Source organism: Dermacentor silvarum, chromosome 9 (genome assembly GCF_013339745.2).
Source record: "Dermacentor silvarum isolate Dsil-2018 chromosome 9, BIME_Dsil_1.4, whole genome shotgun sequence".
NCBI lineage: Eukaryota > Metazoa > Arthropoda > Arachnida > Ixodida > Ixodidae > Dermacentor > Dermacentor silvarum.
The window spans coordinates 62,216,199-62,360,377 of record NC_051162.1 but is presented as its reverse complement, the minus strand read 5'-3'; the positions used below and the strand labels follow the sequence as shown (position 1 = coordinate 62,360,377).

Here is a 144,179-nt window from a genome sequence, read left to right as displayed (position 1 = left end):
CGCGGCAGGCCGCACCTTTTTTAAATGCGAATGCATTTCTTAGTCGGCGCATGTCAGGCGTCTGTCGGTGTCCGCGCGCCGGCAGGTGTTATCTCTCCGATCTCACTCCCTCTCCCATAGCAACAGCTGCGGGCGCGCGCGCTTATCCTAGCCCCTAGCAACCGGGGCAAGTGCTGCGGGCGGAGTAGCGGAGAGTGAGTTGAAAGGAGCGCGCTCTGGCGCGTGAGGGCGCTCGCATCGCGGGAACTCGGCGGAGCTCCCGCGTGTGTGGAGAGAGTGCAGGAGAGGGTAGGTTCAGTGCTTCGCCGCTCCTTCTCTCGCCGTTCGCTCTCTCTCCTCCCTGCGCCCCACTTTCCCGTTCGCTCGCTCGCACGTATATATAAATGGAGTGAAGCGCGCGCCTCATTCTCGACCGTTCGCTGGCTGGGCGCCTCTCAAGGCGATGGCAGAAGTCGGTGAAGGCGAATGTCTGACGGCAACGGTACCCCTAGCAAGAAGTGTAATACAATCCAACCCGAGCATTACACCTCTCGCTGGAGGTGACGTCACTGCAGTAGCTTCAACGTCATCATCAACCGGAGGAGAAGACGCGGAAGACAAGTTCTCAAAGACGCTTTGACTGTACACTTTAGCGACCACAAGGCTGTGATTATGGCCGTCAGGTACAATGACAACACAAACAGGTGCTGATGAATGTGTAAATAAATGGTTACGGTACAAATCCTCGTCTCGTCATTAATTTACGCCATTAAAATTACTACGCCGTGTACTCTCGGCGCAAGAAATGCATTCGCATTTCCTCACGATTCCCTTCGGGGAGGGGGGGGGCAATTTTTTTTATCCAGCGGCCGTGCCCGAATGTTCTGGTTTGAGTGCCCGGATAACGGCTCCGGCTTTTGGTTCAAAGTCACTTGATAATCACTGACAACGGGAGCCAAATCATGTCATGCTTTACAAAAAGCACCTGAGACGTCAAGACTTGCCGCCCCAGATTTCGTCACCATGACACGATCGGCAAGGCTACATGAGTACCTGCCCAGCTGTTCGCACTCGTTATCTTCCTTCCTTGGTGTGAGGCATTGTCTTTATGCCAGTGAGGTCCTAAGTTTGCATCATCATTGCGTTGCGCATCGCTCCTACGGCCCAGCAGGCATTCTCGTCACACGATTCCTGCTACACTGACTATAACCCCTTGAATCAAGGTGTAGACATTTGTTGACATGACCTATATTTACCGTTTCTGTGCAGTTGCGGCAAGCAATCGGCAACAAAAACTAAACTTAGGGTAAATTGAACGTTCTGCTTACTTCAAGTTCCTTCATTTTACTTTTGAGGGAAATCTATCGTTACTGAAGATTGCTTTGGTGAATGCATTACAGTGTTTGACGTGCGTGGCTTCTGTTGCAACTACGAAATAGTTTTTACAGCGAAACTGTATATGGCTAGGCATGTTCGTTGTCCGCGAACAAACACTATCATAATCAGCTATGGCTCGAGCATCGTCGTCTTCTTCGACAGCTCGTTGGCACCCCTCGGCGCCACCGCGCAAACGCGCTCATGCCACTGCTCACGTGTTGGTCGTCATCGTCGTCTACGTCCACAGCTGGCTCCATTGTGCAAAAACTATCATCATCGCATCTGTTTCCATCGCATCGAAGCGCGCAATGTCATGCGTTCAAGCAGATGAAGTTGTGGTCGAAATTTAATTCCGTCTTCGCCATGGGACGGCCGCGACTGGTTCACACACCCTAAAAGCCGCGATTTCACGAGGAACGACACCGAGGGCTGCAGCGGGAATGTGACCGTCGGCGTCGCGCCGCCCCGCATCGCCCTCGGAAGAGGAACGTTCCCGCGACGTGGCGAGAAGGGTCTACGTCGCGCCGCCGACCCTGCGGTGAGGGAAGAAGAGCGCGCCCACTCCGCGGAACGTCGTAGTCGCGGCGAGCCGACAAGAGGAACGTATCTTGCGCGTATCTTGAGCCGCAAGATGTTCCTCGCAAGAGCCAGTGCAGATCCGACGACGCTCGCCGCAGCGAACGCACGCGAGTGTTCGACGGTGCCTGCGCGAGGTTCAAGAGAGACTTTCTCAACCGTAACTTGAGATCGACTTGTACAGCTTGCGATCGGCTGTGGTTCGACAACGACCTCTCCGAAATCATCGGCATACGGTCGGACAAGCGACGGCACAACGGGGTGGACGTGTTGACTTGGTGCTTTTCGGAGGAAGAGGACATTGTGAGGTGTTGATTTCTAGAGCCATTTATCAATCAGTCTCTCCTCGGCGGCTTGGGCAAGTGCGCATACATTAAACCGGGAGATCATTTATGCACCTCTGTTTTGTAGATTCAGATATACCATCTATACAACTTCGAAGGTCTTCTATCTCCACAGAGTGCAATGGCTCATGAATTGTTTTCGCTTTCTAGTTTACTCGCAACCAATAGTGAAATTGATCAAGTAATTCACGCTAGTTATTCAATTTTTTGTGAAGAAACGTACCAGACCTAATCACTCTGTAATTATGGCGACTCATTATAAAATGCAGAAAGCGTCAATTTACCACCTTGACTTGCTCTAATTAGAGTCTGCAGCACCTTTCCATAACATTATGTAAATTTGATACATTAATTGACAGTCGATCATAATTCGGGACTGAAGTGGGTAAAATTTAAAACTGCTTGCCTTATAAAAACCAAAGCGAATAAAAAACGAGAGTGCCGGCAAGCGTACGTTTAACGCGGCCTTTACAGGAGAATGTTTAATGAAAGGTTCTTTGCTCAGCTAGAAATGCTCGAGGCTCCAAAGTACTGACTTACTTTAGCCATCTAAGGTCAAACTTTGGAAAAGCTAAATAATGTAGATGTGTTCGTTACGTACACAACAGTTCAAGTTCCTCCGTATCCAGAGGTTACCACCTGAACACTCAAATGATAACAATAATGTTAGCAATATTTACATTGGTTCACTTTTTGGAAATTCCGTGCCGTTAAACAAATACTGCCGGAATGTTCATGGTGCAGTAGGTGCTTCTGATAAAGCAAGTGCGAATTTTTGGACACGTTTTCTTGACCCGAATGCACTTCATAAACGTGTGTTCCTAAGCGTGCACTTCTGATTTTAAAGTTGAACAGGAACTGTCCTATAATAAACTCCTCAGCGCTACGGTACATCACACAATGTGTGCAATAGCATTGTTTGCGCTCCCAATTCGATTATGAGCGATGGGGGCACCAGGTTCGGTTTCCTGGCGTTTTCTGGAATAATTACAGCTGCCTGTGGAAAAGCACTGGACATCTTTATCAAATGTTCGAACACGATCTGGCAGTGCGGACAGCTGCGTTGGAACAAAAAATACAAACATTTTGGATAAAATTTTTTGCGGCAGATATATTCACTGTCTAAGGTTCAAACGGAAAGAATACGGGGTTATTGGGACTATACTGACATACGCACAGTCCCGTTTCATATGGGCTATAATGTGGCATCCATGGTGAAAGCCGCCCCAATACCGCATAGCTATATTGGCACACGAAACATTGGTTTACTATTTACCATTAATCCGAAATGTGTTCAGCTCTTCAGTGTTTGGTATGTCGGTGCTGCAGTGTTGTATTGGGGCGTTGTTTCGGCGATGTTTGAAGTAATATTTAAGGCGACTGCACTACATTTCTTTTAACTTTTTCCGGTGACCTTTCTTCAGCTTTTGGCCACAGCGGCCGCATTTCGATGGGGGCGAAATGCGAGAACACCTGTGTACTTAGATTTAGGCACACGTTAAAGAACGCCTAGTAGTTCAAATTATTGTGGAGTCCCCCACTACGGCGTGCATCATAATCGGATCGTGGTTTGGCACTTAGAACCCCATATTTAGCTATTCTTTTTTTTCTTCAGCTTCTACCCACTCTTAAAAGCCTATCCTTTGGCCTGCATATATAAGAAATTTGCGGAATGGTGTCGCATTTTGTATAGCAATAGTGTTATTTATTCAGAATACGCGTGTGAAGCAAATACTTGCGTACATTCCCAATGAAAAGCGAGCGCCAGCGATTGCACTGGAATGTAGGATGAATATGTCTGATTAACCCACGCCTTGACCTGCATATCGGATTCCGACGAATGACTACAGTGCATGCCACTATTGTTGTGGTGTGGGCGTTACTTCTTTTTTCAAGGCACCTGCACGTGAAATAAGGTGTGACATTCGCGAATTGCAATTTTGGAATTGTCTGTGTTCTCCACCATCACTTCTAGGTGGCAGTAAAGATGAGCTGCATTTTCATTGAGTAAATGCGGAGAAAAGGATATAGACTTTTGTTGGGGTTGCGTTTACTCTTCTAACGTAATATTTATATAATTCACAACTGACTTATTCATCTAAAATATTGCAAAATAAAGGAACATGGATTTTAGCCGGATATCTTAAAAGAGCGGAAAAATTTATGCTTATTATTCAGGTTTCCCGGGGCGGCAGACACAGGAAATTCACTAAAATTCCGTACCAAATTTAAAAGTCTATCTACTTGAATGCGATTCATTTGGGTTCCTCCTTTGCACGTTGATACCGACTAGAAGGTGGTTAGTATCGTGATCCCTTGACCTCTCCCCATCATTTAAACGGACAGCTATTTTCCCGAGTACTTTACTTCGGGAAGGCATGTTGCCTGCCGGCCTTTCACTCAATATCTCAAGCACTTAAAAGAAGATACTGCTCCATAAATATCATCGTTTGTCGAAAACCATGAGCTAGCATTAACTCACCTAACTGATTGGCAATGAAGAGAGAAAGAAAGATTGAAAGGCAGGCATATTAACCAAGGACTTGCCGTGTTGACTACCAGACACATGGGGAGGGAAAGAGAGGAAGAGATACATAAGGGACCAGGAAGATACGGATAGTTGAGGGATAGGCAGAGTGAACACACTCGAAGAGGAATGACTGATTACAGTCACAAGCGTCCGTAGGCAGTGCGCAGTCGTTTTCAAGAAGCGTAGTTGGTGTTTGTGACCTTCTGCATCTATTATTACTTAGGACAAGTTACAAGGGCATTTTTCTCCGAGCGTGATCCGCCAATTAGGCGGCTAATACTAAGCTCCCGGAACTGAGCAAGGAGAATGCGGTGTTGACATTCGGGCCTACGTAGGCGTAACGAGACGCGTGGGCATAGAAACGACAGCATGGTTGCTAATAGGTTGTGTTGGCTTGGATATGTTTTGCATGAGGCACAAGATGGCACCCTGTCATTTAACGCTTTCCTGTCTTTGCGTTCTGGTATAAATTAAACTCTATCTTGAAGGGAGGCGCGCATAGGTGCTTGCGTTGAATGTATGCAAGGCGGGAAACGCTATTCTTAACTGTAATACTAGAAACCACGCTTCTAGTATTCCCACAATCACAAATGTCGACGTGTTCTCGAGTATGACGTGTCGACGAGTATGGCGTGTTCTCTAAGATGCAAGTTGTTGCCGTAACAGCGCAGTTGTTCACAGCACCTGTCGCTAAGAGATACGAGATGAGGTTCTAGTACTCACTGTTAGGCGAGCTTGCGTTGAAAAAAAAAACACTCAGCGCACAACGATATCTGCGCACAAAGTCTTTCTCCGTTGGAATCTGACCTACAGATCAAGGCATCGGTTCATCAGGCTTGAAACCTCGTGCATTGCGGGTGCTCGAGTGTTATCGAGAATGTACGCCAGTATTCCGTTCACCCACGCAATCTCATTAGGTAACAATCTTTCGCTATTGAATCGGTGACATCATTCTGGACATTTTAAATACACGCAGGGCGTGTCTTGAGCCATGCCATAGCTTTGGAACAATGGTTGGACGCTAAAGAAAGCTCACCTAAAAAGAATTCAAAAAACATAATCTGTATCTTCCCCTAATATTAGGTGAAACACAGAGGAAAGGGTAGAGGGGCCCCCAACATTCACAGCGGGGCCGACATACAAAAATTAAAGAGCTAACACATTCCTATTATTGGTATTTATAAACCAGCATGTCGTGTATCAATGTAGCACAGCAGTCCAGGTGCCATTTACCTTGCGGGTACTGTGTTGGAGCTCACAATATCGTGGAATTTTTGTCTTGAGGCATGAACAATAGGCAGCTAAAATATATGCAGCAATGCGCTCATCCTATTACTTCGGTAATTTTCATTCTAAAGAACATGTCTGCGCTGCTCCATCTGTTATAAAGTACTGAAAATTTTATGGAATGCTTTCCCCCAGGCAGCTGGTTTTAAACCTAATGGCGCCAGGAAACCAACCCTCATGCCACGAGCGCTCAGAAATCTAATCGGTAGCGCACACAATGTTCTCGCACACTTTGCGTGATGTGCCGTAGCGCTGAGGCATATAATGCAGGGAAGTTCTTATTTAATTTTGAAGTCAAAAGTGCGCGAATGGGCACACGCGTTTATGAACTACATTTGCGTCAAGAAAACATGTGAGGAATTCGCACTTGCTTCAGCAGAAGCGTGTGCATCATGAATGTTCCCGCGGTATTAGTTTAACGGCATCAAATGTGAAAGAGCAGACAAGTCTTTCTGACGTCATTGTTATCATTCCAGTGTTCAGCTGGTGACCTTTGGATTCGGAGTGATTTTAATGGTGGTGTGCATAATAAGCAAAGGTAATGTAGGTAAAGTTTCAAACATTTGACCTTGCTGGCTAGCGAAAACCAGTAGATTGGAGACTGGAGATGTTATACTGAGCGAAGATCAGGCCGTCAAACATGCTCCTGCAAAGGCCAAACTACACGTACGCATACGGCGCCCTAAAGCTAGTGCCCACGCATCTTGCATTTGCCGCGCCTCGCGAGAAGGAATGGAGAATTGAACCTACAAGACGGGTGCCATCGCACGCCCTGTCCGCTCTTTGTTTCCGCCTTCGCAGAGGTCGTTTCGTATTTTTTTTTTGAGGCAGCCAGATCACCTATATTTGTCTGAAGAAATCTGTGCTCGCGCCTCGCTTCGACGCGTATGATCGGTCCTGCACCATGTGCTAATGCGTCAGGCGCGTGGGTGTGAGGCGTAGTTTGGCCTTAAGAACTATGCGAACAAATATTACGCTCCCTCAAAGCGTAACTGAGGCAAAAAAAAAACACCTATAACGTCGGCCTCACCGCGACCAGCCTTTCGTGATGTGGCCATTGTCATCAATGGCATGACCACGCGAGCAGGTGTCTTGCGGCAAGCCACCTGTCGCTTCTGTTGTCTGTGTTTTTTAGCGAAGCTGTATTGGCTAACTTGTGTCGGTGTACGCGGGAAACAATTTATTTATTTATTTATTGCAATGCGCACAGCGCCCGTAGGCATTACAGCGAGGGGGAGGGGGGGAGAAGGAAACAAAGAACCAATAAATAAAGCATCATTATCACCATTGGATGGAGCGTCGTTGTCTTCTTCCGCAGCTGGCTGGTTGGCGCCTCTCGGGTTGCGCTCGTGATTCTGCCCGGTACGCGCTCGCGCCACTGCTCCCGCCTTCGTCGTCGTCGTCCTCTTCCACAGCTGGCTGGGTTGCCGCCCATCATTCCAGCGTCCTCTTCTGTCGTCGTAATGGGGAGGCCGCGTTTACGAGGGTATCAGACACTGCCTAAGGGGGTTTGCTCTATTCATTGTCTTACGTGACGGACAGATTTAATTTTGAAGCAATTTATTTCGAAGAACCTCAAGCAGCAATGGCGCGCGAATGCTGCTAACCACGCCGCCCAGCAAACTCGAGATGAACGCAAGCGACAACAGCGACGAGTAGAGAATCGTACAACGCAACGGAAGGAAACGTTGCACGAAAGGAGTAGTAGTACGAAAGGGAAGGAAAAGTAGTTGGTCAGGTACACACACGACCCAAAAAGCTTCGCTTTACCCCATTTTCTCGACTGAGGAAGGGCTGGTCATTTTTATTTTGTAATGCTTGATGCGCCGGAGAAGCGATGCACGACGCAGTGATGATGCGCATTTAGCGCGACGATGGCATAAAGACAATGCGCTACTACCGATGGAAGGAAGGTAACGACGATGAACAGCTAGGCAGCTCCTCACCTAGCCATACCAGTTGTGATGGTTCCATCGTGCCTAAATCTGTGGCGGCGATCTTGACGTCTGAGTGCCTTTATGTCGTGTAAGTTTCACGTTCAGTAAGAGATAATGCTTTCAATGCAGTGCCCTTTGTTGTCTCGTGGGTGTAAATAAACTCTATTTGGGTGTAAATAAACTCTAGTGTAAATAAACTCGGGGACTTATAAATAAAGTCCCCGAGAGTAGGTGTAAGCAAGGAAATGCACACATACACACACTCAATACGCACACACAGATATGCATGCACACACGCACGTACGCACATAGACACACACTTTATCTCCCACAAACACACAGAAATACGCACGCACAGATATGCATGCACGCAAGAACACGAACACACATGTCGCACGCATAGATGCTGAAACACGCACCCACACCTTAGCACAAGTAAAGATTCACATGGGCCCACGCAATCATGTGCGATAAACACGCAAGCGCACTCACACACACAAATGTATACGCGCACGCACACTGACAGAAACATGCACGTACACAGGCACGCACATGCAGGGGAAAGTTGTTTCGTTTTCTCTTGTCTGTTTGGGAGTCAGATGCCGAGGACCGCGCATGCCAAGTGTTCTCGCCCACGCGTGTTGTAATAATGAAGGCCCCTTCGAACTTTGCAACTAATTTCTTTGAACATGATGGTGCACCTTGTTGCACCCACACCTCGTCGCCGATATTGTATTCTAATGCCAGATGGTGGTAGCGGTTGTATTACCGTTTTTTCGCCTGTTAGGCATGCACAATTATCTTGCGCGCCTCGGTTTAGATGTTGCGGCAAAGCGTCTGACGTGCAGTGCTTTTACAGGCGTGTCCAAACCAATTGTAGCACCCAGTGCTGGAAGTTGGTCGTACACAATCTCGTAAGGGGAGGTGCCTGTGGAGCTCCATAATGCCGAGTTAAATGCGTACGCAGCAGCTTGAAGGTGCTCTTGCCAATCGGCTTCACCTGGCTCGTTTTGAGAATATGGTGCGAGTCGAGCTTGGATTGTTTGGTTCGACGTCTCCGTCAGATTGTTCGCTGCTTGGTGGTCCGCTGACGCGAAGTGGTGCTCAACTCCAGCTAGTTATAGATAAGTGCGGAGTTCGCGGCTGCGGAACGTGGTCGACCTGCCGGAGATGAGCTTCTTAGGGACGCCGTGTGTCCATTCGACGCGGCCTCATAGGAACGTTATGACGCATGATGATGATGCTGATCATGATGATTGTTGTGGTCTTTCCCTTTGTAACGGTTGGGGACATCATGGTGCCCTGACCAAAAAGATAAAGAAAAAGAAAAGCTGCATCAGTTCTATGAACAATGCGCATGCGCCTTGTTCACTATCCCCCTGACCACCACTTCAGTAGCCTGGCCTTCGTGAAGGAAGTCGCCGACAGGGGGTGTATGTTTGTGTTGTGGCCGTTTCGCGCTTCTACTAAACCAAGTGCCTCGGGAAGTGTGGTGCCTTCTGGCTGACGAGGGCACAAGCAATCACATCGGAGCACAATGTGTTCAATGTTCTCCTCGTCAGCCCCGCGTGCCCTGCATTGCACAGTACTGTCGTCCACCGACTTGTCGAAGCGGTGTCTATACACCTTAGTGCACAGTTATCCCGCCCGGGTCTCGAATAAAAGAGCACTGCCAACACTATTGTTGTACAGCCACTCCCCAGGGATGGCCGTCTTATGTATTCTATACAGGACCAGGCTGGAATTTTGGTTCATAGCGGCTTGTCACATCGACGTCTCTGCTTCCTGTACTCTTGTTCGCACCTCCAGTGACCATTTCCTTTCGCTGTCCTCTTGGACGGGGTCAATAAAGAGGGAGAACTTTCTGCACAGGTTGGAGAGACGCCTGCTCCACTGCGTGCTCACGCCCTTTAGAGTGGTGTACTGGAACACGAGCCGGGCCCACCGCTCATTATTCATGAGGCGAAGACTTCCCTCGTAGGCTGCCTTGCTCCTTGCCTCGCGTGCCTCGAAGCTGGACCATCCTAGGTCGCCCTGGATAGCCTCGGCTGCCACACACCCATGACATCCCAAGGCCAGTCGTCCAACCCCGCGCTGACCATGTCCCAACCACTGGTGTGTTTCAGTGGACAGGCAGATGATGGCGTTGGCGAATGTGAGCATCGGCACGTGCGTCGCCTTCCACAGCTTACGCACCAGAACGAACTTGTTGCACCCCCGCAAGCTCCGTCGTCGTAACACATTAGCCGTTCTCACAGACGCCTGTCGAACGTGTTCCTCAAGTTTGCCAAACAGTACCGCTGAGGCGTGGAAGTTCACTCCGAAGTACCCGTATTGATCCGACATTGGGATGTTTCCTCCCCCGGGAGGTAGCACATCAATCTCCTCCTCCATGCCCGAAAACTGCAAATGGCGGATTTTCTGGCATTCCAGTGGAGACCAAGACGCCGCAGGTGGTCGGCAGCTACAGTTACCAAGTTTTTTAGGTCACTGCTATGTTCTGCCAGTAACACCAAGCCAGGCAGCGTCCATGTGCATGCCGCGCCGTCACACATCAGGTGGAACGCGAATTCAACTCCGGATTCCAGATGAACCTGCTCGAGCCCCGCCACAGACCGCATGTATAGCAGTGTGGACAGAGAGCAGCCCTGCCTCAGTACTCTTGTCACTCTCACAGGCTGTGTTTTGGAGTCTCTGAAGCGAGGTACCACCGAGCTATCTGTCTACATTAGACGGAGAAATGCAGTCCACACACGAGGCATCCGTTGCTGTTCCAGTCGGCGGAAAAGCTCCTCCTGCAGCACACTGCCGTATGCCTTGGCAGCATCAAGAAAGCACCCGAGGAGACCTCTCGATTCTCGCCGTGCCACCTCACTGGTTTGGGTGAGCACAAAAAGATTGTCTTCCAAGCGTCCATTCGCTTGAAAGCCTTTCTGGAGCTCAGACAAAATGCCACTCTTCTCTGCCCATGCGCTCATCCATAACTTCACGACTTGAGCAAAACGTCTATACAGGACACTTGTCACAGTATTTGGCCGATAATCGCTTAGTAGGCTAGCGTCGCCTACTCTCTTGCGCACAATGCTCACTCTGCCGCACAACTAGTCGGATGGGATTGGATAGTTCTTCAGGTTGGCAGTGAATAATGTCGCGAGGTGTTATTGAGCAGACTCGCCTAGGCATTTCACGAGGCCTGCCGGTATGCCGTCCCGTCCGGTAGCTGTGTTTGCACTGATACGTGGTAGTGCGCGCTCAATAGCGAGCCTCGTGATCTGCCATATGTCTAATTCACTGTGTTGATTAGGTTCCTCAAGGTTGCCATTTGATGCCGCTGCGGCAGGGTCGCAATGTGTGTGTTTGACGAGGTCCTGTATGTGAGCTGTAAGGTTGCTCCGCGAGGTCGGTGATCGGTTGGTCACTTGACTCGTGTCGAATTTCGGTTTGCAGTGGGTTGCTATCTAACGATGACACGTAATTCCAGAATTTCTTGGCTCCGTTACACCCTATCTCTCTAACAGATTTCAATTGTTTGCCGTTGTGCTCCGCTATTTTGACCTGTACCAGGGCCCGCATCTCTTTTTTTTCAGACGGAGATATTCCTCCCATGCCCGTATACCCTCTTCTACGGAGGCTGATTTAGCAGCCGCTCTGTGAAGGCGGTTCGCAGTTCGTCTTGTGACAAAGGCTTCTTGCACATCTTTGTCCCACCAGCCTTTGCGCTTTAAGCCGCCACGGGAATTGACACTAATTTCGTGCTTCTTCATGTAGCGTCTCAATTCGCACACAAATGGCTCATAGCTTGGTGTCACCGTCGGTTGAAAGTGCTGCTCGACCTCTTCAGCGATGGTCTCGTACGCCGACTGTGGGAGATATCTCTTGGATGAGTTCTGGCGTTTCTTTGGATTCGTACGCCAGAAGAATCTAGAAATTGTTAACTTTATGCGGTTGTGGTCGCTGCCCAGGCTGAATTGACCACTTTCGTCTATGTTCACGCCGGTGAGATGTAATGACAGGGTTGATGTCACAAGCGCATAATCTTAACAGCTGCGACTGTTCCTGGCGCACCAAGTGTATTGGCCTTCACAATCTGGGTCGAGATTCACTACATCCAGGGCCAGCGTGTGGGCCAGTGTTATGAGCAACTTCCCATTGGCGTCTTGAAATCCATCCAAAACTTGGAGGTGTCCATTGAAATCGCCCATTATTAGCACTTCGCACTGGGTAGCCCATCTTTGTTACATCCTCTACGATGCAATGCGTCATACCCGAGTTTCCAGCATGGGTTTTAGCAGATACGGCAAAGTAGGCTACACCCGCAAGTACAGGCAACCCTTGCAAGTAGACTTCCATCCACACATGCTCGGTAGATGAGCAGTTCATCCTCCTCCAATCTGTTCCAGATCTACAGAGGACACCGATTCCTGCCCCCTTACTTGATTAACTTGGACGGTTTAAGCCAGACCACTGCCAACCTTTTTGTACTGGTGGCTCTTCCATTGCACGAAGGTGTGTTTCCGCCACTGCGTATAGTTCTATGTCCTCGTCGTCCATCATCCGATATAGCTCATTCCTTTTGCTCCGGTTCGCACGCCGTGGAGGTTGAGGAAGCCCACATGAACGTCTCTAGTCCCCTTGCGGATGCGGCGGCGGCGAGCAGTCTCTTTCTTTAGTTCCTGTGTCTGAATCGCTTCTGTCGCTTCTGCGGACTTGCCATCTGCAGTATTGCCTGTCTCGCCGCTGTCATAATGTTGATAGTTGGGTTCACTCCTGATGTCCTCCGTTGAGGGTTAACCGCCGGTCGATGCCCTAAAGAAGCACGGAACCTACGTCCCAGTCGCTTCCCTAGTTGTCCGGCGGCATACTCGCCGTAGGAAGTGTCACACATCTTGTCCTGAAGAACCTTTGTGACACTCACGAACTCCACGCGCGTTCCAACATCCGAGCAGACCTGGTGTAGGCTCTTGTTCCAGGACTCGCATTTCACACGCAAGGCATCGTCTCTAATTCCTACCTCTGGGACGCCGTACATCACGAAGAAGTGGCCTTTAGCTCTCTCTTTTCAAATAGGTATTTGAGACTTCAGCTTGTCAGCTGCGTCGTGAGGAGGTGCGTCATTGCCCTGAATGTCGCTGAGGACAGCCTACAGTACAACGATGGCTGCTGTTGCCTTCCAGGCGTCTGCTGCTGTGTCAATGGCCTCCATCGTTTCTACAATGTGGCGTCCGTTTTCGTGCGACAATGTACCCTTCTGTTCCATACAGTGGTTCGGAGGACAGCATGCTTCATTCTGAGCGTACTACCGTCCCCGTAAACAAATGCACTCGGGTGCGTGGACTCCAGATTGGGTGTTGCTTGCTTCTGCAAAGAAGCCATGGGGATCGGGCTGCCCTCTGCCCTCGTCTGACGCCATCGCTTCCGCTTCTGTTGTTGACGCAGTCTACCGTTGTCTGATGAAGTCACTTCCGTGTCTGTTTTTTGTGTTGTTGACCTTATCTGCATCACTTTTGTCCAAGGCTCTCTGCCTCGCCTCCACCTGTGCTTGCAGAGCCTCTCTTGTGCTTCTCTCTTCTCCAAGCTTCGCAAGCAACACTTCTCTCGTTATCTCTGGTCGTGACATGTGCTTCAAACGGCGCCGATAGGCTGTCTATAGCCAGCTTCCATGTTTCCGACTCCTGTTCAGATTCCTGTGACTCGTTATCTCTGGTGGTGTCTTGTGCTTCAAACCGCGCCATCAGGCTGTGTATGGCGAGCTTCCATGTTTCCAACTCCTTCTCTGCATCGATTTTGTCCAAGGCTCTCTGCATCCCCTCGACCTGTTCTTGCAGAGCTTCTCTTGTGTTTCTCTCCTCTCCAAGCTTCACAAGCAACGCTTCTCTCTCACTGTCTCCGATCGTGACATGCGCTTCAAACCGCACCGTCAGGCTGTCTACGGCCAGCTCCTATGTTTCCGACTCCTATTTAGATCGCAGTTCAAACTCATCTCTCATGATGCTCATCCTTTCACACATGCGGCAAAGGAAGGATATTGCAGCCACCGCTTCTTCATTTGTCTGAAAGGGTGTTTCCGCCCGCTCAATGCACCTTTTGCAACCCGTAGACAGCACCCAGTCGTCGACCTTATGATCACTTGACACCTTTTCGCCTGATGCCTTTGTTTCTTGCGTTCACTCCTCTAGAAGGGGGCGATGTACCCTCACACGCTCACCGCATCGCTTACGCTCACCGCACAACTTGCGCCACACCTTGGGGGTCAGCTCAACTACGCCCGGCCGATGCGCCAGTCGACTGCGCACGCGCAGGGGAACTGCGAGTGACCTACGCAAGTTAGGCCTACTGTCTTTCGGTCGACGATAAACTGACGCTGCACTTGCATAGGAGTAGGGCCACGTTTTCTTCCAACGGTGCGCAGACAGACTTGGATGGTTTGATCGAATGCTTTGCACAGTAGCGACCTCTACGCACTTTGACAAATGACCCACAGCGATTATAATATATCGGTTGCCCGCTGCCGTTCTTGGAATACGCCCTATATGATCTATTCCCAAACTGTGGAAAATTGTCTCAGGGTGTGTGTTAGGGATAACGTATCCAGTTTGACACCTGGGACAGCATTTGTGCTGGTGACTAGAGGCCGGATCTTTAGGCATTAAAAAACGCGCTTTAGGCGCCAAAAATAGGCAGGCAAACCAACGAATAGGCCTTCAACGTCGTAAATATAGGCACAGTAATTTTTTCCATAAATGCCAATAATTTCAAATGAAGGCGTGCGCGGCCTATATCTACGATAGGAAAACAAGAAATGTTATTGTCTATGATGGCACAAAGGCGCCAACAGTTCAACATAGCCGTGCAATTGTCCCATAAGACTGCTGAACTAACGACGATCAATTGGCTTAATTCAATAAGCACACTGCTCATACTTATGTTCAATGGCCACTGTACTCGAGCGTCACATATAGTGAAACAGGCATGAAAAAGAATACTTGAAAGCTGGGAATACTGATTATAAAAGCGATACTTTACGTCTGCTGCATGACGCAATTAAATTAACACACAAGAAAAACAAATAACAAATGCAAGAGAGACTACGATTTATTAAGAAATTAGCATGTTCGTACATGAGGACTGTTAGGTACAGCTCTTGGCAATTTTCTTATATACAATGACATTATCCGAATTGTACAGGCAAGACGTCCCAACACTGCCAAATACACTTCGGCCTGTTTGAAGTGCACATGTTTGAAGAAATCTGTCAGGAGAGCACGCGGAACGTAGTCTAAGAATCACTGTGAAGACTATAGAAACAATAGCAAACTACCACCATCTCCAGATTTCTGGATTCAAAATTGTGCCTCTTGTGACTTAGAATTATCTCGTACACTGAGAAGGAACGCCCGACGGCGGTGAACACCTTAAAAAGTAAATTACAAACAGAACAAAAGCCGCGTGCACATCACATCTTTCTTTCTTCTTTTGCTCTTCACTCTCCTTTCCCCTGACGGCTCACCGCGGTTTCGCATTCGCCAAGCGCTCGCGCAATGTAAGCAGACGGCGTATGGTGGCTGGCGCGTCCCATATTGAAAATAGGCATTTAAAGGCATTTATAGGCATTTAGGCACAAACACCAAAATAGGCACTTATAGGCACTATAAAAACACTATAAAAGCCCTTCTTAACCTCTAATTCATGCTCATATATCAAAAAGGGGTGACAGGAGCGCAAGGAACAAAAAAGGCATTTGCCTAAAATCCGGTCTCTACAAATGACATACCCCGGCCCGCGACATACGAATGTATATTTCTGTCCGTTCTCTCCCACCAAAAGCACTCGTGTGCTTTGCGCAAGGTAGCTCGATATCCCACGTGGCCTCCATGGGGCGCCTGATAAATCGCATGCGACATGCTTTAGTGTAAGGAGCTAGGAATGACCAGAAGTTGGCTTTCGTCTTTCTTATTTACCCAATGACGACGATACAACATAGCTTCACGCCAAATAAACTTGGAATGGCGCCGCGTATCTGTTGGGAAATCCATAACCGGCACCAAGTCATTGTTGACACGTTGAGACGACGAAACGTCTTGCTGGGAGGACATGATCCAGCCTTCTCGATGTTGCTGGGAGCCCTTCTCAATCGGGTTTCGCGATAGAGCGTCCGCAACCTGGTTTTGTGCTCCTGCATGGTGTCGGATGCCGTAAGTGTAATCTTGCAGCCGAACGATCCACTGTGCAAATTTGTGCTTGAGGTATTGTTTAAGAAACATCCGTGCAATAGCGGAGTTATCCGTTTCAACAGTGAATTGGCGGCCAAACAAGTAGTGACGAAACTTCTCGTCTACACGTGAAACGACGGCCCCGCACTGCAGTGCATTCGAGTGGTAATGGCGCTCCGCGTCCGAGAGTTTGCGGCTGGCGCAGGCGACGACGTGCTGTCACCCTCCAGCCTTGAACCAAAGAACCCCTGTGGAGCCTCGGTGGTTGCGTATTGCGTGTCGGTGCATTGGACCTATGGCTCCTAATGGAAGCCGGTAGCAAGTTCCTTGGGGGCAGGTCTTACACATATGCAAACACGCACGTGCACACGCACGCACACACAAATACACACATGCACACACCACGAATTCTCACACGCGCATTAACGCACACAAGGGCGTACAAATGGTGAGGCACACTCACGCGCACACACACACGCGCGCGCACGCGCATTGCGTGCACGCGCGTGCGCACGTGTGTGGCAGCGCGTGAACACCGATAACCTGCCACCTGTGCCTGCGCAGTTTATCTTCTCTTCAGTGCACGGAATCTTGCGGCAGCCCACTGACGAGAATGACCTTCAGTACATTCTGACCCAGGACCACAACATGCATTGAGGGAAAGCCGCCCTAAACAGCAGTTTTTTTTTTTAATGCTAAGCATTTCTTGGCGAACATTTGCTACTTTAACAGTATCTATCTATCTATCTAGCCGCGTACGACTTTGTGCTCTCATGGTCGTTTCGTTAACTTGGTAAGTACCAAAATTGGCGTACTATGACATATCCACCACAACAAATTGTTTTCTGCTTTACAAATATGCTTGCACCCATATCCCTAAATATCAGGGAAGACCAATTAGTTCTAGCTTATAGAGTAGTTTGCCATGCGACACCTTTGCGAAGGCTTTGCTAAAGTCTATAAAAATGCATTTATTTGCCCTGAGTAATCGAATCTCATTACAAAAATTATGTAGAGTATTAAGTAGCTGAGTCGCAGTAGCTATTTCCTTGGTAAAGCCGTGTTGAAATGGAGACAAAGTTTTATTGTTAGACAAAAAAGATCTTATATAACCAGCAAAGACGTGTTCCATAAGTTTTTAACAAGTTGAAGTAATGGACACAGACCTGATCTTGTTATGTTAAGCTTATCCCTTTTCTTGAAGAATCGGAATTGCAGGAAGATCACTAGTACCATTTATACCTGCGGATTTTTTACCGTCCAATGTACGCAGCATAGACAGCACCACCACCCCTCCCATTTGTTATCACTGGCATATTTGACATGAAAATTTCCTTGTGTGTCTCGGAGGGAGGAAGACGAAGTGTTTCTTCTGTGGAACGCATCTCGCCCGTCTCTGTGTTTTTCTGGACTTCTAGCTGCAATTGTGGGGTCTACCGCCCCGCATATCGCGGTGATGGACGGACAAGCTCACGGGGCCTCGCCTGGTTCCGGTTCACCGGCGGGCATCGCTTCGAGGAAGCGAGGCAACACGTCTAGTGAGAGCGAAGACACCGAGCTGTACTCCGCCTCAGGTGACGAGTCCTCGGAAGACGACTTTCAACCTGTCTTGCACCGCAAGGCCAAACGAAGGATCATGAACGCGTCTTCGGCGTCAAGTTCGACCACCGTGAAAAATGCGCCTCAACGATGGCCTCATTCCATCCTGTTCGTGCCGCAGAACACAACTGACAATCTGCGCGTGCTCAACAGGCAAGCACTTTCCTTGTATCTAGAAAATACCGTGCCGAATGAGATTAAAGATGTCAGGCTGAATACAAGGAAAAACATTATGGCGATCGACGTGAAGAACTCGAGTGCGCTGAACACATTGCAGCATATAACGCAACTGGGCAACATCAAAGTCCGATCCATCGTGCCCGCTGATGGTGCCACTGTAACAGGAGTCATTTATGACATCGACAACGAAATTTCCAATGCAGACCTGCCAATTCTCATAAAACCGGCAAGCGAAAACAACGTCATTGTGTACGTGGGCCGCCTCGGCAACACACGTTGTGTCAGAATAACATTCAAAGGCGACTGCCTTCCCTCGTACGTGAAGGTAGGCCACTTTCGCCACCCGGTTCGACCATATGTTCCGAGGCCTATGCAGTGTTTCAACTGCCAGAAGATGGGCCATGTGAAGGGCGTTTGCAGAAATTCCGCAATATGCCCCCGATGCGCCGAACCCCACCCAGAAGACAAGTGCAGCGCAACTACCATGAAGTGCCCAAACTGTCAGGGTGCTCACAGTGCTTCTTCCAAAGACTGTCCACAGATTAAGAAAGAGATTTCTATTCTTAGACAAATGGTGAGAGACAGCTCAACCCACAAAGAGGCCGCTGAAAAAGTCCGACGAAGACGACGCCACCGTCGAAGGTCCTCACGACGGACGACGTCAACTTTTAAAGATATGTCGACCGTTCATAGAACACAGCCAGCTGCTGCTCTGAGCGCGACAAACGCCGAGGTTGGAAGAGAGAAAACTAGGAGATCTCTCTCTACAAAGGAATGGCCACCTCTTACGCCTACACGACCTGTAGCAGAGCCACAGCAGAAGCCACCTCCAGTACAGCAAGGTGCTGCATCGGATGACTTGCAGAATACAGATAAGCAAGTGGTCGCTCTTCTGCGACCCCTAATGAGTGCCATTCGCGTGTTATTGAGCAACATGCAGACACCGTCAGCCAGAAGTGCACTTCAAGTACTGGACGCTCTGTGTCCGGTGCTGGCAGCCCTTGAGTAGACCATGGCTCAACAGCTACTGCCTTTCAGGGATGAGGTCCGAAAAGCAACAATTTTTCAGTGGAATGCCCGGGGACTCAGATCGCGCATTGCTGATTTTCGTCGGTTCGTTTACGCCCATATGTTTCCAATCATTGTCATCTGCGAACCGAACTTATCCCGCACAATCAGGCTCTCTGGATATGAATCATTCATGTCATCTACTACTGGTGAAAACAGCAAGGTTATGGTGTTTATTCGTCGCAATCTCACTTACATTCTCCATCCTGTGGCTCCTCATGACGACAATCAATATATATGTCTAACAGTGAAAAAGAAGAAACTTACCATCACCGTTGTGGGCGCTTACCTGTCTCCATCAAGTCGATTTGATCAAACAAGACTACGCGACATCCTATCATCAACTCCTGATCCGTGGGTCATCATTGGGGATTTCAACGCTCATCACACACTGTGGGGCAGTACGAAGATCAACGCGAAAGGCAGACATTTGGTATCCATCGCTCATGACAATGAACTTTTGTTGTTAAATGACGGCAGTCCTACGTTCTTACGTGGCTCCACGTACAGCAGCTGTCTGGACTTGGCGTTTGTCTCACGAAGCGTCGTCAGACGCGCTGGGTGGTTTGCAGATATAGAAACACATGGGAGTGACCACATTCCCACATACGTCAAGATAAGCGGATTATCTCCTCCCAAGACACGCGATACCATCCAAAGAGTGGACTGGACCAAATTTCAGTCTGTCATGGAAGAGCACTGTCAAGACAACATTTCACATCGTTTGGAAGAGACTATCAAGAGCGCAGTACAAGATACTATGTGCACTCTCACATTCTCTTCGAAGCTAACGGAATTTGATATAGAGTTAGAACGACTTCGAGCAATTCGTCGACGTGCTGAACGAAAGTACCGCCGCACGCATGCAATGGATGATTTACGGACCGCCAGACGCATCCAAAAGAAGATCCAGCGCCGGTTAGCTAAGCTGGAATCACAACGCTGGGCTGCGTTTTGTGAGTCTCTAGACCCTCGCAAGCCTTTATCGCAATTGTGGAGGACGGTACGAGGTCTCCGGACACTGCCCGTGCAGCGATTTCCATTCAAGGTCCTAGCCCTTTCACAACAGCGACCGGATATTGACGTGGCAGAAGAGTTCTGCGCCAGATTATCCGGCCAACTCGCTTCTCCCAACATTTTTCCGCCTTCGAGTAGCTCTCCACCACCGCGAGATCAACGCATGGATCTACCTTTTTCAATCCATGAACTTAAGGCAGCACTAGCTTTGTGTGGACGCACATCGGCTCCAGGACCTGATGGAATTTCTTACAGAGCCCTACGTCATCTGGGTGAGCGCGCAAGCATTGTTCTCCTAGAGCTCTACAATGAATCTTGGCGAGATGGCACGCTCCCGATAAGCTGGAAAACCAGTCGCCTGGTTCCACTACTGAAGCCTGGCAAATCGCCTTTGGAGCTCTCATCGTATCGCCCGATCGCTTTGGCTAGTTGTGTGGGCAAAGTAATGGAGAGAATGATCCTAGGACGCCTCGAGTGGTACCTAGAGTACCACAACATTTACCCAGAGGCTATGACGGGCTTTCGCCGTGGTCGATCATCGATAGATAACGTCGTCGACCTAGTCACCTACGTTCAGCACGAAAAATGCCGAAAGCGTCTTTGCGCTTCCTTGTTTCTCGACGTGAAAGGGGCATATGACAACATTACACATGAAGCCATACTTACTGCTCTCGAAGAGGTAGGTGTGGGCGGCCGGATGTTTCAATGGATACGCGACTACCTCTCCTTGCGATCCTTTTTCGTGAACACTGAGGACGGCCACACCTCTCTACATTACAGCTACCGCGGCGTCCCCCAGGGCGGTGTCCTCAGCCCTGTGCTGTTTAATCTGACTCTCCTTTCTCTCCTTGAGCACCTGCCAAGCACAGTTCAGCTATCAATGTATGCGGATGACATCTGCGTTTGGACGTCTGCAGTAACACGCCTACAACTGCGTGCGAGGATCCAGAAAGCCGCATCTCAGACTGCTATTTACCTCCGGAATCGAGGTCTGGAAATATCGTCTGAGAAATGCGCACTTGTGGCATTTACACGGAAGCCCATGGCGAACTACAGCGTATTGATAAATGGCCAAAGAATACCCTACATTCGATCTTACAAGTTTCTAGGCGTTATAATTGACAGAGACATGTCATGGAGCCATCATGTTTCATACATGAAGAAGCGGTTAACAGGCATCTGTCACCTGCTTAAGTTCTTCACTGGAAAGACATGGGGAATGTCCACAAGTGCTATGCTGCAACTATACAATGTGCTGTTTCTTGGCTTCCTGCGGTACAGCTTACCAGCCTTAACTAACGTCAACAAAGCGAGTCTGCGCACCATACAAAGTGTTCAAGCACAAGCGCTCCGCATTTGCCTAGGCCTGCCTCGGAGTGCATCCACAGTGGCGACTATAGCAATTGCTGGAGACCACCTCGCCAAGACTCACATTGAGGTTGAAGCATTAAGGACACATATACGACATCTTGCCCGGACTCCCCACCACCACCTGGCATCTCTGCCAGCGGACAGACAACGTACCTCTTTCTGCCAAACAATAGCCACGCATGGTGAATCATTACCAACTTGCTTCACTCCTGCCGCAAGACCTTCGATTCCTCCGTGGTGCCTTACCCAGCCAAATATCAACCTGACAATACCTGGCATCCAGAAAAAAGCAGAGCTGTCATCACCAGCCCTTAAACAGCTCGCCTTACTCCTGTTGTACGAGAAGTACCAAGACTCTGCCCATATATACACCGACGGCTCCGTCCTGCCGAACAGCTCTACCGCGGCTGTGGTGATACCAACGATGGGCACAACTATTAAATTCAAGACGTCTCACGTCACAACATCGACGACAGCAGAGCTCGCAGCACTTTGTGCCGCGCTGCAATTCATTAGTGATCAAGTGACACACAAATGGACAATTTTCTCCGACTCAAAGGCGGCTCTGCAGTCTCTACTATCACCTTTACGCCGCGGTCCACACGAGCAGCTGGTCTTTGAGATTGCCGAGGCAATACACAATCTGACTGAGATAGGGCAAGAAACAACTTTTCAGTGGCTTCCAAGTCACTGTGGAATTATCGGCAATGAACGGGCCGATCAAGCTGCCCGCACAGCTCATAAAGAAGATCACAAACGACCCATTCCACTTTCTAGGACTGACGCTGCACGGAAGCTCCGCGTGCTCGCTCGCCAACGCACAAGGTCACAATGGAATGAATCGCACTTCATGCATGCTCGCTTATACTCTCTGGACCCAACCCTAAGCCTTCGAGTACCATCAAGGCTTCGCCGAGGAGACGCAACACTTTTGTGCAGATTATGGTTGGGCGTTGCGTTTACCAACGCCTATGCGTTCCGCATAGGAATGGCCGACAGCGCAGCCTGTGACCACTGCGGCAATGAAGAATCAATTGTACATATTTTGTGCGACTGCCCGCAGTACAGTGCGCAAAGACATTCTCTTACCAACGCGTTCAACCAATTGGACGACCGGCCTCTGTCGGAAGAAAAAATTCTCCACCACAGACTGGACCCAACGTCACAGAAGAAGGCCGTGCAGGCGCTTCTGCGCTTCTTACGAGCCACCGGCCTATCTGACCGACTGTGATTCGAACGCTCTTCCGGTGCAACGAAACAATCGCACACCTTCTTTGTGAGTGCCCTCGTTTTAACCCGCAGAGAGCAGCTCTCTCAGCCACGATAGGTCAACTGGACAAACGCTTAATAACTCAAATCAACATCCTTGTAAACTGACCTACACGAACAACAGCGCGAGCCACCTTGAAGGAACTGCTGCGTTATTTAAAAGACACCGAACTCAGTGACAATTTGTGGCTCTACACTGTGTGACGTAGGATGGGACGTTGACACTATTCAACACTAGAATGCCTTCGCAGACTGCGTGACAATGCCCACAGAAACAGTTTCTGTTTTGTGTGTGTGTGTGTGTGATTTTTTTTCTTTCCTTTTTTTTCCCTTTTTTTGTACTTACTTTTTTTCTCTCTCTCCTGTCGAATCCCTTTACCCCTCCCCCGGTACAGGATAGCCAACCGGAGATAATGTCTGGTTAACCTCCCTGTCTTTCCTTTACCTTTTTCTCTCTCTCTCTCTCTCCTTGTGTGTCTCACAGCAGTTATTTGGGGAGACAAAACACTATGAAAGTATATATTAAATCCATGAGCTATATCAGCTGCATTCGTTATTAAGCTTATCATTTACTGTTTTTTAACGGATTCATTTACCTGTCGGATATGACGCCAACACTTTGACGGATGCTGTCGAAGAAGTTCGGGAAGAGAACAATTAAAATAACGATGCTTGGCATGTTGCAGTTTAGTTGCCAGATCATTTCTCACTTTCATGAAAGTTTTCATTCAAATATTCTGTTTCTTTGACATTCGTTTTAGTTTACGCCTAATGTCTATGATATCTCGGCTAACCCAAGGGTTATTGCGATTTTTTGTAACCTTTCTTCTTTCTTATTCAATATATACAAGCACAACTTTTTAAAATGATACCATAACTCACGCACATCCTTAGAATAAACATTTACAACAAGTCTTTTTTCTACATGATGAATTTTTGAGTTGTCATCACTTTGCTCGAAGTTTCTACTAGTGACAATAAGCCGATTCCATTTTGCACCCCTAGAACACGACCAGGAGAAACACCGTAATTTATGGTATGAAACACCAGGCTCAACAGCAATAAGGCCATTACAAAAGCATTTACTAAGAACAAAAAAAACTTTTCCAAAGTGTTCGCTCTCTAGTAAACTCATGTACAACATTTAAAGGTTAGCACCCTACAACAAATGTGTCCAGTCAAGGAACGGCATGTTGAAATCGCGCGTTATGATGATATTAGGTTTGAAATTTTCAATCAAATGATCGCGCCGCTAGGAAGAAAGGACACTTCAGCATCAGGTGCTTCATACACAACACAAAGAAGAAACGATACATCATTTATTGAAATGTTTACGAACAAGTTTTTATGGTGTTATTCTGTTGCATTATTTGAGTGTTTATACCAGTTATAGCCATCACTGCGGTTCCCCCGCCACGTGAGCCCTTGATGCAATTTGTTCAAAGCGAATTTGCCACGTTTTTGGCGAAACAAGTGCGCGCATTTCTAGCACAATGGTTCCTCGATGTAGGGATAGTTGAAGTCTTCTGTGAACAAAAAAGAAAAAACGTGCGATTTCATCTCGGACACTGTGTTGCGAGCGGGATATGATATGCTAATTAACTGTATGCAAAACTGCATCGAGTGAACTTTTGCAGGCAGTACCGTTGCTGTTTGCTGTTAATTGGCAGCCTATATTGAATGCTTAATCATACAAAGATTCTTCCTGCCCCTCTACATCTGGCTGGTGTTACGGGTGCCGAAACAAGCAGTATGCGTGAGCATTCTGCTGCGATGCCCGGAACTTCAATTAAAAATTTTTGAGATACCCTTAACGCGAAAGCATTATATCATTTGTAGACCTCGCAACGTCATGAACGCGCTCATTTTATACACTCATGACGTTGCGACACCTGCTCCGCATTGTGCACTCCGTGACGTGCCCAATGACGCACGCACTAGTCCGCACCTTCGGTCAGCCACATTACTGTGACGTTACGTGTGCAATCGTGCAAGCACTAGGCACACCTTTAGTAATCCAGAACCGTGGAGCCGCCGTGGCGTCGGGGAAGTGTGCTAGTCTCGCCGTCGGTGACCGGGTTCGGTTCCCTCCAAGACTGAAAGCTACCAAATTTTATTTTCAAATGCCAATTTACTTTGTTTACGGATTCTCTCTGAGAAATGTTACATCAATTCGAGTACTTTTTGTTGCGGCATCGTCCTTTCTTGGTACGCCGACGGATTTTCGCGTAACAGTGCATATAATGATCTCGAAACAGAAAAAGTACTAGACTGACAATTCAGCTTGCAAGCGTCGTAATTTTGCGGTGACAATTAACGGCGCCTCAGTTTAGAGACCAAACATCTTAATGAAAGGCTTGAGGTCTTAGAACGAAACAAAATGCCTTTCATACACGTAATAATCGACTTTTACTCCTGATACGAGAGTTAAGGCTTTTGTTTCGATTGGCTTTAACCTTGCTTAGTACGAATCAACATGCGTGATGTTAATGTTCGATATCTGGCCAGTGTTAAATATGCGTGCAAGTCATTTTTCATGTTTCACTTTATTCACTGGAAATTCGAGTAACCGCATAATTTATGATGTTGAAAGCATCGATTAGGCTTTTAGGCTGCGTAAGCTATAATATGAGACGCTTTTTGGTCGCCGACCAAAAGACACCAAATATATTCTTATGTTTGAGTATTTCAAATGTTTCATTTCACTGCATTGTAACTATCTGTTCTTTTTCTACCTTGCACAAACCAATAAAGATGTAGTTCTTCATCACATGGACACTATATTTTCGGATTAATGCGTGAAATAATACTAACATCCCAGGCTATAGGTGTATATGCAATTTAAGAGCCCACACCATGTTAGGTGCATTACTGCCGGTGTTTAATTTGTCTTATCTCAAAGACAGCTTCTTAACTGCATAGCAAATTACAATTTCTGGTATTTTCGCGTGGTTCGTCTCTAGATGCATACATAAATATCTATTATCTTCAGGCGCACGCCCAAAAAGGAAATTAGAACGTCACGATCAAATAAATTTCAGACAGATGCTGCTAATTAGCTGTCTTAGCTATTGAACATTATTTCTGCACACAAACTTTACTGCAAGTGTTGAAGTTGTCACATACCTAGCTTTTGTGGTTATCAGATCAAATGACTGGTACTATTCCTGCAGGCTGCATAAGTCGGGTGTGTTTTTTTTTTTTTTTTTGGGGGGGGGGGTCTTGTGGTCTTTGGGCGCAATAGCATGCTTTATAAGGCCTAAGAAACTCCACGGCACTCAAAACGTTAACAGACATACATTTTAATGGGCGTTGACATTTTAACAAGCAACTTCAGCAGCTATTATAGGTGCCAGTAAGAGTATTATAAAAAAAATGTTCTGCCGTTTCCTTCGCGCTACTTAAAACGAATTTCTTCATAAAATAGCACAGTAAGAATTCATCAGTAACTATTGTATGAACGTATAAAATTAAGCGCTGCGGGTTTACTGAAGGTAAAATAATTATTATTACTGCTTGCTACTTGATCTACTTCAAGGAATAAGGATTATAAAAAGGGATAAGGTGCCTCAGAAAGGCTGGCCCACGTTTCGATAGGAGGACCTATCTTCGTCAAAGGCGGCCTCGTCATCCTCGGCGGGTTAGTTTTAAACGGTTAGTGGAGTGACGTCACGTCGATGTCCGCTGTGGCTGTCTGTAAAGGGAGAGACTGAAAAGAAAATGAGCGCCGGCGCTTGGCTGGCTAGGCGCGGTTTCTAAGACGAGGGGACAAGAGTGGGAGAGCGAGAAAGTGGCAAAAAAAATTATATAAAAAAAAGAAAAAAAAAACAAACACCGTCAGAGGGGGGTGGGGGAGCGAGAGGAGAGTGAGCGTTCGGAGGAGTCGTGGTCGGCGTGCGTTTGGGGTCCCTGAAGAGTTTGGCGCTGAGCCGTGCTCCCTCAAGGGCTGCAGAAGATAGCGCCAACCTTTCCCTTTCCCTCAAGAACCACTTATCATCATTATCCCTGAAGAGCCGGTCAGTGTGCAGGTCACAATACGAGTTGAAAGCATGACTTGAGTAGCGTAGCATCAAGGCATTGGGTAATTTTGTGGTTGACAGGGAGCAGCTTGGTCCGTCAAGGGACGTGAGCCTCACTAGTTCGCCCTAGGCGTCGTCGCGGCGGTATACAGAATTGGCGAGACCTTGTGTGGTCAAGGCGCCGAAAAGGGTATCCTGGCGTCTGGGATTTTGGACTGTCTCGGTGTGGATCTCGTGTGGAGAAAAAAGAAAAAGAAAAAAAAAAAGAAAACGCGCGTTTGAGGGAAAAAAAAAGAATAGGTGAGGTTGAGCATCGATGCTCAACCTCACCTATTCTTCCATTTCCAGTTCTTCACTGCATCTCCCTTACCACTCAATTTATTATCCTCCTCCATGCTTTTACTCATTGATAAACCATACGAACGCTTTTCCAGGTACACCTGTCCCCTCAGTGTTCATGTTTCAAATTATATTTCTTCCGCTGTCACTCACCTGTGCGGGGTTTTTTTTTTCCCTCAACCTCACCTATTCTTCCATTTCCAGTTCTTCCCTGCATCTCCCCTACCACTCAATTGATTATCGTCCTCCATGCTTTTACGCATTGATCAACCATACGAGCGCTTTTCCAGGTATACCTGTCTCCCCCCCCCCAGGTTTAAATTTGTAATTATATTTTTTCTACACTGTCACCCTCCTGCGCCGGTTTTTTTTTCCCTCAAACGCGCGTTTTCTTTTTTTTTCTTTTTCTTTTTTCTCCACACGAGATCCACACCGAGACAGTCCAAAATCCCAGACGCCAGGATACCCTTTTCGGCGCCTTGACCACACAAGGTCTCGCCAATTCTGTATACCGCCGCGACGACGCCTAGGGCGAACTAGTGAGGCTCACGTCCCTTGACGGACCAAGCTGCTCCCTGTCAACCACAAAATTACCCGATGCCTTGATGCTACGCTACTCAAGTCATGCTTTCAACTCGTATTGTGACCTGCACACTGACCGGCTCTTCAGGGACCCCAAACGCACGCCGACCACGACTCCTCCGAACGCTCACTCTCCTCTCGCTCCCCCACCCCCCTCTGACGGTGTTTTTTTTTCTTTTTTTATATAATTTTTATTGCCACTTTCTCGCTCTCCCGCTCTTGTCCCCTCGTCTTAGAAACCGCGCCTAGCCAGTCAAGCGCCGGCGCTCATTTTCTTTTCAGTCTCTCCCTTTACAGACAGCCACAGCGGACATCGACGTGACGTCACTCCACTAACCCTTTAAAACTAACCCGCCGAGGATGACGAGGCCGCCTTTGACGAAGATAGGTCCTCCTATCGAAATGTTGGCCAGCCTTTCTGAGACACCTTATCCCTGTTTATAATCCTTATTCCTCGTGTGCTACTCCATTAGTCAGCCATCTTTTTTTGATCTACTTCAAGAAAGGCTGCTCTTAACATAAAAGTTAGGCTACAGCCACCTGTGCGCCGCATACGTCAATGTAAATTACCGGAGCATATTCGCTGCGGATCGTCTTGAATATAAGCATGAGAGAACATTTTCCTGATGCAGTTATGTGCTGGCCTTCATCGGGAAAATTTCCACCAGAAAAGTAAGCGAAGCTGCAGTATTATCGTACTATGTATTGCAGTTGTCGTCTAGTATGCTTTGGAGATGTCCGTACTCTGTGTTTTATATGAAAATTCTTCAGGTGTTCATTCTCCACGACAGTAATTTATTATTCGCAAGCCAGCTCATATTGTATTTTCGTCGATAATATAGTTGCTGTGTATTCAATCCTTATTGTTAAATCGAGAAAATATCCAGTTCCCTGAATATTCTCTCAGGATGGCTTGTAAAATAACTGCTAACAAGCGCTTATGATACTAGCATAGATATTTCTCGTGTCGCACTATATTTCACATTCAATAACATCAGTTACTACGCGGAACAAACCTTGTGGCGTGACAGCTTTTAGTGATCATCGCAAGGATACATGTTGTTGAACGCATTCGTGATATAGACGCGGCGAGACGTCTGCTTGGTATCGGGAATAAAAACCTTCATTGTGTGAGTAACGGTGCATTTAAGCGCGCTAGCTCGAGCGCATCTCACACTCGTGCTCGACTCAAGCGCCATTGTATGACCAATCATGCCGACGGTGCTGCTGCAAGATGGCTCCCACTAGAGAGCCCTCTGGATATCGAATTAGCGATGTTAGCAACGCCAAAAACGTGGAGCACTGGAGCCGGGATAGCTACATTTCTGCCCGATACGGGAGGTGCGACAATAAGAAGCGCCCCACGTAATACAGGCTTCAGTTGCTTAAGTGTGATAGCGCCATATTTCCCGTGGGAATGCACAGCGTTTGTCGACTTAGCGTACTTACTCGAAAATAAGTCGAGCTAGAATATAGGTCGACCACTATATATTGTGCTTTCCGAGAAAAAAGAAATAATCGAATATAAGACGAGCCATATCATTTAAGAAACGGAAAAATTGGAACATGAGACACCTTTATTTACAATAAGATCGGCTCTGCTAGTCGCTGCCACAAGCCACATCCTCGTAAGAACTGTCAGGAAATTTGTCTTCCACATGAAGCCTCAGTTCTTTCTCGAGAGCGGCATGCCTCCCCGTGCAGCCAGAAACACGACGCCGCCCGTTGTATGCAGAAAGCTGGTATCGCTGCTTCCTCCAATCCCTAATCAACTTTTCCTTCACGACAAACTCGCGCTGAGCGGCGCAGTTGCTGGAGTTGTCGGAAAAAAGTACCACTTGACACGAAGTCAGCGCTGTAGCTCTGCTGACGTGACACCGTCGCAGAGCCGCGCAACAGCAAATGCGAACCGTCACGTAGAAATTATTGCAAAATGGCGACGCAGAGGGAAAGATAACCAAACAAGCAATAAACAAGTGTGTTTCTTTAACCAGAAACATTGTTGTGACTTATTATTTGCGCTACTGCCTTTGTTGAATTTTTAACTTCTGCTAATTCCTATTTTCATTATTTGTGTTTTGCGTGACTGCGGCTTCGACATGCATGCCAGGGCGTTTTAGTTTGCGGCCTTGGCCCTTGTGGCTCCGGCTGCGGCCCTGTTTGAAAGTTGAAAGTTTGAAAGTTTATTTAACATAAGTAAACAATACAATTAGAAAGTACACACTTTTGGGACCCAACAAATTTGTTAAAGGGTCCCTACAGTGGAAATCCATTAGCTGGGTACTTTTTCTAGCTTTGATCACGAATATAGGTCGATAGCTAATTATGACTAACGTTTCCAGAAAAAAAGGTCGACCTTTATTCAAATAAATACGGTAAGTCTCTGTAATAAAGGCAAGGGCCCGAGGTAGTGTGGGTAGATCAGGCCGTACGGATCCATAACGCACTGAATAAATGAGTGGCGTTGAAAAGGCTACTTGTAATCTATGGCGTGCAGGCGGTGCCTTACGAGTCGGTCATGGCTTGAGGTCTTGGAAGAGGTTGCTAGAAACTAACATGCTCGTGAGTGTTTTGCGCAGGTTAAGGCCGTGCTGTTAGGTCTTTGTGTAAAAGCAGGGGGAGTGGAGTCCCGTAGACGATCTCCAAGTTCTAGCGCACTATTTACCGACTCTTTAAGCGTTGTTAAAGCGTTAGTGACGCCGCGAAAACATAAACACCCTGCAATTATCAACCTCTATTCACTGATCTGCTCTGTTTATGCATCTAAACAACAAGTTATAATATGCTGGGTGCTTGGGCATCGTTCTTGCCGGCCACATGGCCACGTCAATAACATCGCAGGCTATTAATATTACAGCTGCTGTTCCTGTAACAGATTTGAAACATTTCTTGCGCAAGAAACTGCGAAGCCACTGGCAACGCTTGTGGGATGCGGAAACAAATAAGCTTCACTTGATTAAGCCACAGTTCGGTTTCTGGCCCTCTGCTTCAAAAACATGACGAACTCATGTCCTATTCTGTCGTCTCAGAATAGGACACACATATGGTACTCACAATTTTCTTTTGAATGGTAATGATCATCCAACCTGTGGTAGATGTGGAGAGAGGCTCACCGTCCTCCACCTCCTCCTGGAGTGTCGGGAAGCCGAGAGAGAGATGAAGAAACATTTTCCTCTCGCATATCGCTACTCCGTCCCTCTCCATCCCGCTATGTTTCTGGGTAAAGAACCGGTTTTTAATGCCAAATCAGTCCTCGCGTTTTTACGATGTTGTCCTACGTGTCATAAACTCAATAAATACGTAGCGCATCCCCTCTCCAGAGCCTGCCGCTGAGATACTAGTTAAGTATAGCACATGCCTCCAGGCCCTTGCACTTCAAGGGCACTGTTAAGGCAGTAGTCGTTTTTGAAAATGTTCGCCACTGACATAGTTCAGTATATCATCATTCTTTCTCAATGCATCTCTCGTGTCCATAGCACACTTCATTAGTCATTGCCATAATCTTATTACCTAGAGATTTTGTGCACTTTACAGCGACTATTTTAGACCCCTTTACATCCATGCCACATTTGTTTTATCCACACCTTAGAATTCACTATTCATACCACTGACAAGCCATTATCCTCGCCTTGGCACGTTTTGGCAAAATCTGGCCCTTGCGCCAATAAACTCCAACGATCATCATCATCGGTTATGTTCACTTACGCGAGGGCAAGGAAACGCTTCGCTTTCTAATTGTTATAAGATCTTACCCCTCCTAGAATGCACGTCCAGTTATAACTCGAACGTTTTCTTTATCCACCTGGGGCGCTATAACGTAAAATGATTCCAAACTGCTTTGATTCCAAACTCCTGACGTCAAATTTACGTAACCACCGAGGCAAGCATTGGGAGGTGACCCGCATCGTTGTCTGAGCAACCCAATCAAACATTCTCCTCGTTTATAGGAGGACACCTTTGTTCACTTTCAAAACCAATAACATTGCCTACACTCAGCGGTTTTTCTTATCTAATTGGCTGACAAGAGCCGAGGAGCACGCTCTAGTGAAGAGGGTTTCGATGGGGCCGAGCCAGCACAGTGAAAATAGATAACCTTATGAAGGAGGTAATGCCGGGTTCTCCGATTGGACCACTTCACCTTACTTAGCTTGCGGTGGCTGGTCGAAAATCGCGGCGGCTTGCAACGGAAGGATAATAATGCCGCTAAACGGATCCTCAGCAATGAAGAGTTGGCAGAGCGATGTCGTATGCATGCCGAAAGGGCTTGATAATGTTTTACTGCCACGCAAAAAGGTTTATCATGCACAAATAAATACATGCTCACCGGCAGGTGCGAGTAGCGAGGACCTGAGCGATCGGCGGGCAGCCATCTTCTACTCCTTTCGGAACGGGGCAGTCTGTGGCTCTTCAGAAAAAATCGCAGTTTTGTTCGGCATATTAATACTTTTTTTTCGTGTACACGTCACTTTGACGTGGTGAGTTTTCGCAGTTTTGTTGAGGTCGCGTGACAGACAGGCGAAGTGGGCGTAGCCAGAAAACATCGAACCAATAGCAGAGGGCTAATGGTAAAAAGGCGTCGAATCAATAATAATTCTTTTCCTTTTGTGCGGTTTAGTCATGCATAATGCCCCCCCCCCCCCCCCCCTGCGATAATGCCTTCGAGGCGACGCAGGTATTCTGTAAATAAATAAATAAATAAATAATCAGTGTGTAGACGTTATATCAGATGGGGAGCTATTGCGGTTTTCGTGACGTCGCGTGACAGACAGGCGAAGTTGGGAGTGGCCCTGAAAATTTTTGACCAATCACGGAGGCTGATTGCAGAAATTGGAATCAAAACAGTTTGGAATCATTTTACGTTATAGCGCCCCTTAAATGCGTCTGGCTTGCAGCACCTTGCTGAATTGAAAGTGCGTGGTATATTGCAAAAATGCAAATGTAAATGTATTAACGAGTTTAGGAAAGAGTTTGCGTTCACAGAAGCACCATTTAGAAAAAACTTTTAATCGCATTTGTGTCTCCCTCGCCCCTTCCGGCCCGCTTTGACATAAGATGAATCTTGTCGCATTAAGAAACTTGTCGATGAAACGGGATACCTGTGCAATTTGGTACCATGGAAAGGTGCATGTGCACGTATGCAGTTGCGTACATTGGCATTAATTTCATCTGGCGCCTCCCGTCACGCAGGGAATAAGGCGCTGCGTGGGCCGAACGCCGGGCCACAGAAATCAAACAGACAAAAAACAGCTAATATTGCAGTAACCATGTGTAATCTACTTCTCTGCTGGTGTAAATGCTCGGCGGCAACACAATTACGCCACTGTCGAACATTTACACCAGCAGCGAAGTACATTACACTTGGTTACTGCAATATTAGCTGTTTTTTGTCTGTTTGAGCTCTGCGCCACCAGGTGGTAGCACCATACAGGCCGCTCACGTTTACGGTTCCGTCAAAACGCCCCAACGCCCGGTCCGCTCGCGTTTACCCGATTACCGGACAAGCTAGACCTCTCTATTTAGACGACAATATTTTTCGGGATCGGCGCACAGTTGGACGCATGATGAGATGTTATTTAATTTTAAAGAGCTTGCGTGGCTTTACATACTTAAACACGATCTGCATATGAGGTACTACGGGCTGCGGCGATATTCTAGCACCAGCGGGAACGCCAAAGTAAATTATCTCTTATTTTATGGGATCGGAGAAACCACCTCGTGCTACGACCATAGCATCTCACAACAGTAATTTTTGGCAGCGGTAGTGAAGTTTCGTACATTAGGCACTGACGCCAGTCGCTGTGCGTTATGACTCGACTAACAAGCCAGGTAGCACGGTAAATTCGCATGGACCCAGCTCAGTCTCAATACAGAAAAAAAAAATTGTGCTTGATGTTTTATACAACCCAAAGCGATTTCTGCTTCTGAATATCATATCTTGTAAATAGTTCGCAACATTACACGACGTGTGTTGAGCATTTCAACGAGAATGATCCGGTTGTCACGGTGTTGCCTTCTAGGGTGTTATAACTGCCCGTGAACCATCGCACAGAAGCATTGTAGGCGCTGCGACGCGTGCTTTTGAAGTCCTTGGATACTAGTGCCCAGAGTAAAACTTCTCGCTCTACCCGAAGAAAACGTGTATATATAACCAACTCTGGTGAAAAAGCTCCCAATTGGGCCGATAGATCGATATCTGTACTACAAGCAATGTCGATGCTAGGAAACTATAAATCTGTACTATAATACAATGTAGCATGTACAGAGAGGATATAGTACATCTTCCAACAATCAAAAATTAAATTGGACAGAAAACGCGATATCACGCAACAGTTATTTTCGAGTTTTAGCTGCATGTATGTTATATTACCGTATCTGGGATCTGCTTATACTCTGACCTCTTCCAGAAAACAAGGCCCTTCCGCGCCTGTAGATCATTGTACGAGTTGCAAATTGTATCAAAATGTAAGCCTCAGCGACCTAGTCAGTTACAGTATATTAGTTGCAGGGTAGGTAAAAGTATAGGTACAGGCGTGTTTAGTGCCGATTACTTAAAAAGAAGATCTTGCACTGCACTCCTGCATACAGCGGACCACCGTAGATATAGACATGTTGACGCAATGCCAACACATGGCAAACTTTTAAGAAATCACGTGAATTCGCTTCAACTAAGCAGGCCTCGCGCAATGGAATGCTGTCTGCAAGGCGACTTCACCTGTGCTAAGAAGAAGCAAGGTTTGAGCTAACAGTGTCTGGAAAGCGGCATCGCCGGCAAACAAACCGAGCGAGATTTAACCGCATATCAGCGGCAATACAGTCAGAAATTAGCAACCTTACACCATTTATTACAATGTCCCCCGACCAAAAAACGTCGTGGTCAAGCATCTGTCGAAGCTAAAGAAAACAAGGTAGACGTAATTGGGTGTGAAATATGATGCGAATGAGATATAAGAAGAATGGCTGATGAACTTGAACACGAGACAGGAGACGGAGTACATGTAGTACAGGCGAAGTACAGATTCACGATTTATATTATTCGTAGGATCATTTGAGCCTCCATATACCGGTGCTAACATATGGGGCAGAAACTTGGAGATTACCAAAGAAGCTCGAGAACAGGGGCGGTATTCTGTAAGAGTCTACCTAGTGGACTGTCCATTTCGGCGACCATTGATTCGCTGCTGCTTGACGTACAGGAAGGAGACTGGCTGGCACCTTCCTGCACGTCAAGCTGCAGCGAATCAGCGGTCGCCGAAATGGAGAGTCCATTAGGTGGACTCTTACAGAATACCCCCCCCCCCTTGTTAAGGGCCGCACAATGAGCCATAGTAGTAGTATAACTACTATGGTATAGTAGTATAGTAGTATAAGTCGAGGGCCCCACTGGCGATAGCGGCACGCCGGGCTTGGTCGAGAAGGGCCAGTTGGTCCTCCCGCACCGTGCTGGCTAGCCACACCTCCCACTGCCTACATTTGGAGTTTTTCCCCAAAATGGGTGATCGGATTTCTTGTGGCCGATTCTGGCACGACCATGTGATATGGTCAAGAGATGGCCGCCCCCCGCACCAAGGGCAAGTGTTGGGGTACCGGGTGGGGTGTATGTGGTGTAGTAGGAGTAGGTGTGGGTATGTACGTGTTTGTAGTCGGCGCCAGTCCCGCGTTTGCGCTGAGTCCAAGGATGGGTCTGGAAAGCTATACCGTTGCCTTCCTCGTCTCTGTGCCTCCAAGATATCTTTTATTGTGACCGGAGATTCTACGAGAGTTCGTTCCGTCGCTCGGATGCTATATTCTCGAGCGAGGCGGTCCGCCCTCTCGCTATCCGTCACTCCGGCGTGCGCCGGACACCACGTAATAGCGTGGTGTTCCGTGAGATTTCTTCCTAGGATTTTCATTGCCAGTTTGGGCAGGGTGCCTGTCATGAAAAGGCGACATGCCGACTGCGAGTCGGTTAGTATTAAAGCAGAACGTGCTCTATATTCAGCGTCACGTATAGCCAGAGCCACCGCGGTAGCCTCTGCTGTGGCCACTGACTCTGTCCTGACGGTTGCGGAAATAGTAGTTTGAGCGGTTGTGGCTACCACAGTGAAAGTTTTGCTATCTTGTTTACACGCGTCCGTGTAATAAACTTCCGGATTTCTACCGAACCTGCGTTCGAGTGTCCTGGCCCGTGCAAGGCGCCGTTGTCTGTGGTATTTCTCGCTTATGTTTTTAGGGATTGGGGACACAGAGATCTTAGCTCGTATGTCCGGTGGGAGGAGTTCTGTTTGGTCGTTGCAATGTGCCGGTCTGAGTGGATAACCTAATCGACGGAGAAGTGTTCGGCCTTGCTCCGTGGCATTGAGCCTTTCTCGTTGTGCGATCAGTGTTGCAGCCACGAGTTCCTCAAAAGTGTTTCTAATACCCATTGCTTCAAAAAAGGTCGTGCTAGTGCTGATCGGTAGACCAAGCGCCGCCTTATAAGCTGTGCGTATCAGGGCGTTTATTTTAGTTTCCTCTGAGTTTGATACTTTTTGGAAAGGAAGGCCGAAGGTTACACGGCTTCTGATAAATGCCTGCACGAGCCTTATCGTCTCTTCTTCCTTGAAGCCTTTTCTGTTTCTTCCTACTCTGTTTATCTTCCTAGACACACTGTTAACGGTTTTCCGGAGATTTGCGATCGTGTGCCCTACTGCTCCATTTTCCTGTATCCATAGTCCGAGTATACGAGCTTTAGATACCTCCTTTATTGTTTGACCTCCAAGAGCAAGCTTTATCGGAAATCTATCGTCCTTTCGTGTATAAGGTGCTCTTACTCGGATTAGTTCGGACTTCTCCGGGGCGCAACTCATACCAGCTTTTGCCACATGTTCCTCTACAATGCTAATTGCCTTTTGGAGGGTTTCCTGACGTTCCCCTAAAGATCCCTTTGCGGTCCAGAGAGTTACGTCGTCCGCGTAAATCGCATGTCCTAAGTTTGGGATCCGTTGTAGTTTCACTGCTAGTCCTTTCATCCCTATATTAAAGAGAAGCGGCGAAAGAATTGAACCTTGCGGCGTTCGTCTTTTGGGGGTCTGTAGAACGCCTGAGCGGGTGGATCCTAGCCCTATCGTGGCTGTGCGTTTGTCTAGAAAGGATTTTATGTATTCATAAGTACGCTGTCCGCAGTGCATGTTCGATAGTTCCGTTAAAATGCTCTCGTGCGAGATGGTATCGAAAGTTTTTTTGATATCTAATCCCACTATGAATCTGTCTGCATTTCCTTTCTCTGGGTTTAATACTTCTTCTTTCAGCAGGAGAAACACGTCCTGTACCGACATATGCTGTCTAAAGCCGAACATAGCTTCCGGGAAAAGGTTGCTGTTTTCTATGTACCTAGTGAGTCTCATCTGTATAACCTTTTAAAAAAGCTTACCCAGACATGAGGTAACGTATATGGGTCGGAGATTTTTTATGTCCCTCGCTTTCCCTTGTTTCGGTATTAGAATTATCTCTGCATGCCTCCATGCCTGTGGGATTTGACCTCCTTCAGTCCATACATGTTTGTTAAAGAGTTCTGTTAGCCCTGTCAAAGCATTGAGGCTAAGATTGCGAATCATGGCGTTTGTTATTTTGTCCGGTCCAGGCGCCGTATTTTTCTTGAAAATTTGCGCTGCCGCGAAAACCTCTGCCACCAATATAGAGGCATCTAGCTCCTCATTGCTCCTTCCTGAATATGTGGGAGTATCATGATTTTGCGTGGAATTTGCTCCTATATATATATGTCTTCTAGGGTGTCTAGGAGATGTGTGTCATCGTCTCGAAATTCGCATTCAAGTAATCGAAGAGCTCGGTTCGTCGCTGTTTTTGTATTTGCAGGATCTATCATGATTCTCAAAATGGCCCATGTCTTTTTTGCGTGTACGGTTCCATGTAGAGATTCACAGAATTGGTGCCAATTATTGCTTTCTAGTGTTTGTGCATAAACATTAGCCTCCTGTGTTAGTTGTGCTATGCGTATTTTAAGCTTTCTATTCAATCTTTGTCTTTTCCATCGTCTCGTCAGGCTTCTGCGTGCTTCCCATAAATGTATGAGGCGGCTGTCTACCGCTGTTATATCCGATGTTGTAGCGATCTCCCTCGTTGCTCTTCCGTGTGTTTCGCGTATTTGTTCCACCCAGGTTTCAATATCCTCTGGGAATATGAGCTACTCTTGTTTATCTCGATATACAGTCCAGTCTGTAGTACAAGCCCTCCCTAGGGAGCGACGGATTTTTGGGGAATTGAGACCTATCGAGATAATGTTATGGTCACTGCTCAAATTTTCCTCCAAGTTTGTCCACAGGGTCTCCCCTGGATGGCCCGAGAAAGCTAGATCTGGGGTTGTATCCGCCGCTACACTGTTGCCTAAACGTGTGTAACAACCCGGTATTGTGATGAGTTCTAGCCCGTATTGATCTGTTGTCTCGACTAGTGATTTTCCCTTCACTGAGTCTTTGTTGTAACTCCGGGCGGAGTGTGGTGCATTGAAGTCATCAACCACTAGCAGCTTGTCCTTTCGCTCCATGTCTGATATTGCATAAATTATTAGGGTATCGAAGCATGGTGCTCGCTCTCTAGGAGCACTGTATATATTTACGATTACCGTCTTTGCTTTATTTCTTTTGCATGGCCACACCGTTAGTATTCGATGCTGTGTGTCGTGCTGTGGCATATACGTGACGCTGAGGGCCAGGTCTTTTCTCGCAAACGTGGCGACCCTAGATTAATCAGGATTGGAATATGTCTCGTATCCCTTTAGTTTTTGTGATTTGCCCGATTTCTTGGAGGCATATAATGTCGGCTAGGACTGGCGCTGACTGTATATATTGTGCAAGGTCAGCATGTTTGTTACGTAACGTACGGCAATTCCACTGCCATACCTCAAGGTTTTCAGTGTTTCTATGTGTCGTGTTAGCCATGAATGGTACTATCGCTATCCGTCGTATCTATCACTTTAGGGCGACGGCTAGGAGCTCCTGGGCTATCATTAATGCGTTTTCGTGTGGTTACTTTAATGGAACTTAGCGAGTCGTCTACGTGTCTCTTAAGAGCACGCAATTCTGCGAACATTATCTGTACTTGATGTGCGATTGTTTCCAGCTGCTTGCCCATGGGCTCTTCTGCTGTTGGTGTGGGTTTAATAACCTGGGGTGTTGTAGACGCTTCTTTTGTTTTGTTTGCGAGGTCGTGTATTGTTTGCTTAAGGGCAGCCATCTCTTTCTTCAATTCTGCCTGACTAGCTTTTAGTGATCGATTTTCTTCTATGAGTTTCTGATCCGCTACCGATTTGTGATTGGTTTGATGTTGCGCAGTGGGAGCTGCAACTTGTGCCCAGCTTACCTTTGGTGCGGCCATTTGTGGTTGGCCAATGGTTTCCCTGGACTGAGGGTGTTGAGGTGTTGCGTTCTTCAGCTTGGACTTGACTGGTCCCCGCCCGGTTTCTTGACGGTGTACTTCCGGAAAATTTTCCTGGTCGAAGGGAATGGATCCTTCCGTAGTATACCCTTGCTCTTCTTCCTCCGACTCGAACGACCTGTGTTTACTCTTGAGTCTACGTTCCTTTGATGGCATCCGTGCTTGGCGTCCTGACGATGGTTCTGGTCGGCGAACCAGTTTTAGACACTTTCTGCAGCTTCGGTCCCCCGTTAGGTGGGCTTCACCACATGATGCACACTTCGGGTTACATTCATGTCCGTCTGCAGGATCTTCCGTTCCACAAATCCTACACACACACAGTTCCGGTTGTGGGCACACATCAGTTCTGTGACCCACCCTTTGACATGTTTTGCAGACTTGCACTGTATTTCAATAGGGATAGCAGGCCATTTCGCCTCCCTCGTAGTACACATATCTTGGTACTAGGTTTCCGAAAAATACAATGACGGCACTCTTAGTGTCCCCCAGCATTCGTGCGTGAGCGACTTCCACCTTTAGCGTGCGCACTCTGATTTTCGATTTAAGGACGTCTGATGGCGTATGTGGGGTGAGTCCGTGGATTACCCCCCGAACTGCTCCGTCCCCCAGAGCTACATACGCTTTCACCGCATGGGGTTTTCCATTTATCTTGAGTGATGTAATGTGGCGCAATGTGTTAGCCACTTCCTTTTCTGGGTTTGAGACAATTACTATGTTCGATCTAGGCTTAATACGTAGCAGAAACTGCTCACCTTGGATCTTTTCATCGCAAGCCTCTATAATCGCACGGGCCATCACGGGAGTTGTAATTGCTCGAAGCGGGAGTCCTTGGTGCGGTCTCACAGTCACCTTGAAATCGTCCTTTGGTAAGGGTGGTAGTTTATTCCCGTTGCGTCTAGGGCGAAATTTTGGCTTGTCTGCGTTCTTCGGAGAGTCGTTCTTCTGGTGCTCCTGCGCACGTTCTCTCCGTTGCATTTTTCTTTCCCTGATGGACACAACCGTGGTCCATCCCTCTTGGGCGTCTTAAATGCGTTTATCGGTCGTATTCTCACCGTTGTTGATGGTGGACGGTGCTGGGCTTATCCCTGTTTTGGTGGTCATCGCCTGGTGCGGTCCGATGTCCACAAAATCCATGCGCTCTTCTGTGTTGGAATCATGGCTGGTCGGGGCTCTCCCCACTGAGCCGCTTTTCGCACAACGCGCACGAGTTTGAGACGCCATCTGCGTCGGCGTCGCGGCGGTGGCGGAGTCGCAGCCGGCGTCGCGGCTGCCGCCGCTCGCTACTCGTCGGTAGGCTTAAACAGGCTCACTTGTGGAGGTAGCAATCCCTTGGTCGTATTTCCGTGAAGAATGGTCCAAGGGCCAAAAAACTGGCCTCCCTGGGTGCCGCTTGACTTCCTGGAACGGATGAGCTGCACGTTTCGTAGGTTAGAAGAACTGGACCACGCGAAAAACATATAAATTGCGGAGCGTGATGCGAGTGCGTCCACACTCCTCAACGCCACCCCCGCGTCCACAATGGGCCATGGAACAAAAAATGTTAGGCGTAATGTTAAGAGACAGGAAAAGAGCGATGTGGATCAGAGAGCGAACGGGGATAGCCGATATAATAGTTGACATTAAAAGGAAAAAATGAAGCTGGGCTGGCCATGTAATGCGTAGGATGGATAACCGGTGGGCCATTAGAGTTACAGAATGGATACCAAGAGAAGGGAAGCGCTGTCGCGGACGGCAGAAAACTAGGTGGGGTGATGAAATTAGGAAATTTGCAGGTGCAAGTTGGAATCAGCTAGCGCGAGACAGGGGTAATTGGAGATCACAAGGAGCGGCCTTCATCCTGCAGTGGGCATAAATATAGGCTGATGATGATGACACGTGGACCTGGTCTTCTTAAGCGCCGACACTTGGTTGATCATTTCTTTTTTAGAACGTGCTTCTAGAGAAGTTTATTAAAGATCTGTCTTTAAAAGAAAAATCTCTGTCATGTGCGTTCATTACAAGTGGCCAACACCAATTTTAAGCAAAGAAAGTATATACCCTGAATTGTTTCTCACTGCAGGTGAAACAAAGGAACCACGTAGAATGGCAACACACAATTTTGTGCTTATCATGGCAATACTCAGCAGTGGGTCGCTAGCACTGAACTGTGAGTACAATTTTTTAACCCCTTTTTACACAGACATCGCGTTGTCTGTTTTTTTTTCCCTCTGGGGTATAACCCATTCGGCATAAGCGGATTTTTTACAGAAACTTTATCAGTCATGCACTAAAATAATATTTCTTTTTCATCTTGTTCTACTCATTCAAAAGTCACTCATCCATTGTAGCCTTAGCAATGTATTCCCTCCCAGTCCCCGAAATGTAGGCGCTTTATTTCACCGGTACTTATTTCGACTAATAATGGTTTCATGTGGAAGAAGTCCCAGTGATTTAGTGTGTACACAGCAACAGAAACAAGAACGACTGACGAGGAATATATGTGTGTACATGAATGCGAACTTTTACTGTGTAACTCTAAGATGAAATATAACGTGGTGTTTATTATGTGCACTTTTAGAGCTATTGTTATTGTAATGTTGTGGTATTGAACTCTACTGTTAGCCAACAAACAACCGTTTATTGCAGTGGATATGTTTCATTGCACTACCGAACTCCTCCTGAACTCTATAATTTAACCTTTTGGGAGTTGATGCTGGCAGTAACGTATAGCACTATCTGCGGCGAATCTCAAAGTTGAACTGATTAAATGTGCAGTGCATGCCCACCCGTCGAAATCAAAGTGAAAGACTTCGGTCTTGTTACCCAATGAGATCGACCAATCATTGTCATCATCATCATCAGCCTATATTTATGTCCAGTGCAGGACGAAGGTCTCTCCCTGCGATCTCCAATTACCCCTGTCTTGCGCTAGCGTATTCCAACATGCGCCTGCAAATTTCCTAACTTCATCACCCCATCTAGTTTTCTGCCGACCTCCACTACGCTTCCCTTTTCTTGGTATCCATTCTGTAACCCTAATGGTCCATCGGTTATCCATCCTACGCATTACACGGCTTGCCCAGCTCCATTTCTTCCGCTTAATGTCAACTAGAATATCGGCTATCCCCCTTTGTTCTCTGATCCACATCACTCTCTTCCTGTCTCTTAACGTTAGTCTTAAGATTTTTCGTGCCATTGCTCTTTGTGCGGTCCGTACCTTGTTCTCGAGCTTCTTTGTTAACCTCCAAGTTTCTGCCCCATATGTTAGCACCGGTAGGATGCAATGAGTGTACACTTTTCTCCCAGTCCGGATTTGGCAATGCCTGCCGTATGCACCCCAACCCAATTTTATTCTTCTGTGATTTTCTTTCTCATGATCAGGGTCCCCTGTGAGTAATTGACCTAGATAAACATACTCCTTTACAGACTCTAGAGGCTGCCTGTTGATCTTGAATTCTTGTTCCTTTGCCAGGCTATTGAACATTATCTTTGTGTTCTGCATATTCATCTTCAACCCAATTCTTACACTTTCTAGATTAAGGTCCCAAATCATTTGCTGTAATTGGTCTATATTGTTACTGAATAGGACAATGTCATTTGCAAACCGTAGGTTACTGAGATATTCGCCGTTGGTCCTCGCTGCTAAGCCTTCCCAGTCTAAGAGCTTGAATACAACTTCTAAGCATGCAGTGAATAGCATTGGAGAGATTGTGTCTCCTTGCGTGACCTCTTTCTTGATAGGTAACTTTCTACTTTTCGTGTGAAGAACCAAGGTAGCTGTGGAATCCTTGTAGATATTTGCTAAGATATTCACATATGCCTCCTGTACTCCTTGATAATGCAATTCCTCTATGACTGCTGATATCTCTACTGAATGAAATGCCTTTTCATAATATATGAAAGCCATATAGAGAGGTTGATTGTACTCCGCAGATTTCTCGATTACCTGATTGATGACATGGATATGATTCAACGTAAAATATCCCTTCCTGAAGACAGCATGTTCTCTTGGTTGGCTGAAGTCAAGTGTTGCCCTGATTATATTGGATATTACCTTGGTAAATATTTTATACAGAACTGAAAGCAAGCTAATGGGCCCATAATTCTTCAATTCTTGAACGTCTCCCTTTTTATGGATTGGTATAATGTTGGTGTTCTTCCAGCTCTCTGGTACACTTGAAGTTGTGAGGCATTGCGTGTAAAGGGCCGCAAGCTTTTCAAGTATGATATCTCCTTCATCTTAGATTAAATATACTGTTATTCCATCTTCTCCAGCAGCTTTTTCCCTGGTCATGTCTTTCAAGGCCCTTCTAACTTCATCGCTAGCTATAGAAGGAGCCCTTGTATCCGGTTCATCACTATTTCGAATGAAAGTAGCTTGGCTGTTTTGGGCACTGTACAGGTCAGTATAGAATTCTTCCGCTGCTTTTACTATGTCATCGAAATAGCGGATGATATTACCATGCTTATCGTTCAGTGCATACATCTTGCCTTGTCCTATGCCAATTTTCTTCTTACTGATTTAATGCTGCGTCCATATTTTACGGCTTCCTCAATCTTTCCAACGCTATAATTTCGAATATCCCTTACTTTCTTCTTGTTGATCAGTTTTGACAGTTCAGAGAATTCTATCTGATCTCTTGAGCTGGACACTTTCATGTTTTGTCGTTTCTTTAATTAGGTCGTTTGTTTCTTGGGAGAGCTTACCTACTGGTTGCCTTGGTGCCTTACCTCCCACATCAATTGCTGCTTCTGAGATCAACCTAGTTGCGGTTTCATTCATTACCTCTATGTTGTCTTTATCTTCATTTTCTAAAGCTGCATATTTCTTTGCGAGCACCAGCCTGAATTGTACTGCTTTTACCCTTACTGCCTCTAGGTTGGCCTGTTCCCTCTTGACTAATTTCACTCTTTCTCTCTTCAAATTGAAAGAAATCGTGGACCTCACTAACCTATGGTCACTGCACTTTACCTTACCTAACACTTTACTTACCGATCCTGCACTATGCTTGGATCGGCAGAGAGTACGAAATCTATTTCATTCCTTGTTTTTTCATTAGGGCTTTTCCAGATCCACTTCCTGTTGCTGCGCTTCCTGAAGAAGGTACTCATTATTTAGAGCCTATTCCTTTCGGCGAATTCTACTAACATCTCTCCTCTTGCATTCCTAGAATCGATGCCGTAGTCGCCAATTGCTTGCTCACCAACCTGCTTTTTCCCCACTTTTGCATTGAGATCGCCCATGACTACAGTATACTGAGTTTGCACATTTCGCATTGCTAATTCAACATCTTCATTAAACTGTTCTATTTCTTCATCATCGTGACTAGAGGTTGGGGCGTAGGTTTGTACTACCTTCATTTTGTACCTCCTACTCAGCTTTATTACGATGACTGCTACCCTGTCATTAATGCCGTAGAATTCATCAATGTTGCCCGCTATGTTGTTATGGACTAGAGGTCCTACCCCGGATTCTCTCTTGTCTGGAGGACCTCTGTAGCAGAGGACGTCGCCGTTAGTCAGCACTGTGTAAGCCTCACTAAGGCCAATAATATCCCAGGCAATGCCTGATAAACGCTAAGAGTCGACCCGATTCCACGGAACGTCCACCCGGAACACAATCGGGGCAGAAGGGTGGCCAGGGCCAGAGCTCTCCTCCACACCCACGGAGACGAACCGGGGACACGATTCGTTGACGCCGCGGAATACGCAGAACGCTCGCGATTCGCGGCGGCGGTCGTTGATTCGATAGGCACAATGCGCATATCGGCAAGTGTAGCGTGCGCGCGCGCAGAAGAAGTGGAGGAAGCGGTGGTGGCACTCGCCCTCACGGATCGGATGTGTACGACGGTTCTCTGCGACTCACGACAAGCGGTCAGAAACTTCGCCAAAGGATGGATTTCACGGACAGCGGCCTGAGTCCTGAGCAATCGCCATGACCAGCGGGAGGTAGAATTTCGAACCAGAACCCAATGGTTCCCAGCGCACATGAGAGAAGTATCGGACACGCATCGCAACCGAAACGAGACGACACACGCCAAGGCGCGCGAGCTCACGAACCGCGCCGGCGACCGTCGTCCATGGGATAGCACTAAAGACCGCTTGGCGAGCTACAACGAAATTACCAAGGCCCTCTGCTTGGCCCGCCGAGCCTTCCCTCCGCCCAGCGACAAGCTGGGCAGGGAGCAGGCGGTGGCCTTCAGACAACTGCAGACACTCACGTACCCTAATACGGCACAATACCACATACTCTACCCTGGTACATACCCGCCAAATATATGTAAGGTCTGTGATACTGAGATAGCCACTTTAAGTCACATGCTCTGGGACTGCAACGAAAAACCCGCATGGTGCTAAGTCCGGAACCCTTCCGCCGCGGTTGGCCGCTGCCTTGCGCAGCCCCAGCCTCGGCGATCAACTCTGGGCCGTCCAGCAGGCCCGCGAGGCGGCGGCGAGGCAACACCTCGACGTCCCCACGTGGGTGACTTAAGGCCCCATCGGCGAAAGCTCTGCCTGACTATCAATGAAGTTCTTACCAACCAAACCAAACCAATGCCTGATAATTCTTCAAAGAGTCCTGCTAAGCTAGCCTCACTCGAGAGGGTGCGCGTGTTGAACTTTGCCTGGTTCAGTTTTCATTGGAGGCCTGTTCGGACCCAGCGATTCTTAGCACCCTCTGCCGCGTAGTACGTCTGACCGCCGCCTTGGTCAGGTGCTCCTGAGCCACTGGGAACTGAGGACCATGGGTTAATTCTCGGAGTCATGAGGGAGGTAGTGGCCGAATACTGCACCAGGGAGGCCAATTCCTGTTCTGGTGAGGGAGTGACTTTGATGAAGCTTAGTGGGCCTTCCTAGTTTGGTTGCACCTGAACTAGTATAGCCCCACTAGCTCTCGGCAATATATTTTTCTTGCCGGTGTCAGGCACCACTCCATGCCTGAAAATGTGGTGGACTGGAGTAGGATTCGAACTTACGACCTTCAGATTTGAAGCCGGGTATTCTACCTCTGCTCCACGCCACCACACCAATATTCACCATACGAATATCGACCAATATTCATTGATATTTCGCATCCAGGGATCCATCGCCTCGCGAATGCGCACATATACCTCCGGCCTTGGGATCCGAGTTGCCGTCGTCTGGGAGATCGATGCAATTGTTTATTTCGGGGTGCCGTTATCTAAACACTGACACACCCTGCCGTTTCTTTCTCTCCACTAAACAAAATTAACGTAGCTTGCACTGGAGGAGCAATGCTGAAGAGACAGCGGAGCTGATGAGCACATTGCTAATCCTGGATTTTGGGCTCGGCTAAGCACTACCAAGTCATACCCAGCATTTTACATAATTTATTAATTATTCATCAATTATCAATTAGGTATTATTTAGCTATCGATTGGCTATCGATGAATGTCTAAGATTAAGTAGTTCCAACCATGATTAGCTAAACGTAGGCAGGCTGAGCTTCCCTTTTTGCACAACCTCCAGGATCGGCCCACACATTCTGTTCGCACGTTACGGAATAAAGCTCAGCGTAAACAGCGGACTTTATACGGCTTCACTTTGTTTGCCTCGTCTTTGATTTGCACCCTTGCATGCTTTGAACGGGGGGGGGGGGGGCGAGGAATTTCGTGAAACAATATGGTTGCGTAGAAGAGCGTACATGCAGCCAGAAATCCCCGAACATGAAATGTAAAGTTCACTGGACCTAGACGTTTATGTTTGTAAAGTGTTCCGATAACACTTGGTGACATTCTCACTGGTCGGCTTATGGGAGGCTCTCGAGAATTTTGAGCGATTTTCTGCTTCAGCGTGTTGCTTGCCAAACAAGGTATCCGCATTTAATCACTCTCAGCAGTTTGCGTAAGAGCAGGTTAGACAAAAATGTCAAGATGTATAGCGCTTGGTCAACTTGTTAAACCACGTGGATCCTCTATGGGTGATTTATTGATGTATGCTGCGTCTCGGGCCAGGGTAATATAGACGTATCCCAATCTGTTTTAATTACAAATTGTCCACTAGGTGTTCAGTTAAAAATAAAAATGGCAAGGGCCCACCCAACGGGGAGGAGTAGTTAAGATAGCTTCACGCTATCCCGGCCTAGGGGTGTTCGAATAGTGCAAGGATGTATAGCGCCAAGTGGTAATTACCGGCGAGAGCAGACAGGAACGAGTTTCAAAAACAAATGTTGCTCCTTAGGTAACTAATGTTTATTGCAAAAAATGCCGTGATTTATGCAGCTTTCCGGAAAGTGCTACAGGAATTTTAGATTAACATCCCACCCTCAAAGCTCCGAAACATAAAAAATTGCAGCAGAACCCATCTTCGCAATGACTGTCGACGGTAATGCGCTGAGTATTCGAGCAGTGTAATCACGCCGCCCTTCGTGAAGTCACATCTAATATAAATGTGATGCTGCACTTCTGAGATTTCCGTTGTGTCGGCAATCCACTTTGCTATTTCAAGCGCTTGCCAAGATCACCCGCGAGCATGATTGCATCACGACGCCGCTCTGACTGTGATGACATGACAAAGCAGGAACCACGTTGAGGGAATGGCAAAAGCGGCTTGACGACAATGTTATGGCGAGAATAAAATGACAATTCTCAAATGGTGACAATACTATAGCAACGGCAACGTGACGAGGGCGGTATGACGTCTACCGGATGGTGAAGCTGGAATCACGACGAGGGCATGACCGCGCCGACGGTGTGACAACAGACGCATGAAAGCGACTGTCTGACAGCGACGAAATGAAGACGATGGCAAGACAAGGGCGGCATAAAAAATTAAATTATGGGGTTTTACATAATCACGATTAAATGTTGACAGCACAATTACGGTAAAGTGACTGAGAAAACCTGATTGGCATAGAATGAGGAAAGGGTTATAATGACGACGGCACGTAGGTAATAGAATGAGGTTTTCGGAGAGATGGTGATGCTGGTAAAACGACAGCATGACAATGATGACATCACGACGATGGTATGACGACGACTGTCTAACGATGATGGCATGACCCGCCGCGGTGGCCCAGTCAGTTAGGCGTTGCGCTGCTGAGCACGAGATCGCGGGATCGAATCCCGGCCGGGGGTGCCGCATTTCGATGGAGGCGAAATGCAAAAACGCCCGTGTGCTTGCGTTTTAGTGCACATTAAAGAACCCCAGGTGGTCAAAATTATTCCGGAGCCCTCCACTACGGCGTGCCTCATAATGCGAACTGGTTTTGGCACGTAAAACCCCATAATCAATCAAACGATGATGGCATGACGAGTTTATCATGACAAGAGTGGGATGACTAGTTATAATGACGTCGATGGAAGGACCACAATGGCATCACCACGACGCAACGGCAACGATGGCATGACCAGGGTAGAGGATAACTGGATGGCGGCGAGTTTTTTACGACGATAGAGCGACGATGACTGTATAACGAAGGCTGTATAACGACATCGGCGTGGTGACAATGGCATGACGAGAGCCGTATTACGATGCTGCAAGAACAAAAATGCAACGACCATTGCGGCATCACAACTACAAACGCATACTTTGTGGCACAAACTAATATAGAGAACTTGGGTCACTTAGACAGGGTAAAATGCGTGACGGCCCGACGTCAGACGATACTTGGAGGACGAAGCTCGGAGAACGACGGTGCAACAACTGCGGTAGGATCGCGACTACTCTATGACAGCAAATGCATGACGAATACATGACGATGATGGCATAACGACTACGATGGCATACAGATCAGTACCACATACCGAGTTTCCCAAGCTAAAAAACAAATTGGGCCACTGGGTCGGCGTAACAAGGCGTAACGACCACCGAATGACGATCGTCGAATAAGGAAGCTGCAAGTGTGACGATATAATGACCACGGTGGCGGCACCACTACGAGCGCATGTCTGGTATTTCACAGTGGTAGACTACTTGAACCCCTGGATTGGCGTAAGAGGATAGACAAACAGATAGACACGAAACAGCTTAAGCAGGCAAATGATGCGCATCGTATTAATGCTTGTACGATAAAACAAACAAATGGCGCAAGAAAATATAAAAAAATATCGCGACTGCCAAGCACGCATACTAGCATCTTCGAAGAAACAGGCTTTTTTTTTTTGGTCATGACCTGGATGGTCTAAATAACGCTACCACACTTCCTCTCTCGTTTGTGGTGTCTCTATAACGTTGCGAGCGCGGTTGTCCTTCTGACTATCAATTGGAATTTTGTGTTAGAACAATGTGAAACGAGAAGTATGGCAGCACATTTTAAAAACAATTTTTTTGCTCTTGTGCGTTTTACTGACATGTTATCAAAGCCGGTCATTGAGGCACTAGCATGTCTTACTTTCATCGCAAGCCTCCTTGGCGTGTGAGGCTTGTGTGTAGGACCCATTACCTCTACGTGCATAATTCACGTAGCGGTTTCAGTGCCTCATCTTGCACGGGTCCTTACGTTTTACGATGGGACTGCTGCTGTATGAACTCCAGGACAGCTTGTGCTGCGACGAAAATAAACCCAACAGCGGCGCGCTGCCCAATAGCTTTAGCCTAGGGGACGCCAAGCTTGAACTGGAAGGCTACAACATAAGAACGCTTGTCCTCTTCACCTTCAACAGTATGACAGCATCACTGTTACGCAGCCAGCAGTATTGCACTTCTCTGCGGACTTTCTCCGCAAGTCAGAGCAGTATCAGCTCTCCGTATCTCGAGACCTCATGGCGAGCGTCGTATGCTTTTTGGCTTATGCCCACTGTATGCTGGTATGACCCGTCTAGAGCATGCTGCCATGCCATGCAGAACACGTCCGGCTATATGCCATCCTTGTTGCTAATGTTTTTAGGCTATGAAATCTCGCGGAAATGTCACAAATGTTTTGACATCAAAAGCAAAGCAGTAAAATATTGCTTGTTCCAGCACTAACTCTAAATTATGATCTTCCTTCATGTTGCCTCAAACAATATTAGGTCAATAAGAAAGACATGTACCACAGTTGCACTTGAGACGCGTAAGACCTACTTAATGAGTGGGAACTACGCGGATGCTCATTAAATAGGAAGTAGTGTGCTCCTGTTTCGCAGTTGAGTGCACCGTCGAGTCATGGCAATGTAGAAACGTCTGGAAGCGTTAAGCCATTTAACTTGGTATTGTCTGCGGATAAACGCAAAAAAACGTGTTCTATCCTGACTAATATGACAGGATACGATAAGGAGTCGTTATCATGAGAAGGAAATCGTAACTAGGATCTTACCACTGTCGTCGGAAATAAGTGTACAATCATTGCATTTTGCCCTCACTGCGCATACGGGGCATATATGGGTCGGAAGCTTGGAGGTGAGCAAAGCAGCTCGAGAAAAAGGTAAGGATCGCGCAAAGAGCGATGGAATGAAAATGGCTTACCGTTTAGAGAAAGGAACGAAACGGTGTGCCTCAAAGATCAAACGGATATAGCCGATATTGTAGTTGATAGTAGGAGAAAAAAGATGGAGCTGGGCAGGCCATGTAATGCGCAGGGCACATAACCGGTGGACCATTAGAGTTACAGAATGAGTGCCAAGGGAATGGTAGAGCGGTCGATAACGGCAGAAAATTGGGTGGGGTGATGAAATTAGGCATTTGGCAGGCTACGTTGGATTTGGAGTTCGATAACGCAGGGTGGGGGTATTTGGAGTTGCAGGGATGTGTATTTATCCTGACGTGCACATAAAGTTAGACTGATGATGATGGTGATGATCATGACACGCACTCTAAGATGCTATGTTATGCCGTGGTCAAAACGTCTGTGACCTTCTCCTAAATCAGCAGGCGGGAAGTCGGTGCCACTAAATTACTTGGTCATTCCGGAGATGACCCTGGGATGGAGCTCGGCTAAAAGAGGCAGCCTTAGTTCCCAGAAGGTTGCACATCAGTTTGGGAGTCATCTTTTAGAGCCATGTCCTCAAATAGATAAATGCACCCTGTCCCAGATACGACATCCCCGTATTCTTGAACCCCATTGCGCTTCACCTCCTTGAGATGGACAGCCTAGGCAGTTGCCACAAGACCTAATTGAGCTGCTTTGAGTAGGTTGTGAATGTCTGCCCTGGCCGTCTGACTACAAAGAATGTCAACATTTTATATTAACGAGACTAAGCTTCCGGTGCACCATGGCCCTACCAAAATTCCGTATCAAGCATCTTCCGTAGCGATGAAGAACAATAACATCTTAACGTAAAAAGGCAGTTTGTCGTAGTTTCCGAAAAAGCCTATGTTACGAAATTTGATAAACAACTGGTGTCGACTTTGAGGTACCACAACTCGGAGCGCTGTCACCATGGAAGTTTGTTGACTGGATGCAGAGCAAGTTTTCTTAGTCAAATTTGTCGTTGGATTTGATGTCATTCTTTGTCGTCACAGCGGGATGCTGCTGCTAGGTTATCAAAGTATTGTGATGGGCTCGTGGGCTCCACATAGTTATATTAGTCGTTCTGATTACGATACTATCTATGGCTAGAATCCCGGAATTTCATCGTGGCGTATGTTGACAGAACATTATCATAATCAATGGCTCATACCGACAAATTCAATGGCCCATACCCCCGTAAGGCAGAGGCTGCAAGCATTCAGCAAAGTGATGCGAACAGTGCATACATTCTTTGGAATCACGCATAAAACATACAGAACAGCATATGTTTCAATAAAGAATGAGCTCAAGACAACTATCCGTTCGCAGGGGCGTTCTCACGCGCCCCCGCACGAGCAGCTGTATCATGAAAGCTATCTGCGTCAGGGGACACAGTCCACCGCGCGCTGTGTTCTCGCGGCCGCCACGAGCAGAACTCCCCCCCCCCCCCCCCTCCGTACCCTCCTCCGGGAGCGTCGCTATCGAAGACGGGCTTCCTTCCCGCTTCACTCCTAACGTGCGCCAGATTGAACCACGAGCGCCGGCGCACCCTCGCACGCTTTTACTTGGACATACAACATACGCGCCGGGGACGATTTTTTCGCCGTTGAGCTTTATACAGAACCTTACGTCGACGGCATAAATGCGCCTTGAATGTCCATATAATTGTCATCGCAATAAAATAAGCTGCCTATCAACTGATTTCAATGTTGTTGCAGCGCCGCAATGGGCGACGGTGGGCTATCAAAAATACCACTACTCTCATTACTACCATTACTCTAAAATAGCATTACAATCATCTCAAAAGCCATAAAGCATTGCATACCCCCTTCAGGAGTTCTAGTGGCGGTTTTCAACAGCTTCGCAAGGTCGGGATGGCGAGTCAATTTTTTCTGAGTCTGTCCGTTGTTTAGCGTAAATTCATTGGTGTTCTAGCTAAGGCTTCCCTTGGATAATCTTTGGACGGAGATCTTGAAACTGGTACTGGCCTTAGGATTTCTCCTATTAGTGTTTATGGTACTTCTGGAAATACTTAGTTGCGTCAAATCCTTGAAGGGGGATTCTATCTACAGCAAGTTCGGGTGTCATCGTAGCCTGCACTCACTGGCCTTCCGTAGTTTCTACGGTGTGGGCTCCCATAGTGAGGCACTTCTCTGAAGTTTTGTTGCGTGATCCCGACACAGGTGTCGTTCCTTAATACATGGGCACAGTGCGCCGTTATCTCGCAAAAAAAAAACATCTCGCTTTCGAGGCAGGTGGCGTCGTAGAATATGAGCCTTCAGGAGGCGCCCCACGATAGTGCCCGACACACCACCTTGTCATGACCAGTGTGAACGCCAGTTCAAAGGAACGTTCGCCTGTAACGGCGGGACGTGTCTGTAGGATTGGCTCTGTATTACGAGAGGTTATCCACTACATGGCTTATCCGGTCGCACGCGTGTCCGTTAGGGTCCCACTAAAGGCATTCTAAATTTTGCGTTACCTTAGTTGAGCGGATGACGGGCTTTAAATTGTGCTGCCCAATTCATTGGTGTTCTAGCTAAGGCTTCCCTTGGATAATCTTTGGACGGAGATCTTGAAACTGGTACTGGCCTTAGGATTTCTCCTTAGAACACAAGACGTCAGTGCTGCTCGGCTACAATTATGCAACTAAAACATGTCCCCTAACAAGTCATGAAAAATTATACATGTAAATATTTTAAAAGTAACCTCGACATTGCGGTGTGTGGCACAAGAAACGTTCGCTTCTTCGTGTACTTCGACTGAACCGGTCGAATGCCACTGAATGATATACGCGAACTTTAAATGTTATTTGCAATATTTGCCTACTTCAGACGTTTTGAGCCTATCTATCCTATCTATCTATACAGGGTGTTCCAGCTATCACGCAGCACGATTTATAAAACGAGGAACGGCGTTGCGCGAAGCAAACATAGTGCTTATTGTTTCCAGTGCAGTGGAGTAGCCGCCAGTAACTTTTTCGTTGCTGAGATTTAGTTAGCTAATTGTAAATAATTATCTAACTCGATAGGTACTGCCCTAATTATTAAAGTGTCAATGAGAAAATTGTAGAGCGACATGAAAAACTACCGATACAGCTTTCTGTTGCTCCGTACGTGCTATATAAAAGTGTTCTTCCGAGCCTGAAAGAAGCCCGCGAATACACGGAAAGTGTCTCGAGCGGCCAGTCGCGCGGGCAATTCTGCGTGTATTCGCGGACTCCTTTCACGCTCGGAAAAACGCATTTATGGGGCACGTATTGAGAAACAGAAAGCTGTATCGGGAGTTTTTCATGTTGCTCTACAACTTTCTCATTGACACTTTCATATTAGGGCAGTACTTCTCGAGTTAGATAATTATTTACAATTAGCTATATAAATCTCAGCAACGAAAAAATTACTGGCGGCTACTCCACGGCAGTGGAAACAATACGCACTAGGTTTGCTTCGCGTAACGCGGTTCCTCTTTTTTTAAATCGTGCTGCGTGATAGCGGGAACACCCTGTATAGCCTCTTGCGTCGACGCAGTGGCCCAAGTTTTCGACAGGCTTGGGCCACTAGGTATGTGCTCGTGGTCGTGATACCGTTATGGTCATTTCCATTCGACAATTGTCATCACTTCAGTGACGTCATTCAATTGCCGTCATACTGCCTTTGTCGTTCAATCGACGGCACTCTTTCTTCATCATTCTGTCGTACGAATGCTCTCATCATTCAATCGTGATTGTACCGCCGTTGTCATGGAATCGTTTTCAGACAGTCGCTTTCATGCTTTCGTTTTGATGCCGTCGTCACCATGACGTCCTTATTGTGGAATCGTAGTCATTCTAGCTTCGTCATCAGCCGGTCGTCATACCGTTGTCGTCGTGCACTCTTCGTCAACCAATTGTCTTCATGTCGGCGTCGCCTCGCTGTTGTCGTTCTGCCAAAGTCATCTCATCGCCATGATGCCGTGGTCATTCTATCGAGGTCTATTCTTATTAAGCGAAGCTTTATAGGCTCACAAGTGTCGGCTGTGGTGGTGGTGGTGGCGGCGGCGATCTCATGCTGAAAAGTGGGCCGATCCTGGCGATTGTGCAGAAAAGGTCCAAGCTCAATTGCACATAAAAGGGCCAAAAAAGAGAGAAAGAGAGAGAAAGAAAGAGAGGGAGAATGAGGAAGAAAGAGAGAAGGGAAGAAAGGAAGCGAGAAATAGAAAGAAAGAGTCAGAAAGAGAAAGAAAGAAATATGAAGAGAGGCAAAGATAGATAGAGAGAGAAAGATAGAGAGTGACAGAGAGAGGGAGAGATGCAAACGATAGAGAGAGAAATAGAAAGAAAGAAAGAGAGAGAAAGAAAGAAAATAACCACAAAGGTCAGATACAAAAGAAGCTTCGCTTACCCCCATTTTCTCGACAGGGGAAGGGTAGGTTATTTTTTTGTCATTCCAGAGCCCTTAGGGGCTCGGGTTTACATAGTCATTGTCATTTTGCCATGCTCAAGCGTTACTATGGTAAGCAAGTACCATAGCAACATAGGAGGATACAAAATTATGCCACTTATAACCAAAGCGACAAAAATATCAGATTGGCAACTACAGATGTGAAACAAACTTGACTTGAAGCAGGAAAGAACTAAGCAAAAGGGTGACAGTACCTGAAGCAAAGATCATTTGGGCTCGCATAAGGCGTATGCGCACTTTTTCTTCTTCCTACCCCAACAAGCCATGGCTCCGCTGTAGCAGATACGGCAGGAAGCGTTCTGCAGGGTCTGCTCTTGGGCGATAAAGTGAGTTACCGAGTGTGCAAGCGGTAGCGGCAAAGGTTGCCATTTCATCGCCAAATGGATAGACCTAAGTTAGTGTTTTCTACGTATATCTAGCAACTACAGTTGGCTGTGTTCGCTTTGAGTTTGATAGTGCTTTGAGAGTTACGCTTACCTAAAACAATCGTGGTGATAGTGAAATATCTGCTAATATGGTAGGGGAATGGGCGTGGATATTCGCTTTTCTTGTGCCCTAGCTTGAGAGGTCGCAGTAAGACTGAAGCAATAAAACTGTTCCCAATTCTTTGTCTTCACAGTCTGCTCGCAAGAGCAAGACCGGAAATATTACTGCAGATGGAAAGGCGAAAATTATACACAGCTATGCCCACAAGCACCACGTAAAAAATGTACCGACAAAGCAGAGCTTATTTGCCTATGTAAAGAAGGATACTTTCGGCGGGCCTTCTACTTCCCATGCGTTAGATGGAGAGATTGCGGTAAGTCTCTTGATATATCTATCTATCTATCTATCTATATATATATACATACATCGTTTTTCATGTATGTCTGTTCCACAAAAGCATGTTATTGCAGCCATAAATATAAGCAGAAAATTATGTTACGGTATACCGTGATACCCAATATGTACGCGAATCAGGATTGCAAGCATTTACCTTAGAGAGAAGAACCCAAATGTGTTAACAGCGTACCGCATCCGGCGGAGCTACTATAATAAGATTTCAGGAAGGGCGCATGACGACAATGCGTCTGACGCGTTTGATATCCGAACCATACCCGCCAGCCATCCCGTGCTCATGCACATGCAATGAACTGCACATGTTTACTTTATTCGTCCTCTTCCGATTTATTATTCTGCAAGCCTCCCCTACTTACTAGAAGAGGGCGATACAGGGTATCCCGCCCAGACGGGACGTAGAAATGGACACGGTGGCGAGGCGATGCCGAGATGACAGTACATTGGGGGGCGGCCGGATGGTATGAATGGGTGAGTGGGGTCATGGTGTGACACGTCGTTCTGGCTAATTGGCAGATCATAGAAGTGAAGGGCCAGTAACGTATTTCAGTTTTCATGTGAGGCCAGCGTTGCAATCCGTGACGAGGCACGGCGTAGGTCAGATACCATGGTGGTAGATGTCATGCAGACTGAAACAGAGCACGCCGGTAGATCACGGGAAGGAAAGGCCGAAGGTGGTTCGCTGATGTGTCCCACCAAAGTGATCTTCATGCACACATGTGCAGTAACACCTTTGGTAGGAGAGAAGGCGGGGGGGGGAGAGGGGGGCGCTCACGTAGCGCTTGATGCTCGGGGGCTTGATACCTGTTCTCCTCAGATGCTCCCCCAGTCCTTGCTACCACTTCTTGAAATAGCGAGCTAGACCCCACCAGATGTCAGTGTTGCCGTGGTCTGTAGGAAGCCAGGCAGGCCTGGATGGGTTGGCCGCATATCAGACATTTGTTGGCACCAGTCGTGCAACTGTGCTTTGGCGAACTTTGTATAGACGTACAGCATAGTGGTTAAAGGTGTGCACTGGAATCAGAGGTAGCAACGAAAAGCTGCGATGACGCCAGAAAGCGCACCAGCAGAGTGCAGTGGCGCGGCGTACGATGTAGACCACAACGCTGGATGATATCGTCACCATTGCCGCCCAATCTCTTTGATCTCAGCAAGCTGTAAAATATTAGAATATATAATCTGCCGACACTTGACCACATTTCTCGAAGGAAACAGACTATGATCAGATGCCGAGCAATGGTTTCAGCGTGATTTGTCAACTGTCACGCAGCTGATTAATGTATGATCTTTCACTCTTAATTATTAACAATGTAGAGGTCAATGCTTTATTTTCGGACTATGCAAAAGCTTTTGATAAAGTGCCACATCATAAATTACTACAGAAACTCTATGCCATTGAAATAAATAGCAGACCGAGCGAATTCTTTAGGGATTATCTACAAAACAGGAATCAGTATGTCCAAGTTGACAAGTACTGCTCAGAGCTACTACATGTAACATCAGGGGTGCCACAAGGGTCAGTTTTGGATGGTATTTTATTCGTCGTTTATGTTAATAATATTGTGAATGTGATAAACAGAGATGTTAAGATAAAGCTTTTCGCAGATGAACCCGTTCTTTACACCTCACTTAAATCTTTAGCTGATCAAATTACACTTCAGAAAGCCCTCGCTGAAGTTTCAGGTTGGTGCAAGAAATGCAACATGTTCTTAAACGCTCAAAAGTGCTTAGTCTTCCGTATATGCAGGAAGAAAACCGTTTTGCAACATTTTTATTCTGTATTAAGGAATGACAGGCTGATAACTATCTCGCAGTTACTATTACACAGAATCTGAGCAGGGATCTTCATAATAATACAGTCTGCGCCAAAGCTTTTAAATCTCTGTGGTCCATTCGACGCAAGCTTTCAAAAACGCATATGCAAGTGAAACTAGCAGCATATAAAGCATTGGTAGGGCCATGTATAGAGTATGCTTTGTGCCTATCGGACCCTTATAGACAGAAAAACGTTGTCAAGTTAGAGAAAGTTCAAAGAGCCGCGCCTAGATTCATTTGCCACAAATATGAAAGCACAGGTTGTGTGACAGAAATGATTGATTACCTTGGTCTTGATAAAATGAAAGCAAGCCGTGCCGAAAGCAGAATAAAATATTTGTATTTATTACATAACAACTTAATACAAATTAACAATCACAATTTAATTACCCTCCACACTGCCCACAGGCTCGCGTTTTGATGACGCGACAATAATCAAGGAATACCATGCTCAAAACGATATTTTGAAATATTCATATTTTCGGAGAACCATAAGCGTTTGGAACAAATTGCCGATACATATTGTCGATAGCCCCAGTGTTAACGGGCTTATTACAAACTTTAAGAAAATGCGTGGGTAAAGGTGTTCGTCTTCTTTCTGGGGTTTTACATGCCAAAACCAGTTCTTGACTATGAGACACTACGTAGTGGAGGGCTCCGGATTAAGTTTGACCACCTGGAGTTCCTTAACGTGCACTACAACGCAAGCACACGGGCGTTTCTGCATTTCGCCTCCAACGAAATACGGCCGCCGCGGCTGGGATTCAATCCCGCGACCTATTGCTCAGCAGCGCAACGACTTAAGGCTTATTCACACCGGCGACCATTTGCGACTCGCGAACAAAAAGCGACCGAAGGTGACTGATATTCACACCGGCAAGCCCGGCTGAGCGCGACCTGCAAGTCGCAATCTCGGACATTCTCGTTCATCAGCGAGAATTCTACGGATCTACGCAGTTAGCGCGCACTTCGCTGGCACTGTGTAAATTGGTTTCGCGTTCCGGAAACAGCCATAGATTTTGATTCGAGCGATGGCTGGATTTTGATTCGAGCGAACAGGAAGACGTCGTCCCTGTGCTGATGTGCTCTGCCGGGGTGTCAGCTGTGGCAGCGCGGAAGCCTCCGAAGAAAACGCGACGCTCGTGGGTGCGCCCGTGCCTCCGCTCGCGTGAAGTGACCGGATACGCAAGTCGCCTCCTGCCCGAACTTTGTGCGCATGACAACGAGTATTATCGAGAGCAAGTTGTAATTTCTAGTTCGCAATGCCTGTTACTCGGTGCAAAATATTAAATCAAAGCTGTTCACCCGCTGTTCACCTTTGGGTGACGTGCTCATCCAACGAACGGCAGCTGGAAAAAAAAAAATACCGCATATCCACGGGGTGAATGATGATGAGTGGGTGAAGCTCCGGAGGGAATCATCGGTAAGCCGTGAATCTTCCGTGTAATTCGCCCAGTCTCGCCGCACTAAATCGAACGATTGACTTCCACCAATGACACGCGCCATATGTGACGTCATTCCTATTTTATAACAGCGCCCTTCATTATAATTGCACCATCTCCCACCTAAGGGGACCCTAGCACAAGCGCGTTAGAAACGTGCAGTACTCTCTAGTAAGGGGGAGAGGCCACAGCGTCTTACGCAGCCGTTTACACATGCTGAAACGTGCACCGCGTTTGCCGACGCCATCACATGACTGCTGAGAGAGTATAACCCCCGTATTCATAAACACTCCTAGACTTGAACTTGACTTGCCACCGCCTTCAACGCGTTTCGAACGCGCTGCCCAAGGCGGTGGCAAGTCAAGTTCAAGTCGAGTTGCGTTTATGAATACGGGGTAAGGTGGAGAGGCCACAGCGTCTTACACCAGCTTCTTACACGGGCCGTAACGCGCTAGCACAAACGCGTTAGAAACGCGCAGTCTTTCGTTAATGTTGGGTATTTATTGTCATCGTGGTGCGTGTGTCCGTGTGCGCTTCGTGGCGTAGTGGACTCTGCGTTCGGCTTTCGAGGAGGACGGACGTGTGATGGCTCGCTCCGTGCGAGGTGCTTCGGCGGCCGCTGCTGGCAGCGGTGACAGATTTGTAGCGTTAGCTACACTGGCCTAGCCAAGCCCGTTTCGCGCGGCACATTAAGAGCCGTGCTGCGCATGCGCAAGGATCAGTGATGTCACACGGCTTGCGCACCGGAGCCACCGGAGCCGGCACCTCTCGCGCACTCCGCCGCCGCCGCGCGCGACTCACCGCCGCCGGTCTGCGCATTCCAGAGGAGTGACGTCGTAGCCGTGGTAGACGCACTGGCGCCGGCGCGCGCTCGCTGTGCAGTCGCCGTCTGACACTGCGCTGGAGCCGCTGCGCTTCTGACTGGCGTTTGTGTGTGTCATTGGAGCAGCAGTAAGCATGACAATCGAGCTAATCCTTGACAATCTAGACAACCAGGAAAGCTAAGAATAATCAGCTGAACCTTCGCTAACGCTACGTATATCCGGGCATAGCCGAGCTAAGCCACTGCAACATTTTTTTTTCTACGGCACCCTCGGATTACAGGATTCTGCTCCCGATATTGCCTTCGGGAGAGAGCATGCAGCAGTGTGTGTTTTTGCACGGTGATCTGGCAAAAAGACCATATCGGCTGGAAGATTTTCTAGGGCCATTGGAAGAAGCGGGCTTCATCAAGAACATCACCAGTTTAGGAGCCTTCCAGATGAACCACATCTGGCTTGAAAGAGCGTAAGATTGGGCGAGTTGGTATTATTATATATTATTCACTGCCACATGATGCCTGATGATTCACTGCCTATATGCCATGATTCACTGCCTATATTATTCACTGCCACATGATGAGTTGTTAATATGTGTTCAAGAGGCTATTGATGCTTACGATGAACTCAAGTTTGTTAACACCATCTGCATATCTACACAGGGTTTTCTTGAACTACTGTCTATGTATCTGCGCTCGACGTTCTCCAAGTGGGATGGAAATGTTTATCTCCAAAAACAAGGAATTTGCATTGGTTCCTGTATTGCGCCAATTTTAAGTGACCTTTATCTTGCTCGTGTAAACAGGACACTGGATGCCAGATTAGATAACCCAAATGTAAAGAAGGTATATAGGTATGTTGACGACTACCTTGTACTTCTCGATTCAAGTTCAAGCGGGAGGGTTTTTCCTGATGTTACGCAAGTGCTAGACCTTTTTAATAAGTGTTTGCACCCGCTCACTATCACGCATGAAATGCCTCAAAACGGTACTTTACGATTCCTCGACATAAGAATGTTTTTTGAGGGAGACCAAGTGTGCTGGGCATATGAACCAAGGGCGAACAAGCCACTACTGCCATTTTCGTCAGGCCACTCTAAGTTGGTTAAAAGAGGCATCGCAAAGTCTACCCTAATGAATGCGCTTCGCCGCTCATGCCCTCATAAGTGTTTTTCCAGTTTCCTTGCGCAAGAGGAACGCCTCAAACAGGCTGGTTTTCCGCAGTATATTATCACAGCGGTGGCCGAAGGCCTCCTTAAGACCGTGAAGCGCGGGCAAAATGAGCAGTTCGCTTCTCCGGACATCGTTCAAAGGAAGCAGAAACGCTCAATAATACCGTACATCCACGATATCTCACACAGGCTGAAAAAGATTGGCAACAACGCAAATGTAAGCGTCATCTTTTCAGCGCCAAACAAGCTGTCCAACTTGTGCAAGGCCAGCTATTGTGGCTCTGGAAAACCCCGTTGCCAGACAAAGCACAAGGAAAGCCATGTTCATTGTGAGAACAATATCGTGTATGAACTACCCTTGTCGTGTGGCAAAAAAACATCGGCCAAACAGGAAGGTGTATAAATGATAGGCTGCGTGAACACGCAAACAACGTGCGAACTGGAGGAGTGGGCCATCTGGCTTTCCACTGTAGAAAGCATGGGTGCAGTCCCATTTATAAGCAGTGCACAGCGATAGGAAGAAGCCCAATGCAAACAACACGTGAGATCATTGAAGCGGCGAAAATCGCTAGTTTGGGGGAAGCTTGTGTTAGCGCGCCTTCAATTGATCTTTCGAAAAAAGAATTAGATTTTTTAAACAAGGTACAGAGGGTGGCGTGATGAAGATAGCATCCTAATCTGTCGCTACAAGAAAAATTGGTTAAAATCTTTTTTAATCGTTTTTTCACCTTTTTCATCTTCGATCTCATCTTTTCCATTACACATGCCACGTTACCATCATGTGTTAAAAAACCAGTACTTATGCGCTTGCGTGCGCTGCTATCTGTTAACTATATATATGTGAAGTGCTTCGTAGAATAAACGATTGTTGGAAGTTAGCGCTGTGTCCGCGTCGTCCATCTGTGCCTCGTCCCCTTTTTATGCGCTATTAAGTACAAGACACATCTGGCTGGTCAAGCTGCGCAGCAAGGCTGACAAGGATGCTATGGTGAAAACGGGTGGACTTCAGGTCAAAGGCGGCTTCTGCGCTGTCATTGACCCCATCCAGCAAGACATCACCATGAAAGTCCACTGGGTCGACTTTGCTGTCCAAAATGAGAGCGTTCGGCAAGCGTTGAGCAACTTTGGTGACGTCCTTGAAGTTCCGAACGACAACTGGTCCGTCGCTGGCTTTGAACATGCGACGTCCACGACGAGGGTGGTGCGAATGAGACTTAAGCAAGGTGTTGAGCTTGACGACCTGCCGCATCTTCTCAAGTTTGGAACTGGCACCTTTCTTCTTGTGGCCCCGGGTCGGTCACCGCTATGTTTGAGGTGCCGCAGGCAAGGACACATACGAAGGGACTGCCAGACGCCACGCTGTGGAGTGTGCCGGGAGTTTGGACATGAAAGCCAAGATTGTGCAAGAAGTTACGCTTGCTAGAGTAACTAAAACGGTTATCCCAACAGACGACGTCCAAGAGAACATAATGGACGCGGAGGAAGCCGAGAAGTCTGCCCCGAACAGCAACACCAGGAAGCACGAAAGCAAGGACAAGGAGACGGACGCCAAGAAAGCAGGAGGGACAATGCCTGACAGCCAGGACTTGACGAAGGCAACTGAGGAGCGTGCGCAAACAGGCTGCACGCAGGAGGCACCGCTCTTTAGTGAAGCAAGTGAAGAGGAAGACATGAGCGATTGTACCGAGACCACTACCGAAGAAGAGAAAGCAGACGCTACGGCGGCGTCCGCGGTGTGCGGGAAGCGTCTCAGAACAGGCATTCCGAAATTGACGGAGGACAGCACCGAACGCAAGGTTAAACGCCTGGAGCGTCAGTGGCAGCGCGTTGCTGGCGCCAAGGGTAAAAAATATGTCCTCGAAGTCCGGTCGGCGTCATCGTCACCGGTGCGGGGTCAGAGACGCGATAAATAACACGCCAGTCTTCCCACTGCAGGGTAGAGCCACGGTAAGCGTTGTACTTTTGGTTCGCGCTTACAATCGGTATGATTAGTATATCTTCACCATTACGCGTCGGTACGCTCAATGTACGGGGTCTGGGGGCTAGTGGCAAGCAATATCAGGTCAAATGCACGATGCAAGAAAGAGACTTTGACCTGCTTGCGGTCCAGGAGACTAAGGTTAGCAGAGAGGAGGTGACCGACAGATTGGCAGCACAATTTTCTTCACGGCACAATGTATGCGTGGGCCATGCGGTGAAAACATCAGCCGGCTGTATCTTGTTTGTTAAAAATTATATTGGCATTGTTGTGGAAACGGTTACAAGCTACTTGCAAGGACGTTTTTGTTTTGTGTGATCTTACTTACGGGGAGGCAATATTGGACGTTATCTTTTTACTCGGGCTGCACACAGTCTGACATAGTCTGTTAGCATATAGACACTGTGATGTCAAAGGCCGAGCTGTGCATGAATATTTTGTTGAAATAGTTGTGAAAGTACGTGATGTGCACAAAACGACTGACTGTGATGAAGATGTGATATCAATGTTGGATGCTTTAGCACATATAAAACGAGTGCGATCTGACAAAATCCTATTCAGGCTTGTGGCCAAGTTGGAAATAAAGAATAAACTGCAGAGCCGAGCGAAGGAGACGGCTGCGAGAGAGCACGACTGACGCGCCGGCGCCACACACACAAAACGTGACGGCGGATCGAAACACGCCAGGCGGTTGGAGAGGGGGTGAGCGGTGGGGAGAGTACGCACACGAGGGGCTGTTACCGGGCGAGGAGGGAGCTGTCAGCGCGAGGGGAGAGGCGGCGGCCGAGGGTGAGTGCACACCTAACCATGGAGGTAAAATATACTAGGAGGGAGCGTCACGTGATTCCGCTAGCCTCGGCAAGCCAACCTCCTCTGAAGTCACCACTCCCTCTCTCAGGGGCCCCGTGCGCGGTGCCTTATGGGGCGGAAAAGGCCCACAAGGTTGCCGGAACATTCGTGATTGTTTGGTACGTGGTAATTTTTAGTGGCGCCTTCCGTCACTGGCTTGGAGGCCCGTATACGGGTGGTGGTTTTCTGCTACTGCGCGCGTCGTTCTTCGCTTCAAATACGATGCCTTGAAACGTGGAGCAAGACTGGGGCGTCTGACTCATGAAGACAGAAAATTTTCAAGGCGTCACTTGCGCTTACCACCGCGGTTAGTGGAGTTGCCAGTGCTCGTGGCTCGAAACCCGTCCAGACGCCCGAGTGTGGTCTATTTTTCCTACGTACTCAAGTTTCGTCAAATCAGTCGTTGTGCACCTTAAGCTGTGGTGCGTATTATCTTGCAAATTTTTGGTCCCGCTGTCTTGCACCTAGAAAGAAACGAGATGTCTTGAGGGACACTTTTCTTTTTTTTTTGTTGTTGCATTTTCGCTTAATAAAAGGCTGGTGTGCGTGTTTTATTTTGAGAGAAATAATTTTTGTCACGCTGTCTTGCACCTAGGAAGAAACGAGATGTTTTGAAGGACACTTTTTTTGTCGCATTTTTGCTTAATAAAAGGCTCTGGTGGGCGTGTTTCATTTTGAGAGAAATAAATAGCATTAGCCGGCATTCTAAACGCCGAAGTAATCGCCGTTTGTTCAGATTTACGTGTACTATTTTGCAAGATTCTGTGGTGCGACGACGCTGTTGAAACGCGCCTCGGGGATCAATTTTTGTTATATAATAAAGCAAATGGACGGGATTTGAGCATTATCTAGAGTTTATTCAGCTGTTTCCGAATGCGAGTATAGCCCCACAGCATAATTATGTCCTAGAATCAAACACAGCCAGGGGGACCCTTCTTCCTCTGCTAGTGTGAATTAAACGGCATGAAAACTGAATACATAGCGGCAAGGGAAAAATGGCAGCATTCATTTGCACTTGTGAATTCATTGTGTTGCTGGTGTACTTGTACTATGGAAAGCACATTTTTATGACAACAGTAAGTGTTTAATTCTTTATTCAGTGCTTATTGCACCTATAGAAGCCAGAAGATTTCACACAAATACAGAAGGAAGCCACATTTATAATTTAAATGAAGTACATTGCAAAGGTAATACACAAAAGAAAATTATAAACAGCAAGTAGGAAAACGGATTGTGCCACTGCTCTTCGGTATCAGTATTAGCATACTTGTATGCCACAGGGCATTTGTATAATAATGTTATACAAAGTAAGCTATATCACACGTAGTATTGATACCTTTAATAAAACTGGACAATGGGATCATCTGTCCTTGAATGTAGTTGCAGTTTTGCTTACAATGCCTTCTATGCAACGCCTTCAATACAGTGCTATAATTGTATAATATTTATATCTGCGCTGTCCTCACAAATATCGAAAGGCTTCGGTGATTGTGCTTGTCAGAAAAGTAAGCAATACATATGCAGAAATTAAAAAAAAGAGTGGAAGTTCACAAAGTCAAAGTTGAAACAATTGATGTGAGGTCAGACCCACAAAGTAAGTATGTCAACATTAAAATACAATGCATTTTGCTGCAAGTAAAATGTACAACAAAGCTTATGTTGTATCACATACCTACAAAAAAGTTAGCACCGTCGAAGCTGAGCCAACACACCGCAATTAGGACACGATGGCTCTATTACGTTGTGAACCTCAAATGAATGAATATTTCACGGTATTTAAAACACTCATTGAGTGGTATACACCAAATGTTTGTGGTTACAGTGAATCTGGCATCATAAAAGGCTATTGTAAAGCTAGTGAACAGAGTGAGCACATTAAATTATTTAAATAGTACCACCAACGGTATTCCAGGTGGCAGTGGCAAATTTCCACAAAAGTCAGGTAAAATATATACAGGATAAACATTAAAAACATTGTCATCCTCAAGCGTATGCCTAGCTCACACATAATCCATTGAGAGCATTCACAGCATGTCCATGTCATCACACAGTTTGCTCTAGTGAAAGGTAGGCCAGCTAACCTACCGTCATTGTCCACACTGTTTAGCTTGGGCTGAACAGAACAATTGTTTAAGCATAATTTGCATGCAGGCGATTCAAGCTACAGCATTCAGCAAGACAACAAACATGTACTTGGAGAATTTACAATAAGGTATCACATTTTCCCTCTATAAAAGTTTGACATCTGCATACAACGCTCTTGAACAATATATGAACTTTACAAAGTCACTCAAAAAACAAATAAATGCCTTAACATAAAACCTGGTGGGACAGCTGAAGTTGATGGATAAAGGAATTAATTGTGTGGGCCATTATGAACATAATTCACCCACGAGAAAACTTGTGTAGCAATTCTTCCAGTACTGCGAGCCGCAGGCACCCAAGGTCAGACACATTGCCTGGGTCAGCAGAGTAACCATGATCGTGTAAAATTGCTTCTGTGAGTGGTTCACTGGCTGCAGGGCTTCTCTGAGGGGCAGTGAGGTTAATTACATCGATGGAGTATGGTTTTTTCAGAGGAGCGTACAAAGAGAATTTCGATGTGTTCCAATAGAAAGCAATTTCCGCCATCAATGTCCTTGACCTCATTACGAACTATCAGACGCCTCAATGCGGCTGCAAACTGCTTTGCTGTTGGCTTGTCATTGCTGCCCCCAAATGATTTTATTGCAGCAAAAAAGTAACTCAAGGTGGTCCTGACTGAGCTTGGAATTCGGAAGATATGCCAATAGGCCATTTTCTGTAACCAAGTGGTTGTATGGACGGTTGTCTAAGCACACCACAAACAAATGAAGCCTGTCTTTTGGTTGGTCCCTGTCATTAGTTTACCAGCTGAAGACTCCCTAAGCGAGCAAAAGTAGGCCAGAAGTTCTTTGACATACGCAGTGACAGGAGCCACGTTTTCAGGACACAGCGGTCCTTTCTATTCTTCTTGCCTTGGATGTCTTGAATTTAAAGTGTCAAATGCATTGTTGACATGTCTGATAAACTCTTCTGTTGGCAAGGAATTTGAAAATTTTGAATTTTTTGAGCTCTGCAGTCACCAAGAGCATCTGCTACCGATTGACTAAACGTTTGAGCAAACAATGAGACTTTCATGGGCTGGCTTTTCCAGGTAATATGTGCTTGTCTAAGTTTGTTTGCCAAATGTAGGCTCTCTGTGTACTGGATTTCATGCAGCTCATCAATGTGTTTCAACAATATGAACTGTTTGTTTGTATCACAATAGCCTTTTTATCAAACAATGTGTGCTGCAGTAGCTTCAACATGTGACAGGGATCCAACATGGCAAAGAAAAGCTTTTTTTGTCACTGGATGTGGAAAAGAAGCATCCAGCTCAGTCAGGTCCATCTTGCAGCCAGGGCTGTGCAGCAATGACAAATTCGCTGCAGCGCCATAGCAGGTCAAACTCACAATGTGTGCACCTTTTTCGTGAGTGAAGCTAGCAGCTTGCAGCACCAAATTGCGCCTCTGCTCACCACCAAGGCCATGCACTAGAAAGTAGCCAATCGGCAGCTTCCATCTGCCATTGATTGCAACAAGCATTAAAACAAATGCTTCTTAGGCAACTGGAAAGCTGTCATCATTGACATCAATGCCCATGTCAACATATCCATGGAAGCTTTTCCCATCCCACACTACTTCTTTTAATGGCCATCTCATCCACAACCAGATTGCATAATGTGGAGAGCCGTGCTTTACCTTGATAGCCAATGCAGTCATTGCCTCTTTTGAAAAGTCAGCAGCCCTATCAATGGATTGATATCATTTACACAGTGTCTTTGGATGCGGGAGGCATGTGTTGCAAACAGCTCGTATCTGTATGCTCTAGGGGAATAAAAATGCAAAGTCAGTGCAAATGTCCTGAGCTCTGGCGAGTAAGCGGGTTACATTGCTGGCACCAGACTTATGTGGCAGTTGACGCATGAGCAAGTCTTTTTTTGCCCCACCAAGACTCTGCAATATGGCGACATCCTCATTTCCTAGAATGCGATTGTCAGATAAATCTTCTATGACATTTTCGAGATGAGCAACCTTTTGAAAAAGCTGTTGATGGGATTGCCGTAGAGTCTTCATCTTCTTCTTGGTCGCAGTTTGTAATTGTGTAACGCCATACTTCATGCCTCAGAAAGGCCTTTTCAGGTGCGTCTTCTGCTGGCTGTGGCTGCAGAATATCACGCGCTGTAACAGGTGCATGAGTGACCAACATGACACAAAGCACGTACGCAGAACAAATTAATTGTGGCATACACTCTTGTGCAAGCTATGAAGAATATAATGCTTAATTTTAGGTCATTAGATTGCTCACGACGGTTTCCGTTTACACTTTTGTGAACTTAAAAACTGTGGGGGCATAAAACTGCCATCCACACGAGCTTGCTAGTGCCACTTAATTTTGTTTGTTTATTTATTTGCTAAATACTGCAGGCCCATCTGGGCCCAAGCAGGAAAGGTAGAAGTACAAAACAACTAACACAGAAGAGGCCAATGTAGCATAGTTCAATGAGAGATGTTTTACAGAAGCCTTTTAGTTTGAGTGGGCAAAATATACTGAGCTCATATATCACGGCTCATTGTGACCGATAGAACATATAAAGAGCATAGAAAATTGTGAAAAACCTGTTGGTCTTCTAGTTATTGTGTCATTTGAATAGAAAAGAAAAATTGAAAAAGGATTATTGGCTGATAATTGGTGTTTAATGCAAACCCTGAGAAAACTCAAACCGCTGCGGACGAATATGAATGTTTCGGTGTTTAATTAGATGGTTGCCATGATCATAAATGTTAGTGTCCAAGTGCAGTTCACTGAGTGACATTTATTATGCTTGAGCTATTAAACAGTTGCCACGAAAATATATGCCACTTCACTTGCAGCTACCTAAGGAAACAAGTATGTAAAAATTGTAGTGGTCGAGTATTATCCTCACCATAGTATGCCCTGCTGTTCGAGGTGTCGCTGGGTTGTGTGTAGGAAGTGCTGCAGAAGCTTCACCCTTGAGCGTCCTGGAGGGCTTTGGACTGGGAGACTGGATAAAATACACCAAGTGCAATTGGGAGGGACTGCTTACTGCAACATAACTTGAAATTGCTGACCGTGCAAACGAAACACCAGATGCACAGTTGAAGCTAAAACCCGGGACTAATAGCGACACCATTGGCTTCATTTAAAATTTAAGCACAATAATGACCAGCAAGCAGGACATTGTTAGGGAGATCAGTGGCTGTGGCTATATACTGTATTTTTTATCTACTGTCCCAAAAATGTTGATAAAGCTTACCAGCACAGTTGGCATGTTATAAATTTTATTACTGTTGTAAATGTTGGAGCATAGCAAGGGTGTTAATTATTTGTGTAATGAGAGGACATGGCTGAAGTATAATTCAGAGAAGGAGTGTGTTTTCCTTATTCCAACTTTACTGAAAAAAAGTGGTTTTTCATCTTACATAACACTGCTTTGCTGCAGTTTGTTTTATTTTCCTTATCTTGTACTTATCCTAGATTGACTAAAATGAGATTATGATGTAGCATATATGGCTTTCATTCATTAGCACTTGCTTTTGCCAGTGTTAACAATGAAATTTGAACGCAGTATGCTTGTCACCTGTGTCAAAAAAGGGCTGTAATGTAGCCAATGATAGGTTGAACAGTTCTATCTTTCTCTTCATTCTGAGCATTACTAATAGATCTTTTACATCTGTCAAAACATCTTACAAAAGGCTGTATGACAGTCTCACATGCATTTTTGAAACTTAAATAATTACTTTAAAGGTGAAATCCAAAATATATATTAAAGGGAAACACCAGATTTTTGCAAAGCAGATCAGAACATGAATGAACCAAGGCACACATGTGAGAAAATGTCTTAAGCAAGCTCTGTGATCATTACGACAATCAAACATGCCAGGACATGTTGGATTTCGGAAGGCTCATCAGCGATGTCTGAATCAGTCAAGGACGCGCTAGCAGATGTAGCAGTACCCTCTGCTAGCACATCAATCAGACAAGCCCTCAGAGATGTCCATATCCATTGTCGATTATGTCGTCTATATAAACATTGCAAAAGGTGCCCAAGTATGGTTTCAGGATGTCATTCATGATCTTTTGAAACCACGCTGGGGAATTCTTCCATCCGAAAGGCAATCGGTTATATTCGAACGAGTCGCGTAACAAATGCGGTGTACTTTTTGGTCTCCTCTGTCAAGGGAATCTGCCAAAAGCCTTTGCAGAGATCGATCCGTGAAAACCAGTGGCAACCACCAGTTTCATCGATAATAGCAGCAATTTTTGGCATCGGGAAAGGTATTAATTCTGTTTGGCGATTTAGAATCCTAAAATCGGTACAAAGACGAAAAGTGCCATCGTCTTTAGGAGCAACTGTTATAGGCGAAGCAAACAGTGAAATTGATGGTCGGATGATGTCGGCGTCTAACATTGCTTGCAGCTCCTTTTTCAACCAAGCCCTTTTCTCTCTTGACATATTATATGGGCCTTTCCGAACCACTGTTTTGTCTGCGAGTTCAAAAGGAACTGCATGTGACTTACCTGCCTGAATATAAGAAAAGCATATTTCACTTCAGGAATGGTGAGGGACATATACCACAGTCATGAAAAAGGTATGATCAAACTGGAAACATGCATTATGGCTGCATACAGCTGTGCATCAACTTACTGGCTCAACTTGATGCTGTTATGTTCCCGTGGATGTAGCTGCTTCACTTTAAGGTTGACTCATTGCTGTGGCATCGTCCTTTGCAAGCGTCTGCAGTTAAAGAATAACCCACCAGATATTTTAAGGTCCAACAATAACATTTGCTGTGGAATGCATTTACACAACCTTTGCAGAGTCATGCAAAAGACCTCGCATGGTCTGTGCATGCTTTCCCTACACACCGCATCCCCTTGTGTAGAAAACTATCTTTGATCTAAGTGGGCTTGTAAAACACACATACAGCTAATTGAATCTCGGGGGAAATGGAGCTGTAGTAACTTTGCAGTGCATGTTTCACACAAAAATATCAAAGATATAGCTGTAACACATACATAATGTAATGTAATGCCCCCTCTTTAATGCCTCCAGGCCTTCAGGGTACTACTAATAAATGAATGAAAATGATGTTCACTCCTGTAATTTAAAGTAAAACTGTTATTTCATCTCAACTGTCATTTACCTGTTGTTTAAAATATGTCAACCAACATCACATCTTCTGAAAAAAAAAGAAAATGATATTTATCCTCAACATGGGGAGTGATTGAACTTTGCAACATGATGTTTGAACTTTGCACTCACAATCCGAGTTAGTACGGGCAGAATATTCTCTACAAAATTGTTGTTCTTGGCGACTATTGCAAAACTTGGTATGTTATGTGAAGACTAATCTTTCATGGTTTCTTCAATTAATTAGTTCTATTGCAATTTTGATTGTTTTCAGCCACAAGAAATACATACAAAATTCAGTCAATAATAATTTTTATAGCAGGAGATGTAATTCTTCGACAATAAATAGTTTCACATCGTAACTTTTTAGGAGTGTACGCTAGCTGATAAAAGTACTTTAAAGAGAAATAAATGTTTAACACTTAGTGGGAATTATGACAAAGTTGAAAAAAATGGCTTCAATAGTATTGCACCACTATTTCGTCAGTTATAATTCACACGAGCACGTAGTCACTAACGATCGCGAATATTACTGTTCCATTTTCATAAATAAAAGAAACGTTCATTGTGCTTACCTATGGAAGGACAGGCCATCGCGCCGATTTTCTGTTCGATTAGGGCATCTTGGCACAAAACACTTCATCACGCAGGTGCGCCTACTGCTGACGGGAGTTCTCGCCGGTACTTCTGCTAAGAGGCCGAAGACTTTGAGCAGATCTCGAGAAACAATGTCGACTGCGCTACGGGCCGGCACGGCCCTAAATATGTTCGGAGTCTCCGGCTCGCCAGTCCATCCTTGGGCACAAGACGGGACGCATTTTTGTCCCGTAGGGACAGTCGCTTCGGACCCTGTACGCTCGCTTAATCGCGTGCACATTTTGCGGGGGCGAAAGGCATCATTGTTTCCCAGAAGACATCGTCAAACGCAACGAATCGTCGTCGGAAGGGCGGCTTGGTTGCCTTCACACGTTTGCAGGGCGAAAGGTTCCCTCGTTTCCCTGAAACCACACCGAAACGCAACCAGTCGTCCTTGAGGTGGTCCTCCCGGGTTGTTCGGCGCAATGCCGGTTAACCGACGCATTCGTTCGCAACAGCCTTGGCGCCTGTCTGCTAATTAGGCGGCGAGACTCAACTGCTTCACACACTCGAATTCCTTCACTAACCTCGGCGCGCGTTTGCCACGCCGAGTATGTGCGCGTATTCCGAAACCCCCGCAGCAGACGAAACCGAAGCCACCGAAGCGAGCCGAGTAAAATCTACCGCTTGCCTATCACGTGAGGGCCTATTTCCCATGATCCCATTCCTTTAAATTTTTTATGACTAGGCTTCAAGATTGTCACGTGACGCTCCCTCCTAGTTTTTTTCCTTCCTCCATGCACCTAACGGGTGTAGAGGCACACCAGCTGCATGGCGCCGTGATGTCACGGCGCGGAGAGGGTGCGAGGAGTCGGCGCGGCGCGCGCAGCCACGTCACGGCGCGGAGGCGCCAGCTGCACAACGCGCCGTGACGTCACGGCGCGGAGAGCGGTGCGTAGCCGGCGCGGGGCGCGCGCAGCCACGGAGCGGAGGGCGGAGCGCGCGCAGTCACGTGGGGCGTGACGTCGCTGCGCCGTTGCTACAGACGCTCCTCTCCGCTCCTCGCGCCGTTGCTAGGGGAGAGGAGGAGGAGCGCGGATGCCGGCGGAGTTTTCGGGGTCGCTTATTAAGGTGGATAAACACGCGAGGGCAAAATCCCGCCTGCTCCACGGACAAACAGTGACGTCAGCACTTGAATCCGGCGCAACCGAGTTAGGTCGCATTCGCACAGCCGGACCACCGTTTGCGGAATCCGCGTGCTTACTCTCGACTCCAACGTTTATTAGCAGCTGCGCGTTTGCATACTCGGCATGCCCTATATGCCATAGTGCTATGAATCCCTCAACAAGAACCAAAAGAGTGACGGTTGCCTCGTCACTTAGCGCTTTCTTGTGCACCTCACTCATGTTAAAGTCACGCAGGCTGCGCGGTCTGAGTAAATAGAAATGCGCGCGCAACCACGACTCACCTTTCCCGCTGCATCACAACAAAATACACGCAGTCACTGCTGCACAACGAAATCACACGTGGCTCCAAGCCGATAACACGCCATCGTAGCCACGCCAATGCGTCCGATGTTGACAGATTTGACGCTGACTACGCTAAATTGAGGTCAGACGACCGCCAAACGGACGGATGGAAATACCGGCGAGCATTTTCAATCCGGACCGCGAGCGGAGGAGCCCGGACTAAGCGAGGGTGGCACGTTTTGATGACGCGCGCGTCATGTGATACGCCATCCGCTGCGAAAATTCCTCCTCCGTCCGGTCGTGTGAATCCACCTTTAAGAATTGGCGCTGAGCCGTGCTCCCTCAAGGGCTGCAGAAGATAGCGCCAACCTTTCCCTTTCCCTCAAGAACCACTTATCATCGCTTAAGAAGTGCATTCGCACTTAAAAAAAAAAAAAAGCTTCGTGGCGTAGTGTTTAGCGCCGCGCGTTCGGAAGCGAGGGGTCCCTGGTTCGATTGCGCGCTTCGGACACAACTTTCGGAATGTTTTTTCTCATAAAAGTAGACGTGGCTACCTACTACTACGACGACGACGACTACTACTACGACGACTACTACTACATACTACAGAGGAGGGACAGACCCACATCCTAAGAAGCTTCGCCCCTAAAAGGGTTTGTGTTGTGCTTTCTTTTCCTGCTGTTTAGCTTCCAGCGAATGCGACCGCGTACATTCGACACGTTGCTGCAACTGCTGCGTCCCAGAATCACAAGACAAGACACCAATTACCGGCCTGTGTAGCCTGCATATCGTGACGCGGACATTGCATTTGGCGTGGACGACGACACATAACATCACTTTTGGCGTGGCGCTGATTGGTTGTGCAGCTGTGCGACCACAGTCGCGCGACTGAAATCGAGCAGTGAGCGACTGGCCCAAAATGGTCGCTTTTCGAGAAAAGCGACCATTTGCGACTGGTCGCTTTGCGACCAACTTGGTCGCGCGAGCACTGTCAGTCGCCGGTGTGAATGAGCCTTTAGCTAACTGAGTCACCGCGGCGGATATGGGTGAACCTGTTCTTGCGGTGTTTCATGCCTTGATTTTCTGTATTTGGTTCTTATTGCCGTTGTTGTTGCTTTCTTTTGATGTACGTTTTTCTTTGTGCACACGCCTGCTTGGTGTCAAGCGACTCTGCAGTATTCCTAAATAAAAAATACGTGGGCTCCCATTACGATGACAGAAGAGAAGTGAAATTCAACATGGAGTACGGGAACTTGTCTTTATGGTTTTTTTATATACATTCGCGTGGGCGACGCAACTGCTTCCCCGAGGAGCCGGAGGAAACTAGACACGCGTGACTTTTCGACGGCACCGCCACCACGGGAGAGCAGAAGGAAAGAACTAGATACGCAAGTGCTTGGAACGCCGACAAAGAGAAGGCGGTCGAACGTAGAGATGGCCAACGCGGGTTGGCCTTTTTGGCTATGATCCGGTCGCTAAGATCCAATCCTTTGCCCCTTAGCAGATGATTGATGCGGTTAAAACATTTGTCTTTCCCGCACTCAACTTCGCCATGCGGTTCAGGCTTGTCGGGAAAGCAGAGTGGTCACGCCTCGACGACGCCCTCAGGCCGGTCATCCAGAGAACACTTTTTTCTGCCAGCTAATGCGGCAAGTACGGCAGTTCAGCAGCAAGTTCAGCCGGCATCCCCCTTGCCACTGAAACCATCGACACCTGCCACATCGACATGCCTTCTAGCTCTTGACGTGAGCTGACCTCGATGTTCGCGAGCTGGTGCTGCAAGCGTTAACCATATCACTTACAAACGTCTTTGCAGGCCAGCAACTCCGGAGGATCTCTCAGGCTACCTGAGCTGAGAAACAGAAGGCGACTTCGGGCTCGAGCAAGGCAACTGAAGTCTGTATCAACCGAAGCACGGAAGGCCACCCGCCGTTTGGTCATCTCCTGGTAAATGCAGGAACATGGTGCCATCACTGCCTTCGACAAGGACACCCTGACTATACAAAGAATCGCTCTAAAGCGGTGAGAACGCTCCGCGCCAGCATGGCGCGCGCACGGGACCACGCCCTCCAGGAGAAACCTAACGAAGGAAAGGTGATGGAGTGTGCCACAGCCGACCCCAGCAGCTCCCACTTCATGTGGTCTGGCCGCTTCACTCGGTTCGGCGACGGGCGCTTCGTGCACAGGGCACGCCTAAACTTGCTGCCCCTAAACGCAGCTGACCCATTGGCTACCGTGACGACGTTGTTGTTTTAGCTCCGGAGTTCCCCACGCACCTTCAACGCCTCCGGCGTGTGTTGATATGCTTGAGAAACGCCGGCCTACAACTAAATTTAGAGAAGTGCCAATTTGCAATGCGGTAGCTGACCTTACTAGGTTACGTCGTCTCGAAGGATGGAATTCTCCCCGATCCAGCCAAACTTCGGGCTGTGGCCGAATTACCTAAACCTACATCCGTCAAATGCCTGCGCAGTATTGTAGGTGTGTGTTCCTACTTCAGATGCTTCATTCAAAACTTCGCCACCATCATATCGCCCCTGACGAAGCTCCTTAGAAGCAGCGGGTCCCTCACTTCGCGGTCGTCAGAGTGCAACGAGGCGTTCGCAATCCTGCGTAGTTTGCTGAAGTCACCTCCAATTTAGCGCCACTATGACCCGACGATCCCTACAGAGGTACACACAGAAGCCGGTGGTGTTGACCTCAGCGCAGTCCTTGCGCAGCGGAAACTCGGGTTTTCTGAATAGGTTGTGGCTTATGCAAGTCGCACGCTTACGAAAGCGACGAGTAACTACACCGTGACGGAAAAAAACGTGGGCAGCTTGCACTAGTGGCGCAAGACTAGAGTAAACAGCGGAGCTCGTAATCGACCTAGCTTCTACCAGGTTTTACTTGGCTTGGCTAAGTTTTGCTAGGAAATGCTAAGTGCTGCTAGTCACGGTATTCCGAATCGGCACGTCACCTGCGCGCGGATTCTCGCTTGGCCACGTGACGCGCTTTGACATGAGTGGCTTCTTTTAGGGGCGAAGCTCCTTAGGGTGTGGGTCTGTCCCTCCTCTGTAGTATGTAGTAGTAGTCGTCGTCATAGTAGGTAGCCACGTCTACTTTTATGAAAAAAAATTCCGTAATTTGTGTCCGTAGCGCGGAATCGAACCAGGGACTCCTCGCTTCCGAACGCGCGGCGCTAACCACTAGGCCACGAAGCGCACATGGACACACGCACCACGATGACAATAAATACCCAACATTAACGAAAGACTGCGCGTTTCTAACGCGTTTGTGCTAGCGCGTTACGGCCCGTGTAAGAAGCTGGTGTAAGACGCTGTGGCCTCTCCGCCTTACCCCCGTATTCATAAACGCTGATGGCGTCGGCAAACGCGGTGCACGTTCCGGCATGTGTAAATGGCTGCGTAAGACGCTGTGGCCTCTCCCCCTTACTAGAGAGTACTGCACGTTTCGAACGCGTTTGTGCTAGCGTCTCCTTAAGCAGGAGATGGTGCAATTATAATGAAGGGCGCTGTTATAAAATAGGAATGACGTCACATATGGCGCGTGTCATTGGTGGAAGTCAATCGTTCGATTTAGCGCGGCGAGACTGGGCGAATTACACGGAAGATTCATGGTTTACCGATGATTCCCTCCGAAGCTTCGCCCACTCATCATCATTCACCCCATGGATATGCGGTATTTTTCCGGGTGTCTGGATCTTTGGCCGTCCCATGTCAAGGGTACATGTACTCGCGAAAGAGTCAACGAGACTTCTGCCACCATCGCGTCGGCTCCGGGCTTTGTTTCCGCGGTGACGCCGCGGCGAAGCTACGCCTCCACACTTGCCGGGGCGTGGCTGGTCGAAATAAAGCCCCTATATATAAAAAGTAGCGCCATCCACTTCCCTCCTCCTCCGTTCCACTATCGCGCTCGGCGCGACCAGCGCGATCGAGGCGCGATATCGACAGTGGCGCCGCCTGCGTCGGGCCTGCCGTGGCAGACGACAGCTAACGCGCTACCAGAGGAAATCCGATGAAAACTTCGATCGCGCCCTGCGGAGACGTTTTTGAGGCGCAATTTTGCTTCGTCAGTCAGTAACTGGTCTTAATAATTCCGTTTTGGAAGTAGCAATGCGACGATGCGAGATGGCGCAAATATCAAGTGTGCAGTAAGCGTTTGCGCACGCCGGATGGTAAACAAAAAAAGCCTTTTGCCCTCGCCTTGTCGGTTGCGGCAACTTAAGGCGCAGCAGCATGCCATCACAACGAAGTTCTTGTCCCTAACACGTTTGATCCGTTTGTGCGTACAGCACTTTCGCCGCACAGGCCCGAGAATGGCAGTCGGAGCGCGCTGGAAAGAAAAAATACACAAAAGCGCGACGCGAACTTCCACGTGACACGGATTGGCCAATGGGGGAGCGGAGAAGGCTGGGGCGACAGGAGGCGGCTAAGAGAGGGCGAGGAGGAAGCGCCGGGGTGAGCGCGGTGGCGGCAAGATCTAACAATGGCGCTACTTTTATAAACATAGGGGTTTTAGGTCGAAACCTGCCGAGGCGCCGCCAGTGGCGCCTGCTGCAGTCATGAACAAAGCGCTCGTTCAACGCGAACGCGGGTTAACGGGGAAACGCGGAGGGCGTCGGCAGCAGCTCTGCGCGTTGCCTCATTGGTGCTGCTACAATTTCCTTCTCTCTCTCTCTCTCTCGCTCTCATTTTCTCTTTTTCTCTCCCGAGCATAGCGGGCGTCCCATGCATGCTCGCCTTCCCCACACCAACCACTCTTCGTACAATAAAGTTTATTCTCTCTCTATCTCCTTCCCTCTCCTTAACGTCCCATGGCAACACAACATGTGCACGGCACGGAGAGGTGGCGAAGCACACGCTGCTCCGCGAGGTTGTTGCTAGGCAGCCCAGGTGGCTCATCGCTCAGCGATAGTTTTTCGATCGATGAGCATGGTTTTAGGGCTAGCTTAAAGAGCTTCGCTGTTAAGAGAGAGTTTGTTGACCCTTTTAACGTCGTCACGGACCACCACACACTTTGTTGGTTGCCTACACTGAAATACCCCTCAGGCCGGTTTGCCCGTTGGGCACTTCGCCTCCAGGACTACGATATTCGTGTGCTCCACCGTAGCGGACGCGAGCACTTTGACAGCGACGTCGTCTCGCGCTCTTCCTTACCCGACAACAATGCCCGCTACTCAGTATCCCAGCTTCCCGTTTCTTCTGTAGCGCCCACCGACGCTGCTAAGCGGGAACGCTAAGGACAGCGCTCTCGGCCGGCGCCTTGGGGCCGGCTGCGACTGATGAGAAAAATAAAGTTGGGCGGCGCGTGCGAGCGCCGCAAGCACGGCACGCGCTAGTCCGTTCTGAAAACCTGCTGAGCTGCTGCTCTTGCTCTGGCGCTCCGCTGCGACGCCTCGGTTCTCGACAGTGGTGACTCCGGCCTAAGGGATGACCTGATCCCAGCAACCTCCCGCCTGACGCTACCTCGCGCCCACGGGACGTAGCAGCTCTACAGCTCCACCTGCCCACGTTCTGGCGCAAGAACCCGCAGGTTTGGTTCGCCCAGGTCGAAGCCATCTTCGATCTGTACCACATCACCTCGGAGACTTCGCGGTTTCGCCACTTACTTTGCAACCTGTCTTCTGAGGTGGCTCAAGAAGTGGCGGACGTTATCGCGGCATCTGCGAGTGATGTCCCATAGCAGCAACTGAAGCAGAGTATTTTAGAACGCTCCACGGCGTCTGAGAGCACACGCCTCCAGCAGCTACTCACCTCCGAGGACCTTGGAGATCGCCGCCCTTCCCAACTGCTCAACAGCATGCGACAGCTCCTGGGCACAAGCAACGTCGACCCGAACAGTGCGCTGTTGAGGGAGCTCTTCCTGCAGCGATTACCACAGTCCACCCGCCTTGTCTTGGCCGCTACAGAGGACTTGACCCTCCGCCTCGTCGACGAGTACATTTCGCCGTTTCGTCTAGGCGGGGGGCCCTGTAGTGCCCACCGACGCGCGGGAACGCTAAGGTGAGCACACTCGGCCGGCGCCTTTGGGCCGGCTGCGACGGACGACAAAAATAAAATTGGGCGGCGCGTGCCAGCGCCGCAAGCATGGCACGCGCTTGTCCGTCCTGAAAACCTGCTGAGCTGCTGCTCTTGCTCTCGCGCTCCGCTGCGACGCCTCGGTTCTCGACACTTCCACAGATCTTCGCTCCATCGCCTCCGAACAGCGCACGCACCACTGAATCACCTCGCCGTTAGACTTGCTCTCTGATCCATCGGCACAACCAACCACTTCCGCGCTGTGCCATCAAGCCCACCAATTCGCCATTCGCGATGACCTATACTTCACCGACGCAATTGCAGCTCCGATGGGCGCCAGTGGTTGATAGTAGCACCTAGCAATCTGCAGTCTAGAATATGCGCGACATTTCACTCTTATCCACAATGTGCACACTCTGGAGTATTCAAAACTTAGCGGCACATTCGACAGCGGTACTACTGGCGAGGAATGTACAGTTACCTTCAGAAGTTCCTTCGCTCTTGCCCCGATTGTCAGCGCCCGAAATCTTCACCGCGCCTCTCGCCAGCCGGTCTGCAACCTTTACATTGCCTTACCTGACGTTTGGGTGCTTCGGCGTCGATTTGTATGGGCCGCTACTCCTGTCATCGACTGGTAACCACTTGGCCATCGTGGCTGTTAACCACCTCACGCGATATGCCCAAACAGCCGACGACCCGGCGGCTACAGCGCGCAATGTTGCCTCCTTCCAGCTTCGCCGATTCAAATTGCGTCATAGTCTACCACAGCAGTTGCTGAACAATGTCAGATGTGCCTTCTTTCCGGAAATCGTCGAAGCCATCCTCAAGGAGTGCCACGCTGTGCACCGCACAACTACTGCTTACCACCCGAAGACCAATGGCTTCACAGAACGCTTTAACCGTACACTCGGTGACATGGTCGCAATGGACGTAGCCTCCGACCACACAAATTCGGATGCCATTCTGGTCTGCGTAACCTACGCCTACAATACCGCTACTCAGAGCACCACTGGCTTTTCCCCATTTTTCTTATTGCACGGCCGACACCAGTCGCACACAATGGAGATAATCGTTCCGTACAAGCTGGATGCTTCTGAATGTGCTCCTATTTCTGCCACAGCCAGACGTGCTGAAGACTGTCGCGATCTCGCGCGGGCCTTTACTTAAAATGACCAAGAGTGCCAGAAGAGCATTCGCGGTTACACTACTTCTGCGCCCACGTTCCTTCCCGGAGCGCTTGTATGGCTCTCGGTCTTTGTGATACGTCAACGTGCTCGCCCGTGCATAAAATCCGGGACCTCCAATCCTTTGGCCTGTCGAAGATACTTACAACCCTAGAAAAGAGCAGAAGATGCAGCGGGAAGAGGGGATACATATTTTCAAGTCTCGCAGGGAAGCATCAACAATTCTCAACACACCATCCTACACGCATTCGATAGAGGACGCCTCAATCATACGAAAAGCACAAAAACACACATTACTCACACCACACTATACGCATTATATTAACAGGGAACCAGGCTCCCCCACTTGTAAACAGTGCGGGGCCTATCCATCAAATAAACACATCTTGTGGGAGTGCCCTGCAAACGCCATGTTAAAAAACGCCATACTTTACAAATTACAAAGCAACCAGCGTCCTGGTAGCTGGGAGGAGTGGACCACTCCCCCACGAAGGTTTCAAAAACTATGGTGGCCGCTTCTGGCCAGTGCAGCACGTCAAGAACGTGCTGGGCCAGGAGGCGTGAGCCTACCAGGAGGTCCGGACTTGGGCTTTAGTTCCTGCTAATAATAGTTCGGTGGTAATAAATGTTATTTCTCTCTCTCTCAACGTGAATAAAAAAAACTTCAGTGAATGCACTGATGAAAATTTAGAATATTGTCGCAACGTCAAAAACAGAGGTCGCCCAGCCCTGATCAAGAGGAATACCAGCTGGTCGCCTTTTTAATACCGCGCGCTCCTGCGACTTCTTCGCCGCGCCTTGATAGAAAACGCGCAAGCCTGCTCGCATAGTGTTCCTCTTCATAGGAGTACAGGCGCGGCATTTGCGTCCCTCCGAAGGAAGCATCGTCCCGATGCGCAACTTAAGCATATGAGGGCGGTGTACAAAAGGCACAGAGTAACACCACGCAAAACAAAACCACAAAAAACAACAGCAAAGAACAAACGAAACTTAGTTAGACAGATACTGCTTCATCCGGACCACATGCACCACTTCGGGTAAGTGCTTGCGGCGACTGGATCTACTGTCGCTGTCCGGAACGACCTGGTAGGTCGCGTCACTCTGTACGGCCCAAGGTACCGTCTTAGCAGTTTTTCGGAAAGTCCACAACGGCATATGCGTATCCAAACCCATACTTTATCGACGGGAGTGTAGACAACGGACCTGTGTCGAAGATCGTACCGTTTTGCATCTTGGTCTTGCTGATAGCAGATACGTACGCGGGCAAGCTGTCTGGCTTCTTCGGCGCGCTGAGTAAACTCGACAACGTCGGTAGGTATGTCGCCACACTCGTGCGGCAGCATGGCATCCAACGTCGTCGTGGCTTCGCGACCGTGGACCAAGATGAAGGGTGTCATTCGAGTAGTTTCTTGTCGAGCGGTATTGTATGCGAAAGTTACGTAAGGCAAAATCTGATCCCAGTGCTTGTGTTCCACGTCGACGTACATGCATAGCATTTCTGCGAGGGTCTTATTAAGCCGCTCGGTTAGTCCGTTGGTCTGGGGATGATATGCGGTTGTTTTGCGGTGCCTTGTACCGCTTAGTGTGAGAACCGAGTCAAGAAGTTCTGCAGTGAAGGCAGTTCCCCTGTCTGTGATGACTACTTTTGGGGCGGCGTGCCGAAGGACGACGTTTTCGATAAAACAAATAAGCCGCTTCGACTGCTGTGCCCCGTTGCGTAGCTTTAGTCTCCGCGTAGCACGTCAGGTAATCGGTTGCGACAATGATCCATTTGTTGCTGGCTGTAGAAGTTGAAAATGGGCCCAGGAAATCCAATCCAACTTGGGTGAAAGGCTGTCCTGGTACCTCGACTGGATATAAGAGACCTGCAGGCTTGCCGGGATGTGATTTGGGTCTTTGGCAGTCGGCACATGTTTGTACATGATGTTTCACAGCAGCGGGTAGCTTTGGCCAATAGTACTTGCGTCGGAGTCGGGAGAGTGTTCTCGTGTAACCTAGATGACCTGAGGTGGCTTCATTGTGGCATGCTGTTGATATTTCTTTGCCAAGTGATGCCGGTACGACAAGCAGGTACGTGTTACCACTGGCAGAAAAGTTCTTCTTATAGAGAACATCATTCCGCAGACAAAACGACGACAGTCCCCTGGCATAGAGTCGCGGGACGTCCTTTACTTCGGCCTTCCAAGAAATTAATGAGTGGGAGCAGCTCTGGGTCGTGGCGCTGCTCCTGTGAAATGGTGACGGCGTCGACGACTCCCAAAAATGCAGCGTCCACGTCCACGTCATCGGTACCTGCGGGCTCGATGCGTGACTGCGAAAGGCAGTCGGCGTGCCTCTTCCCTGATTTGTAAATTATGGTCATGTCGAACTCCTGAAGCCTAAGACTCCAGCTCGCCAGACGGCCAGATGGCTCTTTCAAGATAGTCAGCCAACAAAGAGAATGATGATTGCTGACAACCTTGAATGAACGGCCGTACAAATATGGGCGAAATTTGGCAACCGCCCATAGCACAGCCAGGCATTCCTTCGCGGTAGTCGAGTAGTTTTCCTCCGTACGAGAGAGAGTTCGGCTGGCGTAGGCGATTACATTTTCGAAGCCGTCTTGCCACTGCACCAGTACATTTCTCGCATCGGTGTGAAGTTCTGTAGGGGCTTCCAGGTCAAAGTGCGCAAGAACTGGAGGCGTTTGCAGGCGCTGGCGTAGTTCGTCAAATGCTACTTGCTCATTTTCACCCCACAGAAAGGGAACATCGCCTCGTGTAAGGTGTGTTAACGGGGCAGCAATACGTGAGAAGTTCGCAATGAACCGCCGGTAATAGGCGCAGAGCCCCAAGAAGCGCCTGACTGCCTTCTTGTCGGGCGATGTGTGGATCTCTGCCACAGCGTCTATTTTGTCTGGGTCAGGTCATACACTCTCGTAATTCACGAAGTGGCCGAGGAAGCACAGTTCACTGAAATCAAAATGACATTTCTCGGGCTTTAACGTCAGGCCAGCTGAGCGTATGGCTTGAAGAACAGTGAGTAACCGGCTTAGGTGCTCCTCGAATATAGCTGAGAACACTATTACGTCATCTAAATAGACCAAGCAAGTTTGCCACTTCAGGCCTGATAGTACGGTGTCCATTAAACGCTGAAAAGTGGCTGGCGCTGAGCACAGACCGAAAAGAAGTACCTTAAATTTGCAAAGACCGTCGGGAGTCACGAAGGCCGTTTTCTCATGACCTCTCTCATCGACCTCTATCTGCCAATACCCGCTTCGTAGGGCCATTGATGAAAAATAGCGTGCATGCCACAGCCTGTCCAGCGAATCGTCTATGCGTGGCAGCGGGTAGACGTCTTTCTTCGTGACTTGGTTTAATTTGCGGTAATCGGTACAGAAGTGCAAGCTGCCGCCTTTCTTTTTGACCAAGACCACGGGTGACGCCCAGGTACTGTTCGAAGGCTGTATCACGTCATCTTCGAGCATATTCGTCACTTGCTTTTGAATCTCTGCACGTTCCTTTAGAGCTACACGGTAGGAATTTGTCGAATCGGTCTCTTGGTATCATCCGTAATTATACGGTGTTTGGTCAGTGGTGTTTGTTTCACCTTTGACGTAGTTGAAAAGCAATCCTCGAACTGGTGTATCAGCTCCAAGAGGCGCTGTCTCTAAGAAGGCGACACGGTGGAGCTATGCGAGCAATATAAATGTGCATTCACGTAATATTCTGTTGCTGCAGACCCTTCGTCTGTTTGTTTTCTTAACCAAATAAAGAACACACCAGTCAGTTGCAATGTTTTCTACAACTAGTATATCTTATGAAAATAATCGAATGGTAACCCCATATAACCTCTCACTGGCAATTCTATCTATATGACAAGCGTCGTACTGAAACGTCGAGTAATCAACTGATTTCACAGGCGTCTCATCACAGCATCACTAATACACTCTATCCCGCCATGCAGCGGTCAGCTACGACTGCTCGGTGCGCATGATTCATTCTTACCAAGTGCAACCATACGATAAGAAAGCTAGCATCACGTATTTCATGTATCACTTAGCGAAAACAAATTACTGCTCTACCGCTTCTACCGTAGTGTACGCTGAAGCCTACTCTACGCTTATTATATTATCAATATTGTTGTCGCTTTGTGTTTCTCAAAAATTTGAAGAAACCTACAATTTGTGCGCTCCTAAAGATTTAGTCGTCATGGCATGCGGTCCACCGCGAACAACTGTCTCACATTCCATAATCAGCGATTACATAACGTGCATCATTGAAGTGTTTTGGCAAACAGGAAAGCAACAGCGATCGTTTTTCACAGATCAGGCAAGTATAAAAGTTAGATTCTGGGGTATAACTTTCCAAAACCACGATCCCGTTGTGCGACACACCATAGTATGAGACGCTGGAATATTTAGGCATCCTAGATTCTTTTAAGTACACCTAAATTTAGGTGCACAAGTGTTTCAGATTTTCGCACCCATTGAAATACGCCCGCCGCGGCCGAGTTAAATACGTGGTCTATAGGTGAACAACACCACTTTATTACTTCTAGGCAATCGTGGCGGGTGTACAAGTAAATAAATACACTAATAAAAGAGGCCGTTGTCTGTCGCGTTACCTTATTGTAAGACTGGAATGTGGGACTCCTTATACGAGGTATAATACGTTTTAAACCTAATCTGTTAGCGCTTAGCTACTCGGAATCTTCCACGGCGTTGTCCTAACGGGAAACAAAACCTTCAGCGAATAAAGCGAAAAGTGCATACATTTTTTTTTGGTATTACGTGTACTCCATACGCCGCATAATTCGTTTTAATAAAGAAGAAGCGCAAAAGAAGCATACAAAAACATATTTGATGATAAGGCGCTCCTGCTAACAATGCGAAGCACGTAGCGCTTTCCGCATACGTTGCCATGTTCACACTACTGTTGCACAAGCTGCTGCGGTGACGGCAGCTTGCGACGTGGGGAGGGACGCCACTAGCCTTTCAGATACAAAAGCACCAGTTTAAGAACTAATTCCTTTGTTGTTGCAGCATGTGTATGGGTAGGCAACGCATAGTTAGGACTCCCGAGAAGCAGTGTGAATACGAGGTGCGACAAAGGGAAAAGAAACGGCGATACGGCCAGCGGTGATAAGCTGCCAAATTTACGACTACTTCCATTGCTACCATTACTTTTAGGCAATAACGCATTGCATACCCCCTCAGTAGCTGTATTGGCGGCTTTGAACAGCTTCGCTGGACATCCAGTTTCGCATGGTCAGGATGGTGACTCAATGTATATTAAACAAGGATGGTAACTACTCTACTAGTTTTAGCCTCTCATCTAGGATGTTGTTTCCACTGTAGCTATTTACCGAAAAATTGGCTTAAAATTTTTGCTCACGTCAAAAGAGAAATTAAATAATAATTTGTTTCTGCGAAGCAATAACATATGGCAATATATTTACCTCGGAAGTCAGTGGCAGAAAAAATTACTTATAATTATAATTACTTATGAAGTAATTATAAAAAATTACTTATAAAAACCTAATACCGAATTGTATGCTCTTTATGTGCCATTAGTACATGTTTTTTTTTTCATTTCAACATGTTCCACTTTTACACGGGATTCCAACCAAAGGCAACAGAGGAATCGTTCACGTGTTGGTAAGCCTGCGGTTTTGTTGTTATATGAGTTATGAATAAACCAAATGAACTACATACTCTAGGTATACCAAAAGAAAGTAATAATATTGGTTGGAGGTGAAGTGAAATATCATATAAATATTTTATAAACGAATGCTGAGTACATGCCACTGGGCTAGAAACTTTCATGCTATTGTGCATACAGAAAAATAAACACTGCAGACGTGTGGGACCTCGAAGAGTCACAATCCATTTTTAGCGAACCTGTTTATTTTGAACGGATGAAACAGAAATTTCACTCGCTGGTAATTAAACTACACACTTTTACACGGCCCCTACATCACCAGTTAGTTGGGAATCTTTCCAGCATACGAAGTATTCTGGCAGTCAATAAATAAATTTTACTAAAGCAGTAATTCATCAAAATGACCCATTTTAGTCAGCGAGAACATTAGCCATAATCCCCCCACTCATTATATTCACTGCATATCGGTAATGCTTAATGTGTCAGCTTTACTGATTCGGATGCCGGCATACCTAGCTGAATGTTAACACCGTGTCTTGTCCATACAGTTTGAACTCACTCTGCACAATACTAAACTTCCTCTAGCTTTATAAGAAAAAGACGGGACGGTGGATTTTGTAGTTCGTCTTGGAGACCGAAAGAAAGTTAGTACGAACATAGTATAATGTAATAAATGCAGAGCTCATTTATTATTTGCAACGCCTCCAATGAGGCCAGGTACGTTAAAATTTTGTCACACGTTGAACTGAACGTGTCCCCCGTTTTCAGAAAACATACACCTAATGTAAAGTAGGGTTATGTCGTATTACTCTGAAGCATGGCTGTTAATGGAAGCCTGATACTATCGCATGTATCCTCAGCAAACCCACCCACTTGGCCCTTTACATAAATATCACCCATTTCGTGGCCCTTACTTTCACCAAACAAAAGCAAGGTGCCTCTCTAGGGACAAATACGGACACCAGAAAAAGAAGTAAAATGAAACTGTTGTTGATGCCTGCGCTCGCCCTGACTGGCTGTTGATCGAACTGATTTCGTGTCCCTTGATCCCTCTGATAAACCGCGACTACACCTAAACGCGCGCTTGAATTTCGTGGGGTTGGTGATCTTTCTGTTCACCCTGGAACTCCGGACCCGCACTCTACCTCCAGTCTCCAGTACGCCTGCAGAAGTGTCACCATAAGATGCTATCTCACCTCCGGCTGTCATTTGTTCCTGTGTTCCAAGGCAGTCAGACCCTGTTATTCTCAGTGGCACCGAAGACCACGACGTGGAAGACTAGCAGTCAGCCTTCGAACCAGTAAGTTCACACACCAAGTGGGATGACGCCGCTAAGCTAAACAATATTCATACAGCCATATTGCGTATTTATTGCAGACAATGCGCACGGGCGCCCCGACGAAGAAGGCGAACTGCTTCTTGCTCTCGAGCGGTCGGTTGAACTGGCCAGCATGCTGTTGCATTTTGTAAATATACATTGTAAATATTCACCAGTGCCTAATCCTTCATTAGCGTAACATTTTGGTGGAGAGTGCCGTTCCCCGTGCTCGCCACGGAGCTCCGCAGCGGCAGCACCGTCCTGCTTTGCGCCACGGCTCCCGGTGACGACACTTCGTCTGTTTCTACTCCCGTGACTCCGCAACAACGTATGTGACGGTTACCTATACCCGTGATCCTGGAATATTACCCGGCCAAGATAATGTCGACGTTGAAGACTGGCTGAGAATGTGTGGGCATGTTAGCTGTAACAACCGCTAAGACCCTAACATTAAGCTAGCGAATGTACTATTTTACTTGGGCGTTACACCTCGTGTCTGGTTCCGGACACACGAGGACGAGATCTCTAGGTGGGATGCTTTCAAGGGTAATTCAGCGACCTCTTTGGAAATCTGACAGGTCTGCAGTTGACTCCAAGAAAAGAGCTTGCTACCCGAGTACAGTCTTCTATTGAATCGTATGTCTCGTACACGCAAGACGCGTTCGCTCTTTGCCGGATACTCGACACGAAAATGGCCGACGTTGACAAAGTAGACCAGGTTATCAAATAGATCGCGGACGATGCGTTCAACTTCTTCATCTTCAACAATGTGTCCACCATCAACGTCATCGTCAAGGAATGCCGCCGCTTTGAGCTCGCCAAAAGCCGCGCGTCATTCCCCAGTTCTCCCGGCTACCTAACACGGCTGCGGCGTCGTCATGCGTCCACCTTACCGCTTCACCCCCCTTCAATGAGAACGTAACACGTATTGTTCGCCGCGAGCTCGAAGGTGCAAGTCCTGCCCCGTTCCATCCACACCCACTTGACCCCACCATTGACCAACCAGCCCCAGCGATGTCCCTCATTCAGGCAGTTGTGCGGCAAGAATTTGCCAACCTTGGTTTTCCTGCTGCCTGCTCTGTTTCCCCATCTGATGCCAGACCGGCGCCGACAGCTGCACCTCGCAGCGATCTGTATTCTTTTCCCAGATGCGTTAACCCTACAGCCTGGAGAACTCCGGACGGCATGCCAATTTGCTTCCGTTGCCTCCGAATTGGCCACGTAGGTCGCCACTGCCGCACCTACTGGGCGTCCCCGTATTCGAGCTACTTTTCTCCGTCTCCTCGCCCATATGCCGACCCTCGCCGCTACTCGCTTTGCCGTATGCCTCTTACCTCTGACGTTTCCGTCAGTCGTCCCGCTCACTCGTCAGTCGTCTCAGCCAGTCGTCAGTCTTCCCGCTCACTCGCCGTCACCTCAGCGCCGTTGGTCCCCGTCGCCCCAGCCACGCCGCAATCATTGACCCTCCCGGACGGAAAACTAGACTATGTAGCTCCTGGGGGTAGCGTCACGTTGGCCTGTCAATAAAACTCATGTCTCGGTACACAGATCCATATCGAGTGCTGCGTGCCGTGACTCCAGTTACTTATGAAATCGCCCCAGTCAGCACCAGTGCCTCATCTGCCCCGAATTTCACTGACGTTGTACAGTCTGTTTCACACTTAGGGGAAATCTCGAAGCGCATTGCATCGCGATGCGGCGAGCGCTGGAGTCGGGTGCCGGAAGCAGCTCGCGCAGGCGCACACGGTCGAGGCGCGTTACCTTGAACCGCGTCGACGGCATGCTACAGGGGCGCGCGCTGGCCGCATCGCCGGGAAGCGTGCGCCCTGTCAAGGGCAGCTCATCGTTACTGCGGGTACTGAGCCGATAATGGTAACTAAACGTTGTGCGCACATTTTTGCGTCTCCTTCTTGTCGCCGCGTATTACGGTAGCACACACAGTGAAGAAATATACCTGCACGCACTCAGTACCTCGGCCTTTCGAATAAACAAACGAAGCGTGGTGTCAAAAGGAGTGTGTAGAACACAATTTTTGCCAATGAAGGCTCAGAGGTTGGCGTCGCACAACGTTTAGCTAACATTATCGGCTCAGTGGCCGCAGTATCGATGAACTGCACTTGACAGTAGCGCGCTTCCCGACGATGCGGCCAGCACGCGCCGCCGTAGCAGTCGACGCGGTTCAAGATAACGCCCCTCCACTGTGTGCGACTGCGCGAGCTACTTCCGGCACCCGACTCCAGCGCTCGCCGCATCGCGATGCAATGGAACATGTACGACTGTGCATGTCGTACGCCCAAAACCGTATTTTACTCTCCTATTACCACCGATGTTTAGACGCACCCGGACGGTGCTTCTGCCGCCGAGGATATTGATAGAGGCATATTGCGTGTTTCTTGTGGACGATGCACGTGGGCGCCCCGACGAAGAAGACGTACTGCTCCTTGGTCTCGAGCTATCGGCTGAACTGGCGAGCGCTGCTGTCTTTTGCAAATATACATTTTAAACAGTCCCCAGCGCGTGATCCTTCATTCGCGTAACAATATCATCAATTATTTCAGCAATATGGCCCACCTATGCTTTCGTAACCATGAAGCTTGCCAACTTGTAGTCTATTAGGACAAGCTGCGCGGAAGTATTCGGCAGACCCGCTGTGCGCAAGCTCCGTCCAGAACAGTGCTTGCGTGGTCGCTCCCAGCAATTAGGTGAAAAACTTTACAGCCTGCATTGAAGATGTGGTAGACCTCTGCCGCTGGATCAAACCAGCCATGTTGGAAGCTGAAAAAATGTGGCAATTGATTAAATAAATCCAGGACGACGCCTTGCACATGGTCCTTCCTAAAACGTCACAGGCCTAGGTGGCACACGCAGCTCAGTCGCAGCGTGAGCTGGAGCAGCGACTTCATAGGAGCTCCATTTTCGGCAGCACACACTAGAGGGTGTTCGCGGCGAAGTATCCTTGCATCGTTATCACAAGAACGATGCGAACTGGCCAGCTGCGGCTTGTGCTGCATTTTGCACAGCGATCTGATGAATCTCAACGTTCCCTGGTTGCAGCCGCGCGCCTAGCTCTAAGACTCGCTTCTTCAGCAGTGGTTCGTGCTTTGCGGGGAGGCGGCATAACGTGTACCGAAGAGTAAGACCGGGTATTGATTCTACGCGGCACACTTGTCACATCCTTTGACACTTGGTACGATATATTGCCGTTGAAGAAGATGATTATGATGTTTTATTGGCATCCGCTTTGAAACGGGCGGTGAAAAATAGTCACCTAGCCTCCTTTAGTTTCAACCAGGTCCAGCTACATGCAACTGCTACATGTCGGGTCACCTGGTGGAATACAACGCAACTACCATGCAACGTTTGCACGTAACGACTATACGCGGTGTCTCTGTCACATCGCGTAACAAGTGGCACGAAATTATGTTAATGATGATGATTTATTGGCATCCCCTTTTGAACGAGCGTTTCGAATACGATGCCCCAAACGGGGCGCTTCAAAGCCTGCTTCATTTAATCAGGTACGCTATACATGTTTTCCGTTCTAGAAGTTTTGTATGCACCTCCGTAATCTTCTTTTTCGTCCTCAAACCTTCTCTGTCTACCTTGTACCACTGCTTATGCAACTGCTACATGACGTGTCACCTGGTATAATGACATGCAACTGCAGTGTAAAGTGCGCACGTATCGAAGCTAGGTGGTAGGCATCTCATATCGCTTGAATAAAATTAGAACTGCACAAGTGGGAGGATGAACACTATGTAATAGGGTAACTAAAGAATTGATTCAAACCAGGGAGACGCTTGGACGATATGTTTGTACTAACTCATAGCATAGAGATTGGCAGTAGCTAAGAATACACCTTTGTTGTTATCATTTATAGACATTAGAGGAGCCTATGACAACGTAGACGGGGAATTGTTATGGGATATTATTAAGCACGAAGGCATATATGAAAATTTCCTGGAGCCGCTGAGGCAGATATATAAAGGCAACCGAGCACAATTTGTATGGGAAGTTCGAAAAGGTAATGAAATGGGGCTAATTCACCAAGAACTGGAGCAAGATCTCCTCTCACCCCATTGGTGTTCACGCTTTTTGTTAAGGACATAGAAAAAACGGCTAGAAAACAGCGAATCAGGGTTTGATTTATCCTACACGCGCGATGGAGAAATGGTGCATCCGAAGGTCCCATGACTGACGTATGCAGATGACAAAGAGCTACTAGCGGACAAGATATTTGCAGACACTTGCGAATATCTGTGGCACTGCAGCGACACATCTAGGCCTTAAATATAGCAGAGCAATCAGGAATTAGAATTTTTATTGAAGAGACGAGAATTAACGTGCTGTCAATTCAACAGCTAGCCATACCCATAGTCAAGCAATATAAATACTTTAGCGTCTACATAAACGAAAGAAGTACTTAATCAAGCACCCACCAATACAATCTGAAAGCAAATGGTAAGGGATTTGCGGCAGTAATGAAAGATACAGCACTCTGGGGCCACAATAAGTATTAGGTGGTACGTGGAATCTGGAAAGGAGTGATGGTGCCAGCATTACCGTTCGAAAATGGTATTCTATACTCAAATTCCGATATCTTGTCGCGGTGGGCCGGTTGGCTTTGGGAGCCCACGGTAAAACTACAAATGAGGCAGTGCAGGGAGACATGAGTTGGGCCTCGTTTAAAATCGGAGAAGCGCAGAGTAAGATTACCTTTGAAGAAAGTAATTTCAAAGATGGAAAAGTGTTTGCGCTATCAATGTCATCGGGCAACAAAATCTCAGCTTGTAGCTCTTGACCTACAATGTCAAGCTAGATTTTTTTTTTCTTGTGCTGTGTCCTGCGAACATTTATGCCTTAGAGCTCTGGGGCGTTGCTGTTATGGAGTTCTTATATTCGTACGTAATGTACAAGCCCCCCATCTGCATGTCACGTATCATCGATTAAATTTAATTACTTGACCTGCCCCTTTTTACCTCTATTAGTCTTCCTTAAAAGCTTATCTTTCCTGTGCGTGCCTTAGGAGTCGTCGTTTTCAAGAGATATTTTAATACGTCTTAGCATGGAGGCTTTTACAAAACTTGTTGCTGTTCGTTGTGATATTGGAAATATATGCTATAACTAGCCTGTTTCCGACAGGCTTATCAAACAGATTTATTGTTGCTACTGAGATGCAGGTAACATTAGGTTTGTTTGAAACGAATATATCCAGGAACCTTTCGCTTCAAATAGTTTCTGCTTCAGCATTGCTTTGTGCACAAGCAATACTTTAATAATTGTTTGCCCGCTCCTGTCCTCTTGCTCACTGACTGATTTTCTTACAACATGCAATAATTGATAAGTAAATGCGATGAGGGAGGGCATGCTTTCTGACAGTTTTTAGAAAATGTAACGTTATGTCTGGTATCAGCTTCAACATTCTGTATTGCTGAGCACTAAGTAATGCAATAGCCACTTGTGAATTTGCCTTGGGGATCGGTAATTCGAGCACTCGTGCGTTATCGTAGGCGCGGGTACATATAGTGTACAATCTTACTAAAGCCGCACATATGTGAAAAAGTTTAAGAGGAAAGAATATGATGCTTTTATTCACTTCAGAAATTTGTATTTATTATAAATCCGTCTAGTAATGAACACGCACCCACACTGTTTAAATATTAAATTTTTAGCTTTAAGTTTTCTGATGTACACATTACACAACCGAAGAGCTTTTGTTATTCCAGCGAGTTTGTTTGAATTCATACGATGCAATAGCAATCGAACTTTCTTGAATACCATTCCCACTCTTCCTGCTAATTGAAAAATAGTCATACCTTTAGTCTAAAGCTTGGTTTTTATGATAACGCAGATGCCGTGTTTCGGGGACACCCTTTACATGGTAGGAGCATCTACCTCGCTAGTTGATCCAGCGAAAGTGAAGTGCATCAGATCAACATTTGCAGGCCTCCTTACAGACGGATGTCGTCGCCACGTTGATTTCAAAGAGGTAACCAAAGTAGCTTCATCGTCAAATGTAGTGTAAATAAAAACTTACATGAACGCTTTCATTTCAGTTTTAAGCTTTCAAATACGCACCTTCATGTACTGCAGAAGCGTTATCTCTAATCTGAAGAAAGCACGCAGAAAAGCAATATCGTCTGGCGGTCGCGACTGTTGTAGGGGCTTGTACCAAGAAATATTGCCAATCTGCCTTATACGATATGACTATAGCACAATCTCACGTTGTTGTGATAGCGGCCTTTGTACATGAAGTGTTAAATGTATTCTTACCTATGTCCATGTTTGAAAAACATTCAATTTAGTGGCCGCTGACGACGCTTGCAGTACCATCTCTTCGATGGTTACTTGGCATCCTGTGAAAACTCAATAAGAGCGTGCCATGTATGGTATAGTACAGCAGGATAGTATATCACTATGCTATAGTGATATACTACATGATATGCTATATGACGTAGGTCACTACGTCATCGCTTTAGCGCCGACATAGTGACCTACGTCATTGCTAAATTGATGGCCGATAACCGCCGTTCACGCAGGACGCAAGTCATGCACGTCGCACGGCTGAAGCCATACCATCATCGCGAACTCTGACTCGCTTGGTGAGCTTCGTCGAACCCGGAGGAAAATGTGACGCGGCACCGGAAGAGAAGGAAAAGTAGAAGAGGCGTGAGGTTTTTGGTGGATTGGCTGTTTCGGACCGTCCCATGACTTCTCTACCCCTTTCAATGTAAATAAATCTATTCTACATCCGTAACAGTATATTGGCCACAAACACCTTTCAGGAGAAGATTTAATGACCACAGGTCACACACAAAGTCTCTCTTGAACCTTCCCGTATCCAAATATGTTGATGTTCCCGGTCACTCTTTCAGTGACTTAAAAGCGAAAATATTCGGATCAGGCTTTCGCTCACAGCATGACCGGGAAATTCGCGAGTCCTACTTTATTTATAAGTTTATTATCGCAGACTCCGGGCATTAATAAAAGCACCAGGAAACTCACGTGCGTGCCTTCTAATTAGTACAATACAGACGGTTTCATTCTCGCTATAACAGCAGCGAGCGTGCCGCCCCCAAGAAACTTCCGGTAACGTGCCTTATCAGTCTGCCATGTTTTAACGCATGGTTGCTTCTTTGCCAGTAACATTTAGCAGATACGTCAGTGGGCAAAACCGGAAGCCGTGCAGGGCCTATGTTTGTAATCAGTGAAAAGGTCTATATATAGTTATAACCGAAAGGAAATTCCTTGTAATCCAACTACGACTGTCTCTTCGTGCTGACATGTCCGCATATGCTCTATCTTTCTTACTCTGGAGCCGCTATTCTGTTGCGTGCCCCCTTCGCACGGCATGTGTGTGGTAGAGTGTCTTCTTAAACGATGACGGTCTCTCGAGACAGGAGAAGGCGCTGTCTTAGGGGCGGCTCATCAGAACCACTCGCATGTTTTTTCCCCTTTTGCCACCGCAAAAAAATTACTGTTTTATTTCACAAAAATAATATGAGGTTTTACGTGCCAAAACCACGATCTGATTATGAGGCACTGCCGTTAGTGGGGGAATCCGGAAATCTGGACCACCTGGTACTCTTTAATGTGCACCTCAATCAAAGTACACGGGTGTTTTCGCATTTCGCCCCCATCTAAATGCAGCCGCCGTGGCCGCGATTCGATACCGCGACCCCGTGCTCAGCAGCCCTACACTATAGTCACTGAGCAGCCACGGCGGGTTTTTGTTCCACGCCGAGGACAACACTTCGTGGTCCGTGACTCATCGCAGCTATTTATGTGTTCGTCCCGCGTTTCGAAATAAAGAAAAATACTTGTTTTTGTGTTGCTCATCTTTCAATTTTTTTCTTTATATATATATTGACACCTGAACATTATCTATCACTGGTGACCGCTATTCACCGGCGAACAAATGTTCAACGTCAGCGCTCGGCGCAGGACGCGCCTGCAGGTATCAGAAGTTTCTCGAACGTTCTCGATGCTTATATCAGTTGTCTGTTGTCACCGACGCTTATGTAATGTGAATGTATGAGCGACGAGAATTGTCTAGTACTTTCTGGAAGACACGCGGGCACTAGGGATTACTCTGGAACCTTCGATGACTCATGTATAAAAGCTGACGCGTTTCGCTGCTGATCAGATTTCGACGATCGCCGACAGTGTTCGCCGCTATCGCTGTGCTTCGAGTGCACCTTGCTTGTGTGGGCACAGGTTCGCCCAATAAAAGGTTCGTTTCGTCATTCACAGTTTTGCGAATGTGTTCTTCACCGTCCCTACTACGTGACATTTGGTGCAGGTGCTAGCATAGAGAAAGGAATTAAACAAGAGCGGACACTCCCATAGAGCCCAGCGGCCGAATTGACTGCAGCGCGCCAAGCGGTCGTTATCAATACCTGAACCACACGTCCCGTTTCGGTTTTGGACGCGCGCGTTACGCCGGCTGCGCCCATCGGCTTTTATTTTATTGTTCAACCGCGCGTGGTCTTGCTGCGGAATCGCTTTATTATTTGGTAAAAATGATCGCGAACGATCTTTACAAGCGCCATCGAATCTGTCCCACGTGCAATTTCACGATGTAGACGCAAGACGCCTCGTGAAATGAGGAAATGATTATTTTGGCCAATATAAATGCTCATTCCGGGCTTTTTGTGTGGTCATCCAACGTTGTGGCCCCAGGTAAGCAGCACCTGCACGATGCTCCACCAGACGGCATCAGCTGAAAAAAAGTTAATTACAAGCATTTGTCATTTTGGTATTTAAACATAGGAATACTGCTTGTAGAGGCGAAACGTGCGAAAGCGGTGAATGGGCGGCATTACAAACAAAAGCAATTCGCTTTCTCGCCTCGCAACGTTTCTGTATAAACAAGTTTCTGTTTGTAAATGTGTGCTCATTCGTGCTTAAGCAACTTCTTCACGTGCAACACATGCACGCTACGTCTACGGATATTTCAAATTAATAAGCCAGCAGAGCGAATGGTGATCGCTAAAAACGGTGAAAGACCTACCTTACAGATACGGACGAAATTTCACAACTGCCCATACCATTGCGAGGTGTTATTTTTCAGTGGTGGAGTATAGTTTCAGTGGTGGAAAGCCTCCACTCGGGACAGTGTCCTAGTGGCGTAAGCGATCACCTTTTCGCTGTCGTCCTAACAGTGTACGAGCACCGCCCCTGGACAAACATTCCTAGCGTCTGTATGCAATATCGTCGGGGCGTCTTCATCAAAGTATGCTAGCACGGGAGGCACTTGCATGCGTTTCCAGAGCTCCTGAAATGCGCGCTGCTGGTGTTCGCCCCAAGTGAAAGGAATATCTTCTCAAGTAAGCTGTGTTGACGGCCATGCGATGTGCGAGAAATTCGAAATAAATCACCGGTAATATGCACAGAGTCCCGGAAAACGTCGTACCGCCTTTTTGTGCAATGGGGTGGGGAACTTAGTGACGGAAGCAATTTTATCCGGATCAGGTCGGACTCCTCGGTTACTGACATGACCGAGGAACTGGAGCTCTTGAAAATCAAAATGGCACTTTTCAGGCTTCAACGTGAGACCGGCAGAGCGTATAGCTTCAAAAACAGTTTTCATCCTTCGTAAGTGTTCGTCGAATGTTGCGGAAAAGACAATAACGTCATCCAGGTACACCAGGCATGTTTGCCATTTGGGTCCAGAGAACGCAGTCCCCATTAGATGCTGAAATGTTCCTGGCGCTGAACACAAACCGAACGGAAGTACCTGAAATTCATCAAGTCCGTCAGGCGTCACAAAGGTGGTTTTCTCATGGTTTCTCTGAACCACTTCGATACGTGGCTGTGGATAAACATCCTTCTTTGTGATCTGATTGAGCTTCCGATAGTCGATGCATAAGCGGCGTCCTTCTTTTTCACTAAATCAACAGGTGACGCCCAAGGACTATTAGATGGTCGAATAACGCCATCTTCCAGCATCGTCTTCACTTGTCTTTGGATTGCCTCGCGTTCCTTTGGGAACACACGATAAGGGTGTTGTCGAATGGGTCGGGCGTGGACATCAGTAATGATGCCGTGTTTGGTAAGTGATGTTTGACCAACTCTTGACGTAGATGAGAAACAACCCAGGTACTGACTGATGAGCTCAAGAAGACGGTCTTGCTCAACGGCCGTTAACGTCGGACTAACGTCTACAGTAGAGATGGGTCGCTCAGGAGTGAGCCGGATCTTGTGAGCGGCTCTTTTTAAAGAGCGAGTGAGCGGTGGTTCAATAAACATGAGCGGTGGTTCTTTTGGAGAAAGGGAGCCGGTTCTCTCGCGTTCAGAAAGCCGTGCCGATGCGTTCCGTCAGAGCCGTGTCTTCTGCTGGGCGCGACTTCCGCGCCATCTATTAGCGGTACGACAAAGCAACTGCCCTCCCACCCTTCCTCGCAAGACTCGCCTTCACCCCCTCGCCTTCGGCTGAAGAATGAAAGAACCGCCGCTCACTTACTGAACCACCGGTCACTCGCTCTTCAAAAGAGCGGCTCAAAAAATCCGGCTCGCTCCTGAGCGCTCACCGCTCTTTTCGCCACGGCTCACTCGCTCTTCAAGAGATCCGGCTCGCTCCTGAGCGCTCAGGAGCGCGCCGCTCTTTTGAAGAGCGAGGGAGCTGTGGTTCAGTAAGTGAGCGGCGGTTCTTTCGGAGAGAGGAAGCCGGCTGGGCTCTCTCTCGTTCAGTGAGCGTGAGGAACCGTTCCTAGAAAGCGCTCAGGAACGAGCCCGATCTTTTGAGCCGTTCTTTTGAAGAGTGATTGAGTAAGTGAGCGGCGTTTCTTTCGGAGTTAGGAAGCCGGTTCGCTCTCCTTGAATGAGCCGTGCTGAACCGTTCCGTCAGAGCTGGGTCTTCTGCTGGGTTTCGATTTCTGACCGACGAATGGTGGCCGGTGTGGGCAGGCTCGCGCTACTGGTACTCGCTCGCAGTGCGTGGTGTGAGCCGCACTCCCTTTGGTTTTTTGTGCGTCCTATGGTGTGGCACCCTATGCTACCGAGGGGAGAAGTTAAGAAGTCTTAATTGGCAAAGGATGGTACCGTTCTTTTCCTGCTGCTGTTCGAACGATGTCTCACGACTCTCACCGATCGCACATCGTGCGCTGGACCAATAAGAAGTCGAAGATGGTCTTCCGTGTCTTTAAAGACAACAAGTGAACGTACAGTTTGCGTCCTGGTCTTCATTTGTGCTAATTAGTGTAGCCATGAAAATGTCGCCTATGACATCCACTTCAGTGCATTTTCTGAGCGTGTATCATTAGCACGTCATTAAAACGAGGGCAATGATCTCTTGTGTTCTAATAGAGCTTCATTTCTTCTTTTTTTGTTTTTTTGTCCTGGCGTATGATGGCATGATCGCCAGTATCGCGCGTGCACTCAAGAGAAAAAAAAAACGAAAGGTATGTGCGGCAGTTTTGTGGATCTTTCGTATGATTTTTGTATATTACTTCAAGAAATGATTTCTACATTCATTTTGCATGGCATTACAGCTTCCTCATATTATAGTGAACGTACGTATGTGAATAAATGAATAAAGTTGAAACATAATGTACAATCATTGTGTGTTTTTATTTTGACAAAAGTTGATTTTAAAGTACCACAAAACAGACAAGCTTCTGTAATGACGATGAAGTTACATATTTCTTTCTTAAAAAAAGTACGTCGCATTCTGCCTGTCACAGTATCGTAAGCATTTTATCCCCAATATCAGAAAAGAAATTTTCATTACAACTAAAAATTCACGCACTTAATATATGTAAAATATTCTCTAAGCATAGTGAAAATACGAATAACACGGTTATTAAATTATGCATATATAGTTTTTTTTAAAGCCAGATAACTATAGAATATGCATAACACATGTTACACGTTTAAGTGAACCGGTGAGCCATTCAAATGAACCGGTTCATTTCAGTGAGCTGAGCCGTTCCGAGCCACTCACTGAAGTGAGCCGTTTTGCCCATCTCTAGTCTACAGTAGGCGCAGCTGTGGAGATTGTAGAGGCCGCCTCCTGCGCTAAGTGGCAGCCTTCTATTTGTGTTACTTCGCCGAAACAAACGACAGCAGTGCCTCTAACGATGTGACACTCCTTACTAAAATTCGTCAGCAAGAGTTCGGCGCTTGCGTCGATTACATTGATAAGGGCTCTGGCAATGTAGATGACGCAATGAAGTGCTAGCGCAATAATGTTTTCAGCGACTCCATTGCCATTCTGCAGGCTGTCACAGTGCACAGATACAAGAGAGCAACTCCGCGGCAAAAGTATGAGGTCGTTCGTAGCAATACGTAAGCGTGGTTGTGAGTGCTCCTCATGGGTGACGTTATCCGAGTTCGTGGCAAACGTGACGCTCCTGTCGCGGATAATAATCATGACGCCGTGCTGACGCAGGAACTTCAATTCGCATTATAACTTCCTTACAACACTCAGAAAGAATGACGAGGGAAGTGGCCAAGGATGAACCGGCGATTAAGGGTCGGGCCGTGCATTTCCCGACAGGTGTCATCAACTGATCTCCGGCGGTTCTTATGTTGGGCCCGTGCCATGGCGTCTACACCTTCCTTAGCTTGTCGGTGAACTGTAAGCTTGTGATTGAAAAATGGGAGCCAGTGTCAACAAGAGCGGCTACTTGGTGGCCGTCAATGCGAACGATGAGATCTGCGCTGACGACCTCGGTTACGTCTTTCGTAGTTGTATCCGTCGTATTCGTCGCAGCACTCGCCATCTTCTTCGTCTTCGCGATCTTTACATCGTCGTTCGTCGATAATGGGGGATCTTGAGAACTTCGAGTACTGGCCACTTCACCCCCGGAGGTCGCTGCATCTAGTTTCCCCGTAACGGCCTAGGAGACCTGCCCCTGTTGACGTCGGCAAAACTGCGACGAGTCGGTTAATTGTTGCGTGCAGAAGCTGGAGAAGGAGAACGTCATCAAGGAGTTGTATTTTGCGGCTGAATGTTCACAGGAGCGTCGTTTTAGGCGCGTCGATCGTCATATGGAGAATAGGCGTAGTTGGCAGAAAATCTTGAGTACTGAGCGGCACGATAGTTGTTCCATTTGTGGCAAACTCGATAGACTTGTCCAGCTTCGCCACAATGGTAGCACACTGGTCAATGGTCAACGGTGCGCCACAAATCAGTTTTCCGACGCTGATGGTTCGGCGGCAACTCTCCATGGAGCCAAGGAGTTGCACGCTTATGGCGATGATACGGCATTGTTTGTGCTGGTGTGGCCGGCGGGACCGGTAGAGTCGACAGGGGAATGATATCGACTCTGTAGCGTAGGAGACGTTCTAGTTGTGGGTGTCAACGGCTTCGAAGTTGCCTTGATTGGACGGCGAATAGCCTCCGCATAAGTAACGTGCCGCGTTGCGTTACCACAGTCTGGCGATGAAAAAGTTTGCCGGACTACTTCCCGGACCACATCAGCTACAAACGATACCGCTGGCGCCGGTTCCGTAGGTGCAATAACAATTCCGAGCTGCCGAAGCTCTTCTCGCATAACCTCTTGGATAATTTCACGCTGATGCTTGTCGTTACTCGCAGCCACTGCGGAAGTGTTCGCCGCCGAGTTACTTATGTCATGCTGGCGGTATTGTTGCTGTATACGGCCCGTTCAATGGCTGTAGCCTCTTTTGTGAACTCCACCACTCTAGTCGGTGGATTTCTCACAAGGCCGGCAAACAGTTGCTCTTTCACTCCCCACATGAGATACCGCAGCTTCCTTTCCTCTGGCATGTCGGGGTCTGCCCTATGGAAAAGACGGGCCATGTCTTCTGAGAACATAGCAACGCTCTCATTGGGTTTTTGATACCTACAGAAATATACCTTCATACAGAAATAAACACTCGAGAGTTTGTCCTCCGAGCTGGTCTTACGGTTGTATTTGGGGACGCGCTCAAACTGGTCTAGCCAATCTTGGGCGTCTTCAAAGGGATCACCATGAAAGCTCTCCGGAACCATAGAATTCTGCAGTGTTACTTACGATGGAGCCGCGGTGGCCATGGTAGTGGCAGGAGGCAAACGATTTCTCGAGGTTTTTTGCAGGGTACTAGACTCGAGCGCAAATCCTAGCAGGCGGCGACTAAACCGTAGGACCGGTGTTTCGGTGCGCGATGGCGATTCCGGTCTCGATCATCGGCTCCGCGAAGCGGTGCCAAGTATGAAGGATGAAATATACCCCGCACCTCCACCAGTCTAACGGCGTGGGATCGACGATAACGCCGAGCAGCACCAACAAGTTCACCTTGTCAATCGTCAAGAATACCAACAAAATCTTCTTCGTCTCCACATTCAACCTAAAAACCCGCGCCACTTCAACCTCATCCCCAATGGCACATACCCGCGGCAATATAGTTGTTCCAATATACACTGTGAAAGTATTAAAAACTTCATTATTATTTGTTAATGTTATTGTTATTGGAAACGCCTTTGAAAGTATTACTCACATTTTTCGCAGTCTTTTGCAGCTTTAAAAAGACGATTGTTTTTATCTAAAAACGGTTTAGTAGTATCGGTAAACCATTGTGCTATCTTTAACGTTTAAGGTTGGTTATGTTCATACGCATTGGCGACTTCATTCGGTATGGCAATAGACCATATTTTTTTCTTTTATAGAGGATGCGGAAGGTGAACATATATAAACAACTCGAAATGCTGTCATGTTTTCTTTAATAACGTCGTAATGAGCCCTGTTGTAAAGAGTTTCTATACTTTTTTCTTAGCTAAAGCACAGTAGGTTTCACTAGCATATACTGTGTGTAATATAAGCTCTCATGGCCACTCGCCCCAGTGTTAAGTCGAACAGTGAGATGTCATCCAGGCAAGAAGACTTCTCTTAGGAAAAGGCATGAAGTATGCTTTGCTCGTGAATACATAGGCCACAAACCCGAAAATGATTTTCCTATTATGACCGAGACCAAACTGTAACCTATAATGTATGCGCATGCTGCAATTACTGTGCAATGCTCATCAATCCTGTGTTTCAGTTTCTGTCCAAATTTCTTTTTGGGAAAGTGAAATTTTTACGTTGAAGTGAAATGCAGATACTGCTCGTTGAAACTGCACAAAACTTTCAATACAAGCAATTTGTGATATTTCACAAAATTTGTGCACTTTAAAACTGTACAATAAGACGATACAAAGCGCCTAAGCAGGTCTCTTACTGTCACTTTCAGATACAGCGAGGGTCGCACAGGTACGTATGCCTGAATAGCGTCATCATTAAAGTGGTGACCTACTGGAATGACGCAAAACGATGAAAATTATTGCTTATGTTTACCATTCTCTCACACATTTGTAGCATAACTACAGAGGAAGATGCAAACTGTTGTCTAGCTTACCCTTCTTTATCATATAATCTAAAAGGAAGAATGGCATAGTGCAACTCATTTGAAGCATGATTCTTAATATAGTACACGTTTTTCTGTCGCCAGAAGCAGTAAGAAATTTCAATGGCAATGCTCTCTACATTCTCTAGCAGTTGTGCTCTGTCAAACAAAAAAGTCGCAGTTTCGCCCGAAAGGCGAAGCACCAATTCGGATAGAAAATTAGTAGAGAGCTATAGGGAGCGGCTGCATAAACTTGTGCACATTCGCTTATTATTGAATTAACAAGCATGGTGTGAGCGCTCACAAGCAAACATGAATAGATCACACTCGATGACCGCAGACAACCACTATCAAAACGCTGGCTCGAGCAAGTCCGGGCGCAGCAGCGAGCGAGGGTTCGTGCGGTCTATCGCTTCAACGGAAACTGAGCGGCGAAAGCACAGCGCATCTAACGGTCAAAGCCATTCGGAGATCGCTTTCAAGATATGGTGCGCGCGACAGCCCGAAGCCACGCAAAGTACAAATACGGAGTTGCTGGCAGGGTAGAAGCAACACCCCCTGCCTCCCACGCTGCCTTCCTGCTTTCTTCAGTTCGCGTGGAGTCACCGGTTCACCTGGCGCCCGGTCGCAAGATAGTCATTTCGTGCCACAGCTAAACGTCGCCTCCCCTCTCTCCCTCCCGTCCCACCACGACCTTTCACACGACAGAAGACATCGCGTTTGCTCTCCGCCGTTCGTTTGCTCTCCCTGAAAGTGCGCGTCCCTCGCGCGCGTTCACTCACACATAGTGCATACGGCGCGCGGCGGCGATTTTATCGCCCCTCTCCGCCGTGCGTTCTGTCTCCGTTAAAGCGCGCGCCCCTCGTGGCTTTTACTCGCACGTACAGCATACGGAGCGCGGCGACGATTTTATCGCCCTTGGACTTTATATGAAACCTCACATCGACGGCGACGCAAACGGCAGAAATCCGCTTGGGGTGTCGATATAATTTTTAAAATTGTAGGCCATTCATTGTTTGGTGAAAATTAGCGACATTTCCGCGATTACAAATTTCTCTTGTGAGGGCCGGGTGTGTAACTGATGACATTATTTGCACGTTATCATGGTTATTGTGACGATTATGGTATTCACATGCAACATGCCTGCACAATCTGTCAATCGTTACATCTTATAGAACCAACGACCAGACGCACATAGTCGCAACCGCGCTGTCAACCACTTTGTTGAATGTCAGCAGGACGCAGTTTGTCTTGCTGTAATTCTTGTACCGAAGTTTAAACTCCACAGCAATCCAAAGAGTCGCTATTATCTTGGCTGACATCGCTGCACCGTTTTGCCTTGAAGCGGCCACACTTGCCTCACAGGTGTCTGTTCTGACTGGGGCGTATGTCTTTAGCATATTTAAGGTGTAACCTTTGTGTAATCTTGACGCATTCACTCTAAAACATGGTCTAAGATTCGGTGCATACCAATATCACATACGAGGGACGATGTTTTCGGTGCGGGCTCAAACTTAGTGGCCAATACCCACTAAACCAAGTTGTTAACATTATGAACCAGCAGACAGCGGAAAGTGGTCTGTTAGACCACATATCTTGTGGCCGATATTGTCCGCAAGATAGCAGGACAACCGTGGCGCAGCCTGCTAAAGCATCCTGCTGCTGTCCATTGGGAACCCTTGTGACGTGGATTCGGTACCGCTTAGCGTCGTATAAATTCAAGGGGTCTTTTTTGTCATTGTACGAGGGCGATTCAGAAAGTGCAAGCCCGCTACTTTGCCAATATTTAAGCAAACGTTTTGAACTCCTTGTCATTAATGCACTGATGTTTAAGCTATAGAATGTCACTTGCGTAACCTTCCTATCTCTTCTCGTTCCAGAGTAATCGAGCAAACCATCGCATCCATCGGTGGTGTCCGGTTGAAACAGCGGGATGCAATTGAATTTATGACTGCGGAGGGTTGTGGCTTGTGTAGAGATTTAATGCGGCTGGATTTTGGTCTTTCACAGTCCTTGTCCACATCCGTACAGTGCTGATGTCAACATGGGCATCCTCTAAACTGCAGTCAGACGGCTATGAATTCTCATGGGTGCACAACTTTCCGTAGTCAGAAATTCAATTACAGCCCACTGTTTCAACCAGACGTCACCACTGAATGCCATGAATTTCTCGATTACTCTGGAACGTCAAGAAATAGAAAAGTTATGCAAGTGACATTATATAGCTTAATCATCAGTGCATTAATGAGAAAGAGTTAAAAATGTTTGCAGTACTATTGGCAAAGTAGTGGGCTTGGGGGCATTACTTTCTGAATCACCGTCGTAGATCGGCACTATCCCAATAGCACATAACTAGTTAGCTAATTTGGCATCAAAGACGTTCAATGAAGAGCGGCACACACCTGCTGGCACATGCGCAGTGAGTCAAGGTGGCATCAAGGAGGTTCATTGAAAACCAGCACCAACCGAGTAGTGCTTAGTGCTCCAAGTCGGCGTCAGAGTTTCTTGGAACAGCGGTACCTGCCCGTTACCGCATCTACTGCGACTGTCAACGTGAAAGTGGGTTGTTGAAGAGCGGCACGTATGTAGACACACCACATAGCCAGAGACCCAAGTTGTTCCTATACTAGGTTTCAAAATATGTTCCCTCAGCAGAGCAGTCGGATGGCTACCCATTCGACAACGTTCTACCCAGTTACCAAGTAAGTGGGAAAACGCTTACATACAAACATACATACATACATACATACATACATACATACATACATACATACATACATACATACATACAACACCCCCTAAAAGTGCGTAAGTACACTAAGGATGCTAACGCATTAAAACACGGGTCCATTCGCCACCCTGCTACTAGTAATCCTCGGCCACGTTCGTGACGCTGCGTTGTCTTCTGACCTCCCCCCAAGAGCCTGCGGGATTTTTACTTAAACGCTGTGACTAAAATACGCACGGATGCCAGCGGCATCAACCTCGGCGCTGTGCTTGCTATAAGAAAAGCTGATCTCCATGAGTGCGTCGTCGCTTTTAACAGCCGCGCACTCACGAAAACAGAAGCAAAATCTTCTGTTGCGGAAATGTTTGGTAATCATTTCGACCATTAGTAAGTTTCGTCCCTACGTCTACGGCCGCCTATTCAACGTCATACCTGACCATCAGGCCCACTTGTGGATGTCATACCTGAAAGATCCGTCGGGCTGGATAGGCCCTATGCTACAGAGAGTACGATATTCTAGTTTCTTGCGGCTCTGGTGATGGCCTATCACGCTACTTTCTGTCAGGCCATCCTAATGCTCCCAGCACATCTATACACGAGCCAACTCTCAGCATCGTGAACACGCTCTTGGATAAGCAGCAATACCCAAGGATTGTTTCTACGCTAACATTCTTCTCTCGCCGGTCATCACCTGCCGCTGCCCAGGAGTACGTCGCCGAGCACACCACTTCGCCGTTCCAGACGACTTACTATTTACCACCTCTCGGACGGCCGCAAATGGTTACTCGTGTTCCCTCAGCATCTACGCTGGTACATATGTTTAGCGTTACTGTGATGATGCGCAATGTGCGAGGGCAGGCGTGCTGAATACATACACATACCGTCAACACCAGTATGTGTACCGGCAACACCGGTATTACTACTAGCGCAGCATGTACCGATTTGTCCGCCAATATGCCAGCTTCTGCCTCGCCTTCCAACGCCGCAGAAATCGTCCCCATCGTTGAGGTGCTGCATTGGTACAGTTGCCTTGTCCTGGACGTGCCTTTAATCGTGTCGGAGTAGACATTTATGGAAGCCTACCAAGTATTACAAGCGACAAATGCTGGGTTATCGTGGCAACCAACCACAACATACGTTCTACAGAAATTTCTCCACTGCCGAGCGCCTCTGCGTGTGATTTCGCCTAATTCGTGCTTACTTCACATAATTTTTTATATAAGTACTGATAACCCAAGAGCAACGCTTCGGCGGGAGTTCGTGACAAGTCGCGTTTTGTTGGAGAGTAGCGCTTTTCTTTCGAGGCATGTTTGGTAAGTTCCATTCATTATTATGCATTTCTCTGAGGATACTTTGGAACATTGAGTTTTAGGAACGTTCTGTTAGGCAGAGGGCAGTGTTGGTTACTTCTGATCGTGGCAGAGGCAGATAACTTTCCAAGTTAATTTGATGTTGGCTTTCAGGAAAACGTGACAGCTGAACGCTAGAGAAAGGATAGCGGCAGCGGTTTTTTCGCAGAGATATGTAGATAGTTCGCGTGAGTTTCCGTTCAACTAAGACTTTCTTTTCGGATTTCGCAAGTTCGGAAAATAACGCTGTATAAGGTTAGATACTGGTTATTCTGCAGTCTACTTCAGCTGATTTTAGAAATCGCCGGATAGTTGTTCCCGCAAGCACGTAGAGATTACCGCACCTTAGAAACGGGCTCCGGGGATCGCGTTTAGTAATGGTATACTCTACAGATTTATTTTCTCTTCGACGTATTATGTAAGGGTACGTCTAAGGCTGTGCGTGTCTCGCACGTGTATTCAGAAGACGGCAGCATTTGAGTTTCATTTAGTGCGTGGAAGTACTTATAACTAAGCACTCTTCTTGTAGTCTTGAATGCGGAATTTGTGCAAATTTTTTTGTTTTTGTTTCTTTAATGCGTACGTCGCACTCAAGAGTTTTGACCGCAAAGTGAGAGCGAGTTTGATAGTACATCCTTGAAGTAAACGAGGCTCTCAGTGGCACTATTACGTGCGTTAATAACGGATGTAGAGTACGAACTAGGACATTTCAATTATGAATTATTTAGGGTCATTCTGCAGTTAAATTGGAGGATTTTGGTGTTGTATGCGTAGACGTGTAGTGTTCCGTTCGATAATTTTTTAACACGAAAGTGTTTTATGCCGGGGTCCACCAAGACTTCACTGACGTATTTCCGTCACGGAAATACGTCAGCTAACAATGTACACGAACATAATACAAAGAAAGAAACCAGAAGAAAAAGTTCCACAAACATGCAAAATTTGGAAATCGAACCCACGACCTCTCGGTCCGCGATGATAGATCGCCGAGCGTTTAACCCATTGCGCCACAAGCGCATTTGCAGAGAGCTACACAGACGCGCCTTATATATCTAACACTCCTCCGTGTACCCGCGCTCTTGCTCGGGGCGGTGCCGCCGCCTACGAGCAGAAAAGAGAAGTACTGCATTATGACACTAACGCGCACCGACAGTGAACGCTTCGGTGGTCTCAGCACTACGACGCCTCGATGCCAGCATTACCCAAGTAACACAGAACGTAGCGTAAACGTTGCCTGATTGTAACAAATGTCAGGCAACGTTAAACAGCCAACCTCAACGTTGAATGTACGTTGCCAGCTGTACGTTCAAGTGATGTCATAAATAAATGTCACAGCAACGTCCTGACACCCACGTTGTGTCAACGTTGCGTGTAAACATCAATTTAACGTGTAAATGGTATCAATGTAGCAACGTTACAAAACAGCACGTTCCCAGAACGTTGCCGGATGTCACCAATATTGACAATTATGTGATGCCAGGCTGCTGTAGCATTTCGCATGTATACGTTCATGCAACTATAAGATATTGTAATTTTCAACTGAACATTCATCTTTATCATACAGTGAGGTATGGAGATGTATAGTGGTTATGCAGTAATTAATATCTTCTAAGGAACACCATGTTAAATTATGTTTATTATGCTTCTCCACAGATAAGATCTGCTACAAATTATATCAAATGGCAGAAGCATTCACATGGAAAAAATGCTAATTGTTGCAACGGTTCACCTATAGTAGACAAAGTTACGCATAAAAGTATTCCCTTCTTCCACACCAAATGCACAAGTCTTTGTGACTGCTTGCACGCCACATGCCCCTAAAAGTGGAAACATTAAGCAAGGGCCATCATGAACAGGCACAAGCCCCATGATACGAGCTGCATAAAAATGACGAACACATGCACACTGCACAGTGGATACACACAGATCATATCTACTTGTCCATATAAAAAAACAGTGCATTTTTTTCAGTTCAAGTATAGTTTACATCATAGAAACGGCACTAGAGCAAAGGACTATAAGCCACCAATAGGGCTGCAAACACACCGTACACCAGCGCACATTTGTTGCACACACCACACAGGACACATGCACGCAGCAGACATGTTTTTTTTAGGAGGAATCTTCGCGAGCCGCACGATAAACACAGAAGGTACGGACGACAGGAGTAAAACCCGCGCACATTCAATACACCGACACGAAAGGAAATGCGGACGATACGGGTGTAACCTGCGCCACACGAGCTATCAACCCTCGTGGATTTGATCCTTTCCACCTGAAACAGTTACAACGCACACGAAAACATCGAACACTGCACATCTGTACCTCCGATATCGTGTCAACAATTCCTGAGGCAACAATTCATGTTCACGACATCAGAAAGTTATCTAAAACTAAGTGACGGCGTAGGAAAAGTAGGCAGCATCGCTAAACGTCATGGATTGGCTTCGAGACAGCTTCGAGACAGCCCAAACCGTTCAAATCAGGCCACAGCGACGGCTTGATAAGGATAACCGAAGCTGATCTCGAAGGCCATGCTTATGCTGGCTGCAGATGGCGGAAGCAATTCAAAGGTAAAATACGTTTTAGAATTTCTTTCTACGCCAAACTATAGTGTTAAATATAGATTGTTCTACAGTTATTTTGTCTCACAACATCTATACGTAGTTGTGTGTAACCCGGCACAAAATTTTAGTATGCGAGTGTACTGGTTAATATTTTTGTCATCACAGAGGCCACAACATTCTCACAAGTATGCAGGTGGCGCTATTGTTTTTCCTCCGTGTTCTGTGATGGCGGTCGTATGTGCGGGGTGCTACGAGCGTCGCGTTTGCTTGATCGTGTGTTTTTGTGTTTGCTGTTATGAAGTAGGTCGCAGTTAGCGTGCACAGAAGTGCCTGAAGATACCTTGTGTCACGCTGCAAACTCGCCGTATGCGTGGCGCGCCAGGCAAATGTGGCCCAACGATTTTATGCCGTGGAGTGCGGTTTCTTTGTTCTCGTTCTGGAAAGTTGGGTGGACGTCGCAAAGAATGTGTGTTAGCGCGCCTCAGCTCGTCCACTACGCAGCGGCATGTATGCGGGGAGTAACATCGTCGACGCAGCACCGGCAACTTGGAGAGTGCTTCGCGACCGCGTCGTACCATTCAAAAGGTAAGTAATCGTGCTGGCTAACTACGCGCGTGTTGTGTGAGCTTCTCGTGTGTGCATAGCGTGCGCGAGCGTATGAAATAGAAGTCCCGCGACAACAGTGATACCTGTGCTGATGCTTGCTGAACGCTGGTTGTCAGCGCTTAGTTACGCAAGTTTATTGCTTCGATGCGAAATTGAAAATCTTGATAAACGTTTTCTTCCGATGAGAAATATAACGTTCGAAAATAATCGTGTTCATCATGTGCGTGCGGCGCGTGAGCTCCCGCTTTTCTCCTGAAGTTGCATAATGACTCATTTGCCTCTTTACCGATTCTTATTGCAATGACGTTTCCTTGCTTACATGGCAAGGAAACTTGTTTCATATCTACTTGTCCAAGGAAACTTGTTTCATATCTACTTGTCCAAGGAAACTTGTTTCCTTGCCATGTTTCCTTGCCTCAACGTTGTAAATAATATCTGCTTACGAAGTTTTCGGTTTACGGCAGCTTTAGAGAAAAAAAATTTAAGCAATCACAGCTTGCTACTAGTCCAACTTACTTTTTAAGACAAGATGTTTTGACATACCTTATATGTAACTAAACATGACAGGGGAAAGTTAAACTGAGTCATGAAAAAAAAAATTAATTGTTTTGTAAACAAACATTTCTTTGCTATGTGCTGCTGCGTGTCAATAATTTTACTGTGATCAAAGGGTCCCCATTATCAAGACATTCATCAGTGACTTCTACTTTGTGCTCTGTTGCCACCCTGCAATAATGCAAACATTGTTTTTGTGACTATATTTAGATGCTCCATGCATGTCTAGACAATTTGACAGCTTTATAAAGCTGTGTGCCACTGCTATAAGTTAACACAGAACTTATTTTATAGTGGCGAGGCTGTGACCCATAACAGTGCCTACATAACGGAGGAGCCACCAGACCCCTTGGCTATGCCTGCCGTAGTGCAACGTATAATCTGGATGGTCGGGTCAGGTATGTATGTAGTGTACGTGTTCCAAAAAGTAGCATCTTGGTATCATTTGTGGATAAGTTAATCGACATTAGTCAACACAGCTTACTAAATAGGCTAAATATTTATGCAACTTGCTGTTTATTTGTGTTCATAGCTGTTATGCACACCTTATTGTGTTCTATATAAAAGTAGACCTAACATGTCCTGATGTTAAGTATTTTTTCTTGCATCAATCGCTTGGCTGCAAGTTACATTTTAATTTTGCTTAGTACACACTATTTATTACTTTTCATTTTGGTTTTATTGTTTTGAAACTGTTTCCTATGCTGTAGGATTTTATTTCCGAATTTTTAGTGTTTACACTACACTCTTGTGCAGCTTCTGCGCATATAAGAATTCAAAGTGTAATGGGCCAGATATGTCATAGGTGTAAGCACACAGTGTGCTTACCATTGTTTAACATTCATATTCACGATTATTTCTGTCTTGTTCCAAGAATAACTGCCACTGGAAAATACACATTTGATGAGCTCAAACTTCTTGAAATGATACATTAAGGCCAGTATTCACTGTGCTGCAGTTACTACAGTTCTGAAGTGTTTTCTAGTAAGCCTGCTTTTTTCTCTCCCATTTTTTAATATTCTTGGCAAGCTATCCCCATTCATGCAAGTAGGCATTGTAGGAGTTGCGAGTCTATGTCCAGTTACATTATTTTTCTCTTTTTTTCAAGTCAATACAGCATAGAACACATAGCTAACTGGTAGGTAGCTCATTGTATTGATGCTCTATTATTAAAAAAGCACACTATTTCGCACATGTCTGCTTGCTCTTGCCATGTTTGCTGGTTATTGCAATGTTGCTCGTCAAATGAATTTGATTTCAACTACACCATACAGAACAATCTTATTGGCTTTAGTGTAATTTTAATAGTGACAATCAACCAACAAGCCCTAATTCTACAGCTGTCAAGAAGTATTTCTAATACTTTGGGGTCCCTTTCCATATTTTCTGTTTCATCCTGTGTATTTGGTCAGCACAGTGGGCATTCGGTCTATTCATTCTGCTTGGCGCTGCTCAGGTCAGAATATGTTCAACCTGCAAGTCCAAATTATAATGATATGTGTACGACTTCATTTACTGGCTGGATGAATTGAAAGAACATTATATCTGATTCTAAGAGTATTTTTGTCAAAAATACCAGTGTCTAGAATAAGCATCATGTGCACTGCAACTCTTATAGTTTTAAGTTAGGTAGGCAAATATCTATAGGTATGTATACTTGTGCATATACTTTCTACATATTGGCTAGTGTTTTAGCTACATGAAACGGCCTATGTTGTCACTACTCTCAAGTCAAATTTATGGTTGATGCGCCACTTGTTTTTGTTGTGCACTTACACTTCTGTGGTGTCATAAGCACTGTAGATGCCTGACAGCTGAAGTATTGCAGCAGTAGACAGTTTTAGTTTAGCGTACGCTATGTCATTGTGTACAATATAAAATAGTGGGTCATCACTGCGCATGTGCAGAACGCTATCCGACCTCTAGCGTATGCATGCTATTTCTCAGATTTAGCATTACCGTCTGTGCGTGGTTTGCGTAGCTTACGTTAAACATGGCGGTGGTCCCCGCTGCCCACTTCGAATTGAATTTGGCGTGGCTTTTGCAGAATTCGCTTCGTTCGTAGAAAATGACTGTGTAAGCAACTTTCGCTTACCGTCAGGCCGCTTTGACAACAGTGTAATATGGTTAACCTTGTGGAGTTTTCGAGATCGCTTCTCATTTCGAACGACACGAAGCCTAACCAGGGAAACCGACATATATCAGCGCCACCTGTCAGTGAAGTCGAGAGATAGGTGCGACGATGGCATATGGCCTCTGAGATCGGAAGATCTCGCAGGCCAACTAAAACTAATAAATGTGTGCTGTTTAGCGTACGCTGCACTATAGCATATAGGCGTACGCTATTAGTTGCATATGCTATACTCAAACTGTCTAGTGTTGAAGCTAACTGGCACTTACTATTGCTACAGTATGCCAACAGATACCTATCACCGTATTTGTGCATTTTCTAAGAACCAGCCGTGTTTACTAGGTGAAATTTGTAGTGTACGTATGAGTTTGCTGGTCAGTTTATGTAACTTTTCAGGATAGAATTTACATGGGGAGGAAAAGGGTACCATACAACATGACTGCTGCTAACTGACCATTTATTTTGATGGAAGGATTAAAAATAGCAACACTGGATGTGTGCTTATGTTGTGCACAATTTCGTTCAGAGGGAAGGCGTAAGTTGTAATATAAAGGCATAAAATCACAATAAATGATATTTGTGTAAAAAGGAAAGTAAATATGGGCGCAGACTAACTTCAATCACTTGTCATCTAGAAAGGACGCCTTTTATTTCATGAATTGATCATGGGGTCTGGCTCGCATGTCTTGTTTATGTGGTATGCCTCACTGATCTCTCGTGTCAATTTTTCACCGTAGGTGAAAACAGATGATCTTAATTCAGCCTGAAGTCCTATCGCGGCAATGCACGGCCAAACTGGATGAGCAAGCTGGTCTCTTGAGTGAAATATGGGAACTTATTTGGCACATTTAGTTACCGGCCAGTCTGCTCTGTGTACATTTGACCAGTTGTGAAAAAAATACAGTGAGCTGCCTCTCATACACACTAGACAAATTTGGTGGTATCTTTAACCAAGCAAACCTCCCTTGCCTGCTCGCCTTTCTGAATTCACTTGTGAACTGTCGTGCATATCCTGCCTACTTTATTTTTCGCTGGAAATGTGCGTGCATAGCAGTCCACATGAGAATTGAGGCTTGCTGAGGTAAAGATGCAACCCAATTTGTCTTGTGTTCGTCAGGGGTAGCATAGTCTGTTCCTTTGATCATGTATATATTCAGTCAAATGTACATGGGGCAGACTGGCTGGTGCCTCAACATGTGCCCAGGAGAGCACCATAATTCACTCAAGGGAGAAATATGTTCGTGCCACTTGACAATGCACTGACACGACTGGTGCTGCGCGCCAAATTTCGATTGTTCCTCTATGGCAACCAATTGACCATCAAAATCTGTGACGAATACCACATTAAGGAAATGGGACATGTGTCAGTTGTAGAGATACAAGCTATACTTTGGCTACCACTAATTGCTGAGAGGGTGATTAGAGACAGTTACTAGGAGAGCTCTTCATCTGGTTGGCTGGCACAAACTGTACCTGTTTCTGCACTGCAAAAAGCTGAAAGACTCTACTTGGGCTCACTGAAACTGCTCTTTAAAATAAATTTGAAACAGGGTAAGCTATATAATTTTGTGTGCAGCCCCCACACTAATGCCACTGGACGTACCTGCCATTTCCGGTTACATTTATCGCACGGTTAGACATATTTCTTTTTGCTACCAGCACTTATTGACATAAAACCGATGGCCTATTGCACAAGCAATAAAAGCACATCAAAACGCTTGGAGTAATGTGAAATTTAGGTAGGTTCATGTGAACAAAGCAAATTAATTGCTTTAATAAGAAAGTTGTGCAGACTGGGTAGGAATAGAACCTGGAGTGTGAAAGGAGCACGCTTCCCTTACGCCACGGCAGCTCTTTGGTTCTGGCTGACTTAAGGTGTGCCTAGTGCGTGTCACACTGTGCATGTCACATTGCAGCCATTTGGTTGACTAAAGGTGCTTTCACGTTCCCACACGCAAGCTGTCTTAATGTGTCTCTGCCATCTTTTATTGCAGGTACACCTAGGAAATGTTGTATACATTGGCAACGATAACTGGGGCCTGCTCCAGTGCCATCGCCGGGATTCCCTCTTCTGCAAAGAACTGACATAACTGATGTGGGGAGCCCTGGCGCTCGGTGTAGGAGTATCACAAGGGCTCCTTGTCGGTGCTTGAAGGACGGCAATGCTGTTGAGAAGCCGACATTGAGCCCCGATAAATTGGAAGCTGTGGGTAGTAAGTATCATTCACATTTTTTCAAGTTTTTGTAATGTTTGTAACAATGCATGTATTGCACCGAAATGATTAACTTTTCAGATTCATTTGATGCATATCTTTCGAAATGTGGTACCCCTGAGGAGAAAAATATCATCTTCTCATGCTTGGTTTTGGCCGAGCGGTTGAATCGAGTGACAAAGTTTTTCGCGTTTAGGTAGCCTAAGAAGAAACAAAAGCAGAATTAACATACCAGCTCATTTGTGGCTACTCATGAGTTGCATTTCTTTGTTTAAAAGTGCCTGTGAAGTGGCGCTAACCTACTTATCAGGTCCAGAATTTTCGATTAACACCGCTTCCAAAAGCTCGCGTTCTAATTTGGTTTTTTCAAGGCCAGAACTTCCGTATTCGTCATCCGCGGATAGCAACGGCAACTTTTGCAGTGTAGAGCAATATTCAACCCTTCTCCCGATATGCAACACCTGTAGCGTAGTTGTAGCTGGTCGTTCAGGCACTGAATTGCTGTGCAGATGTAGGCAACAACACAAGAGTTAAGACGAGAGACATGCGGCAACTCTTTAACAAAAAGCTTTATTTTTGCTAGCCCATGTTTATAGCTGTCAGTCACTGCATTGCACATGCGCAATTCGCACCCTTAGGAAGAAAGTAAACTGTCTGACAAGTGTACAGAAGGTGTGCTGATACACACAGAGCCAAGTCGCGAAATCTTTTCAGCCTCAATTATTTTACGTGTTAGTTGATCACCGCTTCTGCTGGAAACGGTACACTGAGCAAACGACGGTTCACAGTCACGCGAACTGCAATGACATTCAAGCCTACTGTCACGCACATTTTTCTTGACATTGTATCAGTGTTCTCTCAGCCGGTGATTGATGCAGTGTCCCATTTGACCTATATACTGTTTACCACAAGGGGGATACAATAAACCACATTGCTAACACAGGTGACAAACGGAATTTGGTGTTTTGTTGCAGATGTGTGGCATGCTGTGACATTGCCTTTGATTACACAACTTTAGAATGATATGCAATTTTCTTGATATTGTGAGAGCTTATGAATGTAGGGTATGACGGCCAGTTTTATGTCTGTCAGATGCAGTGACCACATGACCTCTACTCTGAAAAGCGCATGCACCGAGTGGTTGCCATGTGATCACTCCAGTATCTGACCGACTTAAAGTGGCTGTCATACCATACATTCATAAGCTGTCTCACAATATGGTGAAAACTGCAGATCGTTCCAAAGTTAAAGTTGTCTTCTTTGCACCTCAGAAGCTTATAAAGTAGTGTAATCAAAGGAAATGTTTCAGGGCAGCACACAAGTGTAACAAAAAGCACAAAAATCCGTTCGTCACCTATGTTAGCAACATGAATTACTGTACCCCTCTTTCTTGTGGTAAACAGTACATAGGCCAAACAGGACGCTGTATCAATGACCAGCTGAGAGAACACTCTATAATGTCAAGAAAAACGTGCATGACAGTTGGCTTGCATGTTGTTGCAGTTCATGTGCCAGTGAACCATGGTTTGCTCGGTGTACTGTTGTCAGCAGTAGCGGTGATCAACTAACACGTGAAATTATTGAAGCTGAAAAGATTGCGCAACTTGGCTCTATGTGTGTCAGCATCTGTACACTTATCAGAGTTGACCTACCTAAGGGTGTGAATTGCGCGTGTGCAATGTGATGAGTGACGGCTATAAACATGGGTCGCTGAAAATAAAGCTTTTTGTTGGAAGTCAGCACACGTCTATTGTCTCGTCTTTTCTGTCGTCAATATCTGTGCTGCAATTCACCAATATGTTGTACCAACAAGTCAAATTTATCACTCACTCATTGGAACTTTCTTTCATCACGAATGAAATGTGGTTTTGGTACCGTGGTAGAGCATTCACATCATTTGTTAATTTTTGTTTTCTTCAAAGACTGAGCTGGATGTAACAAGCAGCCGTGGCATTGCAAGGAAGCTTTATGTTAAAGGAATATATTGATACTAACGTCTTAACTGCTTAGCGCAATAAAGGAAGTTGTGGGTATTGTTTATTGTGCTTTCCTTGCTCTTGTGTCCAAACTTATAGCTATAATGGTTAGGTTTTACTGAAATTTGCTTTTTGATGTTTTGCATTATTCTCCTGTGTAAAGTCACTATTGTTTGTTTCACAGTTATGCGAAGCTTAAGTTGTTTGTAAGCATTTTTATAGCCTGTTTTCACAGTAAACATGGCTTACTTCAGTGTTTCAGATGGCACTTTATAGTTTGATGTAATTGATGTCTCTGCAGGTTACCGCATTATTGACTTGGAAACCAGTGAGGTCTGGATGCAAGTGAAGCTACCGAGGGAGGCATGTGTGCATCACTTGTGCTGCTGGCCATCCTCTGCAAAAGTGATGGCTGGCAGTCAGTGCTTGGATGACTTTCTGTTACTCTACGCCTTGGGCTGTGTTGACTACTTCACACTTGCTGCCATGTCTGCAAGCTTAGGCAAAAAGACCGGCTGGATGCTTGGCAGGAGATAGTATCCAACCGCAGTGTTACTGTGTTGTGTTGTACATTACAAAGTGATGGAGGACAGTATTTGTGCTGTTATTAAGAAGTATAAATTGTGTTCTGCCGTTGAAATAAGGGAACTCGACACAAAGCAAAAGATTTCGAAGTCTGACCTACATGGGAAAGCAAAATATATTGTGTTGTAGTTGTAGCTGTTAGTAGAGTCTTAATATGCGATAGAAGACCTTGATGTTTAATAGAAAATATATTTAAGTGTGTTATGAGTGTGTTATCAGTGTTTAAGTTACTGTTATGTGTCATTTGTTTGCCAGGACGATGTAAGCAGACAGTAAATAAATGCATGGTTTGAGATTATAACCAGGTTTGTCTATGGCATTCACTATTATTTAAGGTGGACCAATGCATATTCATGGGTGCATATTCAACCACCACATTCCTCCTGCACAAACAATTCCTACATACTAGCGTTTGGTCTTAGCAGCTGATGTTGGCTATTATACAATTTCTTGAAAGCACATGCAGCTACCGACACATGATTTTTAGAGCAGTAAGTCGGAAGCAAAGACTGATTTTTTTCTGTGGTCTAAGCTTAAATGATATGTTTAAGGAAATGAACATTTGTGGAATATATTTACTTTCCTGCTGCGAGAACCTTTATACGAGAACCTCTGCACATTGGACGTGCATGCTGCTTCTCTTGCTGTTATAGCCGAAATGAAAAATTGTTCTTATGAACCACTTCGCAGCTTTGCATTGTGCACTTTTACTTGCAGTTAGCATTTATATGCTGTGCTATGGACAACAGCAAGACAAGTCAGGCAAACCACCATGTGAAACACTTTAAAGATTCTGGCTTAGGGCGCATTGGTACTATATATAGTGCAAGACAGATGAGCTGCCCGTACAGCAGCGCTGTCAACATTACACGGCTGACAGCACCGCAAACCCTTAAATTTATATTTGTTTGACAGATAATGCATTCTAGTAGTTTTCATGTCGTATATGCATGAAAATGTAAACAAGAACTGGTGAAAACAGCATTATTTTACGTGTATAGTGTACCTTACCACAAGGTAAGGTACACAGATATCTTGGTAAGCTACACAAGATATATACGTAATAAACGCTGTTTTTCACTAATTCTTGTTTCACATTTTCATGCATATGCAACATGAAAACTACTAGAGTAAATTATCTGTCAAGCAAATATAAATTTAAGGGTTTGCGGTGCTGTCAGCCGTGTCATGCTGACAGCACTGCTGTTATGCATGTCTACAAATATTCTGCAATGTCAGTTGAGTGTTGCTTGAACGTCACATACGTACGTTGCCTGAAAGCTCAAGTGACAAAGGCAACATCCACATTACGTTGCCAGGAAGTTCTGTTAACGTTATGTTAACGTCGTGAATGTGCTGCTCAACGCTGCCACAACGTTACGACCCAACGTTGTGTGGCGATCAAAAAAGAGGACATTAGCAGCATGTAGGCAACGTTATACGCCGACATTTGTGCACATTCAGAGAACGTTATGGCAACATTTTGCGTTACTTGGGTAGAAGGGACGCTGGCATCAAGAAGCACTACCAACGCCACCTAGGTGGCGTTCACCGTACTCAGCACAGCGGAGCGTGGCCTCCGCAATTAGCTCTGAAAATGTTTCTGAAGTTGATCGCGGAGGCTGCAATTACGACGCGCTGTACGCGCTGATTTGACTCGGTGACGATTCAGTTACGTGCTTTGTCTTGCGCGTTGTATTAGTGTGTCAGTTACGTGCTTCGTCTTTCGCGTTGTGCTAGCATGTGCAGCGTAGTGCAGCTTCCATATGCACGACGGTTGCTCATGGTCATCGACGTTGGTAGTCGTGATGGAGGAGACGTGCCACCAGGCGTCAGCGTGGGTGCATCAACGCCTAAGGGCGCTTTAGCCACAAAACACCAATAGACATTATATATCAATGTGCAATAAACATTACACTACTTCTGTGAAGACACGTTTCACTTTCGTGTTCTATACCGATTCCTATATAAGAGGGATCAACCACATTTTTTTTTAATGCGTGAGTCGCACGCAAGAGTTTTGACCGCAAAGTGAGAGCGAGTCTGATAGTACATCTCTGAAATCAATGAGGCTCTCAGTGGCACTATTACGTGCGTTAATATTAGATGTAGAGTACGAACAGACAGTTCATGGCGTTTGTGCCGCATATGATATTTCAATGGCCATTAATTTAGAGTCATCCTGCATTTAAGTTGGATGATTATGGTGTTGTATACCTAGACGTGTAATGTTCTGTTTGTTTTTATTTTGTATAGTATAGTAATCTGAAGGTCATAGGTGAGAATCCTCCTGCAGCTCACTACACTTTCAGGCATGGAGTGGCGCCTGACACCGGAAAAAATCGTCGACAGCTAGTGGAGCTATACTAGTCAACGTGCAATCAAATTAGGAAGGCCCACTAAGCTTCAGCAAAGTCGCTCCCTCACCAGAACTGGAATTGGCCTCCCTGGTGCAGTATTCGGCCGCTACCTACCTAATGGCTCCTACAATTTACCCACGGCCCTCAGTCCCCAGCGGCTGCGGAGCAACTGACCAAGGTGGTGGTCACACCTGCGACGCGGCAGAGGGTGGTAAGAATCTCTGGGTCCGGACAGGCCGCCAATGGAAACTGAACCTGGCAACGTTATTATTGGCCTTAGTGAGGTGAGAAGAACTGGTGAGGCTTATACAGTTCTGACTAACGGCCACGTCATCTGCTACAGAGGTCTTCCAAATAGGAGAGAATTCGGAGTAGGATTTCTAGTCCATAAGGACATAGCGGGCAACATTGATGAATTCTACAGCATTAATGAGAGGGTAGCAGTCATCGTAATGAAGCTGAATATGAGGTATAGAATGAAGATTGTGCAAGCTTACGCTCGAACCTCCAGCCTTGAAGATGAAGAAATGTAGCTTTTATGAAGATGTTGAATTAGCAATGAGAAAGGAGCAAACTCAGTATACTGTAGTCATGGGCGACTTCAATGCAAAAGTGGGAAAAAAGCAGGCTGGCGAGCGAGCAATTGACATCTACGGCATCGATTCTAGAAACACTAGAGGGGAGATGTTGGTAGAATTCGCGGAAAGGAATTGACACCGAATAATCAATACCTTCTTCAGGAAGCGCCGCAACAGGAAGTGGACCTGGAAAAGCACTAATGGAAAAGCAAGGAACGAAATAGATTTCATACTCTCTACCGATCCCAGCATAATGCAGGATGTATACACTCTATGAAAAATGCCGGTGAAAACGGGAGTAATTGGGCTGTTAGTCCTAAAAAGGGCGCTTTCGTCCTTGAAAGGAGTAACTGCAGGAGTGTGCGTGTCGTGTGCAAATTTTGGGGAGTAAGTGTTTAGTCCCGGGCCGAAAAGAGGGCAACGGCAGGACGAACGGCAACAGCTACTCCCCATGCACTTCGCTGTTTTAGTCCGTGTCATGAAGCGGTGCGCGCAAAACGGTATTGTCTATAAATCGCAAATAATTTGAAATTCGTGCACTGTCTGTTAAACTACATGCAAAGCAGCACTTTGTCTCTCCGTGAGAAAAATGCGTGAAACTTAAAATTTGGAGTGTGAAGAACCATGCAAGTTGTGTGCAAGCCTTAAGTGAACGATACATTAAACGCGCAAGTTATTGATGGACTGCCATATGTTCTTGGTCAATAGTACCTAAGTTCCTTCTGTTCCAAAGAGATTACATACTTAAGTAAAGCGATACGTGGCTGAAACGGGGCAAGCTAAGTGACAGATAAGTTCGCCTTCAATGTCGTCTTGCGTGCCCCGTATATGCGCTCACTACACGTACGTACATCGCGTAATGTCTCATCGCATAATCGGGCAAATTTCTTTTTGCAATCGCATGGTTGCAAATAGACAGTGTTAGACTCTCCCCGCACAGAATACACGAAATGCCGAGTCTCTTGCATTGCTACACCTGCGTTTCAATGCTTAACCATGTCTTAGAAACCTGCCCGTCAAGCGAGCTGCCGTGGTCTAGTGGGTAGTGTACCTGACTTGTCTGCGCGAGGGCGTGAGTTCGAATCCTACACCGGGGAGCTTTTGTCACCTCAATAGTTTTTTATTAGCGTATAAACGACTAATTTCGTTAATTCCATCCTTGCGGAGCATCGGAACAAATGACCGTTACTCCCTTGAGGAGCAACGGAAAAGGGCAACTGTTAGTTCTTGATGGAGTAACCGCATAGGGAGCAACAGTTCATCCCCTCGCAGATACTCCCCAAAAAGACGAATGGATGTGGAAGGCCAGTTAGTCCCCAAAAGGACTAACCTCGATACCCCATTTAGTCCTTTTTTTCTTAGAGTGTAGAAGAGTTAGGTAGGGTAAAGTGCAGTGACCATAGGTTAGTGAGGTCTGGGATTTCTGTCAATTTGAAGAGAGAAAGAATTTGAAGAGAATGTTTTAAGAAACAGGCCGACCTAGATGCAGTAATGGTAAAAGCAGACCAATGCAGGCTGGTCCTCGCAAACAGATATGCAGCTTTAGAACAGGAAGATAGACAACATAGAGGTAATGAATGAAACCGTAACTAGGTTGATCTCAGAAGCAGCAATTGAAGTGGGAGGTAAGGCATCAAGGGAACCAGTAGGTAAGCTCTCCTAAGTAACAAATGATCTAATAAAGAAACTACAAAACATGAAAGTGTCCAACTCTAGAGATCAGAAAGAATTCGCTGAACTGTAGAAACTGATGAACAAGAAGAAAGTACGGAATATCCGAAATTGTAACCTGGAAAAGATTGAAGAAGCACAAAAAAATGGACGTAGCATGAAATCAGTGAGAGAAAACTAGGCATAGGACAAGACAAAATGTATGCACTGAAAGATAAGCAGGGTAATATCATCAGCAATTTCGATGACATAATAGAAGCAGCGCGAGAATTCTATACTGACCTGTACAGTTCCCAGAGCAGCCAAGCTACTTTCTTTCGAAGTGGTGAGGAACAGGATACAAAGGACCCTTCTATAACTAGCGATGAAGTTAGAAGGGTCTTGAAATACATGACCAGGGGAAATGCTGCTGGAGAAAACAAAATATACGTTGATTCATGCAATGATAGAGGAGATATGAGGCTTGAAAAGCTTGCGACCCTTTATACGCAATGCCTCACGACTTCAAGTTTACCAGAAAGCTGGATGAACACCATCACTATACTAAACCAGAAGAAGGAAGAAGGATTGAAGAATTGAAGAATAATAGACCCATTAGCATGCTCTCAGTATTGTATAAAATATTCACCAAGGCAATTTCAAATAGAACAAGGGCAACACTTGACTTCAGCCAACCAAGAGAATAGCCTGGCTTCAGGAAGGGATATTCTACGATGGATCATATCCATGTCATCAACCAGGTAATAGAGTAATCTGCGGGGTACAATCAACCTCTCTATGTGGCTTTCATAGATTATGAAAAGAAGCCTTTGATTCAGTAGATATACCACCAGTAATAAGGACATTACGTAACTAAGGAGTACAGGGTGCATACGTGAATATATTGGTAAATATCTACAAGGATTGCACAGCAACCTTGGTTCTCCACAAGAAAAGTAGAACGTTACTTATCAAGAAAGGGGTCAGGCAAGGAGACACAATTTCTCCAAAGCTATTGACTGCATGCTTAGAAGAAGTATTCAAGCTCTTAGACTGGGAAGGTTTAGGAATGAGAATCAACGGCGAATATCTCAGCAACCTTCGGTTTGCAGATGACATTGTCCAATTCAGCAACAATGGGGACGCAAAGATCAAACGACTGAGGACCTTAACCGGGAAGGTGTAAGAGCAGGATTGGACATTAGTATGCAGAAGACAAAGATACTGTTCAATAGCCTGGCAAGGGAAACAAGAATTTAGGATCGCCAGTCAGCCTCTAGAGTCTGTAAAGGATTACTTTTACCTAGCTCAATTACTGACAAGGGAACCTGATCACGAGAAAGAAATTTATAGAATAAAATTGGGCTGGAGTGCATACGGCAGGCATTACCAAATCCTAACTGGTAGATTACCACTGTCGTTGAAAAGAAAAGTGTAAAATCATTGCATTCTACCGGTGCTAGCATATGGGGCAGAAACTTGGAGGTTAACAAAGAATCTCGAGAACAAGTTAAGAACCGCACAAAGAGCGTTGGAACTATGTGTTAGGCCTAACGTTAAGAGACAGGAAGAGAACGGTGTGGATTAGAGTACAAACGGGGATAGCCGATATTCTAGTTGACATCATGTGGAAAAAGTGGAGCTGGGCAGGCCACGTAATGCGTAGGATGGATAACCGGTGCACCATTAGGGTTACAGAATAGATACCAAGAGAAGGGAAGTGCAGTCGAGGACATCAGAAAACTATAGTCGGGTGCAACTTTAGAAGACAGGAGAGGCCCCGCCCAGTTGACCGAAGCGCAGCAGCCAATTCCAAAGAAATAATCCTAAAGAAATAGTGCCGCTCAAAAAATCGTGACTGCTTCTAAAACGCGTATTTGTCGGTATAAATAAGATTTGTGTATCTTGACGAGTGGTTTGGTAAAACTATCATGATGGAAATGCTACCGCACATGCCGGATCGCGAGAGAACAATAGCTCCGTGCCTTCTTCAACGTTGTGTGTCGTCTGCTACGGAGCAAGATGGACGGCAGCGGGCGTGTAATTATAAAGCAGTCGCTGGCTTAATAGCATAAGATTCATATGTACTTTTTGTGTCTTTGCACAAGCTTATTTTTTGTGTTATGCTTGTTTTTTAATTATTATTTTTTGTTTTTTTATCGCGGTTGCGAACCTGCGATCTTGTGAGTTCGCGCACGATCGCGCGCGGCATTCCGTGCCAGTTTTCTGCCATGGAGCCCATCGAGGTAACATAGGAACGCGATCCTTTGTTGCCGAACGAGCCTTGTGTCGCCTCGATGACCACACCACCAAGGAGCCTCGGCAAGAGCAAGAGCGGCCATATCCTGAACAGCGATTCACGCAACATGATCTTCCACTGCTACACGTTTTGGCGTAACAGGCAGCGTGGAGGACGCGAGCAAGTTTGTCGCCTAAATGCTCGGTGTCAGCGAAAGGACTGTATTCAGGGTGAGGGAGGAAGTTAAAGCTTCAGATTTTTCGGGTGGCAAACTGACGACGCCTTCGCGAAAGCGCCCATGCAATGCGATGAAGAGAAGGCGCAGCTCGAAGTTTGACAGCTTCACGTTGTGCGCGCTGAGGTCATGTGCGCACGATTTATTTCGCCGCATCGAGATACCGGCGGTCGAAAAGAAAACTACCGAGATCTCGGAGCGTATGGAACTCCCATCACTAAGGTGGGGTACGGTGTGTCGCCTGCTTGCCGAGATCGGCTTCAAGCACGAAAAGAGAAGCCGCAACTCGCTGCTCATCTACCGGGATGACATCACCGATTGGCGGAATCGCTACCTCCGTGACGTGGAGCGCTACCGGGCGGAAGGCCGAAAGATCTTCTACCTGGACGAGACATGGGTGACGGCGGGACACACTCGGTCGATCGTGTGGACAGACACCGTGGTGCAGAAGCGCGGACACCTGTTCGCTCGAGCAAATGGCCTGACGACGGGTCTAAAACAGCCTTGTGGGAAAAGTCAGCGCCTGATCGTGACGCACATCGGCAGCGAGGATGGTTTCTTCAACGGCTGCTTGGATGTATTCCTAGGCCAAAAGACAGGCGACTACCACGAAGAAATGGATGGCAGTCGCTTTGAGGGCTGGTTCAATGACGTTCTGCAGAATTTGCCAGCTGGTAGTGTCATTGGTTTATACAATGCACCATACCATAGCCGGCGACAAGAGAAATTGCCGACGACGGCCTGGAAGAAGGAAAAGATACAGGAGTGGCTCACAAGCAAGAACATCCCCTACGGTGAAAGGATGATAAAGAAGCAGCTGCTTGAGCTGGTGGCATCTGTAAAGTCACGCTTTCTGAGCTACATCGTAGACAACACAGCTGTAAGGGCCGGTTGCATTGTAATCAGGCTCCCGCCGTATCACTGCGAATTTAATCCCATTGAGCTTGTGTGCGCCAAGGTTAAAAATGGCATCGCTGCGGACAACAGATACTTCAAGCTGTCCACGGTCGACGTCATCTTGAGGGAGAAAATCAAGCAGGTAACGGCGGAACACTGGAGGAAGAGCATTCAGCATGTGATGGACTTGGAGGCAAAGTTCAGATTGGACACGTCTGGGAGTGAGCACATTCAACCCATCATCATCCAGCTGGGTGAAGATGACACTGAAGAAAGCGACTCCGACTGCGAGCTGTCTGGCATTGAGCCACTCGTTGAAGCATAAAGGCTTCTTATTAACGAAAGAACAGCCCTTATTAGGGCTACCAAAATTTTGCCGGTGGGTTGGCAACAGACAACCATCCATTATGGGACCTCTCAAATAAATAAGCCGTTCCATTTCTGGCATATTCCTTATAACAGAAGCTCAATTGTGACAAGAAACGTCCTGCACACATTGTGCTCGATTTAGGAAGTGGCATAGAAGCACATTTAAATGCTGGCATATCTGAATTGAAACACTATTTTTAACCCTGATTATCGTTGGCGGGCTCAAACTGCTCACTCGGGCAGCCACCGTCGAGTTTTACGCGCCCCATAGTGAGATAGCAGAAGTCAGAGCACGCTTTATGGTTCTGTTAGCAGTCTGCACTGGAAATCACAGTCATGTCATAGCGAGTGCTGGTGAAACAGCAGCAGACAACATGAAACTGACAGGCACTGTCAGCTGCTTGAATGCCAAAGCACATTCATGTGCTTGTATTGTTTATTTTGTTATCTGGCTCACACAAGTAATTCGAATAAGAGAACAAATATAAGACATCATTAGCTCAGTGATGCCCAAAATGCTCATTCATGCAGCCGCCGTCAAGTTTGACACGCCCCATAGTGAAATAGCAGTAGTCAGAGCACGCGTTATGGTTCTGTTAGCAGTCTGCACTGGAAATCACAGTGATGTCATAGCGAGTGGTGGTGAAATAGCAGAAGAAAACACGAAACTGACAGCCACTGTCAGCAGCTTGAATGTCAAATCACATTCATGTGGTTGCATTGTTTATTTTGTTATCTGGCTCACACAAGTAATGCGAATAAGACAATAACTATAAGACATCATTAGCTTAGTGAGGCACAAATTGTTCATTCAGGCCGCCACCGTCGAGTTTGACGCACCCCATTGTGAAATAGCAGAAGTCAGAGCACGCTTTATGGTTCTGCGAGTAGTCTGCACTGGAAATCACAGTCATGTCATAGCGAGTGGTGGTGAAATAGCAGCAGACAACACGAAACTGACAGCCACTGTCAGCAGCTTGAATGCCAAAGCACATTCATGTGGTTGCATTGTTTATTTTGTTATCTGGCTCACACAAGTAATGCAATTAAGAGAACAAATATAAAACATCATTAGCTTAGTGAGGCCCAAAATGCTCATTCAGGCAGCCACTGTCGAGTTTGACGCGCCCCATAGCGAAATAGCAGAAGTCAGAGCACGCTTTATGGTTCTGTTAGCAGTCTGCACTAAAAATTGAAGTGTTGTCATAGCCAATTTTCAATTTATTAATCTGAATCGAGCAAGTAATGCGAATGCAAGCCAAATTATTAACGTGATTAACTTTGCTAGCATTTTTTGTCATATTTAAGTACCGAAAAATGCTCAGTAAAATTGAACGTGTTTTAGTGAGTCACTTAGTTCATTACAAGCCGTAGGCAAAGTGACGGACATATTCGGACAGTGATATTGGTGAAGTAATAAATGGTGAAAGTTGCAAAAGCTCTCACAGCACTCCTTTGCTGGACTCCATTCACTAGAAAACTGCATTTGTAATGATTAAAGCGTCAAGACCGGAAATGATACCTCACTGCTCATTGTTATATGTGTGTCCCACCACATGTGACGGCCAGCAAAACTATCTGTTTATTAATACTGAATGCAACAACATAGCAAGGTGCTGTTTCACAATATGGCACATTTTCATTTGCACTTCTGGCACGCTACCGTGTGCACTGATGCATAAACACATTAACAGGGGTAAGAGACGAAGTAGCTGTGCAAGCCACGTGACGCTTTTAACATTTCGTATCTGTCAATGTTTCTGTTGTCACAGCTGATTAAATTTTCTTTGGTGCAAGTTGGTTAATCACGTTGCGGCTACAGCACAAGAAGCAAGGTCAGAATAGTAGGAGAAAACAAAGCAAGGTGACAGACTGAGGAGGCAAGGTAGACAAGAGAGAATGGCTTTAATGACATCGAAGAGGCCAGCCCTGCTATTCACAGGACTTGCTGCTTTGAATAAGACGAGTTAATGGAATTGTAAAGAAAGACGTGGCTGCAGCATGCTTACAAGAACAAATGGAAAAATAAAAGGATAGAAATAGGAATAAATACACGCACGGAAGAACTCACATATTCACACACATGAACACAAACGCGAGCGCGAAAACTAAGATCTAAAATAGAAAAACGGGCAAAATAACAAATATAAACAAACATACACGAAAACACGCACACACATTTAACGCAGACGCGAGTCGAACTATTAGGAGTCAGTTCACAAGCAGCCGTGCCTACTTTGTCGTACTTTTTTTAATGTACATATTGGCTCTGTTGCCTTCACTGTCATAAGAATTTTTTAGTAGCGACATATCACGACAAAGCGCAAAGCTGTGTTGTGGGAAAGCAAGTCGAGCGCTGGCAGCACAGCTTATGCGTGATTGTGTCACAGCAGCCTTTCTACAGCTGGCGCGTGCAGTGAGCGAAGAGTTCTAAGCCACACAGCGACGCGAATTCATGTCAAGCTCCCTTGTAACGGCACCAGTGTATCAGTCATAATTTTATATTAGCATTGAGGCTGACATTAAGGAAACCAACACTGCTTCCAAACGCCTGACCGCTAACAATACAATGACATTCGCTCAAGCAGCGCGTGTTAGTCACTGATTGTTAGCACTGGTGGAAAGGAATCAATCGACGGTGCTACACAACACTCGAATGACGCTGCTAGACGCTCGGCTATCTTATCACACTGCTGCCAATGATCGGTCGTTTGCACGCTGAGCTGGCAGCAACGAATCTTTGCGTTGGAGGTTGCTTTCACAAATCTTTTCTGTTGAGAAACTCGCAGGTTGGTTTCATCCGCGCACGATTTCCTCATTTATCCTGATAATGGTTTTGCTCGATCACTTCACCACGTCCGACGAGAAACGCAGGGCCACAGTGCACAAACACACCCGCCGCTCACAGTAGGTACCAGACTTTGGCGAACTCTCCTAGTCGTAACTTCACTTAGGAGCAAAAGAAAACACCACGGAACAAACACGCACGATGTTTGTTTGCAGCGGTATGTCGCCGCGGGGTCCTGTTTCCACACGAAGCGCAGCGCAGCGTCACCGATGTTTGCTGCAATCTTTCTTCGCCGGATCAAGGCTCAGAACAAACGCACGCGGCACAAATTGTGCCTCGTAAGCTCACAATAATATTTCCGGCATGATAGACCACCACAAACAATTCGAATTCACTCTGACGAAGGGAGACGCACAGAGCTGACGCGACTCAGCCCTGTTCGAAGCGAGGGCGGCCATGTTAGACATGTTCTCCGTCGGCGGGGACACCGGCCGTCCCGGTCATGACGTCCCCTGAAGTTCTCGCCTATTGGTGGAGGCTGGTGTGCATCCGCTTCTGAGGGGCAAATGCCGCTGCCTTCTAAAGTTGTATCCGACTATAGGTTGAGTGATGAAGTTAGAAAATTTATCGGCGCAAGTTGTAATCAGCTAGCGCAAGACAGGAGTAATAAGCTGGCGCAGGGAGAGGCCTTCGTCCTGCAGTGGACATAAATATAGGATGATGAAGATGATGATGAACCCCACTGATTAGGGTACTTGCAGGGTGGTCCAGGCAAACACATGTATCACAACATCAGCTAGTATACCTACATAACATAAGTCAATACAAATGAAATCTTTGATTATACATGATTGTCACTATCTTATATTTTACATAAACATGCAGACAAGCCTTTGGTGTTACAGCTCTAAAAGAGCGTGAAATTGATCAATGTGCACATCCGTGACTATGCGTTTGTTAAGATTATTTCAATTTGCTACGGTTCGCGGGTGAAAATGTCTATTTAAAACGTGATTTCTGCATTGAAATGCGACTAATCAAAAGGGATGTGGTTGTCTTGAGGAATATAATAACGAAAATGAAATACAGTTTATGTTATGCTGTCTAACTGGCCATTACAATTACAAACATAAACTTAAGACCAGACATGCAAGACCAGACGGCAATGTGCTTCTCCCAACGAAAGATATTGGCTACAATGAGGCCCAAATATTTGAACTAATAACCAGTTTATGCTTGAACGTCAGCCGTGTAGGTATACAAAATGGGACTTTTATTGCGATATCAATTATATGCACACTCCATCGCCTTTTTACCATCGCCGTGGTATTACGTATAAAGTTCAAGGCTGATAGCATCTTCGCCACGCACTGTGTGACGTGTGTGAGAGTAAAAGCGTACGAAGAGGAGCCGACGACGGCGGCCCCATCTCCCGCGCGCAAGGGAAGAAAGCTGGGAAGAAGCGCGCCGTATTTCGTCGCACGGAAGGCTCCGAGGGGTAGGGAGGGAGCGGTTGGGTGCGTTCAACTCCGGCGGCTGCTACGTATGGCGCGGCCGTGCGCGGCTGCGTGGGTCCTATCTTTAAAGCGATCTCCGTTGGCGACAGAGTCTAGTTGATAGCTTCATGTGCGCACCCTTATAAAAATGACTATTGAAATGTTGTTGGCATATTGTTGAGGAATTGTTGACACAATATCCTTTCAATAATGTCTCAATAGTTATTGAACGTACACAACAATACCTCAACAATAAAGTTGTTGAGCGCTTCACAACAGTAAAGTCATTGACTAATTGTGGTTGACATATTGTTGAATAATGTTGAGTACTATTGAGAATTTTTGAGCAATATTGACATTAAATTTATATCTGAAACACACACATGTAGACGTGTATGTGTTTTACACATATATATCGTTTTATTGTTCACTTAATCGCCTCTAAATATATAGAGTGTCACATAACTTGAACCAAATGTCTGTCTCTAGAGTCGTAACTAGGGGAGCTTGTGGCAAGACGAGGCTGCCGCAGGCATTCCGCTTCGTTTGCCCTAAATTCAGGGTCGGCGGCTCTTCGCTGACGTTTCGCCTTGGCTTCGGAAGCCGTCACGCTAGAATCAGCATGCTAGAATCGGACTACAAGCTTCGCTTACTAGAATCGGACGACAAGCTTTGCTTACGTAAGATATGCCTTTGATTACGTAAGATGCTTACGGCGACAAGCTTTGCTTTCAGATATATATTCAATGTCAATATTGCTCAACACTTCTCAATAAAACTCAACATTTTTCAACAATATGTCAACAACAATTAGTCAATGACTTTACTCTTGTGAAGCGCTCAACAACATTATTGTTGAGGTATTGTTGTGTACATTCAATAACTATAGAGCATTATTGAAAGGATATTGTGTCAACAATTCCTCAACAATATGCCAACAACATATCAATAGTTAGTACTCCATTTTCTCGACAGAGGAAGGGCTGTTAACTTTGTCTCTTTGGGTCCCACGTATGACAAGGGCAGTTCAAGGAAGCGTTAGAGGTCCCCGTGCGCACAGGGGATATGTGCCATTGAGCTTGGACCCTTTCTGCACTGCCTCCAGGATCGGCCCACTTTACCTGCCCCTGCATCTATCGGCCTTTTGAACGTTGCTATTGCAAATGACAAAACTTCAGCGTAATAGAAGTTACAGCTTGAGTGATATTGTCAAGAAACATTGGGAAGAACTCGCAAGCAATATTTTTTTGTAATTTGTTTGGAGAGTAACTAGCATGTGTAGTAAAGGGTTGGTGCCAGAGACCGCCTTTTTTCAAGTTTGACTGGTTGCTCGGATGACCTCGTTTTGTTCTCGCAACTTGTCATAGTGGTTTTTGATGCGTGGAAAAGCCAGTGTCAAGCAGACACCATTTACTATTTTGTTTGCTCATATGTTTTGTTTATATCAAGTACAATGCATTGCATGTACGGTACGCTATATTGCACTCTACGTCCATGCCACAGTTGTACTCGTGCCTACGGGTGACAAAATTTCATTTTCAACTTGCCGGCATGTTCTCGTTTTGAATGCCCGGATAACAGCTTTGGCTTTTGGCTCAAGGTCACTTGAAGATCGCCGACAACGGGAGGTAAAAGCATTTCATGCTTAAAAGAGTAGGCAACCTTAAACTTTGACTTAGGTGTTTCTTTTTGGCACTCGCATCCCGGCGTTGGTGTTCTGTTCTTTGGTAAACAGTAATAAGTGATTTCTGATCAATTATAATTATTCCAGACACTTCAGTAACTCAACTTGAACTGAGCTTATGCTTTGATATCATGTCTATAAAGAAACCGATGGATTTTGCAGTGTACTACTTTGTTTCTTTTTTTCCTAATTTATTTTTAATCTGGTCTCAGCTAATTAGTTATAATTATCCCAGACACTTCAGCAAGTCAGCTTGCAACAAAACTTACGCTTTGATATCATATCTATAATGAAAGTCATGAATTCTGAACTGAACCATTTTTTTTTTCTATTTTTCTGATTTACTTGGATTGCATCCCCGGTCGTCTCAGCTAATTAATTCTAATTATTCCAGACACTTCAGAAACTAAACTTATAACTATAAACTTATGCTCTGACATCATATCTATAATGAAATTCGTGAATTTTGTACTGTACTATTTTTTTCGATTTATTTTCACCTCTTGATCATCTCAGGAGGTGAAGCGAAAGTACTGTCCAAAGAACAAATGGCACTCCATGCTCCTGCCACTAAAAACTCCCGATACAGCTTTCTATTGCTCAATACGTGCAACATAAAATTGATTTTTTTTTCTTTTTCTTTTTTTTTTCTAGCGTGAAAGAAGCCCGCGAATACACGCAAAATTGCCGCACAACTAGCCGCTCGAGGCACTATGCGTGTATCCGCGGGCTTCTTTCACGCTCGGAAAAACACTTTCATGTACCACGTATTGGGCAACAGAAAGCTGTATCGGGAGTTTTTCCTGTTGCTCTATAATTTTCTGATTGACACTTTTCAGCTAAATATAATATCTGAGAAGCTAATTATTTATTGTTAATTGAATAATAATTATTAATTATAATGATTATCTAATTAGTTATCTAATGCAAAAAATTGAGTATCTGTAAGCGACGGCAAACAACATTGCCTTGGTTATGTCCAGCTACGTGGCATTTGCCTATATTTAAGTGTCGGTGCAAGAAAGTTGGGACACCCTGTATATACTGGGTGTTCAAAATTATAGGCTTTACGAAAATTTTTAAAAATCGCTTGTAGCAGGTAGCATAATTCTTATCACTTAGCTTGGTTATTCGAAGAAACGGACATTAGTAACACAAGAAATTAAAACTAATATCCTAATAATTAACAAAAAATTTACTAATGAACTTCTTAGTTAATTATTTTACGACACATATTGCAATATATGAATTGTAGCCGGTGAGTTTGCAAGACGCAGCCACCTAAAATGAATTTCCAGTATAACACCAATTTCGAGATATTATTGCCCAAAGTGTGGGACGAAATACGTGGGCGTTTTAGTTACTTTAGTTAGTTACGTTTTAGTTATGTAAAAACAGCATTTTGGTAACAAAGTAAGTGTAACAACAGTGCATTTTTACGGCGAGTTTGATGGCGCATATCTCCAAACAGGTGTCATTCTGGAAATTCATTCCAAGTGGATACGCCTGAAAAGATCACCGGCTCAAATTTGTAAATCGCAATATGTGTCGTAAAGTAATAAAATAAGAAGTTAATTAGTGATTTCTTCTTAATTAGTTGAATGTGTGTTTCGATTGCTCGTGCTACTAATGTCCGCCTCATCGATTAACCCAGCTCAATGATAAGAATTATGCTACCTGCCACAGGCGATTTCTAAAACTTCCGTAAGACTTAACAATGACCACCCTGTATGTGTGTGTATATATATATATATATATATATATATATATATATATATATAGACACAAAATTGGAGCACAAGACAAACGTCCCAACAAGCAGTGACCAATGACCGATGATTGGGCACCTCCTGGATTCCCATCGGCTTCTATTGTAAGTGGCCAGTGCCCTGTCTGTGTCAGAAAACGGCATTGCCTCCATGTTAAATATGGGCAAGATGGTGAAAAAAGTAGTATGTAAGCATAATCAATAAATATGTTTTTTAAAGAGTGCTTTTGTTTAGTTGTTAGCCCTTAGCGCACAATAAAATGAAACAAGTTTGGGTGATCTCTGCGACGTGGTGTACATATTTTACATGAAAGCCTAGGTCTATTCTGTAACACATAGAGACGGGGTGCTGGCCAGTGTGCTGGGAAACTGCTTGGCCACCACGCACAATCTACGCTGTTATACTTTGCCGGTAGCAAATCGTAGCGCAGAAGCACAGGTACAAATGTTTAATCAACGGGACGGCATGCTGTCTACCGTTCGTCATGATGTCAAACTAACAAGCACGAACAGCGACAATTGTGTACGTTGCTGGTCCGTAGTTCATTTCGCGCCGGTTGCTTCACGTAATAAAATAAATATTTCTTTTTAATACAAACTATTAAAACTGTGCGCGCAAACAGGGCGCGACATTTGCGACATTTGAATTTTGCACTATTTCCCGCGCGCTCCGTACGTGACCGGCCGGCGCACTGCGTTACCGCGATAAAGAAAATAGTTCCTCAAGGAAGCTAAGCAGAAAATTTTCACACTCTTGCAAACCACAGACATTGTTAAGAAATACCATTATATTACAAGATTTGTTAATAAATATGGCAATTCACATCTATGAAAGCGTGGATTTGTATGCGCGTTTTTGTGTGAATGCGCGCTTGCGCTGTTGACTCTTTGGCGGATTCCAGAACTTTGTGCGTGCGGCGTATGTCTGCGGGTTGCGTGATGAGTTTGCTGTGTTTTCTGTGCCCTTTGCCTCTCTGTGACATCTTTGGTATATTACAACTTATTGCTCGGTCTTTATGGGCTACACGGTGCCTCGAAGATCACCATGATCGCCTCCGACTCAGCCACATCGAAGGTGAGTGAGTGTTTCGAATTCCACTTGCTCGTTCATTGCGACGCTATCAGAAAAAGTGCGTACAGCGCCCGTGCGTGTCTTCCACGCGCCTCTGTGCTCGTTTTCATTACTAGTACTATCCTTCCGTTGCGAGAATTGGTTGTGCAGCACTAGATTTGTGATATTGAGCATGAAGGTTTGTCCTGATTTAACTTCACAGCGCGCTTGCGGCGACGTAAAGCAGCTATGTGGAGCCAGCTAAAACAGGGCATGTTGTGTCACGGCCGGGCTCGACTGGCGCGCGCGCTCGCTTCTTGCGAACGCGCGCGCCAGTCGAGCCCGGCCGTGGTTGTGCGCGCCACGATTCTTGGTACGGTGTTCCAGCACCGATTGAAATTAGCCTTATTAATGAGCGCTCGTGGGCTCTGCCGTTTTGGTGGGCAGCTATGTGGAGCCAGCTAAAACAGGGCATGTTGTGCGCGCCACGATTCTTGGTACGGTGTTCCAGCACCGATTGAAATTAGCCTTATTAATAAGCGCTCGTGCTTTGCCGTTTTCGTGGAAACAATGCGACGTGAAATAATCCGAACTGTACTGTAATCAAGTATATTTCGTTCGCGCAACGCCGTTCATTGACGTGCATCTACTACATGGCGTGTCGGGATCGGCGAAAATATGCGCGGGGCGTTTTGCCGTTCTAATGTATTCTGCTGCGCTGTTCGCTTGAGGATCGAGTGCCCAGAGTCCGCTGACACGCCGTGCGGTAGACACGCGCTGTGGCGCGATAATAATAAAGAATTGCAATGGCGTATATGTGATTCTATGTGATAGGTGAGATAAAAAAGGGCTGATGCCAGTGAATGCTGTGAAATCATCAGGTTATGTGTGGTTTGTTTTCCACCGGTACGCGCGCGGTGAACTTTTTTTTAACCATTATCTCCCTTCGACGCCATCGAGTACTTCGCGCTAACGCCTTCGCGTAGGCGCTCTATATTCACGGAAAAGGCAGATTCAGTGGGATGCTATGTTCTGCTTTAGTGGGATGAAACATTCAAAATAATGTCATCGTGTGAAGTTTCATCCTTTGGCCCTTCAGTAACTGATTGATATAACTAAGTTCGAAAATCAGTAAAGGAACGAGATGCTTGGGCATATTTGCCGTGTCGTCCCACTGTGCTCCCAGTGGCATGTTAGCGTGATCGACAAATGTCAAAAATTAGCAAGGCTTTTTATGAGATAGAAGCAGACAGCTATGTCAATAAGTTATTTTTGCTTTGAATTCACACACTAAAGAGGAAAGAGAGTTAAAGGGGAGCGTATCCGTGTGATCTAAATGACGCTTTGCCATAAGCTTGGAACAATGGTTTGTTGGTGGAGCAGTTCTGTGGAATACTTAGAGAGTAAGCAAACTGCAGTAGCAGCAGTTAGACGGGGAGTAAAAAATGCAACACTGGTTTTATCTGAACGAGCTACCTTTAAGATGTGGCCGCAACAGTTCATGCAGTAGATGAGCAAAAATAATTTAAAAATTTAGGAGGGAAATTAAAAATAAATTATTTGCCCGCCTCACACTGCCAGTGGCAAGAGCAGCCATGCTTTATGTTTTCAATCCGTCATTTATATCCATCCATTTATATCGGCCTAATCCTCCATGTAGATGTTTTGATTGTTGCTTTTGAGTTATCGTGGCGTCACATTTTAATACTGACATCTGTTTTCAGAATCAAAATGAGCCTGGAGACACCACAGCCGGAATGCGAAAGGTGAATTCTTTGGCCATTCATCGTGTAGCGTCACCATGATCAAATGCACTGTTGCCATGAGAATGTATTGCCGGGAGGTATTCTCCTTAAGATTTAGTAAAAATGGTAGCATTAAGTGTCTCCTTTGCGATTTTGCATAGCCTTTGATTTGCGAGTCGATTCATTTATTTGATGAGGTGGATGAGGGACACCCTGTCTTTGTGTCTTATGTACACATTCAGCTGAGTAGGTCTGGGACACAGCAAGCGAATCTGATGTGTAGTGGTAATATCGCATTAACGTCGACAGTTATCTTCCTGTTTGAGCTGCTTGCTACTGCTGCTTGCCAACACAAGCAGCAGTTGCCCACAATGGCGTGAAAGAGGTTCATTGAAGAATGGCACATACTCTGAGTAACATACCCAGAGATCCAAGCAGGTCCATCAGATGGTTATTAACCCACTTCCCGTCTACATAGCAGCCCTACCCATTAGGCCATTGACCACCAAGTGACACAAATTGGCTGGAAAATAGTTAGACAGACACCCGAAAGTATGTGAAGTATCCTAAAAATGCTACTTGCATTAAAGCTTTCAATGCTTTGGTTTATTTACTATTTTATTTTGTACTGGGTGAATCCTTGTTTTTTCTGAAGCACATGGCATCCCAACAGCATAACAAGCTATGACATTAGTTTTAGTTGTTTTTATTAGTGACATTAGTTGACATTTTAGGTCTGGAGCAGGCAGTATTTCTGTGATTTATTCGGAGTGTGGCTGTTGTGTAAATGTGCTTAAAATCCTTAAACTACCTCACTAATATTATTTACCTAAACGTGCCATTTCACATAGGTTGGAGAGGTGCTCATTCAGATGATCCTGGCACAGCTTGCCATGGTGGACCAGGCAAGTTTTCAAGGGCCTTGATTCACCATGTGTTCACTGAGGAGAACTTACTTCTCGGAAACACCACCACTAATAGGCAAAAAGAGGCTCTTGGCCTTATCAGGGTCAACGCTGTTATAGGCAAGTACCGTACATCCTTTTACGCATTGCATTTTTGCCTTCACATTTTGTACTTGGAATTACCAGCTTGCTATTAGCACAACAAATTACTTTCAAGTAGCCTGTGTCTGCAACTACGTGCTACAATAGCCTACTATTTGGAATGAATGTTCATTTGATCTCAAGTCTCTAACGCCTCCATACTAAAGTGCTAAATTTTAAAATCAGCCTTAACTGCCAGAAGTGATTGGTGGCTCCAACTGACAAAGTTAGGTGTATTTGTACATTAGTTGCACTACTTGACTGTCATTGCAATGAACAGTTGCAATGAAGCAACTACCAATCTTTAGTACCAATCTGTGAAGCTTGCTACCAATCTGTTGCTATAGCGGGTGTGCTTAAGTAGCCTGAAAGTGTTGTTATAGGAATTGTGGAGAAGCTATGCTCAAGTGCAGTTACTGCTCAACTCGAGGGACAGCACTTCCACCAAATTTCAGCAATCAAAATGGCCCTCCAGATTCTGTAACGCAAAACATTGTGGTTTCACCTATTTCAACAGACCACATTGAATTAAAGTTGCTCCTGTCTTGAAGGAGGTCCATGTGGTGGCAGACAGTAGCCTTTAAGCAGAATGAGCTTAAGTTACGGGGCATAATTGTTTGGTTGTTTCGATGAAAGCAACAATAGGAACAGTTGCCAAATTCGTTGTCAACATTGCTATGTTTAGCAATGTCCGTTCATTCGAGGCACTCAACCAATTAAGATCCAATTTATCACATTGTATTCTAGGATGTGGAAAAAACATAGGTATTTAATTGACTTTTCCTCTGGTTCCCATTGTATTCTAGGATGTGGAAAAAACAAAGGTATTTATTTGACTTTTCCTCACGTTCCCATAAAATGATCAGTACTCAATAGGCCCTTGGCAGCTACTATATAAAGCTTCTTACAGAACATGAGGCATGTCCACAGCTCCCACTATGAAATTGTTGGAAATGTCTCCTGCTTTCTTAATTCAAGGACGCACTTGCCTGTTTTCAGCGTTATTATAAACCAGTGCTCAAGTACTATGGGTTTAGATTTATCAAAGATTGAATGAGCTTTGTAGGTGTTCATGTTTAACCCTTTGAGGATCACATAGTTTCTGGCAAACGTCCCCCAATTTATGTGTTATATTTTTATTCTTGATCGTTCTTCAGAGTGGCCTTTCGAGAAAAAAAATGGGTAAATAATTTTTTAGGTCACAAAGTGACAACGATTTCTTAGTGTCCGCTGTTTTACACCATGTTTATGGTGCATGCAGGGCAAACTAGCATAATCACATTTTTTAAATGTAATCACACTCACAAAACATTAAACTAATTGAATACTCTCAAACTACTGCAGTGATGGGCACCATAGAATAAAGAGAAAGATCAGTTTTGGAAGAAGCCAAGGATCAACAGCACAATCAGGATTTTTGTAGAAGTCGCAGAAGGTTAGAGAATCTGTAATGCGATGCTTGGGGACACTTCATTCTTAAAAGTATGCTTATTTATATGTTCTTTCACCGCCTCATATTTATGGTCGTGACCACACGATTTGTTTCCACCACTCTACATGCATGGCAGTGACCCTCAAAGGATTAGCAGAGCCAGTCCACTTGCAGATTTCTCTTGTAAGACTGAGCATTTCTTCGTATTTCTTCTTCGCTAGTGTGCTAGTGTAACCAGGTCGGCGTGCAACTGCAGTAAATCCTCCTTATAAGCAGTATTTTGTTTTCAGTAGAGAGGCATATGAGTGGTCATCACGATGCGAGAAGTGCACTCCAGTAGCATATGAGCTTGTAAAACAAATTCAGATATACCACACTCAATTCTGGCCGCATAACCGTATTTGGAGCAACTCCTGCAAGGAAAAGTGCAATAAAGTGCTGCAAATTTTGATTATGATTGTTGAGAGAACTAATTTTAGTTTCCAGTAGTCTACCTTGAAGTTTTTTCACCAACTGTATGAAGTCTTTTTTCCACCATTTTGTTCCTAAGCAAGCAACGTTCACATTTTCACACCAAGGATATTCATCAAGTTATTCTGCCACAGTGGGCTTTTCCTGTTTGCCTTCTGCATATTGTACTAAGTGGAGTCCTCCGGTGCCACTCCACTTTGAAAGCTGGTCATTCTCTAGAATTGAACTCGTGAAAACTTGGAATAAACAAAACAAATTAAACAGTTTCATTATAACAGGGCATACTGTATATCACACTTTTGCATGTGGAACATTGATCTTTAACATCATGCTGTTGTTCCTTGTTTTACAGGCTTTACCTGTCACAACTTTCCTGGGACAAACATGACCTACATTAAGAACACTCTGGCCTCACTTATCGCAAGGGACCTGAAGTGTCCAGAAGAGCTCAAGTCTGTGGACAGTTCAAGTGTTGTGCACTTGCAGCCCTGAACATTTTTTTATTATTATGATGTTTCTAGTCACCTGAAAAGCCCAGGTTGTATGGTTCAGACACAAGTACTGTGTTGTGATCAATAATTACTTGCACAAGTGTTGCCTTTTGTATATTAGCACATTTTTACGTAAATCTTTAATATATTTCTACAAAAGCTAGTGTTTCTTGACTATTTTATTTCATAGGTATCTCGGGTAATTTCATGCCAAGACTGTTCCATGACGGCACACCATTTCAAGTTTGTTTGATAAAGTAAAAGTTGGCCCAGTGGGAAATTTTACAGAAAATTAGGTTTCATACGTACACCGGAAAGTGGAATCTGTGCTATTGTCAGAGTGGTTCTGTTTAAGAAAAACTACATATTAACATATGTTTGTAGTAATGGTTTATTTTGCTATTTCAAAACAGTAAGAATTAAGTGTTAAAGTTTGCTTAAATTCAGAGTGCAACAACAGTTCTCGGGCAAGGCAGCGATGTGCTTTCTTTCATGTATGCATGAAATCTGATTTCTTGTAAATTCTTTCATTCTAACTTGTTTTGTGGCACTCAAAATTAAACAAAATTTCCTCATGCCAGTTTCATTTAAGGCTTCCAGCAGGTAACTAATGGCCACTGTGTATCAGATAAAAATCTTAAGTAGTCAAAGTGAATAAATCGCTTGGTATGTAATGACCTGCCCAGGAACCTAGTAATCATGGCAGAAAACGCAACTGGATCCTGCAACAAGCAATGCAGCACAATAAACTGCTGCCATGGCACAAGTTATTGTAATTACCATGTGGTTTCAGAGTTAGATTAGATAACGTTTAGTAAAATGGGCACACCATTTAACCAATAAATAAGAGTCTCAGTGGGTTCATGCAGATTGTGCCATAATTAAGTTACTGGCTACCAAATAGAGACATCAAGTACATTTTAAATGGTATTTACTGTAATGCTTGTATAATATTTATTTTCTATTTATTTCAATTTTGAGAAATGTTTTACTTTAGGGCCACGCAAACTTTACATCTCTCAGTATTCAATTTACTTATTGTATCAAGCTGCTGGCAGTTTCTAGATTGCATTAGGAATTTTTTGATCTCAAGGCACACATGGCTGTACAGTTAACAAATATTTGGCTTCAATAAACAATTCATCTAGAAAAAAGTGCTTTTTGTCCACATCAATTTTGAGCTGTTGATTTTGTGAAGGAGTATTGATTTTGTGTGTTAAGCCAATTCAAATCTGGCTTAATGGTTCTGCTAGCAGCTCTATAATATGTTTTATAACAGGCTATATCTAAAAGTGGTTTTGATTCCTAGGTGACCCAGGTCTTCAAAACAGAAGTGCCTGAATTTAAGTTTACCCCTGTCCTCTAGTATGCAAGGACCACATCAATATGGATGGCATCAGTGGTAATGCCATGAGACAACGTAGCTCAGCGGTATTTAAAGAAAAGTCTAGTGCAGTTTTCAACACTATTCACCAAACAGCATATTTCAGTGGGCTCTCAAGTGATTTCAATAGTGACGTTCAACACTGCTCCAATAACATTTAAATGGTGTTGCATTATTGACTAACATTGCATGTTGTGCTTGTTCGTATACTATAATGGAGGCAAAAGGTGTAGTGCATCAGAAACAGGACACAAGAGGAAGAACACAGACAACACACATTTGGTGCTTAACGTGTGTGTTGTCTGTGTTCTTCCTCTTGTGTCCTGTTTGATATGTAGCAACTTTTGCCTCCATCAAGCAATATTGACGTTTAACGCTCATCCAATAATACTTCAATGGGGTTTCAATATTGATGTTCAACAATGCTTCAATAATATCTCAATGGGGTTTCAATATTGATATTCAATACTGCTCCAATAATATTTCAATGGGGTTTCAATATTGACATTCAACACAGTTCCAACATTATGTCAATAAGGTTTCAATATTGGCATTCAACATATTTCATTAATGTCTCAACAGATTTTCAATATTGACATTCAACACATCTTCAAAAGTTCTTCAATGGCCTTTCAATATTGGAATTCAACATGGTTTCAACAATCCATCAATGACTTCTCAAATTGAAACGACCCAATGATGTTTCAACAAAATGTCGCGGGCAATTTTCAACACCTGTCAACAATTTCCTCAATATTGTTTCAACAAAGCCTCAATGTGCTTTCAATGCTATTTGTTGACATTGACCAATGACTTTTCAACAACTTTTCAACAATTTTTTTTGTAAGGGCAGGGTTCTCGCCGCTTAGTTCGCGTTCAAGCTAGAAGCAGCACGAAGGTCAATTGGTTCTCTGCTGCTGCGGAACTTCCTCATTCCAGCGTTTTGGCAGCGAGTTTCTGCACACATTGCGTGAGATGTGTTCATGTTTGATGTGCGCGCATGACACCATGATTGTTAATTCAGTTAATAAAAGAATGTGTACAAGTTTATAGGCTGATGGTGCTACTATTCTTACTTCGGATAGCTGTCTCCTAATTTGCTATTGCAATCGATGCTTCGCCTTTCGGGTGAATCTGCGACTTGTTCGAAGATCATTACAGCACATTTTTGGTACTTCACAGGCATCCGCGGCGTCTTCAGGCATTCCAACACTTTATCTATTTCATAGAAGAAGTTATTCTGATCGGAAATTAAGCTTATCACAGTATACACCACACGGTCGTCAACAGTCTTATTTTAGCACCACCTTCCTCCAGAATATAATGTGTAAAGAGAAGGAAAAATAGCAGCCCCAGAACTGATCCTGGCGGGACACCCGAGCGTACAGGCAGCTTTTTCGAGCATGATTCATAAAAAAAAACCACATACGTGTTTTTCGAGATATAGGATACACATGTATCCAAACCCTTCCTATCGTTTCGTGGCCAGTATAGCAAGGCAGAGTTTATTTAATTCCTTTCCGAAGTAGCAAAACAGTCGCTGTTTCGCCCAAAAGGTGAAGCATCGATTGCGATAGCAAATTAGTAGACAGCTATACGAAGTAAAGATAGTAGTTGTATTGCCCACGCAAGCTTGTAAACATTCGCTTACTTCTAAATTAGCAAACATGGTGTCCGCGCTCACAGGCAAACATGAACACACTTCACTGACTCTCAAAGTGCTGGCGTGAGAAAGGGCGGTAGCAGCAGTGAGCGAAGTGACCTTCGCGCTGTCTTATCGCCTCAACGCAGAATGAGTGGCGAGGACGCAGCACGCACAAAGGTATGAGCCGTCGGCACACCAGTCTCCGCCCCTAGCGCAGATCACTTTCAAGATAGGGCGCGCGCGTCCCCGAAATAGGCAGTTGCTGCCGCAGTACAACGCTGCTCACTCTCCCTCGCCTCCACCGGATGGCTGGCGCGCAGCGGATGACAACGCGCTTCCTCCCTGCTTTCCAACCTTTCTGGCGCGAGATTCAGCCGCGATCGACGGCTCACCTAACACGTTTTCACTCGCACATATAGTATACGGCGCGCGGCGATGGTGTTTTCGGCCATGTACTTTCTACGGAACACCATGACGACGATAACAACGGAAAAATACCTGCAGCGTCCATATAATTGCAATAGAAATATAAAAAAGTTTTAAAGACAACGTTTAAGTTAGAAAAAGCCTATTGTTTGATCGTCTTCACTGGAGAAACGAGATGAATTCCAACGGCGAGAGGATGGCGACAGAGGCGACTTTCGGATTCGGGTAGTGGTGGCGAGTTGGCACATCGGCCCAGAAAAGTCATGTTTGCCCCAAGCTCAACGCCAGAAATCCAATGATCCAGGAGGATGTCAGAAGCGTGGGTAAGTATTCTGGCATGGTTGAGGTCTCGATGCAGGACATGAGGTGCAATGATTTCATCTCTGCTCCTGGTGCCTCGGCTTCGTTTCGCCGACGTCCTTCGGCACCTTTCAGCCTGAGACCAAGCAAAAAAGTTGACCATTTCCTAGATCGCCGCCGTGATCCATTCGGAGCCATCAAGCACGGGTCTGACACCCTGTGGCTCACTTTAGTCTACTTTTCTCCTTTGCCACCACCATGTAGGTCACCCATTGGCTGAGCACATCATTCTTTTTTTATTTTTTGTTGCGCCCGTAGTCTTCAAAATATTTTTTCGGAGCACTCGTGCAACCGCTGAGGCGTGTCGTCGTCATCTTCGCATCGCTGACCCACTTCGCTAACTGCACTCGCGCAATTGGCACATAACGCTCGTCGACCTGCACCTGATAACCTTGAGCCAGTACTCCTTCCGCCCCTGTGAGACATGTGTATCGTAACATTTAGCCCTATTGTCTTGTGACGTAGCTACAACGTACCTTTAGTTGTGTGGCATCTCATAGAAACACACTAAACAGCCTCCGCAAGACAAAGGTAGTCAATCAAACGTCTCTGTTTTTTTTCTCTCATAGAACACTTTACATGAACGCATCCCCTATCCCAACGCATTATAGGTACACAACTTAGTAAAATCTGTCGAATTTTGCGTGACCAATCGCCTGAAGTAAGTTGCTTTGATAGCGCATGCCTGAAGGCTGCTGAGGAAGATCTCCAATCCTATTTAAATGGTACCCTACTCTATCAAAGTACTTTCTGTAATGGTGAACAAAAAAAAAATCAGCAATGCGAGCACCCTA

The 144,179-nt window shown here is 46.3% G+C and overlaps 1 protein-coding gene and 1 long non-coding RNA gene across 4 annotated transcripts; both read left to right on the top strand.

Annotated features, from left to right (window-relative positions):
• Nucleotides 1-41,158: 41,158 nt before the first annotated feature.
• Nucleotides 41,159-93,981, top strand: LOC119465276 (uncharacterized). The gene is made up of 5 exons (XM_037726073.1): nt 41,159-41,239; nt 55,517-55,696; nt 85,886-85,911; nt 93,085-93,222; nt 93,773-93,981. The coding sequence occupies exons 1-5, from the start codon at nt 41,176-41,178 to the stop codon at nt 93,893-93,895; spliced, it is 531 nt and encodes a 176-aa protein (XP_037582001.1). The 5' UTR covers nt 41,159-41,175; the 3' UTR covers nt 93,896-93,981.
• A 14,847-nt stretch (nt 93,982-108,828) lies between these two features.
• Nucleotides 108,829-117,915, top strand: LOC125940191 (uncharacterized). 3 transcript variants are annotated; one of them, XR_007463419.1, is made up of 4 exons: nt 108,829-109,789; nt 110,660-110,763; nt 114,491-114,709; nt 116,987-117,915. It is a non-coding gene; the product is annotated as an uncharacterized LOC125940191 (long non-coding RNA). The 3 variants fall into 3 exon arrangements; XR_007463420.1 differs by having other exon boundaries at nt 108,829-110,763; XR_007463421.1 differs by having other exon boundaries at nt 108,829-110,776.
• Nucleotides 117,916-144,179: the final 26,264 nt, after the last annotated feature.

Bases quoted from the DNA above. Each gene is read 5' to 3' on its own strand.
- LOC119465276 (XM_037726073.1), top strand. From the start codon at position 41,176: ATGGCAACACACAATTTTGTGCTTATCATGGCAATACTCAGCAGTGGG. The intron at 41,240-55,516 runs GTGAGTACAATT...TTGTCTTCACAG, and splicing joins TGGGTCGCTAGCACTGAACT to TCTGCTCGCAAGAGCAAGAC. The intron at 85,912-93,084 runs GTAAGCCTGCGG...ATGATAACGCAG, and splicing joins GAGGAATCGTTCACGTGTTG to ATGCCGTGTTTCGGGGACAC.